Source organism: Nycticebus coucang, chromosome 4 (genome assembly GCF_027406575.1).
Source record: "Nycticebus coucang isolate mNycCou1 chromosome 4, mNycCou1.pri, whole genome shotgun sequence".
In the NCBI taxonomy this organism is placed as follows: Eukaryota; Metazoa; Chordata; class Mammalia; order Primates; family Lorisidae; genus Nycticebus; species Nycticebus coucang.
In genome coordinates, this window is record NC_069783.1 from 100636232 (window position 1) to 100780410 (window position 144179).

At 43.0% G+C, this 144179-nt stretch overlaps 1 protein-coding gene across 2 annotated transcripts; it reads right to left on the reverse strand.

Moving 5' to 3' along the window:
• Positions 1 to 19585: 19585 nt before the first annotated feature.
• UXS1 (UDP-glucuronate decarboxylase 1) lies at positions 19586 to 111528 on the reverse strand. 2 transcript variants are annotated; one of them, XM_053588155.1, is made up of 15 exons: positions 111319 to 111528; positions 80894 to 80921; positions 79501 to 79549; positions 78368 to 78411; positions 74295 to 74355; positions 62759 to 62939; positions 52099 to 52203; positions 50604 to 50663; positions 48104 to 48225; positions 38302 to 38421; positions 30973 to 31016; positions 27314 to 27374; positions 24226 to 24283; positions 22389 to 22492; positions 19586 to 20377 (listed from the first exon to the last, which is right to left on the reverse strand). In XM_053588155.1, the coding sequence occupies exons 1-15, from the start codon at positions 111410 to 111412 to the stop codon at positions 20246 to 20248; spliced, it is 1263 nt and encodes a 420-aa protein (XP_053444130.1). In that variant the 5' UTR covers positions 111413 to 111528; the 3' UTR covers positions 19586 to 20245. The 2 variants fall into 2 exon arrangements, with proteins under 2 accessions (XP_053444130.1, XP_053444129.1); XM_053588154.1 differs by having other exon boundaries at positions 79501 to 79564; positions 111319 to 111516.
• Between the last annotated feature and the right edge of the window lie 32651 nt (positions 111529 to 144179).

A 144179-nucleotide genomic window follows, 5' to 3' on the forward strand; every position in this document is an offset into this window, starting at 1 on the left:
GGGCAATTGAAGCAGCTTCAAAAATACACTATTGGGACTTGATGAAACTAAAAAGCTTCTGCACAGCCAAGAACACAGTAAGTAAAGCAAGCAAACAGCCCACAGAATGGGAGAAGATATTTGCTGGTTATGTCTCCGACAAAGGTTTAATAACCAGAATCCACAGAGAACTCAAACGCATTAGCAAGAAAAGAACAAGGGATACCATCGCAGGCTGGGCAAGAGACTTGAAAAGAAACTTCTCTGAAGAAGACAGGCATGCAGCCTTCAGACATATGAAAAAGTGCTCATCATCTTTAATCATCAAAGAAATGCAAATCAAAACTACTTTGAGATATCATCTAACTCCAGTGAGACTAGCCTATATCACAAAATCTCAAGACCAGAGATGTTGGTGTGGATGTGGAGAAAAGGGAATACTTTTGCACTGCTGGTGGAAATGCAAATTAATACATTCCTATTGGAAAGATATATGGAGAACACTTAGAGATCTAAAAATAGATCTGCCATTCAATCCTGTAATTCCTCTGCTGGGCATATATGCAGAAGACCAAAAATCACATCATAACAAAGATATTTGTACCAGAATGTTTATTGCAGCCCTATTCATAATTGCTAAGTCATGGAAAAAACCCAAGTGCCCATTGATCCATGTATGGATTAATAAATTGTGGTATATGTACACCATGGAATACTATGCAGCCTTGAAGAAAGATGGAGACTTTACCTCTTTCATGTTTACATGGATGGAGCTGGAACATATTCTTCTCAGTAAAGTATCTAGAGAATGGAAGAAGTAGTACCCAATGTACTCACCCCTACTATGAAACTAATTTAGGACCTTCACATGAAAGCTATTACCCAGTTACAACCTAAGAATAGGGGGAAGGGGGAAAGGGTGGGGAGGGAGGGGGGAGGTGGGTAGAGGGAGGGGGATTGAAAGGATCACACCTGTGGTGCATGTTACAAGGGTATATTTGAGGCTTGGTAAATGTGGAATGTAAATGTCTTAGCAAAGTAACTAAGAAAATGCCAGGAGGGCTATGTCAACTAATGTGATGAAAATGTGTCAAATTGTCTATGAACCAAGTGTATGGTGCCCCATGATCATATTGATGTACACAGCTATGATTTAATAAAAAAAAAAAAAAGAACAAAGGAATCATACAGAAGACTAATGAAGCAAAAAGTTGGTTCTTTGAAAAGATAAACAAAATTGGTAAGCCTTTGGCCAGATTAACCAGAAACAAAAAAGTAAAATCTCTAATAAAAGCCCAATCAAAAATGAAAAAGAAGAAATAACAAATGATATCAGGGAAATAAAAAATATTATCAGTGAATGCTATAAAAATCTCTATGCTCATATATTTGAAAACGTAGAAGAAAAGGACATATTCTTGAAATCACACTGCCTGTCTAGACTCAATCAGAAGGAAATAAAACACCTCAACAGAACAATCTCAAGCACCAAAATTAAAGCAATAAAAAATTTTCCAACAAAAAAGTCCTGGACCACACGGTTTCAAACCAGAATTCTATCAATCATACAAAGAAGAACTGATACCTATATTGCAGAAACCATTCCACAACATCAAGAAAGATGGAATCCTCCCCAACTAGGTCTACAAAGCAAATGACACCATGATAACAAAAAAAGAAATCTACAGACCAATATCTCTTATAAATATAGTTGCAAAAATTCTTAATAAAATCTTAAAACAGAATTCATGTGTACATCAAAAAAATTATTCATTCCAACCAAGTCAACTTCACCCCAGAGATGAAGAGTTGATTCAACATATGCAAATCTATAAATGTAATTCACCACATAAATATAAACAACAATAAAAACCATATGATCCTCCTCTCAACAGATGCAGAAAAAGCACTTGACAAGATACAGCACCCTTTTTTAATAAAAACACTTACACTGGACATATATGGAACACACCTCAAACTCATAAAAGCCATCTATGACAAACCCGCAGCCCATCAAATTAAACAGGAAAAACTGAAAGTGTTCCTGCTTACAACTGGAAGCAGACAAGGTTGCCTACTATGGCCACTTCCATTCAACATAGTGCTGGAAATCTTAGAACAATCAGATAAAAGAAGGTTATCAAGGGTTTCAAAGCACCAAGCTGCCAACCCCTTTGGAGGTTGCCTCCTGTCAACCCAGACCTGAACCCAGAAAGCAGGCACCATATTGATTCTCCACACACTGTTTGCCTTTGTCCTTCTCAGGGACCTTTAGTTCCAAACATTTTGTCACCTGTGGCCCAGACTGTGAGAGCCTTGGGGGCTCACACATTTCCTCTTAAAAACTTGCAGCGGACTAAGAGGTGAGAAGATTGTGAGTAGCTCTCCCTGGTGCTACTTGCACAGCTTCTCCATCAGAGCAACACACACTCTGAAACAAAGAAATATCAAACCACTTGAGCACCACATAGGCAACTCAGGATTAGCACGCAGCAACTCAGGACCAGCCCACTTCTCTCTAGCACTGTCAGGGGTTGATCTTCAGAAATGTGGAGATAGGCCTGCAGACCAGATCCCTTACCCCCAGCATTTGAGCATACTGTTTGGGGACATGGAGGGAAGATTTGTGAACTAACCTTGGAAGGTGAGAAAGTCCTCATGAGCAGAACTGAAAAGAGAATGTTGCATGGGTCCCAAGCCACAGTGCAGTTGTGGAGTAACCCTCTTCCCACAGGAAGGCCATACTCTCAGCCCAAGCCAGGATCCTGGAAAGGAAAGCTGCCAGTCAGGCTGCAGCACCATTGCTCTGGAGCTTCACTGTTTTTGGCTCCAGCCTGTTGGAAGATGCAAGAGGTGGAGCAGGGGTAAAGGAGAAGGGTAAAATCTGCTCCTGACAGATTATGAATATGAGATAGCTCTGACCCATAAGCAGACTTTCTGGCTAGAGGGGACTACCTCAGCTCCCATCTAGCAGCTTTATCCAGAAGCTGGGAGCAGACATTCAATCACTGCTGAAACAGTTATCTTGCCACTTTTGGTGGAGCCTGAGAGGGCAAGCTTACCCAACCCAGCCTTGCATAATTTCATTCCCCAACCTGCCTTTGCTGTGGCAGAGAATGAGGACTCACCTGAAGTTCCAGGGACCCAACTGGGTCATTCAGGTGGTTCTCCAAAGGAGCTACATCAGGTCACAGGTCATGACAACAATACCGCAGCTCATTCTTTCTTTATTTAAAAAATAAAAACACATTGGAAAACATTAAGAATAGGCTAGACCTGGCAGAAGAAAGAATTTCATACCTTGAAGGTAACTCTTTAGAATTAACTCAAAATTGAAAAACAAAGAATCAAGAGGAATGTAAAATAGCCAAATATAAGAATTATACATATCCCAGAGGGTGAAGAAGATAATGCACAAGGGCTGAAAAGCCTGTTTGAGGAAATAAGTGAGGAAAACTTTCCTGGTCTTGCTAGAGATTTAGGTATCCAAGGACAAGAAGCTCAGTCAACACCTAGAAGAGTCATTGCAAAGAGGAAATCACTAAGACATACAGTTATCAGACTGGCCAAACTAAACACAAAAGAGGAACTCCTGTGAGCCATGAGGTGAAAAGTAACTAAGGACAATCCATTAGGCTAACTGAAGACTTCACAGTGGAGAACTTATGAGCCAGAAAGGACTGGAGCCCCATCTTCAGTCTTCTTAAATGGAATGACTGCCAGTCTAAAATCTTATACCTTGCAATACTGTGTTTCATACATGAAAGAGAAATAAAGACTTTTTCAGGAGCAAACACTGAGGGAATTTATCAAGACCAGACCTGTCCTGCAAAATATACTCAAAATTACATTATATATGGATTAGCACAATAGTCCCCCACCAGTGTAAGGCCATTCAAATGCTAAACCTCAGAGTTCATATAAAACAATGGCACGGGCGGCGCCTGTGGCTCAGTCGGTAAGGTGCCGGCCCCATATACCAAGGGTGACGGGTTCAAACCCGGCCCCGGCCAAACTGCAACCAAAAAATATCCGGGCATTGTGGCGGGCGCCTGTAGTCCCAGCTACTTGGGAGGCTGAGGCAAGAGAATCACTTAAGCCCAGGAGTTGGAGGTTGCTGTGAGCTGTGTGAGGCCACGGCACTCTACCGAGGGCCATAAAGTGAGACTCTGTCTCTACAAAAAAAAAAAAAAACAATGGCACAAGAGGGTAAACAAAGCAGTAAGGCGCTACCCAACATGATGAACAGAATAGCATCCCACATACCAATCTTCTCAATCACTGTAAACAGTCTGAATGACCCACTCAAGAAATAGGCTGGCTAAATGGACGAAAAAATACAATTCAAGTACCTGTTGTCTCCAGGAAACAAACCTAATCCACAAAGACTCACATAGCCTCAAGGTGAAGGATGGAAAAAAATATTCCACATACACAGAAACCAAAAAAAAAGCAGGTGTAGCCATTCTCATGTCAGATAAAATTGACTTAAATCAACAATGGTAAAGACAAGGATGGTCATTATGTAACAATAAATGGAACAATTCAAGGAGAAAACATAACAATCCTAAACATTTATTCACCTAACATAGGAGGGCCCAGCTTCATAAACCAAATTCTATTACACTTAAACAATGAGTTAAATTACAGTATCATAATTGTAGGGGATTTTAATACCCCACTGACAAAGCTGGCTAGATCATCAAAACAGAAAATAAATAAACACTGGACTAGAGTACACTCTAGAACAAATGGGCCTAATAAACATTTACATTTACAGTACACTTACCCAGAAACTACTGGTTATACATTCTTCTCATCAGCACATGGAACATTCTCTAAGATGATCATATCTTAAGCCACAAAATATGTCTCACAAAATTAAAAAAAAAATAGAAATTATGTCATCTAGCTTCTTGTATCACAGTGGAATAAAACTAGAAATCTATTCCAAGAGAAACACTCATTCTACACAGTCATGGAAATTAAACAATCTGCTGCTGAATTGGATTAAGAATGAAATGAAGATGAAAATAAAATTATTCCTTAAAGTGAAAAGCCAAGGGGACACAATACATCAAAATTTATGGGATTCAGCAAAAGCAGTCCTAAGGGGAAAATTCATAACCTTAAATATTTACATCAAAAAGACAGAAAGATCACAAATTAATGATCTGATGACATATCTAAAGGAACTATAAAAGAGCAAACCAAAGCCAAAGCCTGAAGAAGAAAACAAATAACTAAGGTCAGAGCAGAACTAAAGGAAATGGAAAACAGAAAACAATACAAAGGATCAATGAAAGAAAAGTTGGTTCTTTAAAAAGATAAGGGAGGGCGGCGCCTGTGGCTCAGTTGGTAAGGCGCCGGCCCCATATACCGAGGGTGGTGGGTTCAAACCCGGCCCCGGCTGAACTGCAACCAAAAAATAGCCAGGCGTTGTGGCAGGCGCCTGTAGTCCCAGCTACTTGGGAGGCTGAGGCAAGAGAATCGCTTAAGCCCAGGAGTTGAAGGTTGCTGTGAGCTGTGTGAGGCCACGGCACTCTACTGAGGGCCATAAAGTGAGACTCTGTCTCTACAAAAAAAAAAAAAAAAGATAAGGGAAAATGGATAGACTTCCTCCTAGACTACTTAGGAAAAGAAGAAAAAGGACACAAATAAGCTCAATCAAAAATGAAAAAAGAGATATTAGGACTGATACTACAGAAACACAAAATATCATCTGTAAATACTATGAAAATCTCTATGTAAATGAACTAGAGAATGTGGAGAAAATGGAAAAACTTCCCAAGACTGGATAAGGAAGAAAGACAACTCCTGAACAGACCAATAATAAACAGCAATATAAAAGCAGTAATATAAACCCTTTTCTGTTTCCTTTCTGATACCCATATTGTGGAAATTATTCTATTGACAACAAGAAGGGAATCCTCCCCAATTCATTCTATGAAGCCAGTATTACTTTAATATCAAAGCAAGAAAAGGACACAAATAAAAAAAAGAAAAACTACAGACTAATATCCCTTATGTAAACAGAAGCAACAATCTTCAATAAATACTAACACCCCCCCCAAAAAAAATACTAGCAAACAGCACATCAAAAAAATTATTTAACATGACCAAGTAGGCTTTATCCTAGAGATGCAAGGATGGTTCAACATATACAAATTAATGTAATTTAGCATAACATAATGTGATTTAACATAAACATAAGCAAAAACAAAGACCATATGACCATCTCAATAGATGCAGAATAAGCATTGAATAAGACCCAGCACCCTTTCATGACAAAACCCCTTAACAATCTAGGTATAGAAAAAATATATCTCAAAATTATAAAAGCCACATATGACAAACTCACAGCCAACATCATACTGGATGAGGAAAAGTTGAAAGCATTCCCCCTAAGAACTGGAACAAGACAAGGGTGCTCACTGTCACTACTTCCATTCAATATAGTACTGGAAGGCTTAGCCAGAGCAATTAGGCAACAGAATGAAATAAAGGGCATCCAAATCAGGAAAGAGGAGGTAAAACTACCACTTTTCACTAATGAAACAATCTTACATCTAAAAAAACAAAGAGTCCACCAAGACTCCTGGAATTGATAAATAACTTCAGCAAAGTCTCAAGATACAAAATCAATGTATAGAAATCAGTAACATTTTTTATATACCAATAGCAGTCATGCTGAAAGACACATAATAAACTTTATACCATTCACAATAACTACAAAGAAAATAAAATACCTAGGAATGTACTTAATGAAGTAGATGAAAGATCTCTACAAAGAGAACTATCAAACCAAGGAAATTGCTGATGACAGAAACAAATGAAAAAACATGTTCACTGATCAGTATGATCAACTTAAAAAATTTCCATACTACTCCAAGCAATTTACAGATTCAATGTAATCCCCACCAAATAACCAACATCATATTTGCTGGATCTAGAAGAAATAATTTTACATTTTGTTTGGCACCAAAAAAAAATAGCCTGAATAGCCAAAGCAATCTTCAACAAAAAGAACTAATTTGGAGGCATCACATTATCAGACTTGAAATTATACTACAAGAATATAGTATCCAAAATAGCATGGTAGTGGCACAAAAAACAGAGGCATGGACCAACGGAACAGAGCAAGAACCCAGATATAAAAGCATCTGCATACAGCCAACTGATCTGTTGGCTGACAAAGCAGATAACAACATGGATTGGGGAAAAGAAGCCCTATAAATGATGCTGGAAAAACTGAATTGCCACCTGCAGAAGAATGAAAAAGGATCCCCATCTCTCACCACTCACAAAAATTACTCAAGAAGAATAAAATATTTAAATGTAAGGCATGAAATGATAAGAATTATAGAAGAAAATATGGAAAAACTCTTCTAGATATTGGTCTAGGCAAAGAATTTACGATTAAGAAATGATAATTATAGTAACAACAAAAATAAATAAATGGGATTCGATTAAATTAAAAATCTTCTGCACAGCTAAGGAAATAATTAACAGAGCAGAAAACATTTGTAAGCTATATACCCAACGAAAGGCTAATAATGAAAATCAACAAAGAACTCAAGCAAATCAACAAGAAAACCAAATAATCCCATTAAAACATGAATAGAATCTTCTCAAAAGATGACAAATGGCCAATAAACATATAAAAAGAAGTTCAACATCACTAATCATAAGGGAAATGCAAATTAAAACCATAATGTATACTACCTTACCCCTGTTACAATGGCTTTCACTACTAAGTCCCAAAACAACAGATGTTGACATGGATGCAGAGAGAAAGGAATGCTTATACACTGTTGATGGGACTGCAAATTAGTACAACCTCTATGGAAAACAGTATGGAGATTCCGCAAAGAGTTAAAAGTAAACCTATCATTCAATCTAGCAATCCCACTAATGGGTATCTACCCAAAGGGAAAAAAGTCATTTAATAAAAAAAGACACCTGCACTTGAATGTTTATTGTAGCACAATTCACAATTGCAAAACGTGGAGTCAACCCAAGTGCCCATCAATCCATTAATGGATTCACAAATTGTGATATGTATACTATGAAGTACTATTCAGTTACAAAAAGGATAAATTAATGCCTTTGGCAAATAATTTTGATGGAAATGAAGGCTATTATCCTAAGCATCTAAAGCAGCGGTTCTCAACCTGTGGGTCATGACCCACAGGAACTGTATTAAAGGGCCGCAGCATTAGGAAGGTTGAGAACCACTGATCTAATGGAAAAACAAACACCACATGTACTCACCATTGAATTGGAAGTAACTGATGGGCATGTATGAGCACAGGGAGAAGTAAAACTCAGAGGAAACCATCCAGGGGGAATGAGGGAAAAGAGGATGGGAAAAAACTCCCTACCTGGTAAAATGAACACTGTTTGGGTCATGGGCACACCTATAGTTGTAACTAAAGCATTCTAAAAGCTATCCATGTAACCAAAACATTTATATCCTCTTAATATCTGGGGGAAATAAAGAAAAATAAGACTGAGCGAAGGATACTTGGTAGAGGTGGTGGCCAAGCCATACAGGGGAAACCCATGCTGAGGACTGTTGGACTGTGAGTTCTTTGTCAGTGACTGGTAGACACGAGAGAATGTGGGAAAATGAAGAATCAAGAGACAAAGAGAAAGTTTTTTTTAAAAGAGCTGGGTCTGGGTGACTGTCCACCTCTAAAGGAGGTGAGGACCAGTGGAAGCCTCTTGCTCTGGGCTCTGTTTTTATTACATACATTAAAAGGAGGGAGTCTAAACCCTTACGTCATGGTTCTTGGTGGGCTTACATTTTCTAACCAAACTATTTCTTTAATTAACTACCTTAATTGCACTGATTTACTTCTTACTTTTATCACTCTATTTTTGTTCCTAACACAAAACCTGGGACAAAATACACAGTCCACATGTAGGATGTCAAGGACGACCCCAATTAGACCACACACAAACCCCAAGATGAGCAATTAAGCCCCTGGGAAGCCTTGTGAGCAGTATGGTGCCATGCCATACTGAGAAAAGGGAGGGGAGGGGCATTTTCCTTCACCTCCCAGAGAGACTTTTTCTCTTCTACCAAGATTAAAGCCCTTGTGCTGGAAAGCTTGTGCTGTTTGCAGCAGCCTTTTGCCTTCTCTCCTAAATCTTTCCAACCCCCTGCACTCACTCCCTCTGAGAGAGCAGTCCCACCCACATGAGATTGGCCTGTCGGTGCTCAGAGACTTGGAGCCGAGTTGTGCTGGGGGATCTCCAGCAAAACAGTCTCCTCATTTTAAGGGGCCAGGCTTCAAGCTGTCCCTCTTGCAACAGACTTTGGATTTCACAGTATTGATTCTGTAGTCTGAATGGAGTACGTACTTTTCTGATTCACTTCTCTCCTGTCTCTGTTCCCTTTGCCCAGTACCTGCATTTTCTTAATGCAATTCCTAACTTACTTAAACAATATATTAAATCATTATTTCTAGCAATGCAAGCACATCAAGATACGACTTTTCCCTTAAGTACCCACATGTCCACCTGCAGAATGTCAAAGGAGCAGAGTCCAAGGGAGTGGCTAGACAGCTCATTTTTAAAAATCTGAAGAGCTGTCAAGCAAAGAATTGTTTTGTACTTAGAAAGAGAGCCCTAAGGATACAACCAGACTCCATGAATGTGGTCAGTGAGGTTGTTTTTAGCTCCAAATTTCAATAATGGAACTGGCTGCTTCACAAAGTTAAGTGCTTCCAGCAGAGTGAGTGTACAGTTGTATAGAAATACCTGCAGTTGAAGAGGATTCAAGTTTCTTAAAGGCTGAAGCCACACGGTACCCCGTAAGTGCTTTTCATGTTAACAGGCAGGGCTTTATGAAGAGATCTAGCACCCAATTCTTTTGGAACTTTCACTAAAATAAAGCTAATACTGTATATATATAAGAAGGGCCCGGTTAGACTAGATACAGATCATTGAGCCACAAGGGATTCCCGACCCCCCTCAGGCTATAGATAAATGAAAGCTCCAGGAAATCAGCTGACTTGCTTATAGCCAGGCCAGTATTTTTCTAATAGTTTTGTGATTTACCTTGCTTCTCATGTCAGGTCTTCTTGAGCAAACAGGGAGAAAAAGGTATTTAATCTGGGGAACTGGGATTTATGAAGAGCTATGTTTTTCCACTGAAGTACATTTTTCTTGTTAATGCTTAATACACCTGATGTGAAATGGCCTAAAGAGAAGGTAGAGAAAAGCTCCACGTGATGACGCTGCCGCCTCCATCAGTGTTGAAATGGAACTGAGGAGCAGTCTGTGTAAGCAGACATAGCAGCTATGAAGAAAACTGAGTGAGACGCTGCTGCAGACGACATGGGCATGCATGTGATATGATTCAAGGCTTTGCTGCTGCTGCTGTTTTTAAATTGAACTCTCTCATTCAATTCTTTTATGATTTCCAGTTCCTTTCCTCTTCTTGCTGAGGAAAGTTTGTGAAAATAAACTGGTAAATGGAAGCATCTATTATTGAGGAGGCCCAAATGCAAGCAGAACATTGAGTGGATCCTTTCTGCACTGACCAGATTTTGCCTGCTTCCATTTGATTATGAAAGCTAGGAACTAAAGAACTTGATTAGCTGTCCAAAAATGGCCATTCTGTTTGGCCTGTGGACTCAGATACACTTCGGCTCTGGAAGACGTAAAGAAACACTATTATCTTCATATTTGCTTTACATCTGCATGTTACATCACTGCAATCTTTCAAACGGGAAATCGGGGGCTATTACCTTTATTTGTATTGTTTTGCATTTTTTTTTTTTTGTAGAGACAGAGTCTCACTTTATGGCCCTCGGTAGAGTGCCGTGGCCTCACACAGCTCACAGCAACCTCCAGCTCCTGGGCTTAAGCGATTCTCTTGCCTCGGCCTCCCGAGCAGCTGGGACTACAGGCGCCCGCCACAACGCCCGGCTATTTTTTGGTTGCAGTTTGGCCGGGGCTGGGTCCGAACCCGCCACCCTCGGCATATGGGGCCGGCGCCCTACTCACTGAACCACAGGCGCTGCCCTTGTTTTGCATTCTTAATGGCAAGTTTTTCACTAATATCAAATTTCATCTCTAGTGATTATTACTGTTTCTTAGTCCATTTCAATACCTATGAAGTTTGCCTCCCTTTATTTGAAAATAATCTTTCAAATTCAAATTTTGTTAGAAAGACAACATAGGTGCAAAGCATAGACCATAATATAGCTAAAATATTTAACATAATTTGAGTTTTCAGCATTGTTTGATATGATCATGAGATTTTTTTTTTCTTTAGTCTATTAAAATGGTGAACTACATTGATAAAAATTTTCAAATACTGAAACAGTCTTTTATCCTGGGAATAAACCCCACTTGGTTATGGTATGTAATATTTTACATATTGCTAACATTTCACTAAAACCTTTTATATCTCTATTAATTAGGGATACTGGTCTGCAGTTCTTTCTCTTTTACAGTCTTTGGTGTTACTATCAGGTTGAGTTGGGAAGCATTCCTTCTTCTAGTTTCTAGAAGAGATTGTGAGGTATTAGTGCGAATTCCTCTTTAAATGGTCTAATTTTCTAGTGAATTTTTTAGAGCTTGGAGATTTTTTTATCAGGTTTAAAATGACAGTTCAATTTCTTATAAGGCTCTTTAAATTATGAATTTCATATTGGGTAAGTTGTAGTAGTTTATACTTTTCTAGGAAATGACTCATTTCATCTCGGTTGTCAAATTCTTATACATAGAATTGTGGCTACTATTCCCTTATTATCCTTCTGATGTTAAAGTGTTATCTTTCGTTCTATTCTTGTTAGTTTTTTCTGTTTTGTCAGTCTTGTTAGACGTTTCTTAATTTCATTGATATTTTCAAAAAGGTAGCTATTCGTTTCATTGATTTTCTCTATTGTTTATTATAGTTTTCAGTATTGATTTCTGCTCTTATAGTACTTCTTTCTGCTTACTTTGCTCTTTTCTTAGTTTCTTGAGGTGGGAGTTCAAATTATTGATTTGAGATTTTTTTCCTCTACTGAGAAAAGCATTTTAGTGCTATAAATTTTGTTCTCACACAACTTTAGCTGCATCTCACAAATTCTGATGCATTTTCAGTCTCTTTCTCTACATATATACATATACATATATATACACACATATTTTTCAGTTCAACATATTTATTAAAATTATTATTCTTGAGATTCAATTTTGGCACATGGATTGTTTGCAAGTGTGATGTTTAGTTTCCAAGTGTTGGATTTTCTTGTTATCTTCTATTATTGATTTCTAGTTTGATCTCACTGTGGTCACTTGTTATTATTTCAGTTCTTCTAAATGTGTTAAGGTTTGTTTTATGGCCCAGGATATGATCTGTGGGCACTTGAAAATAACGCGTACTCTGCTGCTGTTGGGTCAAGTGTGCTATATATGCCAATTAAATACTGTTGATAGACAGGGTTGAGTTTTTCTATACCCTTGCTGATTTCCTGTCTGGTTGTAAGCCTCCAACTATAATTGATTTATCGATTTCTCCTCCAGGTCTACTAGTTTTTGCTTCACATATTTTGTAGCTATTTGGTGCACACATATTTAAGATTGCTGAATCTTCTTGGTAGACTTTATTATGATGCAACTCCCCTAGTTTACGTTATGTAAACATAGTCACTCCTGCTTTCTTTTGATTTTTGCACACTTTTTCCTACCCTTTTACTTCCATCATGCATATATTGTTCTATTTGAAGTGAGTTTCCTTTGGTATTGATCTTGCTATTTATCAAAAAAGAAGAGTAAATTTCTTATAAACAGCACACAGTTGAGCCATTTTTTAGAAAAATCTGGGCTACCCATCTATCTATTAACTGGTGTTGTTAGAACATTTACAATTAATGTAATTATTGCTATGTTTAATCCTAAATCTCCCAATTTACTTTTTTTTTTTTTTTTTATTGTTGGGGATTCATTGAGGGTACAATAAGCCAGTTACACTGATTGCAATTGTTAGGTAAAGTCCCTCTTGCAATCATGTCTTGCCCCATAAAGTGTGACACACACTAAGGCCCCACCCTCCTCCCTCCATCCCTCTTTCTGCTTCCCCCCCCATAAACTTGTCATTAATTGTCCTCATATCGAGATTGAGTACATAGGATTCATGCTTCTCCATTTTTGTGATGCTTTACTAAGAATAATGTCTTCCACTTCCATCCAGGTTAATACAAAGGATGTAAAGTCTCCATTTTTTTTAATGGCTGAATAGTATTCCATGGTATACATATACCACAGCTTGTTAATCCATTCCTGGGCATTTAGGCTGTTTCCACATTTTGGCAATGGTAAATTGAGCTGCCATAAACAGTCTAGTACAAGTGTCCTTATGATAAAAGGATTTTTTTCCTTCTGGGTAGATGCCCAGTAATGGGATTGCAGGATCGAATGGGAGGTCTAGCTTGAGTGCTTTGAGGTTTCTCCATACTTCCTTCCAGAAAGGCTGTACTAGTTTGCAGTCCCACCAGCAGTGTAAAAGTGTTCCCTTCTCTCCACATCCACGCCAGCATCTGCAGTTTTGAGATTTTGTGATGTGGGCCATTCTCACTGGGGTTAGATGATATCTCAGGGATGTTTTGATTTGCATTTCTCTAATATATAGAGATGATGAACATTTTTTCATATGTTTGTTAGCCATTCATCTGTCATCTTTAGAGAAGGTTCTATTCATGTCTCTTGCCCATTGATATAAGGGATTGTTGGCTTTTTTCATGTGGATTAATTTGAGTTCTCTATAGATCCTGGTTATCAAGCTTTTGTCTGATTGAAAATATGCAAATATCCTTTCCCATTGTGTAGGTTGTCTCTTTGCTTTGGTTATTGTGTCCTTAGCTGTACAGAAGCTTTTCAGTTTAATGAAGTCCCATTTGTTTATTTTTGATGTTGTTGCAATTGCCATGGCAGTCTTCTTCATGAAGTCTTCCCCCAGGCCAATATCTTCCAGTGTTTTTCCTATGCTTTCTTTGAGGATTTTTATTGTTTCATGCCTTAAATTTAAGTCCTTTATCCATCTTGAATCAATTTTTGTGAGTGGGGAAAGGTGTGGGTCCAGTTTCAGTCTTTTACATGTAGACATCCAGTTCTCCCAACACCATTTATTGAATAGGGAGTCTTTCCCCCAAGGTAAGTTCTTGTTTGGTTTATCAAAGATTAGGTGGTTGTAAGATGTTAGTTTCATTTCTTGGTTTTCCATTCGATTCCAAGTGTCTATGTCTCTGTTTTTGTGCCAGTACCATGCTGTCTTGACCACTATGGCTTTGTAGTACAGACTAAAATCTGGTATGCTGACGCCCCCAGCTTTATTTTTGTTACTAAGAACTGCCTTAGCTATACGGGGTTTTTTCCGGTTCCATACAAAACCAATTTACTTTTTTGTTTTCTATTTTTCATTTATTTTCTTTTTATCGCCTTCCTATAGGTTAAACTTTTTTTTTTAAGATTTTATTTGTACATTTTAGCTCATCTCTTTGTATAGCTTTTTTTGGTGGATACTCTAGTGATGCATAACATTAATATCAAAATCTACTGATGTCCACTTTTATCAGTTTGGGTAAAGTGTTGAATCTTGATTTCCTTTTACCCTCTGACATTTATAATAGCTGTCTAGTTATTTCCTTTATCTAGAGAACCACATTAGAGTAAGTTTTGCTTCAAACATTCAACATAATTTAGAACACTGAAAAGAAGGAAAGTCTATTGCATTTATTGGTATTTTGGTTCTTTCCATATTCTTCCTGATGCCACAGATTCTTTTGTTTCCTGTTCAGAGAATTTCATCATTCTTTTTGAGCAGGTCTGCTGGTGACAACTTCTCATAATTTTCCTTCATATGAGAATGTCTTGATTTCCCCTTCATTCCTGAAGGACATTTTTGCTGAACATAGAATTCTGGACTAACAATTCTTCTCTTTCAGAACTTAAAATATGTCCTGTCATTTATTTCTGGCCTCTGCGGTTTCTCATGAGAATTCTGCTGCCATTGTAATTGCCCATAGAGGTAATGAATGAGTCACTCCCCTCTGGCTACTGTAGAGACCTTTTTCTTTAGTTTTTGTCTTCAGTTTGACTATGATGTGCCTGGACATAAGATTTCTTTGGGTATATCTTGGCTGGGTTTCAATCAGGATTTTGACTCTGCTGGTTTATGCTTTTGCAAAATTTGGAAAATTGTCAGCCCCTTTTCTTTGAATTTTCTTCAGATATACTCTCTGGGACTCCAATGACATGTTCCAAATATCTCCAAGGTTCTGCTCATTTTCTTTTTCAGTTTCTATTTTCTGGTATTCAGACTGGGTTATTTCTCCTGTTCTATCTTCACATTTATGGACTGTTTCCTTTGTTCTCTCTTGTCAAAATCATCCAGAGTTTTTTTTATATTACCTACTTTTCAATTCTAAAATTTCCATTTAGTTCTTTTTTTTTTTTGAAAATTCTTTTAATGGCCCCTCATATTCTATTTTTTTATTAAATCATAACTGTGTACATTTTATACACAATTTGTAATGTTTATATCTTCTCCTTACTGAAATTTTATGTTTTCATGTTTCAAGCATGGTTGTAATAATTTTTTTTTTGAGACAGGATCTCTCTCTGTTGCCCAGGCTGAAGTACAGTGGTGTGATTATAGCTCACTGCAACCTCAGTGTTGGGCTCAAGCAATGTTCCTGCCTCAGCCTCCTAAGTAGCTGGAACTATAGGTACCCGCCACCATGCCCAGCTTAATTGAAGTTTTATTTTTATGATGAATGCTTTAAAATATTTGTCAGATAGTTCTAATGTTGGTATTATCGTGGTATAGACACTGATTATCTTTTCTCCTTTAGTTTGAGATCTTGGTACCTGGTACAGAGTGACTTGTTATTGAAACTTGTTAACTTGGAAGTGTTTTAAGACTCAGAGTTTGAATGAAATCTTCTGTTTGAGCAGGCTTACTCTGACACTGCTCCAATGAGTGAAGAGGGGAGGTTGCTTCTTTACTACCAGGTGGAAGGGGAAGCCCAGGCTCCTTCCACTGATACCATTCAGGCTCAGGGTTGGGACAGGGGATCTTGTTAGTGCTTCCCATGTGGCCTCCATGTTGCTTTATTACTGGTGAAAGCCCTGAATCCCTGGGGAGCTTGGAGGGGCACCTTAATGCCACTGATCCAGAATCCCCTCATAGTCTCTGCGGACAACACAGAGTTGGGGGTCATTATACCCAGTGGAGAAGCAAGCCCAACTCAGGCTCCTAATCTCTAGGCCCCATAGGCCTTTTCTCATCTCACCAGAGGGAACAGCAGGGAAGGAAGGTGAGCCATTTTGTTACAGAAGGCAAGGGTGGAACTCCAGGCCCCACTTGATCTTTGCTGGTGGGGATAGAGTCAGACTGCAGTAGAGCAGTTACTGTGTATAAGTTTTACCTATCAGGTTGCCCTTTCCTGGTACACTGGTTACAGAGAACACCCTTTTGTTATGGCTTTTATTTTTGACTGCGCCTTTTGGCATTCCTGGGTTAATGGCTTCTCCAGCTCCAAGTCTCCAAGTGTGGGATATATGTACAAGGCAAAAAGAAAACCAAGGGAGCTCACTACTTGTATTAGTTTGCCAGTGTTGACATAACCAAGTACCAGAGACTGGTGATACACAACAGAAACTCGTTTTCTCAACATTATAGAGGTTAGAAGTCCAAGATAAGTTGGTGTTGGCAGGTTTAGTTGCTCCTGAAAATGAGGAGCCTCTTCTCAGCTTGGAGATGGTCAGCTTCTAGATTGTCCTCACATGGTCTCTCCTCTGTGCATACACATCTCTGGATATCAGTCAAATGTGCTTAGAGTCCACCCTAAAGACCTTGTTTTACCTTAATCACTTTTATAAATCTCATCTCTAAATATATTCTGAGTTCCGGAAGGGTTAAGACTTCAACGTATAAATTTGTGGCAACATGATTCAGATGAAAACACCACTATACTTTTCCTCAGGTCCTGTGGTCGTCAGCTGGCCCACCTTTTTCTATCCACTTACAAAATCTTATGTTTTTCTTACCTACAATGTCCCAAATTTTTTATTGTACTTAGTAGGGGGACTAGGGAAAATATGTTTACCCCATGTTCTTGAAAATGGAGTCTTTTTTGTTTATCATAGTTTCCTTAAAAATTGACGTCTCCTTGTTAGAAAATAGTAGAGCTAGCTATTTTGACTCTTGAATCTTGGGTCTTATGTCACATCACATAAGTTTTACTTCAAATAAAATGTATATAAATATGGAAACTCAAAATTCAGAAAGTACCAAAATATTAGGTCTTAAAAAAAAAAAAAAAATCAAGGTTCTTGACACTTTTTTCCTTCTGACAGCACAACTGTAGATGAAATGTTCCTTCTGCTCCCCGAAGTGGCTAAAGTACAAATAGGACACAAGTAGGGATTTTTAGTACAGAGAAAACATGTGGTTTAATCTTGGAACAAAAGAAAAAGAGAAAACATGTTTATCTTAGAATAAATCCTTATTTCTGTTTTTGAAGCAAAGTGCATTACATCCCTGGATAGATATTATGGCATTGGTTCTCAGAGTAATGAAATTTTTCAACTTTCTATCAAAGCTAACAACCAACCACTGAGAAAGCCTAGGTGAAATACACAAACCACTTCAATAGGCAAACTGAAACATTAAAACTCAGAACTCCTCTGTCCTGGGAAATTGATGAGGATTTTCCAGATTTCCCATAGCCCGAAGAGATCAAACTCTAACTCCCAGTCATGGCTCTAGGTTGAGAACAAAGTCAAGCTCATACACATATAAAAACCATAAACGAGGATGGCAGCCTATCCACAGCGTGCAGGATGGAGCCCATCCAGAGCGTGGGTGATCAGATACACCACCAGGGCTTGAGCAGCAGCCTCGGTGTTCGAGAGGGTGTAGCTGTTCAGACTCTATACCCACCTTGCCCCTTGCTGGAGCCCACTGTGACTATCACTGAAGTAAGAAGAAAAATCCCAGTCTTACCACTGCAAGTAACAGTGATGCATTGGTTAGAAGCTGATCCTGAAATGCAGAGGCACCACTATCTTAACCCATTTGGGCAGCTGTAAGAAAATGCCCAAGGGTGGGTGATTTATATAAATATAAATTTATTGCTCACAGTTTCAGGTCAAGAAGTCCAAGATCAACCTGCTGGCAGGTTTAGTGTTTGGTGAGGGCTCATTCCTCATACATAGTAGATGGTGCCTTCTTGCTGTGTTCTCCCATGGCAAAAGGGGCCAAAAAGCTCCCTTGGGCCTCTATTTTTAAGTTACTAATCCTGTTCACCTAATCATCACCTAAATGCTGCTCCACATCTCTGCTATTGCACTGGGGATTTGGTTTCAATATATGAATCTTGGGGAGACACAAACCTTCACCCCATAGTCACCATGCTTTGTTGACCCATTTTTTCCCTTTCCAGGCACCTGACTCTTCTTCCTCTTTTCTCAGGACATCAATGTGCCTATATCAAAGCTCATATTTCTTTAATGCATCACCCCTTTCCTTAGGGTAAATGAAATGTAACTTATCTTTACCTTTTCCCCTCCTTCCCTGAAAATATTTTATGGAAATCATAAGGAAGAAAATAAAAAAAAAAATGACTCCCAGGGAAGAATTCTAAGTGTTAGCGAATAACAAGGTGAGAGAATTCTGGACCCTGGGCCTGTAGGGCCTCCCAGATTACACTGCACAGCTTAGCGCCACCAAATTTCCAGCCATGCCTGTCTGTATACTCCTTGTTCTCCACCTGAGGTCACCATTAGTACTTCCCAAATAGGCTTTCTAGCTCTATCACATCTCAGTAAATAGTTCAGGCCAAAATAATGAAAATTAAAAATAGAAAACAACCTCAATTCCTTTCTTTTTCTTACCCACTATATTCAGTCTAGCTCTGGCTTAAAGTCCCAACATCTTCCGGGAATGAGCATGACAAAGAAACAAAACCACAACATCCTTGGCCCTGACTCAGAGATTCTGATTTGAATGAGTCCAATTTAATAAAAATCCCAAGGTGACTTTTAAGGACAGGAAAACTTAGCTTTTGCTGGTTAGGTTCTCACAGGACCTCCAGCTACCAAATGCTTCTAATACACAGCAATCTTCATCTTCTTGGTGCCCCTTCAGCTTTGATGTGTGGCTATAACAGATGTGTTATTCTCCCATTTATTATAAGAGGAAAAATAAAATGCTAATACTAAGCCTTGACAAAGTTCTTAATGAAAACAAAAGCTCTCAAAATTTTCACTCGAGACTAATTCACAAATCTTTCTACACAAGACAAATGACATCCCTTTTCTCCATCTGGTCTGTGTTGCCAAGGAAGGGCACAAAAAGGATTCTATCCCTGGCTAAGAGCTGAAAACTTCACACAGCAGGTAATACTACAGGCACAGATTTGGCCCAAGTAGCATATAAATGTTACCAGTATCCACACATCAGAGTATACATTCCATGAACCTGCATGTTTTCAGAATTTTCTTTTAAACTAAATTCTCCAATATTTTTCTTAGCAATTCAACAATAACCTGCACAAAGCTGAAAGCCAACCTTTAAAACTGAACGTCTATGGCTGACAAATTTCAATGTTTTATTAAAATAGCATATTTAACCATGGTTGACCAAGAATATGTTAACTTTGTCCCCAGCCCACCCCCAAATACTCACCACAACACAGTAGTGATTTCAAATATCCTTGATCATGATAACCAACATTAGTATTTCAAAGTCAAATTTGCAACCAAAACATAAAGCTCTCAAACAGAATTCTTTTATCTGCCTGAAAATAAATGCCGGTGTACCACCCACCTGACAATACTGCTAGGTTTTTTTTCCTTTATGCATAGTATAACGTCTCATTTATAAGCATCCACTTTTATAAATAAAATTGGTATTTTTCGTTCCACTTAATGTTCCTTTTCAGCTTCACAAAGAAACCAGTAAATAAAACTGTCAACGACAGTCACGACATATGCTATCACAGCAAGATAAAAAATTTGAAAATATGCAGAGATGCATCTACACTATTTTACAGAAAAAGACAGATTCAAAAAGTGCAAGGCAAAATCTGCAGTTTTTTGAAGGGAGATTTTAGGCACATCCATTTCATTAAAGCAATCTTCAAAATGAAATTCCAGTTTGTTCTTCATGACACCTGTTTAGCCTTTCTTTAAAAAAAAAAAAAAAATACATCCCATCAAGTGTAAAAAAAGGAATCTTGAGTCCAAAGAAGTAAGGGATTCAGTTGTGGCGAGTCCGTCCTTTCTTTATTCTGGCAGGCTTTGGTTTGGGGATGTACTGATTATTTGCCTGGTATTCGAGTTCCTTACGGAAGTAGTGAATTGCTTTGTTCAAACCTTCCTCCAGCGGGACCTGTTTAAAGAGAAAGGGAGAGGAGGTCACACCCACAGAAGGGCTTTGCAGGAAGGACTTGCCAAACTGGGGCTCTTCCAGAGGTAGAAGAGGTGCTCATTGCAGCCCACCAGAGGTCATCCTTCAGAGTTGCTTTCCAACTGTATTAATGCAACTTAACAAGCGACACTCTTCCTGATGTAAAGTGAACCCCCCATCCCCAGGACTCCAATCTTGCTGTCATACCTACTCCAGTCTCAAATACGACTCTTAACATAATGCACATGTCCCATTCTTTCAGAGGAAATCTACCATGGAGTGGAGGGAAAGATGCTTTGAGAAGGTGATCTGAGTCGGATCCACACGTCTGATTCTCCCACGTGACATTAACCCTTTGCACTTCTCAGCCGATGGCTCACTTGCCAAGGAGCACTGGACACTCCTGGGGTGTCCCTCTTGATTGTTCCTAGTCTGTCTCTCTTGATTGTGGCGATAGTTTCTCAAGTGTCAAAACACATCGAAACTTAACCAAACTGTACATTTTAAATAAAGGCAATTTGCTATATAACAAGCTGTTAAAAATACATACTTGGGAAAATTAAGATTAGGATGTCGAAGTTTCTTTGGATCAGATCCCTTGAAAATTTCTTACAAATTAGAAATTCTAGTAGGAAGGGAAACATGATAGATGTATAAACATCTAAAATCCAGAAAAATAAAACAGTAACATACATACCTCACACAAGTAAAAGCAACAGTTAATATGTAGTAAATGTTCGTTTAATCCTTTAAAAAGTATTTCGTTAGAATTTAGGTTCTTCTTATAAATGGATCAATGGCAAAGATGTAGTAGAGCTTCAAAAAACAAAGAACTGGTCCTGTGCTTGTATAACTTGTTTTGCACAGGTGGGATTATTAGATTTTGTTAAGACTAAACATAATCTAATCATGTTTTCTTCCATCCAACAAATTTCTGCAGAACATTTAGACTTGTACATCACAAGATAAAACAAGAACCAGGCAGGGACTCTTCGCAGCACTTCAAGGCCCAACACGCTAAGATTCTACTTACTCAGCTCTTGGTACTGTGTGCATATTTATATAAGGTACGCTGAGCTTTCACATGTGTCCACTCCTCTCTGACTGTACCACAACCTGCTGGCCGTGCCTAGGATCCTCCCACATTTGTCGGGCACTTGAATGTATGACAGACTGTGACAGCTGTGAGGCTTACTGCTGTATACCTGGCCTCATGCCCTGGCCCAAGAGGAGCCCACATTCTAGTAGGGGACTCAGGGGTGGGCAAAGAGGGAACAGCCAGATACAGCAGACAGTAAACTGAGGTAGGCTTGCTCCTGGAGATGCAACCAGCTCAGGATTGCCTCTCTAAGGAAATGGTTCCTTCAGGACAAGGGACTGTGTATGGATGACAGCACAGTCTGCACATAGCCGTGGGGTACAGGCACTCGCAGGTGAGGGAGGAGCACATGGTCCTCTGCAGTGGGAAGGGCAGGCAGCAGGAATGCAGGAGGCTCAGGGTTTAGCTGCGAGGGTGAGGTGGCAGCTGTCCCTTCTAGTGTCTGGCAAGGCCACAGCAAGGGTCTGACTTAGTGTAATATGACAGACAGGCACCTGGGCTGCCCTGCTTCCACTGCCCTTGGTCTTACATACTTCCAACCTGGCTCGACCTGATGGGAGTGAATAGAACTAGCTGGACCCTTGCCCAGCTGCCCTGGTCAAGAGGAGAGGCAGGTAGGCTACACGAAACTCCTGAGCACACGGCCATAGCCCTTGATGCTGCCTTCACAGAGGCAGCACACAGAGCCCATAGCAGGGCCCAGCCAATGCCTGATGACAAAGAAACACATGATCTGGGAGAAGCTATTTGTGACCTGGAGAAAGTGTGACGGCAGCCCAGACACCAGCCCACCCTGCTTCACTGGGGGCTACTGACAAAGGCGTGCATTACAGGCCCTGGGACCCCAAGAGGTGGCAGGCCCTTCGTAAGATAGTGCTGACTGCCTGCACTTACCACAGGCTCCCAACCGAGCATCAGCTTTGCTTTTTTGATGTCTGGTTTTCTTTTCTGTGGGTCATCCTGAGCTTCAGAGAGAAACTGAATTTCGCTTCCGCTACCTGAGATGGTTTTTACCAAAAAAAAAAAAAAGAAAAAAAAGATAATAGAGAATCACAAAGCATGAAGGATGTGTCTTATTACCACCTATATCACAGTGAAATCCCATCTGTGAAGCAGATGATGGAGTAGACTGTATAAACACAGCTTGCACAAAGCCATTGAGCCCCTTAAGGGACTGTTCTGCACAGAAACCGGGAGCACGCCTGCCACAGACATAGCTGACCTCACCGCATGCAGGTGCCCCATGAGAGCTTGATGGGGTTCTAGTTACTCTGACTCAACAGGCCTGAGCCTCCTAGTACAAGATCTACTCTAAGGCAGGCCACCCCTACCAGGTAACAGACACAGATGTGCACACCATGCATGCCTAATGTAAATGAGAATCACAAATGTGAACCCCTGAGTCATCTCTGAGGGTGATGCCCCAATGGACCACACCTGGGTGTTCAGAGCCCAGAGAACCCCCAGCCAAGGCATAAGGCATCCAGCCACCCTGCTGGAGGGAGCACATGGATAACAGAACAACTGGCCTGGCCAGCATCCTAGAGGAGACCCAGGTTGCTGGCTAGCAGAATGAAGCTACACCAGTGTCCGTCAGCCAGATCTGCTGAGGGAACCCCCACTGGGGACCAGCCCTGACTGCAGAATCCAGAAGGCAGAAATACTGTGTCCCTCTCAGGTTTCAGATCAGATTTTCTCAAATGTCAACATGTGCACAGGTCACACAAAAGATTTGTCAATGTGCAAATTCCGCCAACCCAGGAGGCCTGGGGTGAGGCCCAAGAGTAGACTGCTCATAAGTTGTGACCTGAGCAATGTTCCTTCCTCACAAGGGATAGATGGATTCAAAATGGGAAAGCCAGGGATATGGATCTGAACAGGAGGTTCTGGGGCTGCAGAAGGTGCAGACTGTGTATAATATGGGACAGGGTTCTAGATGTCAGAGTTGGTTAAAAGATGCTGGTAAATGATGGCCTGATGCCAGGAAGGGCAACCTGGAGGACTTAAGTCGGCCAGGTTGGGTCTGGATGGTCACTTCAGAATACCATGACACATGTACTCATCCCTGGTCTGTACAACCAGTCTAGTCTGCTTGTGTCTTTAACTCAAATTTTTGGATCAATTCCAGAAAAGAGACACCTTCCAAGAGCCACACTTCCCAGAGCTCCAGCTAGCCTGAGGATGACACCAAGGACTCATCCACTCTATGTCTGCGACCCAGGGTTGGTTCAGAATACCTGCACTTACTACGGCATAAGTGTGCACCCTGATGGGGTGCTCCTGATGTCACAAGGCCCCAAAGTCACAGCTAGGCTGCCAGAACTAAAAACGTTATTTTAAACTCACCCAAAACCCGTAACTGATGTCACTTTCGCTTATACTTTGAAATTCTGCACTCAACATGACCAGTGTTTGGAAATCCAATAATCATCACCCACGCAGGATGATCTAACACGATCGTGACTCAAACATGGGGGAACGAATCTCTTCCTCCCTCCCCTTCCACACAGACCTGCAATTAAAACTGCGAACAAAACCAATCCTGCTGTCCTTTATATCTTTTTATTACTTAATTAAAGAATTAGAAAACAATTCAATGTTCCTGATAAAAAGTTCTGCTTTGACCCAATTCAATTAGCTTGTATTAATTACCCATTTTCTAGTCAAGGTGTTATCAAAAGATAAGGTAAGCAAAGCTGATTTCACTCAGGAAGTGGTTTATCCTACTTACCAACAAGGTTTTTAATTAACTGGGCAAATTCTAGGATTGTGTGTTCTTCTGGGTTCCCCTAAAAAAAAAATGGTTTCTGGTTACAAGTGTAACCGTAGCAGCAGCAGCCCACCACCCAAACCACGGCACACCCGCAGAGATGTCTGCTGGCTGCCTTGGACCTCCCTAGGTTGCTTCACCTGAGCTGTGTTTCCCTGGGGCATTCAACTTACCGTCAGGATTATTCAACCTGACAAAGGGTTAAATTGCACCCATCTTCCCTTCATCCTCTATAAACTGTCCATGCATAAGGCTAGCCTTTGGATAGATCAAGAGTACAACACATATTCTGGCTATGTTTCCGGGACAATTTCCGTATTGAATGAAACTTCAGTGTCACTTTGCATAAAAGTGTAGGTTACAAAATTAGCTCCCCTACCAAAATCTATTTCCCTCTGGGTATGCTATGTTAAAAACTTCAATGATAAAGGACTTTCAGATGATCAATGATATAGATTTCAGATGTGAAATCTGTAACAGAAATGAGTGTATGCACAGGCAAGCATTCCGGTAAGCCAGAGGGACAGACCGGATGTGCCTTATATACTTTCAGCTTTAAGAAAACCCACTTTGGGTGGCGCCTGTGGCTCAGTCGGTAAGGTGCCGGCCCCATATACCCATATACCGAGGGTGACGGGTTCAAACCCGGCCCCGGCCAAACTGCAACCAAAAATTAGCCGGGCGTTGTGGCGGGCGCCTGTAGTCCCAGCTACTCGGGAGGCTGAGGCAAGAGAATCGCTTAAGCCCAGGAGATGGAGGTTGCTGTGAGCTGTGTGAGGCCACAGCACACTCTACCGAGGGCCATAAAGTGAGACTCTGTCTCTACGAAAAAAAAAAAAAAAAAGAAAACCCACTTTGTCCTTTTCTTCCATTGCCCATTTACCTCCCAATCCTGTCTTTCTTATTCCAACTCCTCCACCCACAACTGTAAACAGGAAGTGTCCAACCTTTTGTTCCCTCTTCCACAAACTGGAATAAAAATTGTTTTGAGCCACATTGAATACACAAAACACTAATGAAAGGTGATTAGCAACAGAAAAGGTCTGTGCATACTTTTCACGGTATCCACTGCCACAGACAGACAAAGTCCTCATGAAATCAGTCTGTGGCAGAGCTGCAGGTTGCATACCCCTGCATAAGAACTACCATGATGGCTCAGCGCCCTTAGCACAGTGGTTATGGCACCAGGCGCATACACTGAGGGTGGAGAGTTCAAACCCGGCCCAGGCCAGCTAAACAACCATGAAAACTGCAACAAAAAATAGCCAGGTGTTGTGGCGGGCACCTGTAGTCCCAGCTACTTGGGAGGCTGAGGCAAGAGAATTGCTTAAGCCTAAGAGTTTGAGGTTGCTGTGAGCTATGATGCCACAGCACTCTATCGAGGGCGACATAGTGAGACTTCATCTTAAAAAAAAAGAACTACCATGAAGTTTGGCGACTACATATCCCTCAGGACTCTTCACTCCCATTTCCTTGGCCACATGGCAAAAATGGCAGGAGGAACCCTAGGCACATCCTATAAGCACCAAGAGGACTGACTAGTGAATGGGGAGAACTGAGAATTTGGGAGAAAGTGGCTCTGTCTTTGTTAGACTCCTGGTGGACACATGATTCTGATGTTAGGGAGGACAAATGGACAAGTTTCTAAATGAGAGGAGAGTTCTCAAACCTGTGCAAAGGCCCTCCAAAGAGCAGGAAGGAGGAATGTGGTAGCTACAGGGAATAGTGTGGCTGCTCATGGAAGTCGCTGACACCACACCTTCCAGAGGGCCTGTAGCAAACACACAGGGCAGAGAAGGCTGGGGCCTCTCCAAAGTACCAGCAGGCAAATGCCCCAAGGGAACTGAGGCTTGTGATACAAGGCACATTTGGGTCTATTTTTAAGTGAATGTTTTTTAAAAGTGCCACCCTGTACCCCAGAATTGGCAACAGTCCCAGGAAGGAGTGACCATTCCAGGGCCCATTTTTTCTTACATGATAAGAACTCCCTCTACTCAACTCAGGGAAAAATGAACAGAATCCAATGTGCTTGAGATGGCTGGTTACAAGGACAGGTAGGAAAGGATTGTGAGTGAAATGGTTTGCAAGAAATATAGGTTGCACACCACTGCTGTGAACCCTGATGTGTTATAGGAAGCAAGAGACGTGGTTTTGGAGAAAAGAAATGGCCCCAGGGCTTTGTTAACGCAAGGCCAGAAGGGGATTCCCTAGTGAGCACAGGGCTCTTGTGTCCTTTTCCATCAACAGAAGTGAACACTTTAAATGCTGGACATCCCACACAGGACACCTTGCGTTTTGCACAAAGCCCTGGCTGATGCTGTTGGTGAGAAGAATTAGGGCATAGGACTGTGCCCATCCTGCAAATCCTCAGAGAGCTACCACACTGCAGAGGCATCCGGCTAACTCTGAATGGCCCCAGGTGAAAAAGTGAAGTCAGTGGGTGGATGTGCAGAGAGGGAGATTTTGGTCCAATATAAGGAAGAACTTTCTCTTGGCCAGAACGAGCCGAAGACAGAGTGAACTTCCCTGAGCAGAAGGAAGTTCACCAGCACAGAGCGCTCAAGGTTAGGAGAGAGGCTGGGTAGAGCTACCTTCAACCTCTCCAACGAGGAGATTCCAGGCTGCAGCATGAAGGGAGGCAAGAAGCCAAGGAGCTCATCTGTCGGGCTGAATTATGGATGTAATAAATACCTGGACAACATCCATCTTCCAAAAATTCAAAGATGATGCAGCCATTAAACAGGGAAAGGGTACACACACAAGTGTCCATCTGCACCAAGGAAGGGCTTCCCAGGCCTGCAGACCCGAGCTCGTTAGAAGGTAGTGGGAGTTCTTCTAGATGACATCGCTCATCTGAGTCTCGCAGACATTTTGCTTCTTTGTGTACTTACTTTGTTCTGTTTATTTTTCTCCGGTATTTAGCAAGCTACAAACATGTGTTCTATGTTGCAGACAATGAACCAAGCAAAGCTGGGTGCTGTTTGTGGTTTCACACACAAAAAAAACCTCTGAGCTGTCCTGGGAGGGAGAAGGGAGAGAAAGGACTCACCAGGTTGACCGGGCTACTGACATTGCTGTTCATGAGAGCCACGAGGCCGTTAACCAGATCGCTGGAAGAGAAGGGGTGGGATGCGTCAGGCTCGGCCCTGAAACACCCTGGCTCTGAGCACCACGTACGAGCCCTCCCAGGAGAAAATTCACCACCTCCCAGAAGAAAACAAAAACCCCAATGGAAAAACTGAATGTCAAAATAAAATCCTGCAAACTGCCATGGCATTTATGTGGCTTCAGTACTGATGGATGAAATGACAAATATGATGTCTGGGATCTGCTTTTGGTGGGTACGGTGTAGAAGGTGAAACAGAATGGAAGCTGAGCGATGGGGCTGAGTTTGCCACTTTGGTGCATTTTTGAAGTCCTTTAACAATTAAAAAACTAAATGTGTTAAAAGAGGCACACACCCGCAAAAGATGGAGTTTACAAAAGTTTCTGATGAAAGTCCATGTTTAATGTGAACCCAGATAGTTGGCCTGTATGAAAGCACATGACTGTATTTTAAAGTAAGACCCACGGAGATGAACGGAGTCCAGTATGTGATCCCCATACTGGCAAATCACAAATAAAACCAAGCGATACTGAGGCTGAAATAAACCAGAATGTCACTCCCTACACTTGCCACCCCCCCACCAAGACACTGCGTATGAAACGGTCAGGGATATCTGGATGTTTCAAATGGATCGTGATTGACTGGGCCATGAAGGTGAAGATAAGTAAGCAAACTTTTCGCTTACCAAGTTTTGGTTCTTATTTTCAGAAGCTTTAAAGTGTGGCTCTGTTAAGAAAAAGTTACTTCGTAAAAATGACACCTCACTGCTGAACACAAGTACTTTCTCTAAGCCCATTTTCCACCAGCTATATTTCTTAGAAGACTTTTAAAGTTCTGTTCTTCCTCCTCCGTGGTTACCACCGAGGAGCAGGCCAGTGTGAGTGAGGATAAACTTCTGAAAGAACACCCCAAATAGCATTTGCTTTCCTTTCCATAGAGAGAAAGAAATTTGGGATGGGGTATTTAGTAAACAAGTTACTTTTGCTTTTTCATTTACAACAAATGTGTACTTTATATAAACCTGCTTAAAGCGTGCTAGTCTTACAGATCAAGCGCAAATGTAAATCACTGCTGACCTTGGATGATTTCTTTTTCGTAGAAACTGGCAAAAAGTCACTTCATCACTATGGCAGTAATTGTTATATCACAACGTGTTCTCTCATGACATACATCTGTGCATATTCATAACAAGACATTAAAAGCTGCCATTCTGTAGCATCCACAATAGGTTTTAATATTGAAACTATGAGGCGGGGTCCGCGTGGAGCTGGAAGGTGGCTGATGCTGAGGCAGTCACCCTGGTTGGGACAGGGAAAGGGGAGGGCCACGCATTTTTTACATAATAAACTGGCAACTTTTAAGGTCACAATGGCATAGATTACACTCATTTAACCTGAAACTCTTTAAAAGTGTCATTTTGACAAAGTGACTTTTTAAAAAGTATACAGCATGCCTTTGTTATGTGAATGAGGACACAACCCGACCATGAAAGTATCAAACACAGTCATGCCAAAATGTCAATGCAGATGGCCACCTAGCCCTCAGAGTCCCTGCAGTGCTGTCTCATGGCAAACATGGATTCTAACATCTGTTGATTTAGTACGGTAACTAAAGATTCGGACATTGCACATCAGTAAAATTCTTGGTAAAAAAAAAAAATAGCTTGTTAGAAGTAGCAAAACTTTGGTCACTGAAGGTGCTCAACTGGGTCTTAAATAAACTAGAAAGTTTAAGTGGGAAAATCCCTGCCCCGAGTGTGGGGAAGCCCCATCAACTCCCCTGCGTGGGGAGTAGACGTGGCTGCAGCAGCACAAAGAGAGGGCTTTAAGAGGGCGAACAGCGACTTGTCTAGGGAAACTACTGAAGCCTTCCTTCCAGGGTGGCCATTGGCACGGTGAGTGAGGGCACCTGGGTGTGTGCACTGTGACTGCAAGAGAAGGCCTGGTACTGTGGGCACGTTTTGATTTTCTGTCCCGAGGTGGTATGATATATGGCACAGGCGTCACCAAATGCTCAAAACATTTTAATTTCTAGCCAAAATAAAACTGAGGCTATTTTAAGTGAATTTTATATGTGGCACCCTGAGTGCAGGAGGACAGTGAGAAGAATGGGCTCTGACTGGTTCCTCTCTTGCTGTACAAAGTCTCAGCAGTACTTTACGCGGTGTGCTGGCTGGAGAAGCCTGGAGGACCCTGGGGAGGTGGTGTAAGGCAATCCCCTGCCACAGAAGAGGGTAGACTCCCTGGGGAAAGTGCACGCCTGGGGCAGGTGAGGGAGGATGGGATGAAAAGGTATCCATATGAAAAGACGGTTCTCAATACCAGAAGTCTGACTAATTTGGTCCCCACCCAGAAATGTGCCATGATGGCTTTTTCCAAGCACATGTTGCCTGTGTCAAGTGCTTTGAAATGAATGCGGTCCTGAAGGAGGGGCAGCTGCCATTTCCTGTTAAACTGCTTCTCAGAGTAAGTCTGCCCACTGGGGCAGCAGGGCCGGCTATGCCCAGCTCTGGGCGTTTTGCCCTAAGTGGCAGGACACTAATGGGTGGGGAGGGAGAACACCGAATGGCATGTTTGTTTATCCGCCGCATTCATTTGGACCAAATGTCAAAATCTGCAAGGACTTTCAGCAAACATCTATAGTCATTGTGTTTAATTCTTTTCTTTCTTTTTTTTTTTTATTTTGCTAGCAGTTCTATTTTGCAAAAAGACTCCTGCCAAAACCTCACCCAATCAGACAAAGACCTCTGTAAGGTGCTCTGGTTGAGGTGGAGCTGAGGGGGCTGCCCAGACCTGCACCCTATAGCCAACACCTCACTACACCCATACAGCGCCCCTGGGATGGCACCCAAAGCACCAGGGATAGCGTTTCCCTATAAGTAGGCCTGGGGCATTTGAACTGATGAGTGAAAATGTGTGGGTCTGAAAAGCTACAGAACTGGGTTTTACAATGAATCAGGATAGCAGAAACTTTTGCAGAATTTACACCAGTCACCTAACTGTGGAAGGCACTTTAGTACCTGTAACTTCTAATATCCTAACTCTTCTCTCAGAATCCATACTGCATTATAAACTTAGTCACCAACTGAACTGACCAGTGAAACACTAGATTATAAGAATTACCGAGAAAATACTAAGTCACCATGTGAAACAATTCCTAATTCTAAAGAATATATTTTTATTGGCATTTGACTCTAGCTCAAAATTTGACATTAGAACACTATCTTATTTCATGCCCTTCATAAGAACTTTTCAACCACCCCAAGTGGTTTCTACTCTAAGCCAAGTTTAAAATGATAGATTTTGCCCTTTGCATGTTTGTGGGATGCATAAAGCCATTCATCTCTTAAGCTGGCCTGCACAGAAATCACTTCACTCACAAAATGCTAGGTGGCAGTCAAAGACCAGCTCAGGAGTCATGAGAGTCACTAACTCAGAGCACAGCCAGTTTTCCCATCAAATTGACTTTTAAGCAACACACACTGTGAGGGTTGTGACAATGACTAACAGATACAGTAGACACTCTCTGCTGCACCAGCACTCCCCCTGCCCCAGAGCACGGCTAAGGCTGAGTTCCCCATGGCCTGGGTAGGATGTTCTTACCTGACGTACTGGAATGCCCTGGTCTGGGACCCAGATCCATATACCTGCAAAGAAACCAATAGTTAGCTCTCTTGAGAAAACCACCCCAACACTGGGAAGCTTTCCGTTAAATTCCAGGGGACAAAAATGACCTCAACACTGATCCCTGGAGGGGCAGGGACACCAACTCAAAGTGTCTCAAGCCACATTTCCTACCCTCTGACCTCAAAATTGTGCCCCAACCATGAGCAGATGGCAGAAATACTTAAATGTGTGCATGTAAACACTGTATCAAGTGTTTCCTCAAAAGACAGTCTCTGAAGGAATCAGCCTGAGTTAAGAGTCTTACAACGCATCAGGCATTACGTTAGGATCTGGGTTCTTGGTCTGTGCTCAGCCTGGGTGCACGGTCCACAGCACCCCTAGACTCTAGGATGGAGTAGGTGTCTCCCAGTACTTTTACAGTAAGCTCCCCAGATGACTGTCATGTGTGGCCAAGGCCAAGAGAGACAGCCCCTGAGAGACTCTGCAGGTGACACAGAGGTGGTGGGAGGGAAGGACAGTCACAAGCCCCCTTTGTGTCTGATGAGCAGTTATTCCCACATCCCATGCCTTGGCTGGCATTCTTTTCTCTGCCAGCTACAATGCTCTAGTCTATTTTCCTCCTGGCAATGTCACCCATTGTCTAGGGACCAGTTCTGACGCCACCTCCTTGGGAACTTTCCTCTGATCCCTGCATGGAGAGGATGAGTTGCCCTTCCCTGTGTCCATTCTTCATGCCAACTGCCCCTGAGAGGTCCCAGGACAGGACTCATGTCCCACTTGCCTCAGCTCTCAGGGAGCCCAGCACACTAACTGGAACGATGCCCACACTGGATGGTAATCTGGTGAATGCCACAGATTACAGCCCTCTGAGGATGACGAGATGGAGGCAAAAAAAAAGGCAAGCCTGTCGCAGGGGACAACGGAGCCACCAGAAGTGGGGTCTGCCTGCTTGTAGGCAGCCAGGAGGAGGGACTGCCTTCCAGACAAGCTGGATTACAATCACCCCGGGCCACCTCCCACCAGCAGGAGTCTGTGGTCTGTATCTCTGCAGACAACACCAGCACCCCAGCCTGAATGGCCCCTCAGCATGACTTCCCTGGAGCCATCTCACCAGATCTGGGAAGGAAAGGGGAAGGCACAGGTGGGGAAGAAAGTCACACCTAACACTTTTTGGGTGTTTTTAAAAAACAGGCTATTGGTCAGGATCGGTGGCTCACACCTGTAATCCCAGCACTCTGGGAGGCTGAGGTCCGCAGATTGCCTGAGCTCACGAGTTCGAGACCAGCCTGAGCTAGAGTGAGACCCTATCTCTAAAAATAGCTGGAAGGCTGAAGGAAGAGAATCGCTTGAGCCCAAGAGTTAGAGGTTGCTGCCAGGGTACTCTACTGGGGGTGACAAAGTAAGACTCTGTCTCATAAATAAATAAATACAAAAAAATTAAAAAGCAGGCTATTTTTGTCATTTCAATAAGCAATCCCACACGCAACTTCACAGGTGTCTCCTGCTAGCTGGTTCTGTACTCCTTCCACTGACAAAGGCTGAGGAATACTGGCTGTGGGGATTTGTGTCAAATCCTACTAAAGGGAAACTGAGGACAGATGAGAGTGGGGCTCTTAGCAGGAGACCACATGCCTCAATAGCTCTGGGAACCAGCCTTGGGGCCTCGCTGACACACCTGGGCAGGCAGGAAGGAGCCCATGTCCTGACTTGGTAGGAGGACAGGTCCCTCAGTCCCTGCCTTGGAGCTCCCTCATGCAGGAGACCACCCCTCCCTAGTGCTGGAGGCATAGCTCTTGTTTGTGTTTATGACCTTATTTTAGAGACGAGGTCATGGAAGCTCAGAGCGCTGGGGTGACCTGCACTCAGTGGAGTGAAACCCATACTGGCTGCAAGTGCAGGATGCTTTTTCCCACCACATCGCATCCTCCGACTTCAGAACTGCCTGTAGTTTCTTCTCCAAGTACTGGGTTGTCACAAGACAAGTCGCAGGGCTCCACCAGGGCGGGACCCCGGGGGCACTTTCTCTGCCCCACTGAGAAGAAGGCCTTCCACTGAGAAAGCGGTCTGCCTTCTGGCTATGTGCTCTGCACCACCCACCAGTCAGAGGCACCCTGACAAAAGGCAGGGGTCTGCAGGTGCGTCTGGCCTCATTCGTGGAAAGCCCGCCACCTATGCAGAGCAGCACTGGTCTTCAACTAGTGGGCTGTGACAAAGAAGTGTTGCTTGGCCAAGGCCCCTGAGACTTGTGATGTCCTCCCATGCACCCCCTCACAGAGTGGGGCCCACCAGGGAACAGGATTTGGGCAGCCTCTGCTGGTAAGCCCTTCAGTTGGGGACAGGTCAGCTCTGGCTGACGGTAAGGAGCCAGGGTAAGGAGTCTGAGAACTGTGCCAAATTCCCACTCTTAATAAAAGGAACGGAATGAGGGATTTGTGATGAGGACCATGTTCAGCAGATGAGTGTCAGTTAATCTCAAAGGGAGGTTTACGGCTGCTGGCCAGGAGATCCAAAAATGCCTGAGATAACCTGAACACATAGCCACTTTGTTATAGCACTGGGGAGGGAGTGCTCCAGCCTGAGCCAGGCTGTCACAGCACATGTCATGGGCACCCATCTCTGCCTGACTCCACAGGGGAGACCCTCACCCAGTAGCAGCAGCAGAGGCCAACCCTCCCCAGTGTACTCCCACTGAGGCCCCCTGGTGGTTCATGTGGCAATGGAGTCACAGGCAACAGTCCCCAGTCCAGGAGGAGGCTGCTTTGCTTAGGCTGCAGAGGAGCACGTAGACTCACCACGCACCCCAGGCCTCGCTGGCGACACAGCGGTAAAGGTTGGCTCCAGTGTGTACAACTGGCTGAGAGGATGTGTGAGTGGTGGCCTGGAACCGGCCTTACCTGCACCCCTAGAGAGCCCTGCGTGACTTCTTTCTACAGCATATCATGTTCATCATCTATAATTCGGCTGAAATCAGCCTCCCCATGTCACTAGCACAGTATTTTACAACATGAGGATTACTCTGTGTGTGCTAAGTGTGAAAATGTAAAGGAGAAAAAAGGTGTGTGTGTGTGTGTGCAAGACAGATGATGCCATGCAATTATCTCCCCTCCAAATAAATCTGTGCTCCCTGGGCTCTGGAATGTACCTTTAGTGCCCACAAACACCCCATGGCATGTCTAGGCCTCCACCTAGGTCTGGCCCATAAGGGTGGAGGCCTAACTCATTTATGGATGGGGCACATAGTGGGTCCCCAGCAGAAGCCAGGCTGAGAGCCACGCAGGGATGTGGTGCTGACAGGGAGCATCTGCAGAGCCCCGTTAGGAAAGCCTCCTCCTCCTCATTCTTACAAGAGACAGCATGGGATTCAGTCCTTCTGGCTTTGTTCCACATAACGGGAGGGATTGATGCAAGGAGTCTGCCAGGGCCTGGGGGCTCAGGGCTTGTGAGCAGTCAAAGCAACCTGGCCCTCACCAAGTTATCAGCGAGGGGGGAAATCTCAGGTTTCAGGGACCGAGCGCCTAGCACTATCCCAACCTGTGCCTTGTGTGTCTAAGGTATGACAAACATGTGTTGCTTGGCCAAGGTTCCTGAACCTCCCCTGGGCTCATCCACATACTTATAAATCTCGTTTAGCAAGAACCCTGTTCAGTCTGTTAAGCAATAAACCCCCACCTTCGACGTCTGATGTGGTTCCTCAATCCCCAGGAGATGTCTGATCAACGGGCCTGTGGTCAGCAAGAACCCCCCAGGCGGGTTTAGCCAGAGTCACCCTGATCTGATGTCTCCTCTTAGCCCCCTTCTGTTAACTGTCCCCACTCTGCTCCAGGCTGCACTCAGAGTTGAGTCCAGCCTGTCCCACACTGTAAAGCCCACTGCAGCTGTCCCTGTTCTTAGCGTGCTGGTCCTGAATGGTCTTCCTCACACCGCACATCAACAAGCACCATTACATAACTGTTTCTTTAACAGATCTCTCTACAAATGAAGGCCCAATGTCAGGATCACTTCAGATACCACAGTATTGGTATAAAGGATATCAACTGTACCAGCTTAGAAGTCTTAGAAGAAGTCTTAGTCTTAGAAGTATGCAGGTCATTATGAAAGTTTTGAGATATACAAAAAATCAAGAAATGTAAAATACACAGAAATGAAATAATTGACCAAAATACAGTCTGCTTCAAAACTTTCATCATGATCCCCATGTAGCATCTCCAAAATTTCCTTTTGGAAAAATAGCAAGACTTTTAAAATAACATAGACCTGGATGTAACTCCCAATTATGCCCCATCGGAACTGCCACCTCAATGAAGCTGTTTTCTCATCTATAAAGAGGAATAAGTCACAGTGAGAAGGCAAGGCAGAAAGAAACCCTCCTGTGAATGTCTATGCGTTAACTGAACTGGGAGCCAAAGCCTCTTCAGATATAAACTTGCTAAGCTAGCTCCAGCATACTCACCTATTTTCCAAACGTTCTAAACTGGGACTCAATACTTTCTGAACTTCTACATGACTCAATTTAGAATACAGCTCTGCTGTGTGATGGACTTATTTAATCTGGCACAATACATTCCCTGAGTTCTTGTAACAAGCACCTGGGATGGCAGCGAGTAAGATGCTAGGACAGGCCCAAAGAATGATCTTTGCGGAGGGATAAGAAAACAAAGGGCTGCTCCAAAAAGCAGCTAGGAGGGAAGTGATGACATGAGCCCAGCTTGAAAAAGGTGAGACAGAGTGGTTCCCATCCAGCTGCCTCAGAAGCTCTTCCGTCTCAGATGTGACTTGTTGGAAATGAAGCAGAAAAGGAAAACAAAGGACGTGCCTCGCTCTTTCCCCTCCTTAAAGAACCAAGTGTTCTCAGAGACGGGTTGGGCTGAGGCGGTCATGGCAGCCTCTCCCCCACACCTCTCCGCAGAACCATCTGACAAGACCAAGATGCGAGCTCTCAACTGCACAGACAAGATGAAAAGTTACTGCCTCCATCACATTCCTGCTGGGAAACAGAATTCTGTGTGACAAAAAGAAACAAAACACATTCTGAAAAGCTTCCCTTGGGGCCCCTGTCTCCCCCCACCAGAAGGCATCTGGAAAAGACTAAAGTGTGGATTGACTGCAGTCATGGACGGCACCAGAGATCTTTACCCTTCTGTCTGTCTCTGGCACAGAAGTTTGCCCAGTGTGGCGACAGCACATGAGCTATTACTGTCTGCCAACGCGGCACGCACTCTTGGGGCCAGCTGGGGGGCCTGCTCTCCTGCCTGACACTGGTTGCCTCACTACTGCCAAGGAGGCAATAAATCCGTAAGCTGCTTCTTGGAAGGCTTTTAATAGTTACTCTGCACACAAAGCAGCTCTGATGTCCTGGTGTGAGGAACAGTCTCCCAGTGCAGTGGTTAAAAAGGCACCAGGACTGCTCCTAAGATGCAGAATTCTCAGCAAGCAGGTAAACCCAGGGGTCCTAGGGAACAAGCCCCTCGAAACCCCAAATAGCAGCAAGAGGGAACACCAAACAATAGTAATTTTTGCAACTTTCACTCAACATAAAGGAAAGCAGCCTCTATAAACCCAAACGTTAGTTCAACCAACATTAATCTCATGCTGCGTGGGTGCCTGGCACTCTTCTGGGAGCTGGGGACACTATTGTGGATGAAACAAAATTCCTGGTTTCAAAGAGCTTACAAGCTGTCCTAGCAGGGATCGGGGAGTGGGAAAATTAGTAACCTAGCTGGTGACAAGTACAATGAAAACAATAACACGTTATTGCTAACTGTTACAGTGCCATGATACAGAGAAGCGTCCAGAAGGCTTCCCTAACAAAATGCTGAATGACTGGGGAGGGCACCTGGAGGAAAAGCCAAGTGCTCCAGGACCCCAAGGAGCTGGAAGGGCCAGCAGCGAGAGCACCTCAAAGCATGTGCTCCTTGAGACGGGCTTCTGAGTTCTCTGTTGGGGCTCCCTCTGGCTGCTGGGCTGAGAGTACACAGGACAGGGAGAATGAGAGTGGTTCAGAAGCTACGGCAGCACGCTGGGCCCAAGCAGTGTAGACCGGACTGGAGTTTGGATCTGCCCAGGGTGAAGTCATTAGGATGTGCTGGGGGGGTCTCTGACATGTGGTGAGGAAGGGGACAAGCCAGTGTGACCACAGAGCCTCTGTCAAGGAGAACCGAGACACCAGTTGTCAAGCAGAAGAGGCAGGGAGAGCTGGCTTGGGCTGTGGAGAGAGAGCTCAGAACTCAGGTTTGGACCCATTATAGATATAGTACAACCGCCTGGGGAATCCACCTCATCTTAGAATAGGCCACGTTTCTGTTTGAACTGGGAGCAGAACGGCTAACACAGAAAAGGCCTCAGAATTTTATCTGCCCTCTGTGTCTCAGTCTCCTCACCTGAATAATGAGGGCGGGATAATGTTACCTGCACCCCACAGATTTGCTGTGGCCACTTAGAGGTAAAGATGTAAAGATCACAGGACAGAGAACAGAACACTGACACAGTCAATGGACAGATACCTATGCACCATATACACAGAGCTTACCCGCCTCCGGCCCAGAAATACACTCAGCTGATTACAATTTCTACAGAATAGTTTGCTTATCAGTTGAATGATTTGCTTAAGTGACAAGACAATTATCAGCTCTGAATTCCCACAAAACACCACACTGTAAAAAGCTGTGAAAGAGAGTCAAGGAACTGAGGTAGGCAACCAGGAAGAGAAATGGAAAAGGCCAAAGGAAAGATGGGTAGGAGGAGACAGGACCAGCCGGTGAAGACAAGTAAAACCAAAGACACCCAACAAGACCCTCTCGCACTGGCCCAGGCTGCTCCTCCCCAGGGAGGTAGGAGGGGCCGTGGGGACAGGCGAGGAAGGAGCAGCCCAGCCTGACTACAGAGGCATCTGTGGGTACCCAGCAGCTGGTGTCAGCATGGACGTCCAGGGGACAAGGCTCACCTTGCTCAACTCGCCTTGTCGGTGTTTCTCAGCCATTGGAAGGATACTACCAAGGTGGCTACAGCCAGCAGGCTAAAAAAAAATGTCAGGGAAGGTCTTCACCAGCCAGTGGTGCAGGCAGCCAGACCTGGAAGCAGTGGGGACAAGGCCCGCAGTCATGGAACTCAATGCCAGTGGGGTCAAAACCACCATCCTCACCTGGGCTTTGTCCACGCGCATTCCCTCCCCTTCATGGAGGGCAGCGGGGATAGACCTAATACTACATGTCAACTCTAGCAACGTCACTGCCTGAATCCAGGTGCACTCATCCCTCGCCGGTGGGTGTCAATGCCAGCCCTGTGCCTGCCCCTCCCCATGCCACCTACCGTGAGCGGCTCCCCCTGCAGCGCCTGCAGGATGAAGTTGCTGACCACCCGCCCATCGTTCATGTGCATGCGCGGCCCAAAGGTGTTGAAGATTCTGGCCACCCGCACTTCCACGCCTTCCTGGAACAGAGAGAAGAGGATGTCAGACAGGCTTCCAAGTCCTGCACAGAAAGCCCGTCAGAAAACATTCTGCTTTTCATTCCAAACTGAAAATGGCTTTTTTTGTTCTGATTCTATTGTGTGCTCGTTATAAGACAATTTGGAGACTACCCAGAGTTACAATGAAGTAGTCAAGGCTGTCCCAGATCTAGCCAACAAACACTGGCAGATAACTTCCTAGTAGGTAAGACAGCACAAGGAGGAAAATGTCTGTAAACGCATTTCCCCCAATAAACAGATATTCTGCCAAATAGGATCATGCTATGAATAGTCTCTTGTGATCTTTTTCACGTAATATATTGTACAAATTTATCACAATAGAGATTTAAATATCAATGAATTATTTGATACCCGAGAAGAAAAAAAGAAAGTCCTTTCTCTTGAGGAAAAGGGACATACAAATGTTCTTAAAAAGCTACCAGGCACCTACACTCCCAATCTGTTCTACAGAAAGGTTAATCTGTTATAGTGAACAACTAAATGCAACTTAGTAAAGATACATATTGACGTTGTTAAAAATGGTTACTTCTATATTCATTTTCACGTCCATGTTCATTTTCTTCCATACATTCTTTTTACCATTTCTATTTTTACTACATAAACATATTTTGTGATCTGCAAAAGTGTATTTTCAAATATGCAATCAACAAAGTTTATTTTTTTAACTGCAAAGGTCTTCTTTAAAAGATCTTGTTTAATGTTAATTTCACAGACTGCTTTGTCATGAATGAAAAGGTTAAATTTTTTAAATCACAAATTCTGACAGCAGCTTTCACAGCATGTATGTTCCTAACATTTGCTCCGTGGCACTGCCAATGTGCATCTTCTGTGCACCTGAGAGGGGCAGTCTGGGCGTGAGCACCTCAGCTCTTGCTTGCCGCTGCCTCCTGGTGCCTACAGCACCATTGTGGCCTCCTCAGGACTGCTGCTGACTCCTGGCATAGCTCAGTGGGAGAGGGGCAGCACCCACCCGAGCTGGGTGTTACCAGACCCCAACATAGGCCCAGCACCATCGTTCTGAAACAGTTCTTTTCTAACTCTATCACCTCAGTTTTGGCTCAGGCTGGGAATCTAATGGACACTGAGCCAGTGAGGCTTAACACAGACTCTCCATCTGTGTAACAAGTGAAAGGGGACGAGCCAGGCGGTTTGTATGTGTGCAGTGATGTGAGGCAGGTGGGAAAGCGTGGCTCTCGCACAGAGTAAACTTTTAGAAGCTAGGGTACTTTACTTGTCCTGACTCCCCCAGACCCCAGTAATACACTATTATGTGTTCATAGGAGCTATTTAGATACTGAGGATAAAAATATGGCTATGATTCTAAGTCCAGGAATAAATCAACCCTTTTCTCTACTGAACTAACTGGAGTGCATTAAAAAGAGTTAGAAAGTGGGGAGGCAGCGGTATTGTCCTCAATAGAAAATAACCATTTGCATTTAACTGATAAGATGAAGGAAGAAACAGAAGTAAATGAATAAGGCTTTATTCTAGGAAGAGCCTGGAAAAACTCGGCAAATTTACAATAATTAAACCAATGTGCCTGGCAGGGGGAAGAGCTCAATGGGTTATGCAAAGTTTGCAACAAATCAAATGATTTTATTCTTTCAATCTTGCTTTTCCTCAAAACAATGTTCCAGAACCCAGCCTCACTAAGAGCTGGGCTCAGCAGACATCAACTAGCTGACATGTGAACAGGCTGGTGGATTTTGATTTTTCTACTCTGTAGTAGACCAGGACCAACAAGATGAGCTAAGCCTAAACCCCTTAAATGAATAAACATAAACCCAAGGTCTATTGCAGCTCAGACCTGCTTTTCTCTCGGACGGCATCTTTTGGCATTTGTGTGTCAATCTATCCCTTTCTAGGTAGCATCAGAAAACCCTTTGCCTTCACACAAATGTGACCCCGGTTCAACATGTACAGTTAGCCCCTGATATTCATCTCCTCTGACCTCAAGGTGGGACAGTCAGCAGTGTTGGTGTTGGCATAGCCACTTATGGTAGGTAGCAGCTTGGTTGAGCCCATGTGCACAGCCTGGAGGAAGACCTAATTATTCCTCAGCTCAGATCAGAGGAGAGGTCTAGTATCTGACCCACAGCGGCCTTCCCAGGAAGGGAAGAGTCAGGTGAAAAACCCAGAAGTTTGTGCCAGGCCCCCAAGTCTCACTTGAGGGAGAACCTACCTCTGAAGGCCTGACAAGCAAACACACCATGAACTCCTGACTCCCAGGCAACACCCCATCTGCCAGTGGCAGAGCCCTACTGACCACTGCACTGGTGCGTCTGGGTTTCCATCATGGCGAGACACAGGGTCTCGGTACATACAAAGCCACCATTCAGAAAACTAACTGCCCACTCACACTGGGTTTCACTCTGCGCTCTGTGGTTTTTGTCCTTGTGGTGAAACATGAATCACACAGGACTAAAAGCATCAGGAGGGACAAGGACAAGTCCTGCAAGTCTGAGTTACACCAACATAAACTTCAAAGAGACGCTCAGAGCCCCACATGGGAGGGCCCCAAGGATACTCAGGCTGGTTTGCACCACCAAGATGAGCACATGCCCACAGCACGCCAGCCAGTGCTGGGCATGGGGGCTGGGCTGGAATACCTGGATGGCCTTGTCTTCTCCTGGCACTCACTGGCCATATACTCCTGGGGAAGCCACTCAGTTTCTAAGACTTTTGATCCTAATCTTAGAGGACGGACACAATAATATCCATTCTACTTAGGTCACAGGGATTAAAAGAAAACATGGGTTAACTTCTTTGAAAACTGTCATCATCTCCAAGTGATGTTCCTGAACCCGTTACTGCCTTTGACCTTTGTCCTGCTTCCTTGATCACACTAATTCATTGGGAAGTGCCAGTGACCATGTGTGGAACAGACACTGCCACAGGCTGCTATGACTGCAAGAGACACACTGGGGCTCCAGGAGGCCTTGGGGAACTACGGCCTCACAGGGTGGGCTGGCATCAGACACCTCACCTCGTTTGTAGTAGCTGAGAGGTAAAGGGCTGAGTCTGCAGATCCTGAGACATGGAGCTGATTAAAGGTGGGCTTGGGCTGACCGGCAAGAGACAACCCAGGAGGCAGAGAGAAGAGACAGGGATTCCTCTCTACCTGGGAGGAATTCCAAATACCTGGAAGGCCAGAAATGCTACCAACAGGGATTAAATGTGTTAGCTCTCAAAATCTGCTTTAAAATGCAATCATTCCTCAAAGAGTATGGCTGTTCCTCAAATAATGTCTTTTTGTTATAATGTCGATGAGCGAATAAAAATCAATCTGGCAGGACCACTGTCAGAGTCTGCAGGTTCTCTCCACGTCTGCATGGTTTTCTCCAGATGCTCCAGCTTTCCCCACAGCCCAAGGAAGTGCATGTGAAGCGAACTGGTGTGTCTACACCGTCCCAGTCCGAGTGAGCAAGTGAGTGTGGGTGAGCATGTGAGCAGCCTGTGATGGGACGGCTCCAGTCCAAGGCTAGTCCCCACTGTGCATGCCGAGCTGCTGGGACAGGCTTCAGCCACCTGTGACCCTCAACTGTAATAAGCAGGTAAATCATCATCTTGTCTTTATCAATTTTCCTTAAATGTCTGTATAGCTCACATTTATATCAACATTCAACATTAAAAGTGTTTTGAGGCCAGGTGGAGTGGCTCATGCCTATAATCCTAGCACTCAGGGAAACTGAGGATCTCTTGACCTTCAGGAGTTCAAGACCAGCCTGAGCAAGAACACCACCACCTTATCTCGACTAAAAATAGAAAAAAATGAACTGGGAGTTAGGGTGGACACCTGTAGTCCCAATTACTCAGATGGCTGAGGCCGGAGGATCTCTTGAGCCCAGGACTTTGAGGTTGCCGTGAGCTAGGCTGACACCATGACACTCCAGCCAGGGCAACAGAGTGAGACTCCGTCTCAAACAAACAAACAAACAAAAAAAACCGTCTTGGTTTTTTTTTTTTTAGAAGTTTGGTGATGTTTTTGTGAATCTAACTCTTGTTATCCATTAGGTGATAGTAAAATTGGTTTTGTTATATGTCCTTTGTGTGTTAAATGAGTATGTACTGTTATTGTCGCCACCAAACACTGCAGTGTAATCATTCACTGACAGGAGGCGCTAGAGAGCGGGACAGAGTACTGCAGAGTGGGAGCAGGTGAGGTGTGGGTGCTGAGCAGAAGGAAACTTCACCACACTGCTGCACCAGCACCTGTACAGGAGGAAGTGCCCGGGACGTATCTACCTGCAGGGATTGGGACAGAGAAATAACAGGAAGTACTCCCAGGTACAGGCGCCTCCTCTGATGCTTCTTGAGTCTTCCTCATGGCCCAGGAGATGTACACACAGGATCCCAAAGGGTCAGGGTGGAGGGCTAAACAACTAGCTCCCTCGGGCCTCTCATGCTGCACCGGGATGAGGTCTGATCCCTCTCTACCTGGGGATACAGCCAGGGCCACTGCAGAATGCAGAGCCTACTCTCTGGCAGCAGGAGGGAGCCACTCCCGGTCAGGGCATGGGTATGTCTTCCTTAATAGCCCTGCTCAGCATTAAGAACATGGCCACCTTCCTGATGGCTGTCCTGCAGCAGGCCTTGCAGACCCTCTCTGAGAGAACAGGAGTTATTCTGCGGAGGTCTAGCTGGGGCAAGGGGATGTGGCCAGAGACACCTAATGAGCGAACCATAGGGTCTGGAAGCATAGTTAGGACCCCTGTGGTGCGCATCTTACTCCTCAACAATGGGCTTGTTTTGGCTGCTGGATTCTTCTTTTCAACTCAAAAATAATGCACATACCAACTCTTTTAAGTTCTCATAAAAATTACTGATGACAAGTAACAAAATAGAACCATACCCTCAAGGCCACTGCCCTAGATGATCTCCCCGTCTGAGTTCCCTTTCTTTCCACTCTGCTGTTCAGTCCAGTGATTTATGAATCGTGGCCTGTTTTGCAGATCTGGCCCAGTGGGTGGGCCACAGCCTCACAGGGGACAACAAACTCAAACACACACTAAGCACTAACCACAGCTGCCCAGGCAAGGCCCCCACATTTATAAAACCACTGTGCCCAGATGCACTGAAGTGGCAATTTAATTCCTCTCTGACAAGTTCAAACTACTCCTAAAAAGAGGCTCTGCCTTTTGATCCCAACTTCCATCTCATTCAACCCCGTGGAAAAAAATCTCAAGGGAGCTTCTCTCTGAAAGGGATGTGCTGTAGTACAGTAAGTGCTTTTCTGCAAAATCAAATTCTATTTTGAAAACATAAGGATATTTCATTGATAAAAAAAATTCAAGAGAGAATCTTTGGGAAAAGAGTAATTTTTTTTTATAAAATGGTTATTCATGCCTTTATTTATCTTGCTCATATTTGCAATTCTTATATATTATTTATTCAGAGTAAGACGCACCCACATACCCTATAGGGTCTTGACATAAAATCACAATTTATACTTAAGAAAAGATGCGTCATTATGCATAAAAAATAAAAAATGTAAGTCACCACAATAATAAATTAAAAATATGCCAAAGGCACCCTATTCTACCTGGTTCAACCTTCTTTCTAGTCTTTTTTTGTTGTTGTTGTCCCCATTTGTCTCCAAACAGCAAAAATCCTAACAACCAAAGTTTTTAATTTTCTCCTAAAATTTACTATATCAAAAGGCTGCATGCTGGGCTTGGTGCCTGTGGCTCAAGCAGCTAAGGCGCCAGCCACATACACCTGAGCCTGATGGGTTCAAATCCAGCTCAGGCTGGCCAAACAACAATGACAGCTGCAACCAAAAAATAGCCGGGTGTTGTGGCAGGCACCTGTTGTCCCAGCTACTTGGAAGGAGGAAGCAGAAGAATCGCTTGAGCCCAGGCATTGGAGGTTGCTGTGAGCTGTGATGCCACAGCTCTCTACCCAGGGCAATAGCTTGAGGCTCTGTCTCAAAGAAAAAAACAAAAACAAAAACAAAAAACTACAAACTGCTGATGATGTCACAGTGAGGTGCAAGGGGCTGCAGGGATGGGGTGAGGTTAAAAAGACCACCCTGACAGGGGCCGAGGGCTGGTTACTGTGGTTACTGCTCCTTTGGAACACCTGCTTCAGGTGTGCGGGGCAGTCCATAAATAACCTGTCACCTCCAGATGGACAGTGCTCGGTACACAGGCAGGATTATAGAGGCAACAAGCAACCAAGTCAGAGCCCCAGAAAGCAAGAGTCACATTAAAGCCTACGCCCCAGAAGAGGTCAGTACTTTGCCCAGACACAAGCCCAGAGTGGCAGGAGGCACTGGACCCACCGTGCTGGCAGCTAGTGTGGAATCCCAAGTAGAAGAGTCTCAAGGTCTTCAATGTATAACAGCCATCGCCTCTTCACATGGTATCACCTCCCTCTCACGCTGTCTATACATGGGAATGTGGGTGACAATTTTTCTCCCTTCTTGCTTATCATGTTTTCTTATTTTTCTATGCCTGGCGAAATATCCTGCCACAACAGGAATGCAGACATGTCTTGACTCTGTGCTGTCTACTCTCCTGGGCGAAGGGGAAAGGCGCCACTTCCCTCTTTTCTCAGCACTGATTCAGATGGAAAGGGGGACAGTGCTTAGGCACCAGTCTTAGAGGCCAGGGGAGGTGACTAGGATGAGGGGTCGGGGCTTTGCAGGCCTCTCTGAACTCCAGCCAGGACTCAGGGAACTCCTTGCAGGCCCACTGCTCTGGACCAATTGTTCCTTCCTCATCAGGAAGACACAACCTCCACTGCCCTAAAGCCACTAGAACAACACTGGACTTTAGCCCCTTAGAGTCAAAGATGCAGTCACTTCCTGACCTAATGACCACACAGTGGGAACAAAAAGCCGCTGTATCACACGCATTCCCATATTCCACATCCCACCAGAGGCTTCCTTGGTGTTATTTCCAGAATGGGACCATGGGACACACTCCCCCCGGCAGGTGTGACCCCTCAGCAGGTGTGCTGAAGCCTCTGGGCTCCGATGACACCAAGACTACTCAGTACTGTCCATCAGCCAAGACCCCAAGTTCTGTGGCCTCCTTCCCAGACAGAGCTGAGCCTGTCTTCCGTGTGGTAGTTCTCAAGCCTGTTCTATGATGGGAAGTAACCAGATTTTGTTCCCACAAGTGGAACTCACAGGGCCCTAGTGAGATTACACAATGAACTTGGCCACACATGGGAGTCTTGTGTCCATTCCACAATTGTCTGTGTGGCCTCCTATGTGAGGCGCGTGCCTAATGACTCCACAGAAGGGCTATCACAGGCACCTCCTCACGGGGTCCACTGCGCTGTGCAGGGACACCCTCCTGAGACTGGAGTTCTTGTCACAGATGCTCAGCCTTAGGCACAGGGGGCTAGCTGGCCACATGATGGGCTTCTAGCAGATACATTATTTTGTGGGTTTTAGGACAATGCCATTCCTACTGTTAAGCTCTTCAGACCCTTGTGAACAGAAATTTAAATGCTAACATTTCACAGTTATATAGGTGCTATTTTCCCAAGTCCCTTTGGGCACAGATGACATGTAGAGATCCCATGTGGCGTGTGTGTGAAATGCAGACCCCAGCTAGATTCCAGGTGCCTAGAACAGCACCTGACACACAGTCGGCGCTCAAGTGCTGGCTCTATTACTACTAAATATTGTAATTATCGTGAGTATGTACGTAAGATAACATGTACACCCTTAAAAAATTATCAACTAAAACCATGATTATTAAATATGAACTGAAAGTTCAATAAAAATGTCCCATTTGCCTACCAGCTTTACCTATGTAAAAATTCACTATGGTAAGAAATACAACCACAAGATGAAACCAATGGAAAAACAGATGAGAATCATATTACTTCTGAAACTTATTACACAACAAAATGCCATCATTGGCCCCCAAACACTATTTGGGGTGTTCAACCTTTCGGGTTCTCTGTCTCACATTGGGCCACACATGAAATATCTAAACACTAACAAAAGCTGCTAAGAAAAAAAAAAAAAAACTCCATGCATAATTTTCATGATATTGGTCACAGTTCTCACTTAAATCTGCATGCAGTCCCTGGGCTGCGGGTTGGACACTCCTTTGGTAATTCACATAAGTACCACTGTACCCAGATGTTGTACTGTTTGGGAGATCCTCTTAAACTTTTGAGTCATGCTGTCCTCGGCCCCCAAATAATAAAAGTATATTCTTACTAAAATTAACATTTCTTAGAACAAGTAAATAAGATTTATTATTTATTATTATTTTTTAACAAGTAAAAAGCCGATGACCCAAAATAGTTTAGAAATCAATTAGTTCTGCTTCTGGCTGAGAAACAAAGCAGAAAGGTTTAAATATCTACAACAGCACCAAGTTAGTTTACGGATCTTTGATGTTGGTATTTCATTAAATATATAATGAAAAAGCCAGCCCCTGACAACTCATCCCACTCTCCCACACGCCTGCCTTGCTGCTGTCTGCAGCATCACGATGGAGACAGCAGGTGCTCAAAGTCCAACCAGCACAGGTCAGAAGCGGGGGACATAAGCCCAGCTGCTGGCTCTCCTGTGACTCCCTGGGCCCTGGCACCCGAACACTGCTGTCCCTCCCACAAAGCACACAGCAACTAATGCCCTGATCTCACCTGCTGCTGGATCCCAGGACAGACACCACATTTGTCCACAGCCTGCCCCAGAAACAGCATTATTCCATGTCCACATGTATTTCCCTGCATGTCCCACTTTGCTGAGGGCGTTTTCCTGAGTATCTGAGAGGGAGACCCAAGTCCAAGGACAAACTCACTGAAAAGACAGATGCAGTATCCCGAGCCCTTACTTGAGCTCTCAGAGGCCCTCTCTTCACAGCCCTGAGGCGGCAGGGCAGGTGTGAGGAACCCTGTGACTAAAAGCCAGGTCATGTCTCCAAATCACATGGCAGCAGAGCAGGTATGGGAACCTTGGCCTCTTGGGCTGTGGGCCATTCCTGCTAAAACATGTGGGCAACCAAATCTGTAATAAGAAATATTCTTGGGGCCAGGTATCACAGCTCAGGCCTATAATCCCAGCACTTTGGGAGGCTGAGGCAGGAGGATCGCTTGAGGCCAGGAGCCGGAGACTAGCTTGGCCAAAATAGCAAGACTCTGTCTCTAAAACAAACCAACAAAAAATCAAAATTAGCTGGACATGATGGTGTTTTAGAGCCCAGGAATTCAAGGTTATGGTGAGGTATAACACTCACTGTACTCCAAAAAATATTCCTGGCAAAAGCACCCCAGCCCAACCATGAATGAAAAAAATATGAAATAACAGTAAATAAATGTAAGTAATAATTCCTAAGGAGGACAAATTAAAACAATAATGAATCCATCTTATACTTTAATAGATGGAAAAGGAAAGAAAAAAAAATTCACCAACTTAGAGTTTTCAGGAGCAAAGAGGAACTAATTAAGTGCTGGTGGGTGATTTGACAATAAAGAAGCATTCTGTTCATAGTCACACAGCATTATTTCAAACCTCTTGATTCATTTCTAGTCATTTCTAAAATAAGGAGACACGTGGGAAAGCTGGGAAACCAGGCTTGCCCAGGAAAAATTAACCATGGCATTAACTCCTTCACAGCACTTTGTCTGCTCTGCCTGCCCAATCCACAAGCCCCAGAGCCTGGCGAAATACCTGCTTCATGTAGGAATAGCACATGGTCTCTGCAACGCGTTTGCCTTCATCGTAGCAGGCCCGGGGGCCTATGGGATTCACATGGCCCCAGTAATCTTCACTTTGAGGGTGGACTTCAGGATCTAAGGATGTGGGGAAAATGAGACTGTTTTCATCTTTCTTCTTTCCAGCTCATATGCATTATGAATATGATGATGCAAAAGGGACCTTAGGGAAGACCAGGTAACATGTACAGATGGAAACACATGGAAGAGGCTAACAGCAGGCTCTTATTCCATTCTCTAAGTTCTAGTGAGCTATATAACTTAGTTTATTATCAAATCTATAATCAATGTAAAATATGTATTTATCAAAAATTTATAAACATAACATCTCAGTAGAACACGATGACTTTGACAGGTGCCATCACCAGAACAAACTGGACACCCAAGATGAGACAACCTGGAGGCTCCTAGCAGGGAGGGAGACACATGTCCCTTGGCAAATGGCTGCCTGTCCCTTGGGCACACATCTTATACCTCCCACTTCTCGTTTCCCTCATGTACAAATCAATCAAACTTTCAGACACAGCAGGGGAACAGACTGTTTAAAGAAACCAAGCAGCAGGTTCTTTTTTTAACAGAAGTATATTTCTGGAATGTGAATTAATATCTAATTTATCTGGTATGCAAGAATTTTTATACATCCTCTGACTACAATCATGATATAAAATGTAGAAATCTTTGCCAAGAAATCTGGACAAAAGTTACAAAGTCTCCATGCTATATAAACTTGCAACCTGCTTATCTCACACCTGAAGTCTGAGTTGAGCCTGCGCAGCACGGGGGCAGGAACACACGCACCAGCAGCCTGCATGCCTGCTTAGCGGCGCCCCCAGGAGAGCAGCACAGCTTCTGCAGCACTGCGGGGTCATGGTGCAGAGCAAGGTCTCTGCATCTGCTACTGAGTCTTAAAATTCCCTTAAGGAGGGTAGATTTTTCACTGTCCAATGGGAGAAAAGGTCTAAGGAAAATCCTCTGTGAGAGAAGAAAACCAATGACTTCGATTCAGAGAGGTACCACCTGATTAACTTCAGCTTTTCTGTGAATTTTTGACAAGAGTTGGGCAAACTAGACTTGGATAGAGCTGCTCATAAATTTGGTAATGGATGAAGAGAAGACGGCTTGGCATGGCCATCTGCCTCTGAAATTTTTGTCAAAATCACTTTGCAAGAAAAAATATGGGGAAAAAATCACTTTTTTATAACATAGGTAAAGGTCCAGAGTCAAAAATGATTTCCGGACATCTGCCTCTCTTTTTGTCAAAATCACTTTGCAAGAAAAAATATGGGGAAAAATCACTTTTTTATAACATAGGTAAAGGTCCGGAGTCAAAAATGATTTCCTATCATCTCTTCAGCATTTTGTGTGGCTAAGAGATTAAGCAAACAGTGCACAGAACTTAAGTTTACTTCTGTTATTAAACATAAGTAGAGCAACTGGTGAAGTCCACCAACCGCACCCTAAAATTGTTTAAGAACCCAAAGAGCAAAGCTCTTGTCAAATATGCAGATAATACAGGCAGTGGGTGGGGAAGACTGTGGCGTGAGGAAGTCCGATGAGCTTCTGGACAGTTCCATGGGTGGAGATGTGCACTGTGCTCGTTCAACTGTCCAGGGCGTCTAGGAAGCGGACAATGTGCTACTTTCTCATGGAGATTACAAAGAGTTTCCCTACAATTTAACAGCATTTCTAAGTTGCAAATTATTTTTTCCATTTGATTCCTTTAACTAAAAAAAGTTTTTTAAAACATCTTTTCCAATTTTACTCTTTTATTTCCCCATTTCTCTTGTCCACAACAATGTAAAATAAAAAACATGACATCATGCCAGGGCCTATTTTCTACTGCCTTGACAAAACAGTTCTCTTAAACTCTGCACACGGGGTCGGCTTTCGGCTGAAATCAACACAAAATGAAACACATTTCTCACACTTACGCCCAGGTGATGGGGGGCCTGGGAGGGAGGAGGAAGAGGAGGAAGACTATAGGTTGGTAAAACAGGCTGATGAGCTTGGCACCAACAGTCCTTCCAGAAACTGTTATACACCTTATGAGGCAATCAGCACATAAGCTTTAAAGGCCAACCCACGAGTTCTCACTGGGTCACACGTGCAGCATTCATCACCCACATGAAATAACAACATGCACAGAGAGGCTGGCACAAAGACCCCGGAGAGTGGGAATTCCAGGGGGGCTCTCAGAGCAGAGTGGCAAAAACAGTTCTGTGGAATCATACACTTGGGGTCTTTATTGGCCAGGTGACAGGGTACAGTCCCTCAAGGGTGCAGGTTAAACAATAGAGGTTGTCCCCCATGGAGGACAGTGGCGACCCCAGTGGCCGAGATGTGAAGCCTGTTGACTGTCAAGCACAGGAAGGGCAGGAGTGGGTGGGGCTTTCTCAGAAACGAGCCCTGAACTCACCTAAGACAGGACACAAACAGTCCACAGGCCCCACACTCACCTCCATAAACCTCGGACGTGGAGGCCAGCAGCAGACGGGCGCCAACTCGTTTTGCCAGCCCTACAGAAAGCAAAGAAAGAGAAACTGTACAGGTGCAGTTTTTGTGGCCAACACAGACAATGCTCTGGTATTAAACTAAAGGAATCTAATCATCCATCTAATCATCTGCTCTTATTGCATCTGCTTGGGCACCAATATAGAAACAAAAGCTGTAAGAAAAACCTTACGAGAAGTATTTAGTAGGATACTTGTAGGGCAAAAACGCAGAATCTGTTGGTTTGATAAAGTGTGACTTAATGAACGTCCTAAAGACCTCTCTGCCCCAAACATCACTCTGTATCTTACAACTTTCTTTACCTTGGGGTTGGCAGAATGTAAGGCTCTTTAGTGCTTAATTCCAGAATGGTCCACCTGCTGCTCCCTGAGCATGCCCTGGACTCTTCCAACTGTGCCTCCCCTACCTGGGTGACTCTCCACCCATCTTCCTGCTGCCTTTAAAGTTCTGTTTCTATAGCACCTTCTCCAAAGCAAGTCACCCCATTCCTCTGTCCTATTCTGAACCCCTTTTGCGTTTACTACTCGAATGGAGAACTGACTAGAACATCATCATCTACAGACATCAAGTAACTTAGAAAATCTTCCCTACTCTTTAAGAGTCAATGTGACTCTCAAATGTGTTTCTTTCAAAGTCCAAACACAGTGGTTCATAAGGAGCTCCAAGAAGCCCAGTGACCTTCAATGAGCCCCGTGCTTAAATAAGGGATACTCCCATGCCCAAGTGCCACCACAGTAGAGGGGGCTGAGCCAGACACTTCTCATCATCTGATCTTGCACACAGGGCAGGGGGCCTGCATGCTGCCTCTGATTTTAAACATTACTACGTGCATATTACCCAGAGCTAGAAACCTAAGGCATGTGGTTTGACAGTACATACATACGGCCACACTCAGCGTCATTCACTCTTTCATCTGATGGCAATCCTGGAGTTGAGCCTAGAGCAGGCGCTCAGTTTTAACAAGCCCACATGTGGGCACAGCTTCTCTGCCCAGTTCTTCAGGGCAGATCAGTACTAAGTCTCCCCTGCGTTGCAAGGCCATCCGAACCAATCTCGGAATCAGAGCCACCAGAGGCATCATCTGACCTGGGTGTTGGTCAAGTGGTTTCAGAGGAGAAAGAGGAGGAATGCCGGTGGTCACATGAAGTGGCCATGGTCACTCCCCGGGGATTTTCACAGAGACGCTGTAGACGAGGTACTACAATGCATGAAAGTTAGGCTGTCTTCCCCAAGACAGATTCCAATGGCAAACAAAGTTTCACTGAACTAACACTGCAGAAGCTGCCAAATACCACAGCAGGGTGGTGAGGGAGAGGGGTAAACACCCTGATTAAACTCTAAAAGAAAGTCTTTAGAACAAGACTCTAAAGAATACTCTATGCTTAAAATTGTCTAAAATATTCCCAGCAAGAGCCAAAAAACCAGAAAACAACTACTTACCCAACATGTTTAGCGTCCCAATTGTATTGGTCTTCAACGTCTTGATAGGATTATACATGTAGTTTGGAGGAGAAGCTGGAGAGGCCAGATGGTATATCTGGTCAACTAAAGGAGCCAAAACAGAAGTCTATTATTTCCAAGAAAAACACTAAAAAAGCACTGAACTCTGAGGATTATACTGTACAGTAAAAGTGTCAGTGTACCTTTTACTGAAATTCTAGTTATCATATTATTCTTTATAGAAACTAATTTACATTTCTAATTAGAAGAACTTTTAACAAAAATAGAAAGTCTAATTATCTGGAAACAAAAAACATGTGCTTAGCCAGTTATTTGGTCTGTTCTTCTGTAACTAGAGTTAACCTGATTACCAAGCTGATTGTTTTCTACAACATTTGTTCCAGATAAAGCATTCAAATCTAAAGGAAGACATTTTTCAGACACAGAATTAAGCACAAGTATCTAAAGTAAATTTTTTTAGTTTGTGAAAGGAATCCGACACAAAAGCAAAAACATCAAACAAAATATCCTATCCTTTTGCTTTTATGCAGTCTGCATATATAAAACCAGACCCTCAGATGACAGTTGGGGAAGGTGGTTTATAAAGCCACAAGAAGGTGTTGATTCCAAACAACCATGCCTGACTGTGCGCAGGCATTCACCTCAACATCACCATCCACAGCCCTCTGCCAGGAACCACCTGCTCACAGCACAGCCCCTTGGGAAACCCACCTCTCGCCCTGTGAAATACCAGTGATGGATAAATGTGTATGAGCAAAGCATCCTTCCAGACAAAGTCTGTGCCATGCCACTCCACTTCAGCTACCATCGTAAGAACACACTTGCCATTCACAGGGAGAGCTGAGGAACAGACATTTGGGAGCCTCATTGCCAAAATAAGTCCTGCCTTGTGGGCAGGTGTGCAAGAGCCCCTAAGCGGCCCTCTGCCTCGGCCTTCCAGCTCCTCCCTACACTCCCGCTGTCTTCCCACCCAGGGGCCAGCTGCTCTCATTAGGCTCCACAAGGGATCAGCCCCTGCTCCGCATCAGTCACCCACTACGGTGGTAGGTGGCTCCCAACACCCCGACATAGGCTTTCTAGGCTAGGAGACTCTAGACCTTTATATATTTATTTTTAAAAGCCAAGTTTGAAAACCACTAAGTTAATTTAAAAATGGAACCAATGTTTCCTTAAAAAAGAATCTTTTCTCAAGAGAACTAAGAAAACACAAACCCTTTAAAAATTGTTGACAATCTGTCAATATGCAAACTCACTGAATGGATCTTTGCTAAGAACAGGAAAATCTGGTGACCACTGTCTCCACTCCCACAAGTTATTCTGAGTTGATAAACAGCTAAAAATAAAAAACAAACTTGTTCATAAATAAATAAAAATTAAAAAAAAGGGCGGCATCTGTGGCTCAAAGGGGTAGGGCGCCGGTCCCATATGCCAGAGGTGGTGGGTTCAAACCCAGCCCCGGCCAAAAACCAAAAAAATAAATAAATAAAAATTAAAAAACAAACTTGTTGGTACAGTGACTTCTGTCTGTAATCCTAGCACTCTAGGAGGCTGAGGTAGGAGGATCCCTTGAGCTGAGGAGTTCAAGACCAGCTTGAGCAAGAGTGAGACCTCACCTCTACTAAAAAGAAAAAGCTTAGCCAGGCCTGGTGGTGCACCCTTGTAGTTAAGAGATACGTGGGAGGCTGAGGCAAGAGATTGCTTGAGCCCAAGAGTTTGAGGTTGCTGTGAGCTATGATGATGCCATGACACTCTACCCAAAGCGATTGAGTGAAACCTTGCCTTGGGGGCGGGGGGGAAGCAAACAAGATTCTACTATATAAGTTAACAAAACAACTTTCTAAAATTAATTCTCACAAAATCCCCTCACTCTGGGGCCGCGCACACTTTCTCGGCTTTGGGTAGGACCAGTGTGGATGTGGGTCAGGCCTGCAGGTGTAAGTGGTAGGACACGGAGACAGGCAATCCGTTGCGTCTTTTGAATACGCCCCCTTGCACCTGGCACTAGATTCAAATCAGAATGAGACCGATGATCTCTGGAAGCTGAGCCCCCTCGGCTGTGACAGGGCTGAAGCCTGCTTCCCTGGCATGTCTGTTGGTCCAGACCAGGCTCTATGCCATGGAGCATGGGTTGTAATCCCACAGAACAAAGGACTCAGCACTAATTTTACAAAAAGGTGACAACATATGTAAGGAAAGACAGGAAACTACATATCTCCCTGATATGTGTGTCTAATAGAGAGCCACTACCTCCAGCCCACAGCCTCCCCACCTCCCCGCTCCATCCAGGCCAGGCTTTCTTCTTTAAGACTCAAGAGGTCAGCATGTGGAAAACCTCCCCATAGCCCCTAGCCAGAGATAATGCCCTCTCTGCTGGCTCCTAATGGGCCCATGCTGCTGGCTTGCCCATGGTTCACACGCATCTTCACTAGACAAAAGCTCTAAGCATAAAACTCAAGCTCTTCTCTCTACTCTCCACACAGCTCTACCTCTGCAGGAACAGCAGGCCCCTCCATCAAGGTGGAGCACATACAAATGCAGATTCCTGGGCCAGCAGCAGGTCTGGATGTCCAAGTGGGCCTGGAAATCTTCCTTCCACTTAAAACAAACACTCTCCCGCCACTGCCCACCCCTATCCTCGCCCCCGACTGTAGTACTATGGCGCTGCCCAGTTTGGGAGCAGGGCTCAATAAAAGCCATGGGAAGAGATGAGAGTCATTCATCGGGGCTTTTCCAACCAAAAAGGCTATCATTCCACCTAGTGTGTTGTTTTTTCACCATTTGACAGGTTCCCCCTACTGCCGGTCGTGGGAAGCAACTCAGGATAACCACAAACGTGCCACATGTCTTCAGGTAGCAATGCTGACGCATCGCCCCACGTAAGAGGAACTTGAAAATCCTACAAAGACCCAAATTCTCCACAGCCTCTCTTCCAATAACAATGTCAAAAACACAAACTCCCGTTCCTATTCTGTGGAAGAGTCTGTCCATTCATTAACCTGGTGAGCAACTTTGGAGGAGGGAGAAGAGGGGAAACTTTACAGCAGAGACAGCCAGCCAGCAGCAAGAAGGGCCACATAGATACTAAACAATATTAGTGACAACCAGCAGTTCTGCGATGTAAGTAAAGCAGCCAAGTGAACCCTTGCTGCTTAGGAAAAAAGCCCTTAGAACATGTCAACTGCATAGTTCAAAGCGCATGGAAAATGAGTATGACACTCAAAAATCCAAGTTGTGGGCGGAGAGGGGAATACAAAGGGGAAGGAAAGGCATGCCTGTTCATTTGCTGTACACACAGCCCTCGAGATGCTGACCGCCAAGTGACCCTGCCATGACCCTTTCACATTTACAAGGCCACGTGCTATGAGCTCAGCTAGAAAAATAGAGGCCTCAAGAAATGAGCCTAAAAGCTCCAATGAGTGATCAACAGCATTCCTATCAGAAAGCTAGCAAGTCAGTTGGGAAGAGGCCGGGCAAGGGAACAGCTGAGGCTTGCTGGGGTCTTCTATGGATTCTGACAAGGGAAAACCCAACTAGCCTAACTAACCACAAATGAGCTCCCTCTGGGTTCTCAGGATGAATTTCACTGTGCCTGAAATCCATGTACATAATACATTAACAGGAAAGAAAAAAAAAAAAACACGGTAAGAACTCAGGGCAACCCCGAAGTGTTGTTCAGAAGCCATCAGAGAAATCAAGTGTTTTCTTCTACCAAAGGGAGTATCCACATAAAAGCCAACTGCATATTTCCAGGTCATTGCTGATTTTGTTTTTAGCTTAGTTTCCTGATAGAGCTGCATCAAGATCCTCCTGTGCCACTCCCAGGCCCCACGGAACTGTTAAGTGCCATTTAAGGTTTTGCACCATGAAGCTGAAGACTATGGACACACAAAAAAGCAAAACAACGGGCTCATCTTTCTGTGAACGCATGACTATTTAGCACAGAGTAAAATCTCATCATACTCATGCTTGCTATGCAATTCTTCTTTTCCACATCCCAAGTCAAAGGCCTAGAGAAATATTACCCAAAGAGATGTCACTCTCTGCAACCTGGAGTGCCACAGCACGGCCCTAATCCTTGTCCCTAGCGGTGCTATTTATGATGGGAAACAGGATTCAAGATTAGACAGAACTTCTCAAAGTAGACAAATCAAATTTCTCCCTGCACAGGAAGCAAGAGAGTTTTGCCTTGATTTCATACCAAATCGCACTCACTTAAGGCAAAGGCTGCATGTGCCCGACAAAGGTCTGGCTCAGCTCCAGGACCTGGGGTTCCCCTTCCTTGTGATGGCCCTGTTGGCTGTTCTGCAGAAGTCCCACGGCTCCAAGGTAAAACAGGAAGATTTCTAAGAGCTGCTGTCTCTGCGGTCTACATTTATATTTACAGTATCAACTACAAGTTGTGAAAAGAAATTTCTAAATTATGCTTCAACAAAAATATTCTAATCTGAGCCACATGCCTCAAATGTCTACATGAATATGACCCCACTATCTGTGGCAAACACGGTTTCTGCCCCAGCTCTTTCCGGTGGGTGCCCAGAGTTGGTAACCGGGCCTCTGGCACATTCCCTCCCTCACACCCTCTCTCTAGACGGGTGCATTCAGCTAGGAGTTGTGTAACAGGAAGGGCGCCACAGCTCGGTGTCCGCACCTATAACATGAGGAGCCTAACTGCCTTTCTCTCACAGCACTGAAGGAATTAAATGAGCTTATCTGAACACTGGGGAGAACAGTGCCTGGAGCACAGTAAGTGCCCTGGAGCAGTTAGCTGTGCTCATGGTCTTCTTGGCTGTTCCTGGAGTTCTACACAGGTACTTCAGTTCCACTAGTGGTCTCCCCATGACACAATGGGCATTTCTGCCTTTCCTGTTCCCTACAGAAATGACAGTCTCAAGATTTCTTCATTTGCTTTCTAAGGCATGAAACAATAAAAATCCTCAAAGAAAACATAGGAAAAACACTAACAAACATATGAAAAAATGTTCATCATCCCTATATATTAGAGAAATGCAAATCAAAACCACCCTGAGATACCATCTAACCCCAGTGAGAATGGCCCACATCACAAAATCTCAAAACTGCAGATGCTGGCGTGGATGTGGAAAGGGAACACTTTTACACTGCTGGTGGGACTGCAAACTAGTACAACCTTTCTGGAAGAAAGCATGGAGAAACCTCAAAGCACTCAAGCTAGACCTCCCATTTGATCCTGCAATCCCATTACTGGGCATCTACCCAGAAGGAAAAAAATCCTTTTATCATATGGACACTTGTACTAGACTGTTTATTGCAGCTCAATTTACAATCGCCAAAATGTGGAAACAGCCTAAATGCCCACCAACCCAGGAATGGATTAACAAGCTGTGGTATATGTATACCATAGAATACTATTCAGCCATTAAAAAAATGGAGACTTTACATCCTTCGTATTAACCTGGATGGACGTGGAAGACATTATTCTTAGTAAAGCATCACAAGAATGGAGAAGCATGAATCCTATGTGCTCAATTTTGATATGAGGACAATTAACAACCATTAAGGTCATGAGGGGGGAAGGAAAAGCAGAGAGAGGGAAGGAGGGAGGGGGTGGGGCCTTGGTGTGTGCCACACCTTCTAGGGGCAAGACATGATTGCAAGAGGGACTTTACCTAACAAATGCAATCAGTGTAACCTGGCTTATTGTACCCTCAATGAATCCCCAACAATAAAAAAAAAAAAAGATTTCTGCATGTGCACATAGTGAAAAAGGAAACCGGGGCAGCTTTTTATGGAAGCATAGGATCTGTATGTCAGGACTCTGGGAAAACAAGCATTTTATGATAATGGTGACAGAGACTTAGAAGCAAGGTTTATGATGGCCCCAAATTGTAAACACAAGAATACTACAACTATGTCACCGGACTTGCTAGTAAGCAGTGCAGATGGAAGAAAATGTATCTTTGCAAATGTATCTGATATAGCCATACAACAGAGTACTAAGTAGCTGCCAAAAAAACACAAAATAGCACCAGGATGCAGTAAGTGGAAGAAAATAAGGTGCAGAGCAATCCTCACAGCCTATTCACTATACACAGGCAGAATTACCAATACCTATTTGTATCAGCTGGGCTGCACACAGACTACAGATGAATACAAAGAAATTATTAACAACAGTTTCCTGAGGAGAGCTGGGAACTGGAAATGTCAAAGATGGAGACTTTTTTTTTTTGCAGTTTTTGGCCGGGGCTGGGTTTAAACCCACCACCTCTGGCATATGGGGCAGGTACCCTACTCCTTCGAGCCACAGGCTTTTTATAGTACTATCTTTTCTGGTTGGCTTTAAATTGAACCATATAACCATATTGCCTATTAAGCATGTTTTTAATTTAAAAAATTACATTTAGAAGAAGGATCGGATGTTAACATCAACAGATTACTTTTTTATAGAAGGATTAAAGGTGACTTTCTACTTGCTTTTTATACGTTTCCAAATTTTCTTTAACATGTATTCTTTTCATCATCAGGAAAGGATATTCTTTGGAAAAGAGAAAAAATTTAAGATTCTCTTCCTTCTCATTCTCCATCAAATATATAATATACTCAAGAAATCTAACCCTTTCGTTTCGTTCAAAGTATTGTTAATTTCTCTCGAGACTACTTCTTGGATGCACATGTTAGGTAGAAGTCTGTTGTTTAATCCCTAAGTATTTTTTTTTTCTAGCTATCTTTCTGTTAATAATTTCTAGTTTAATTCCACTATGGCTGAGAGAACACTGTGTAGATTTCTGTCTTTCAAGTTCATTAAGGTGTGTTTTAAGGCCCAGAGTGGGATCAATTGTGGAGAATGCTCCAGGTGAGCTTGAGAAGAACGCGTATTATGCTGCTGTGGAATGAAGTGGGTGTTTATGGGGGTAGAAAGAGGAAAGATGTGGGGTGAGAAGGAGGATGGAAGAACCACCGCTGGAGAAAGAGAAAGTTTTGAACTATGGAGATAGGAAAATGTCTTATGTTTGCTCAATATAAATGCCAACTGAGGGAATTTAATAGTCTGAGCAAAAGTCAAAAGGTAGTAATCATTTATTATAGGTCTCCATTCAATCCATGGGCATGTGCCTGTGTGTCCTACACGTGATCTACAGACAGAAGTGGTAGAGTGGCTCAGAGCAGCTCTGGTATCAAAGCTCACAGTTAAAGAAGATAGTTTAGCAATGAAAATACCATTCTTACTAAGTTATGGTTTCTCTGTAGTGCTGAAGTTATATAAGCAATAGTTTCATACAATAAATGTTTATTGCTATGTGCAAGAAAACAAGGGTAATAATGACAATAGCAGCCATCAGTGGGGAGCTCTTAGTTATGGGCAGGTACTGTACCAAGTCCTCTCTCAAGGTAGTTTTCTGTTGCTTCCCTAACAAATGTAGAAGCTTAAACAAATCCGTTTGAAATCTGACAGGTCTGCAGGCCCCGGCATGGTGTGGCTCAGCTGGTTCTCAGCTCTGCTGCTCCCAGGAGGAAATCAAAGATGCCAATGGGGTTGAGTTACTATCTTGAGAGGATGACTGAGGATGTTGGCAGAATTCCCTTCTGTAAGGATGCAGGACTGAGGTCTCACCTCCTTGCTGGCTCTCAGCAGAGTCGTTCTCAATTCTAGAGGCTCTTGCATCCTCTGGCTCACTGCCCCTACAGAGCCAGCCATGGTGGGTCAGGGCCCTTGCTGGCTGCGAGTCTCTCTACCTTCCTTTTGGCCCTGCTGTCCCTGGGAATTTCCTCTTCTGGCTCTCTCTATCTGACCCTTCCACTGTCTTTTGCTTCTTTTAATGCTCCATGTGGTTATGAGGGGCCCACCTGATAATCCAGAATAATCTCCATTTTAAACCCATCTGGTTCATAACCACAATTCCATCAGCAAAGTCCTTGCACAGCAGTACCTAGATGCATCTTTGGCTGAATGCCGGGAGGGGTCCCTTGGCAGAGCACCCACAGAACCCTGCCTGCCAGAGCCTTGTCATTTGGATTGCTTCCGTTACTCCCACAGCAACCCCAAGGAAACCCAAATGGTAAGTCCAACTGATCTACCATCTCCAACATCTATTTCACTTGACAAAAACTACAGCCTCTGCCTGAAATGAATCCCAAAAAGATTAAGTCATTAAACGTTAAAAAATAAAACAAAAAACCAACTACCAAATAAGAAAACACTGTGGCTATTTATTTTTTGAGACAGGGTCACTTTGTCACCCTCGGTAGAGTACCATGGTGTCATAGTTCACAGCAACCTCAAACTCTTGGACGTAAGCGATTCTCTTGCCTCAGTCTCCTGAGCTGGGACTGCAGGTACCCGCCACAATGCCCAGCTATTTTTAGAGACGAGGTTTCACTCTGGCTCAGGCTGGTCTCAAACCCATGAGCTCAGGCAATCCACCCACCTCAGCCTCCCAAGTGCTGGAATTATAGGCATGAGCCACCACATCCAGATCATTGTGGCTTTTTAAAACTATTAGATTAGATAAAGTATTTATCTAATGTTGGAAGGGTTACAGCATAAAAGAAACAGAAGAAGTAACAAACAAGTGAATAGATGAGACCATATTAAAACCATAAAATTCCAGTGAAATGAATAGGCAAAACCTAGACTGGGGAAAAAATACTAAACACATTCCCAAAGGCTAACATCTCTATTATAAAGAGCTCATACAAAAGCAAATCTAAAAAATGGATAAATACATCTATTTGGATTTCTTTTGTGAATTAACATGTCAGAAAGTCTAACTTTTTTTATGAACCAAAGAAATGCACATTGAACCACTAGTTTCCAAGCAAACTTCCAAGATATTTTTATTATTATTTTTAAAGATAATGCTCTTTGCTGCTAAGGAGGAAGTGAAATAGATACCCCCATACAACAAAGACATATTAATATATTATAAAATTTATCTTTAGACTATTTTTACTGAGAAAACAAAACCCAAAGATATTTATAACAAAACACTGGAGAAACTGAAATAAGTTTAAATAAATTATGGTATAACCAAACAGTAAGTAGTACTCAGTGATTATACTGGCTCTTCAAGACACTTTTTACCGCTACAGGAAAACTTCACAATTTGGTAAGAATGGAAAAATGCAATATCTTGCACTATCCATGGAGGAGAGAGGTGATGGTAGAAAGCTTGGAGTTGGACAACCTGGGGCTGATAACGGCCTTACAACAATGGGCAGCTTCCAACCTGACTGCGGTTTTCCCTATTCACACGCAGCATTGGGGATGACACCTCTTGGCTTTCGTGGCTTTGGTCAGATTGAAGCGAAAATGAATGTCTAGTCTGTGTGTTCCTAGGGGCTTCTAAAACAAGCACCTGCTGGCAGCTCTCACCTGCACACCTGGGATGAGGATCTGGGAGCAAGGAGACCTTTCTTCTAGAAAGGGGAGCAAGGGAGACTCAGCGCATTGAGTCTACCTAAGGCCCCGGCATTTATTTCTGGTGGCTGCAGTTTCTAAAGTACCATAAACTATGTGATTTAAAACACCAGAAATTAATTTTTACACAGTTCTAGAAACCAAACACCTGAAAACAAGGTGTCAGCAGGGCCACACTTCCTCCAGGCACTGGGGAGAATCCCTCCTTGCTTCCTCCAGATGCTCCTGAGCTCAGGGCTGCTTAACTCCTCTCTCTGCCTCGGTCCTCACGGGGCCTTCTCCTCCTCACCCCACTTGTCTGTGTCTATACCAATTCTGTCTCTTATAAGGACACTTATCCCTGGAGTCATGGCCCACCCTGGTGATCCAGGCTGAACGCTTCTGAAGCTCCTTAATCACACGCAAAGGGGTCTGAAGAAGGAGGTCCGACCTCTTCTTCCATAGAGGTCATATTCAGGTTCCAGGGTTAAGACACATCTTCTGCAAGCTACCACTCAACCCACTATAGACTTAAGCCATAATTCCTCTAAAGTGGTAAAGTTACTAGAGGACTTCAAACACCTGTAAGATGTCATTCACTTAGAATTCCATATCAGCTAACATCCCATAGGCAGTTAAAAGCAATGGCCAGGTGTCAAAGACTCCTTAGGCAATAGGGATAACATCATAATCCAGGGGTTTATAAACAACAGAAATGTATTTCTCACAATTCTGGAGACTGGGAAGTCCAAGATCAAGGTTCTGGCAGATTCACTGCCTGGTTAGGGCCTGCTCCCTGGTTCAGGGAGGGTTCCTTCTCACTGCGTCCTCGCCAGGTGAAAGGCTCCAGGGAGCTCTCCGGGACCTCTTTTATAAAAACACTACTCTCATCCATGAGGGCTCTGTCTCCATGACTGATCACTTTCCAAAGGCCCCACCTCCTTATCACAGAATCCCCATCACCTCGGGGATTTCAATATAAAAATCTGGGGAGGACGCAGACCACAGCAGAAATGGATTACACAAATGCTACTTCAACAGCTCCGTGAAGTTCAAAACCAGAGGGCACCAAGTAATAGTGAAGACAGATATTCTACACTATTCTACAGAAACTAGCACAGTGGCTTTTACACAGTAAGACCATTTCAAAAACAGAAGACAACATATAATTCCATGTGGCTGACTCAGCTTACCCTCAGGATCCAGTCACTCTGGCTATACCACCTCTCCAGTTCTAAATGGTAATAGTGTACAGTTTTCACCCACCTTCAATGTACAGAGGCTCCACCACGTCGTGGTTAATCAGCTCAAAGTTCTCATGTCCAATCCAGTGCTCCACGTTTCTCTTCCTGCCCGTGAAAAAGTTGTCCACCACGGTTACTTCATGGCCATCCATCATCAGTTTGTCCGTAAGATGGGAGCCCACAAACCCCGCACCGCCGGTGATCTGCATCAGGACAGTGTGTGCAAAACATCTCAGAAACACATGAGGACACGGTGATGATGGACTCCATGGAGAGACGTTTTTGACTTAAAATTTGGGAGGAGGAGAGGGAAGGAAGATGGCAAAGGTTTTGAAGCAACATCTTTTACTCTTACTCTTACTGCAGAGCAAAGTCTGTAAACTCCCAGAAGCCTGAAATTTCAAAGCATCCTCCAGTGAATAATATAAAAAAACATAGTTACAAAAAAAAAAAAATCATAGTTACTTGTTTAAAAATGTCTTCCCAGACAGAGAATTTCACATCATCGGAAGGTTCTTGTTTTATAAAAAGAGGGATGCTGCAGACTGCTTATGTGGTTGTATTGCCGCCAACTTTTATCATTACTGCAGGGAAAACTTGATTAGCAAAATGCAGATTTAGTGAATTATCAAAAAAATGCAGGCCCAGAGTGGTGGCTTACGCCTGTAATTCTAGCACTCTGCGAGGCTGAGGCAGGTGAGTTGCCTGAGCCCAGGAGTTCGAGACCAGCTTGAGCAAGAGGGAGACCCCATCTCTAGAAAATAGCCCAGTGTTGTGGTGGGTGCCTATAGTCCCGGTTACTCGGGAGGCGGAGGCAAGAGAATCTCTTGAGCCCAAGAGTTTGAGGTTGCTGTCAGCTATGATGCCACCACACTCTACCAAGGGTGACAAAGTAAGACTATGTCTCAAAAAAAAAAAAAGGCAATACTTAAATTGGACTCAAAAACTTTATGAAAACTAATATAGTTTTCAAAACTATCTTTTATTAGAGAGATGAGATCCTGCTCTTTTGCCCAGGCTATAGGGCAGTGGTGTGACCGTTTATAAGAACAAAGTGATAAGCAAGAGATACTGTTTATGGACTAGAGCCCTAAGTAATTATGCTCTACTGTTCGGTTCCTTTCTGAGTGTCAATGTGAACACAACGCAGTGTCAACTACCCAGGCAGACAGTAAAAGGATGCAGCTATGAGGGGTCACGACAGGAATTCAGCCACAATAGAACTTGAACCACCACAGATGCAAAAAGTCAATTGTGTTTGAACAAAATTTTTATGTGAACAAAAAAATGCTATTGGAATTAAATAGTGTAACAGGAGAGGGCACGATACAAAAAGTGCTTCATCTTGGGGCTGGCTATAGGTTGTGGCAGTGGAAAGAATAAGCTCGGTAAACACACTTGGGACTGTATTTTCTACTGAGTTCTATTCTCCAACCCACTGTCTCTTCACAAAAATTCTTATTCACTTTACCTTCTTGTTTCAAACTAAAAAGTTAATAGTAGGAAAACACCGATTCTTTTTACCCATAATAAAAAGCAAAGAAACCCCTAGGTCTATGGTTTTAAATAATTCTCCATGAACCTCCTGTTCAAAGGCAATCTCAGACACCATGCACAGTGTTTACCAAGGCTGAAAGAGAACAAAGCCACCTGGGTAAAGACTATCAGGTAGGTGAGGGGTAACGTTAGCTGACGCCCAAGAACAACCCACCATCAACCACCAAGTAGATAGATAGTCATGTATGCTCTGATGCAAACACCAACAGAATAGCTTAAAGCCAAGTGGCTCAGAGTCGACCTCCTGGTGCTCAACAGCTTTCAATTAACTGAGAGCATCATTTTCTAAATCCCTCTGCTTAAGATAAGAGATTGATACCCAGAGAAGCTGGGCTTTTATCTAAAACCCTCAGATCATTAGTCACGATAAGACTAACGCTACACTTTTTTTTTTGGAGACAGAGTCTTACTTTATTGCCCTCGGCAGAGTGCTGTGGCGTCACAGCTCACAGCAACCTCCAGCTCTTGGGCTTAGGCGATTCTCTTGCCTCAGCCTCCCAAGTAGCTGGGACTACAGGTACCCGCCACAACACCATTTTGTGGTGGTGGTTCTTGCAGTTTGGCCCGGGCTGGGTTTGAACCCGCCACCCTCGGTATATGGGACTGGCACCCTACCCACTGAGCCACAGGCGCTGCCCTAAGGCCTTGAAATCGTCCCTATAAAATCAACTGAAATGAAGAAGTTAAAGCTTTGCTAGCAGCTTAAGTTTTGCAAGGTATAGCCATAACTGAGAATTAACCAGCTCCTGCTTTTTAATTCGCTTCCCTGTAAGTGCTTACTGCTTACAAGTCTGGTCACAAGATTTACATCTTCCCTAATGCTTCTATGTTTAACACTTCTATTGTGGAACCTAAGACTATCTTCTAAGGGGTATAGAATTCCTATGGACCCAATGATACCAACTGGATCAGTGACTCACACTATAGAACTGTCTCAACACAAGAATGCAGTTTCTACATCCCCAGATCTCACCCCAGACCCAACCAGCAGCACTGTCAATTCCTTAGTCCCCTTGTCCATCAACTTCCATTCAAAATTCCCTGCCTAGAACTGCCCAGGAAGTGGATTTGGGAACATCTTCCTGTCTTCCCGTTCAGCAGCCAGTTATGAAACTCTTTTCTCGGCTGTACCTGTGCGATCTCGGTGCACTGGCTCTTTTCTGCACAATGGGCTTAAAAAGAACCCAGTTGAGCAATAACACTCTTCCTGATCACACGCTCACGCCATGACCTGTCAATGTGTCTGGCTTTGGTTTTATCTTCTACATTCTACTGGTACACCTGAAAAATGATGATGAAAAAGGATTTTCTGGAAAAAATAACTGAATTCCAAATTTGACTTACCACGAGTGCTTAACTCATGGGATGGGACTTCATTTTATCTTCATTTTATTGCATCATTCTCAGTTTTCTATGGTTTTCAAATGCCAAAAAATTACAGCTTTTTAAAATAAATGAACCCCTTTTACTATACCTCTATATATCTAAATGCAAATGTTTCTGAGAATAAGATGTTGCATGGCATTCTATCATCATCCCTGCACCTAAAACACCTGGTGGACAGTACAGAGACAGCAGAAATCCAGCACACAGAGCCTGCAATCTTTACTAGTATTAGTAGTGCTGTACAATCATGGGAAGCACCTTAGCATCGAATAAAATGTGTTTGGAATTGTTTTTCTAGAAACAGGCCCTTCTGTCTGAAATACTGGAAAGAGTTGTATAACATAGCTGGGTAGTTACACTATCTTTTGTCCTAATCAGTTTCAGGCCATTAGGCAAGTATTTAGAATGGAAGGAAACAAAACAAGAGGAAGCTTACCACTTACAAAGCTTCATCAGGAACACTAATCACAAGCACAGCCTCTGAATAACAAGGAGCTAACACCCCAAGACAGTAGTAGAAAAGAGGTAACACCCTTACACTGAAATGGACCACAACTTACACAAGGTCTGTGGCTTTACAACATTTACACCCATCCCCATGTACTGTTTTTCTGGCCTTTGCAGGAACTAATAGGCAGCTGAGCAGTCCAGTTCAAAGCAGCATTCAAACTCATTAAGCTTAGCAAATTAGCAAAAAGAATGTATTTCAGAACAAACCTCTTCTTTTTGTGGAAGCTGCCCTAAGGCTTGAACGATTACCAAAAAGGCTTTAAGTTTTAGCAACAAAATGCCAGACGTGATACTAAATGACTGTGAAATGGGTTTGAACTCTGAGAAGACAGATCAGTGAAAAATACGAAGTCCATTTGTTGTGGTGATGTACAAAGTGAAATAGATTCTACAAGGCTCAGAATCAATAGGAAGATCACTCCACGTGGAAATAAGAACACCCCAGCAAGACTGTTCAAGGTTCTTGTATCGGTGTTGCCATGGTTTAAAGGTATCCTCCAAAAAGCATTTGTTGGTAACTTAATCCTCGGTGTAACAGTGTTGGGAAGTGGAGCTTAATGAGAGGTGACCAGGAGCAGGTTCATTATCCAGGAGTGGTTTCCATAAGAAAAATGAGTTCTGCCCTTTTTGTCTTTCTCGCCTACTCTTTGTCCCTCCACCACAGGATAAGAAAGTGCTCCCCAAATACCAACTCCTTGATCTTGGATACCCCAGCCTCCAGAACCATGACCCAATATAAATTTCTGATCTTTATAAATTACCCAATCTTAGGTATTTTGTTATAGCAGCATAAAATGAACTGAAGCAGAAAACTGACACAGGAGAAATGAGCTGTTGTTATAATAAATAACTGAAAAGGAAGAAGCAGCTTTGGATCTGGATGAGAGGCAGAGGCCGAGAGAATCAGGAGAAGGCTGGAAAGGCTTGGAGTGCCGTGAATGTAGCACTGAAGGCTATTCAACCAGGGGTACAGGAGAAGAGAGCTAGCTGTACAGAGTCCAAGATGACTTCAGAGGGTGTGATCAGAATGCTGGTAGAAATACAGGCAGAGAAGGCCATTCTCACGAGGCGTCAAAGAGGAACAAGGTATTAGAAATTGGAGTAAAGGTCATCCTTATCACAAAGGATGTGTGTCCGTGTCCTAGAGCTTTATAGAAGGCAGAACTTAAGAGTGGTGAGCTAAGAGAGCTTGTGAAAGAAATTTCTAAGCAAAATATTGAAAGAGTTGCATAGCTTCTTTTTACTGCAAATAGTAAAATGTGGAGAAAAATGATTCAACGAAGGAATTTATAATTAAAAGGGAAACAAAGCAAAGCTGAACAAAAAAAATCAGAAAATCCTAAGCCTAGCCACATAAAGAATGAAAGAGTTTTCAGGGCTGCACCAATAGACCTTTGATAACGGGATTAGCACAGCCAGAAGGAAGCCGAGTTCTAGTCATCAAGACAACGGAGGAATGACCCTAAGGCATTTCAGAGATCGAGGAGGCAAGCTAGAAACTGGAGGATAAGGTCTCCAGAGAGGTGCTCCAGGTCAGCACTCACTGCCCTGTCCTGCCTCTAGGCTCTGCTCCCTGCATTTCGGCTCAGTGCTCCTCAGACACCACAGCCATGGCTCAAGCCAAGCCCAGGTGCGGCTCAGGCCACCACTCTGGAAGGTATGGCTGGTTGACAGAATGCAAGAGCTATGGGGACACTGCTTCCACCATCTACATTTCAAAGGATGTATTGGACAGCAAGGCCCCGACAGAGAGTTCTCATAGAGGTGAAGTTGCCACTAAAACCCAGAAACTGTAGAGCTACCAGCGTGGCCACTAAAACCCAGAAACTGTAGAGCTACCAGAGTGTAACACCAGCCTAGGGAAGGTACAGATACATGATTCAGACTTGCAACAACAGCTGGGTAGACTGAGCCCAGGAAAGCCACAGCGGCAGGGCAGTCTGAGGCCTTGAGGGTCTCCATCCCAGTGTACCCACGATACGGGACAGGGAGTCCCAGAAGACAATCTGGAGCACTAAAATCTGATGCCCAACTTGTCTTGTTGGGTTTTGGACTTACTTGGGAACAGGTACCCCTTTCTCCTTGTCTAGTTCGCCTTTTTAGAATGGGAACCTCAACCCTATGCCTGTCTCCCCCTCGCATCTTGGAGGAAGATAGCTTGTTTTGCTTTCACAAGCTCACAGCTGGGGGAATTTGCCTAGGATGAATCATGCCTTGACTCTCAACCATATGATGCTGAGATGAGACTTTGGATGTTTGAATTGGTGTGGGAAAGAGTTAAGACTTTGGGGCTATTGGGATAGACTGAATGCATCTGCATGTGAAAAGGGTATCAATTTTAGGGGATGGGGTGGAATGCTATGGTTTCAATGTATCCCCTAAAAGGCATGTGTTAGAAACTTAATGCCCAGTGCAGCAGTTTTGGGCAGTGGGACCAAACTGAGAGATGATTAGTCCATCAGAGTTCTGCCCTGATGACTGGATTAATGCCCTGTGAAAAAGTAAGTTCTGCATAAAAGAACGAGTGTGGCTCCTTTTTTCTCTTTCTTTTCTCTTTTCTTCTGCAATAGGATAATGCCAGCTGTTTGATACTGGACCTCCCAACCTCCAGAGCCACAAGCCAATGAATTTCAATTTATTATTAGCCACCGGGCCTATCTGTTACAGATAGCAGCACAAAACAAACTAAGACAAGTGCATACCACTAGATTTTGTGATCAATCTGGCAACCTGGCGACAAAAACATTAAAAAAAAAACTTTTCTCTGTACTTGAGATAAGAATATGTTTCTAAACTCATGTTCAAATGCACATACCTTTTTGATACAGAAGAAATAACCCCTAAAGTGGGACAAAAGTATTAACAGACTTTAGAGTTTGCTTAAGCTGCGACTTACACAAGCCACCTCGAAAACGCAAGAGACTTCGATAATTTACAAAAGAAAGGAAAGATTGTATGAGGTAATAATCTAATACCAATGCAGGAATAACAGTATTCTGGGGGGACATATAGTCCTACAACCCAAATGATGGGTAAAAGAACATGAAAACTCAACCTGTGTACTTATCATTTATATACTAAGGTCATAGATGAAAAATGTCTTATAGAATGACAATGTACAGGCCACAGATCTGTTCTCCCCCAAACAATCATTAAGTGATAAAGTTATTTTAAAATGTAACCACTAGAAGTCTCTGGAGAACAGAAACTGTGCGGTCACTCACACCTGTAATTCCAGCACTCTGAGAGGCTGAGAGAGGTGGATACTTTGAGCTCAAGGGTTCAAGACCAGACTGAACAAGAGTGAGCCCCTCTCCCCCAGTCCCCACTAAAACTAGAAAAACCAATCAGGGGTTGTGGCAGGCACCTGTAGTCCCAGCTACTTGGCAGGCTGAGGTAGGAGGATTACTTGAGCCCAGAAGTTTGAGGCTGCTATGAGATAGGCTAACACCATAGCATTCTAGCCCAGGCAATAGAGACACTCTATCTCCAAAAGTAAGTAAATAAAAATCTCTGAGAACAATGATGAAAAAGAAAATAAAATGTCTCTAGAAACTGCCTCAAACGTAACTTAAGTAATGTTTATTTAAGAAGCTCTAAAATTGAGTGAGAACAGCAAGTCTGTGACACAGGATCCCGTGCCCCCCAGTGCAGACTGTGTGTGCTGGATGCAGCCAAGAAAACAGTTAGAAAATGGGGATCCCAGTCAAGTGACAGGGTATCTCACCAGGAAGGACATGCTCTTCCCAGGCAGGGAAGGCTGAGGATAATGGACTGCAGTCACCTGGGGACTCTCACAGGGGACAGATGACACCCCAAGAGAAGTGTGACAAAGAGACCAAGAACCCCAGTCTTGTCAGATAATGCAGAAGTTCACCCTGTAGCTCCACAGCAGAGGCCCAGAGGGTCCCCCTGGGAACAGGTAATAAAAATAGAGCACTCTAAAGCTCTCTCCAGGGGAAATTACATTGTTTGAAGGAGAAAGTAGGGATCATCAGTCTAAGAGGGTGGTTCTGGTACAAATATCTTTGTTAATGCAACCATAGGGTACAATGTGCTGGTTTTATATACAATTTGAAATGTTTTCAACAAACTGGTCAACATAGCCTTCACGGCATTTTCTTAGTTACTGTGTGGAAACATTTATATTCTATACCTAGTAAATTTCACATGTACCCTTGTAGGATGCTTCCCCCTGCTTCTTCTTGGGCTACAATTGGGTAGCCTTTCTTATGAAAGCTATAAATTGGTATCATAGTAAGACTAAGTACATTGGATACTTTTTCTTCCATTCTTGAGATACTTTGCTAAGAAGAATATGTTCTAGCTCCATCCATGTAAACATGTAAGAGGTAAAGTCTCCATCTTTCTTCAAGGCTGCATAACATTCTATGGTGTACATATACCACACTTTATTAATCCATTCATGGGTCGATGGGCACTTGGGCTTCTTCCATGACTTAGCAATTATGAATTGGGCTGCAATAAATATTCTGGTACAAATATCTTTGTTATAATGTGATTTTTGGTCTTCCGGATATATACCTAGTAGAGGAATTATAGGATCAAATGGCAGGTCTATTTTTAGATCTCTAAGTGTTCTCCAAACATCTTTCCAAAAGAAACGTATTAGTTTGCATTCCCACCAGCAGTGTAGAAGTGTTCCCTTTTCTCCACATCCATGCCAACATCTCTAGTTTTGGGATTTTGTGATGTGGGCTAATCTTATTGGAGTTAGATGATATATCAAAGTAGTTTTGATTTGCATTTCTCTGATGATTAAGGATGATGAGCATTTTTTCATATGTCTATAGGCCGTGAGCCTGTATTCTTCAGAGAAGTTTCTCTTCAAGTCCCTTGCCCAGCCTGCGATGGGATCGCTTGTTCTTTTCTTGCTTATACATTTGAGTTCTCTGTGGATTCTGGTTATTAAACCTTTGTTGGAGACATAACTTGCAAATATCTTCTCACATTCTGAGGGCTGTCTGCTTGCTTTACTTATGTGTTCTTGGCTGTGCAGAAGCTTTTTAGTTTGATCAGGTCCCAGGAGTTTCTTCAATTGCCTAGGGGATCCTCCTCATATAATATTCGCCCAGGCTGATTTCTTCAAGAGTTTTCCCTGCATTTTCTTCTAGTATTTTTATAGTTTCATGTCTTAAGTTTAAATCTTTAATCCAGTGACAGTGTATCTTAGTTAATGGTGAGAAATATGGGTCCAGTTTCAGTCTTCTACAGGTTGCCAGCCAGTTCACCCAGCAACATTTGTTAAATAGGGAATCTTTTCCCCACTGAATGTTTTTAATTGGCTTGTCAAAGATCAAATAACGGTAAGTAGCTGCGTTCATCTCTTGGTTCTATATTCTGTTCCATACATCTACCTCTCTGTTTTTGTGCCAGTACCATACTGTTTTGATGACTATCAATTTATAGTATAGTCTGAGGTCTGGTAGCATGATTCCTCCCTGCTTTGTTTTTATTTCTGAGTAATGTCTTGGCTATTCGAGGTTTTTTATGATTCCATATAAAACAAAGCATTATTTTTGGAGATCTTTAAAGTATGACAGTGGAGCTTTAATAGGAATCATTAAAATTGTATATTGCTTTAGGCAGTACGGACATTTTAATAATGTTGATTATTCCTAGCCATGAGCATGGTATGTTTTTCCATTTGTTAACATCTTCAGCTACTTCTTTTCTTAGAGTTTCACAGTTCTCTTTATAGAGATCTTTCACATCCTTTGTTAGGTAAACTCCCAAATATTTCATCTTCTTTGACACTACTGTGAACAGAATAGAGTCCTTGACTGTTTTTTCAGCTTGACTATTGTTGGTATATATAAAGGCTACAGATTTATGGGTGTTGATTTTGTAACCTGAGACACTGCTGTATTCCTTGATCACTTCTAAGAGTTTTGTAGTATAATCCCTGATCTTTTCCAGATATATAATCACGTCATCTGTGAAGAGTGAAAGTTTGATCTCTTCTGACCCTATATGGATACCCTTGATCGCCTTTTCTTCCCTAATTGTGATGGCTAAGACTTCCATTACAATGTTAAAAAGCAGTGGCAACAATGGGCAACCTTGCCTGGTTCCTGATCTGAGTGGAAATGATTTCAATTTAACTCCAGCAATGGGAATATTAAAAAGGAAAAGGAAAGGAACACAAAAAACATTCAAAGAAATAATACTTGAAAAGTCCCTAGAATGGATGAACACATTAATCTACATATTCATAAAGTTCAATGAAATGGAAGTAGGATAAGAACCAAAAAGCAAATAAATAAATAAGTGCACACAGATACATCATACTGAAAATACTAAAACAAAAACAAAGACAAAACCTTGAAACCAATTGTAGTAGGTTGAATATTGTGCTCCAAAATTCATGTCCTTTCCACAGCTCAGAATGAGACCTTATTTGAAAATAAAGCCCTTGGTGATGCATTTTATTAAGATGAGGTCATACTGGCTTAGGGTGGGTCCTTCATCCAGTAGGAGACACACTCCAGGACTCACCGGATGATGGAAGAAGAGACTGGCGTGATGGCTCCACAAGCCAAGGATCGCTAAGGACTGCCAGCAACACTGGAAGCCAGGAGCGACTCTGCTGCAGAGGGAGTGTGGCCCTGTAACACCTTCATTTCAGACTTACAGTTCCAGAACTGTGAGAGATTAAATTTCTGGTTTTTTAAAACCACTGAGTTGGTGGTAACTTCATCAGCAGCAGTAAATGATGGGGATACTTCCTGAAGAATGCGTCATTAGGAGATTTCATAACCATTCAAACGCATCACACAAACCTACATGGCACAGCCTACTACACACCTAGGCTGTCTGGGATAGCCTGTTGCTCCTAGGCTACAAACCTGTACAGCATCTTACCATACTGAATACTGTAGGCAATTATAACACAATGATACTTGTGTATTTAAACATATCTGAACATAGAAAAGGTAAATAAAAGAAAAAGTTATATACCTTCCTGCAAATGCAGCTTTCAGGACTAGCAGCTGCTCTGGGTGTCTTATAATCACCTAATTTCCTATTTGGTAGTTTTCCTGTGGATTCCAGTTACTGTCTGGCATGACTTGCTTTCCGTCTGATGAACATCCTTTAGCATAGCTTGTACAGTAGGTTTGCTAGCAATGAATTCTCTCATTTGTTTGTTATCTATGAATGTCTTCATTTCTGAAAGTTATTTCTAGTTGGATGTATGATTCTGGGCCACCAGTTTCTTTTTACATTTTGACTATGTCATCCACTGTTGTCCTCACTGTTTATTATCATATTGAGGTTCCTTGTGTGGGACAAGCCATTTTTCTTTTTCTGCTGTATAATTTCCTAGGGATGTTGTAGGAGTTATCACCAACTCACTGGATCATATAGAACTCTTAGGAAAAAAACACAGTAAGTCTTTGTAACCTCAGATGAGGCGACGACTTCTTAAATATGACACGAAAGTACAGTACACACACAAGAAAAAAAAGACTTCATCCACCTTAAAAACTTTTGTGCTTCCATAAACACCATCAAGAAAGTGAAAAGACAACCCACAGAATGGGAAAAAATACTTGCAAATCATTTATCTGATAAGAAACTTGAATCAAAAATATACAAAGAATTTCTAACTCAATATTGAAAAGATAATAACCCAATTAAAAAATGGGCTAATAATCTGGATAGACATTTCTCCAAAGAAGATACAGAAATGGACAGTAAGCACATGAAGAGGTACTCAGCATCGTTAGACAAATGTGAATCAAAACCACAGAGAGGTACGTAACTTCACACTATTCAGGAAGGCGACCATCAAAAAGACAAGCGGTGTTGACCATGTGTAGAAATTAGAACCTTCAGAGACACAAAGTAGTTTTAGTGGTTGCCTGGAGCTGGGGAAAAGGGAAATGGAAGTGACTGCTAAGGGGTGCAGGGTTTCTTTTGGGGGTGGTGAAAATAGAACAGAATAGGAATGTGGCGCTGTTACACAATTCTGTGCACATATTACAAACCACTGGACTGTACTCCAAAAGTCTGAATATTTTTGAGATTGTGAATTATCTCTCAATTAATATTACAAATATTAATCAGATGTGCAAACTTACCAGAATTCTTTTACGATCCTTTTCTGATAAAAACTTCACTGGTGGGTATTTCTGGGTAAAGCTGTATAACAAGAAGGGATTAAAAAAGAAAAAGTCATATCTCATTCGAGTATTTTCTCCTCCCACCATCAAAGCAAATGCCAGCTGTCTGAACTGTTGTTGCCGTTTGCTCCTTCTCCTTAGTCTGAATGCCCGCTGGAAGAACCAAGGTGTCACTGGCTAACTCAAGTTCAAGAACCGGCTCCCTGTTTAGAATCAAGCAAAGGATATGACTTGAGATCCTAATGCTCCAAAGCAAAAATTTAAAAAGCTACAGGCAACCAGCCACGCTAAAGTAGAGCAGGCATAACCTCTACTGGTCCAGTTAAAAACATACAAGGGGGGGAGGTGGCATTCTCCTCTGCCGTTATCAGGGCCAGATGTAAAGAACAGCTTTTGTGGACTTATGGGCCCAATGCTGAAAGGCTGCCTTGCAGGAGAAAGGATGTCAGTGAAAAGTGTCTCCTGTTCTGGGCAGTTTCACAACTGCGGCATCCCCTCCCATGGGTTAAAGGTCTGAACATCAGCACTGTATGTCTCAAACTCTCTTCTCTGATTGCATCTTAAGTCTCACCTCATCTTTTGATGCTCTCTTGCCCCCCTCCACCAAGGTGCCACGGGTCCCCAACCCACACACATGTTCAAGGAGCAGGGTAGCATAATCAACATATAAAACATCCAACAGCAGGTGACAAATGTAGCTTTGAAATATACATTCTTTATGTGATTCCATTAGGAGGAAGAGTGCTTTAAACAAAATCCAACAGCTCCACTTTGTCATCATTACTTTAAAAACAAAGGTGCTGGCCCAGGGCACTGTCCCCAGCACAGGAAGGGCTCTGGGACACAGAATGTGTTTCCTTAAAGGCCACTGAAGGGAGAGGACCTTCAGTGGCAGGTCATTAGACAGAGGCCCTTGAGCAGGGGTTTCTCACCTCTGAAAAGCCTGGAAGCTAGCGTACACTGGAGCGAGAGGGCTTTCTTTTACAATGCAGATGGATTTCCCAACTAAACATTTCCAAATTCTCAAAAAGTCAAGTTCGCCTTACAGTCTACAAAATCAGATGGAGAGTCTGAGGGCATGGGCAGGAACCCTACCCTTCCCCCTGTGTAGTTTGGTGGACCCCACGAGAGCCCCTCAAGACCACCCTGTACCTCAAAGCCTCCCACTCTACCTAGCACCTAGTGGGAGAAACAGCCCCCTTCATTCAGGGCTACCCCAGTGCTTCTAGCTGTCTATAGCAGTGCTGCAGGAGTGGAAAGACTGGAGGGAGGGCACAGATGCTGTGTTTGCCTCACAAAACTTCTTGTCGGTCCATCTCCTTCCTCAACTGCTTAGCTGTAAATCTTAGCACTATCTGCAGGTACCCCTCACCCGCCCTTCAACTTCCTTAGCTCTGCTGAGCTCACATATGCTGTCTCTAGCCTCAGTTCTCAAGTTCCACACCCACCCTGTGGCACCACTGAAATTCTCCTTCCTTCCCACCGCGCTGGCAACATCTCCGACTCGTTACTTCCCTTCACTTGCTGTGGGAGTTCCTCTTCTACCTTCTGTCATTTCAGAGACAGTGACACACAGGGGAAGGGCACAGAGCTAGCTTACACCCCAGCAAGCAAGGAGTTGGGAGAGAAAGTGATTCTGCAAGGAGCCGGGGAGTGCGGCTGCGCCACGGGCATCCCAGAAGCGAGCACTATTTGGCTACAAAAAAAATGAGACATAGTCTCACTCTGTGGCCCTGGGTGGAGTGCTATGGCATCATCATAGATCACAGCAACCTCAAACTCTTGGGCTCAAGCGATCCTCTTGCCTCAGACTCCCAAAGTGCTAGGATTACAGGAGTGAGCCCCTATACCCAGCCTACAAAAACAAATTTTAATCCAAGTTGTGAGGTTAGAACAGTGCCCATCTGAAAGCTTAAAATGAAACTTGGTGTGCTATTTATACCAGGAAGAAAACAGAAAACTGTTTTATCATAGGAAATGTACTTCCAAGAAATAAAACTGAAGCAAAGGCACAGTTGCCCAACACAGGCAGGGGTGGAACTAAAAATTACTTTAAACCCAGAACGCTAAAACTTTCAATATAAAAAATGACAAATAGGCTGGGTTGCTTGCCTTGCTTCACTTCAATATGTAGCAACCAAGTTTTAGATTCCACATGGATGATCGAGTTATTAAACTTCCTTTGAGACATCTCTCACACACAAAGCCTTGAGTCCCAGGATGGGGAAAGCATCCTTCAGACCTTCTTTGGTACCATTTTTTGGTAGCCCTGCAGTCAAAGGTGGCAGAGCACGGTGACCCAGAGAGCGCTCTTGGCTGGGCCACATCCTTGGCCCATGGCCTGGTGCTGGAGAGCTCCTGCTGACCTGACCCAGAGCTGGGCGGTGGGCACAGACTGCTTAAAGGCCTGCAGAGGTGAAAATCCCACCCAATGGACTGACTTGTCCACTGAGTGTGCAAATGAGTACCTGTTGTACCCAAGGCATGAAGTGTGAACATTCCTAAGTGTGAGAGACAAGCAAGTGAGGCAGAATGAAGTAGGAACCACATAATGGATCTTTTCTTACCTGCCCATTAATCCTTTACTAAGTATTTTATGCCATTCCAGACTCTAACTTTACCATTTAGTAGGCTAGCCAGCAAGAAGTACTCTTATTTAGAATCTAAATTATTGTTATCATTTGCTTCCTATTCAAAGAATTTTCTTTTTTTTTTAAGACAGGGTCTATCTCTGCCAACCAGACTAGAGTTCAGAGACATGACACAGCTCACTGCAGCCTCAAATTCCTCCTCTCAAGTGATCCTCCTACCTCAGCCTCCCAAGCAGCTGGGACTGTGGAAGTGGCAGCTATGCATGCCTAGCTTTCTTTCTTTTTTTAAATTTCAAATTAAAATGAAGGTACAAATGTTTAGGCTACATTATTTTTGTTTTTCTCTTTTTTTAGAGATCAGTGTCTTACTGTATTCCCCCAGCTGGTCTTGAACACTTGGCCTTAAGCAATTCTCCTGCCTTGGCCTCTGAAAGTGCTGGGATTACAGGCATACAGCCACTGTACCTGGCCCATTCAAAGAACATTTAAAGATACCAAAATGAAATTTCACAAATGACATATAATTCAAGTATTAAGAAATAGGGTGTGGGGTGGCGCCTATGGCTCAGAGCAGTAGGACGCCGGCCCCATATACTGGAGGTGGTGGGTTCAAACCCGGCCCCAGGCAAAAACTGCAAACAAACAAACAAAACAAACAAAAAAAGAAATAGGGTGTGATGACAGGGAAGCAATCCACATATAATCCACTTAGGATTCCACAGAGATTCTGTCGGTTTTTTTCCCTACATAAATATAACCTATAACTTTCAAATGTATGTTTGTTTCTTGGGGACCACATAGCTCAATGTGACAAACACATCAAGAAAACATACTTCCAGTTACATTCTTATTTTGCCAGCATCAAGATGGTTGTTTGATCATTCTTATCAAAGTAGAATGAGAAAAACAAAACTAGACAGAGTTCTACCAATTTCCACCACCAACCTTGCCAGTGGTGTCTACTCTGTACCTCTAACTAAGACAATGACGTAGGCTTGCTGGTCACCTGTCTTGCTCACCATTCTGAAGAACAGAAGCATTCTAGAATGAATAACCAATTAGCAGACCCAAGAGGCAAATGCCCACCCTCTATCCCTATTGTACAGGTGACTCTTAGGATTTGACACGAATGAGTTAGTGTGAGTTCTTAAGATTAAATTCTAACTTGTGCTTTTCAGAACATCGCAAAAGTATCAAAGGGAATCACATAATTCTCATATTTCAAGAGATCTTGTTTGTAAGCTATTGCCTGTGGGAAGTTAACTGATTGACTCATTCTTCTTTTCATAAATAAATGAATATTTTTGGCCAAAGAAAATTATCACTAGTGAACAGACTTTCTTTTGAACAATATAAAACCTGCCTTTCATCTTTCATTTTATAGAATTACTCAGTTGAGATGAACCGTTATTAACTATTGACCTTAAAAAGTATACCTACCTTTTTTCTAAATCTCTGATTTTCTCTCTTAGTGGTTCAACAAGCTAGAACGACAACCAAAATCAATTTTAAAATAAAAACACAGTCCTCAACCACTTTCTTCCCATTCTGCCCTTTCAGAAAGGGCAACATGCAAAATGGGGATTTTTTCCCACAAGTTCACTTCCAGGTTGAAATTAAGATACACCATTTGCATCACAATGTTAGAAATGAGCTAGTAAATTGCATGTTAGAACTCTTACTCCCTAATGCTTAAGTCTGAAAAAATTAATCTTTATACTCACTCACCTTACTTGGAAAAATGTAAAAAATATTTCAGGTTCATTAGAACAGGAAGAGCAACACTGTGCCCTCTTTTGGGGAAGAATCCCCTAAGCACAGGTTATAAAAGCCTAATATCTTCTTCCTGCAATTACTATATATTCATGTTATCAGCTGCAGCACAGAAACTACAAGCTGTCAGTCAGCCCACATCCACCTGTGGACGCAGTGAGCTTGAGCAGAAGAGCAAACCAAGGGCTTCCCTGTGCCGCTGAAGTTGGTTCAAAGCCCAGCTGAGTGACCTCCCAATCCCTCCCCCACCGTGCTGCAATAGTCTAGCTGTACCTACATTTCTTTATCTACAAAATATAAACAGTTATTTTAAAACAGGGGCTGTATTTAAAACAGAGGTGCTTGCATTTAGTTAAGCAGAGGTGTGACTTCCCCACTCTGCGCCTATAAAGATGTTTCTATGTTCTAGCAAGTGATTTGGGGCCATTTTCCTTCCAGCATCTGCTTGAGTGAATGGATATTGGTACTGGCTTCCACTTTATAAAGGTAATCACTTTCCCTTCTCTAAGAAAAGCTCACCTGAAAAGTCATGTTAAAGCCTAAAACCATTTTGATCGTAAGGTAGAATTTGTTTTAATAAGTCGCACCTTTATAAAAAACGGACCAACAGTGACAGAATCTGCAACTTACAGGGTAACACACAGAAAACCTCCTCTTAGGGGAGTCATTTTTTTAAAGATGACTTCAAAATCACACAGAACAACATCCAGCTACCACAATAAAGAACACAGCACAAGCAAAGGAAGTGGAATTGACAAATACGTCAATAAAACAGAAGCAAAGAAGGAAAAGAGACTAACCTCTTCGATCTTGCTCTCAATTTTCAGGTCGCTGTTTTCTTGGATAGACCTGTTGAGTAGAAAGCTATAAAACTGAGATCAATGGAAAGGCTTTGTGACTTCCAGATGTTTCTGAACAAATGACCACAACACAGCCCCGGTGCTGCAGACCACCTCCCCCTCCTGCCCACCTAAGCATCAGTTGATGTACCAATCCCTCCCAGAAGGGGAGGTTCCACGGGAACAGGAGACCACTGCAGAGACCAAGTTACCTTAAATCCATCTATGAACATAATCTGCATTACCTAGTGAACTGTTTTCTATTGAACTAAAATTATCTCACTTCCATGCTACACCCAACAGGGGATTTTAAATTAGAAGCAGGAAGTGTCCACAGGAGTACATTCTTGTCCGCTGGGCTTTCCTGCAGATTTAATGTAAAATGGAGCTTTCTAAGTAAAACCATGGAGTTCCTTTAAATGAGCTCTGAGCACCCCACCTCCCCACACACAGCTGCCTTTGTCCAGGGACTTATACAAGCCCTGGTGGTAGAAAATGGATCAACACAGCCCCACCCACCTGGAAAAAACAACTACACCAGAAAAGCCTCCTGGGGGCACAGGAAACACCTTTACCCTGAGTAGACTTGAGTAGTGATTTTAAAACCTCAGTACCAGCTTAACCATCACAATTGTGACTGTTATTCTTACATTTTTTAATACCACATAACAAAGTGGTATTAAAGAGTGTAATCTCTCTTTAAGTGGTAAACTGTTATAAACAGCACCAAATTTGTTTTTGCAATGAATACTTATCACTTTTTTAAAATTGGTTTTTTAAAAAAGGTTTTTTTTTTTTTTTTTTTTTTATTTGGTAAAGAGATAATTAACACAAGGATTTTATTTTTGCAAAAGTCTCTTGCCCTATTAAGAAGCTTTAACTACACACAGGCCTAACCCCGGGACAGACAGGTGGTCTCAGCAACCACATCCACCAGAGCTCCCTGGGCCAACCAGCTGTTACCCTAAAACAGCTCCCTTCTGAAAAGGCTTTGCAAAAGCGCCTCAGTGTTGTTGCTCCAGCCATCCAGAAGTGCAATGTTCATCTCAGAAGTGTTAAAGCTGGGCAGGGTTACCCCTGTATTTCCTACAGGAGGAAGGGAAGGGCCAAGGTGGCCCACCATTGCTTTACATCTGTGCTTTACTCAGGAAAAAGTTAGTATCTGCTAATCAGCTGCATTCCTGGAGAACACCCCCAGGGGAAAAGCGATGGCCCAGATGTGTGAATAACAAACCCCCCATTTCACTTTTTAAAATTATTCCATAATCAACTCACAACATCAAGGGTATGTATGTGCCAAATGAAGTATGTTCAGAAAACCCAAACACAATACCAAGTAATTAAAAACAATTACCTCATGTTAACGAAGTTGCCCCAAACAGCTGCAAGAAAAAGGTAAAAAAAAAAGTCAATATCTAAGTTCACAACAGTCAGAGATTCCAAGTGATAAAATTTTAAATTTTAATCAACATTTTAAAGTTCATTAAGAAAATTAAGTTACAGTTAATAAAGGCAATAAAATGTACACTTTGCTTTTAAAGAATTAAGTCCTATTAAAAAGTTAATAGTGGGAAATGCAGCCAGTATGTCCTCCCTGAAAAACAAACAAACAAAAAACTGAAATAAACAATATAAGTAAAGAATTTATTTGGGTCAAGTTTGAGGAATGCAAGCCAAGAGCATAGATTCAAGTTGCCCTGAAATACACTTTGATTAGCAAGTTACTAGTAGGCTTTTAAAGGAAAACAAGAGGCAATTCCCAAATTATTTACCAAGAATTTACATTGAAATAACACCAGGTACCAATTAGCTATGCTTTGTTCTCTGTATGTGAGTCATTACAAAGTTTTGACCTACAAGGAAATCAAGAAATGTAAAATCTGCATGGACAGAAACAAGGGAAGCCCTCCCAGAAACACTAATAGGCCAAGCAAGGTGAAACTTTCACAGGTGAATCAGAAAGGACGCTGTAGACTGTGTTTCTGGGACATGAAATAATGGACCACAACACAGTCTGTTTCAAAACTTTCGTAGTGACCCGATGTATCCCAAATTCCAACAAGTGAGGCAGCTAGTTTGTAGTAAAACATCTTCAAGCAACTGCACTCAGGTATTAGGGGTGGGGGGTGACTTAAGTCCCATACTTAGTTCTCCCTGGGCCAGATAAATCTTGCACACCTAAGACTGCTCTGGGCTACCTTTTGGGGTTTAGAGTTCAAGGGTGCACATAAACAGGATGTCCTCCACCTCTGAGGAAGAGCCAGTCACAAAAATCAAAAAACCACATAACTTAAAGAGACCCTAGGGTTCAGCACAATCTCTCCCTTTAACTGTTGATGAAAGCAAAACCAGACTGGTTAAATAATGGCTTAAATTTGTGCCTTAAGTCCCACAGGGGTCCACCTTTTCTCAGCACTTCCCACCCCCTCCCTTCCATTCCAGCTACTTGTCCACTGGTCCCCCTCTGTGCTTTCAGGTACCTGCCAATGTCATCAGATGTCTGTGTTCAGCTGGCTGTCAGCACAGGTGCATAATTAGCCCAACAGTGAAATCTCTACCGTGGGTGACTTTAAAACATAATACTTGACCATGGGTGCTCCCTTTAAGTTACTGAGCAGAGGATTATTCCATAAAGAAACCACTCCTATAAAGAAGTGGTCCTAATGTTTTGTACACATTCCTACTTGGCACTCATGTGGCCACTCACCAGATACTGAGGGCCTCCTAAGGGCCAGGTGCTGTAGGTGCTTCTGGTACTGGGGACAAAGAGCACACACAAACACCCTCCCTGTCTCCCAGCTGGCAATTTTATGAACTTGGTAAGGCCTCAAGGTTAGAGTCTAATAATCCTAGCCATCTTCACACTGCCATTTTCTAGCACACAGTAGAGGTGTAATGATTACTTATTAATTCCATGTCTAAAATCATACCCCCATAAGAAATCCCCATTGTTAAGAAGGGGAACATGAATTCCATAAAAGCACATCTCTTGTCTGTGCTTTAAAAAGATAGCAAAAGATAACTAAATAAATGAAAGCATCAAAAAGTGGGGAATGGAAGAAATTAAAACAAAGTTCCACTAGATTAGCTCTTCATTAAAAAAAATAAAAATTGTGGGCGGCACCCATGGCTCAAAGGAGTAGGGCTCCAGCCCCATATGCCTGAGGTGGTGGGTTCAAACCCAGCCCGGGCCCAAAACCACAAATAAATAAATAAAAATTTATATCTTTGGACTGTTTGGTTTTGAGTATTATTCTCTGGAAATAAGTATATATACAGGAAAGCTGCCTTCACAAATATCATGGTCTTCTTTATAATCACAAATGAAAAGGAATAAACTAAAATACTCCATAATTAGAGGACTGCTGTATACATTATGATATAGCCAATTGATGAAATCAGAAAGCTGTTAAATATGACTATGAAACCACAATGTAACATGATAACACAGTTGTGACAGTACCATACCAGATGAAAAATACATATATAGTATGATTTTCACTACTAAAAAATACTTTGGAAAAAAACACCATGTGGAACTGCCAAAATGCTGAGTTTAAATGTGACATGAGTAATTGTTTATTTTTCCTTGTACTTAAATGCTAAAAAAGGAGGGGAGAGATTTTTAAACCCTTGCTCAACTCCCTGCCCCTGGTCTCCTGTTCTCACCTTTCCAGACACCTGGGTAATGTTTGGGCCAGTCCTCAGCTCAGACACCACGCAGGCTGCCACCACCGCCAAGCCCACGAAGATGATACGGGGGCCACCAGGTGTCAAACCCACCTGCACTTTCATGGTGCTGCACCTCCAGTAAACATACTGTTTCATTTTGATCTTAGGATTTATTTAACTGCTTAGGAAGTAAAAGAAGAAGAAGTCTTCCCCCCCGCCCTTTCTGTGCTGTGGAACTGTCTACTTCTTTCTTTTTTTTTTTTTTTTATTAAATCATAGCTGTGTACATTAATGCAACCATGGGGCACCAGAACTGTCTATTTCTTTATGGGCCTTCTGGTAGGTGGCACATTTCAGAGGTTTTTCAAATTATTCCATGGTTATTAGTTTATTCATTTTTTTCTTTGCAACCTTTGAGTCATTTTAAAATGTCTATTTCAGTGATGTCCTTCAATCCTTCTCCTTAGGCCACTTCAGAGCACTGATGCTGCCACCTGTCCTGGGCACCTTCTTCTTCCCTGACCACAATCTCTGGAGCCCTCTCCCCTTGGCCATTGGTCCTCCTTGAGCAGCTCTCCCTGGGAAAGCAGGTGAGGATGTGCTTCCCAGGATCGGCCCTGGGGAATGATGTCTGGGACAGAGCTTCACCTCCCTTTACAATTGGTAAGAGTAGATATAAGTAGACATGGTCCAGATCCACTTTGCGGCTCAGACCGCCTCTTGCACCTGTGGATATGCCTGGGGACGTGCACCTGAAGAGGACAGTGTCATAAATCCCTCTCCCCCTCCCCATTCAGACTTACACAGCCCCCTGCAAGGGGTTCTCTCTGTAAGTGGTCTTCTGCACATTCACACCTCCAAGGAGCACCTGAGCATTTCAATCTCAGGAAAGCATCCTCAACCTCCCTTCCCGCTCCAGGGGATACTGGTGCACCGCCCCCTTCCACCACACGCTTCAGTACACATTTTGTGCTAACTGGTGGCTTACAGGTGGTCTCCCTGCGCAAGGAGTTGTTTTCCTGCTCACATTTGTAACACCAGGCACGTGTGGTCCAAGCACTAAAATTACCTCAGTGTATGCCAAGGAATTTTTTCCTTTTTCTTACAACATTTATCCCTTATTACTTTTTATCTTCAGAAGTTTTATAACCAATTAATCTTTACAATGTTTTTATATCAAGTGTTCTGACCTCGTTTTAACTTCTCAAAAGCTCCATCTGCTTTCCTCTGGAGACCTGAAGAGAATTCGGCACTCAGTACAGAGCAAAGCAATACAGGACACGCACACACACACACACACAAGCAACAGGCGAGACATAACCCCTGCATCACTGCGAACTTACTCCAACGAGGAAAACCACAAGCAACTTCCAAAAAGCATAAAGCCCTGCTCCTATAGTTTTAGGGACAGTAACCAGGAAGGTTGCAGGGCATAAATTTTAAAAGTTAAAACACCACTGAAAATTAATATTTCTTTAACAATTTTGCAACCTGCTTGAGTAACCCTGACCCACTTTACGTTGCCTCTCAGGACATCTAAGTAGGTGCTAACTAATAGATGCACTCTAGAGTTGAACTGAATTACACCCACTATACATAGTATCAGGAGTCATTATCAAGAAAAGAATTAACATAAAAAAAATTCACTATTATTGACAAAGGGCTTATAAAATGAAAATCAGTGGGTCACCTGCCTCCAACTCCTTATGCAACAGGGAAGGTCAGCTGGGATGCTGTGTCCTGGAATATCCCCTATGCCTCTTTGCTATTAGTAACATCATGCATCAGCCACGTCCCAGGGGAAAGGTAAAAGGCCTGGAGTACCTAGGAAAGACCCACCCTCACAGGTCATTTGTAAGGAAATTCTTGGCTGGCCTCCCATAAACAAGGATATGCAAATTGTAATTTTGGGTAGCAGGCTAAGCCTGGCTCCTAAATCAAGTCTATTGGACTCCAGCTCAAATAATATTGATTCTAAGCTTATCTTCCCAGGTGCAGTACAGCGACAAGAGAAAAACCATTCCTCTCCCCACTGAGATATCTGCATAATCTGTTCTTCCTTTCCTTAAAAGGTTCACCTTATCTTATGTAAAACGCAGATTCGTAGGTCTCACAAGAATGTAACTATCTTGCTTCACTACCCACCCTCCTTTCTTTGCTTCTTCCTGCGGGCCTTCTCCCCTTAAATACTGAGTTCCCAAATCCTGCTTAGAAAAAAAGTCATAGATTTGTCTGTGGCTTGTGTTTTTCCCAGGCACACCCTCAAATTTTGGCTTAATACACCTTCATTTATGGGATCTTTGCCTCAGTCACTTATTTTGAGTTGCCAGGCTTAATACCGAATTCCCTTACACAGTTTTTAAGATATATTAATTTATTCTAATTTTTAATATAAAAATACATCATATGCAAACTGAGGCAAACCAGTTTCACAAGTCTCATGTCTGTATGCAGAGCAATCCAGTTCAAGAAAATCTATCACATACACATTTTCATTTGGGTAAAAAACTGAGTTACTTCTAAGGATATGTTGAGAAATGGGGTGTCTTTTTCCAACAAAGAAAAAAATTAAAATACTAACCCCATCCTTTCATAACTTCTATGAGTACAACTTGGTTTCTTAAATATCAATCAGCTATTACTTGAGATAAATTCTTTTAGAGCACAGTTTCTCAATCTGAAGTCTGTGGATCTCCATGGATTCCTGAATGAATTTCAGGAAGTCTAGATGGGGAAAATATCTTACAATGTAAAACCATGTGTCCACAGCTTTTAAGAGACCACAAGAAGTTCAAGACCCCAAGCAAATTAAAAGCCACCAATTCAGAATCCATAAAAGCTTGGAATTTTAAGAGGCACATTTGTTTCAGAAGAGGGACACATCCTGAGTCCCTGAACACAGAGAAAGCAAAGTCTTCACTAGAAATGCAAAACTGGGCAGCAATTTCAAGGGCCCTATTTTAAGTACTCTTAAACTGCTGGATCACACAAAATTACCATTTCCATTTTACACCTGTCTGTTTTAAATGGCTGCAATATGCTGTAGCATGTGTTTATTGGGCATTCTGATCACTATTTTAAACTGGCAGCATATGTACTTATTATACTTAGTCAGAGGAAGAAGTGCAAGCTAAGGAAACTGACCCCACCTCCCCACAGGCCCCTGTACAACACCGCGTGCAGGCCATAAACAATACGACGTCCCTCATAGACAATATGACGTCCTAGATAGCAGTGAGCCAATGTTCAGTGACATGGGCCAACCCCCGACCATGTGGGGACTCCATGCAGGCTTTGCCTTCCTTTTCCAGTGTTTCCTAAAATTCTTCCTTGCTCATCCACCTGCCATTCATGCAGCAAACTCAATGCTATCCTGCACACACCACTTCAATGTCTGGCAGGCAATGTGAGGCTTGTGACAAAATGCAGCACCACATACAGGGTGGCCCCCAGAGAGGAGGGCCTAGAGAAGGCTCCCCAAAGTCTCAGTTGGCTGACAAGACCTGGAGGCATCCACCTTAAACCATTCTTGCAAAGAAGGTGGAGCACTGCCTTAGGCTGGATGCTGGGGAACCTACGCCCTCCATCAGAAACCCAGGCCTGCATGACTGCCCCAGTGGCAGGCAACATAGGGCACAAACACAGGGCAAATGCAGGTGTCTTTACTGAGCCCCTGCCAGAAGGAAGGCAATGTGTCAGGTCTCACATCAAATCCACCCTTTACACCGAGAAGGCTCTCCAGGATGACAAGGACAGACTGAGACCAGGCAGGGTAGGGGGTGGGACAGCAGAGACAGATTCTCCAGTCTCAACCAATAAAATCCAGGGTTTTCAAGGCCTGCAGGGCCATACTCAATCAGAATCTCTGCAGAGGGGCTGCATCCAGATTTTACAAGTGTCCCAGGTGACTCTGACCCAGAGAGGGTAGATAACTTGCACCTTATGAGATCTGGGGACCTGCCACCACCACTTCTGCTCACATAGTCCAGACTCAAGCCACTCTGCCCATGTCTTCCCTCCAACTGGCCATGACGCACTGACCAACGTGCCACAGAGTCTTTGCACTCACTCTTCTGCCAGCTGCCTCTTCATCACTGTCCCTCTCTCAGTTTATCCAGAGCTCAGGTCAAAGAGGTCTCCTCCCCAATCTATCTGTAAGAATACCCCCACATCATCCAAAGTATCCTCTTCACAGCATGTATCTCTAGCTAGTACACCCACCTGTTCATCTAAAAGTCTGTGCTCACTGTCTGTTTCCCCCAGTAAAACAGAACCCCCCAAACAGTCAACATTTTCTATGTTTTGTTCAGTGCTGTTACCCCAGAGCACTGATATAGATGAATATAGTAAATGCTCACTAAATATCCGCTGAAATGATCAATGAAAGGTTCCCCTAAATGGGAATTGCTGTTCTGAGGCAAGAATCAGCAAATTCTTTCTGTAAAAAGAGCCAGAAAGAAAATACTTCAGACTTTGCAGGCCATATGATCTCTGTTGCAACCAAACAACTTCAGCACTGCAGGGTGGACACAGTGAAAAACAATTCATAAAAGCCTGGCTAGCCCCCATATAGCCTTGTTCAAAGACATGGAAATTTGGATTTCATACAATTTTCAGGTATTGAGAAAATACAGTAGGCCAATATTCTCAACCTTCCTAATGCCGCAGTCTTTTTGTGTGTGTGTGTGTGTTTTTTTTTTTTTTTTTTTTTGGCCAGGGCTGGGTTTGAACCTGCCACCTCCGGCATATGGGACCGGCGCCCTACTCCTTGAGCCACAGGCGCCGCCCCAATGCCGCAGTCTTTTAACAGTTTCTGTGGGTTGCGACTCACAGGTTGAGAACCACTGCAGTAGACCCCCCATAGATGACCGCCTGGCAACACTGACCACCTCAAGTTGACTTAAGTTTCACAGACCAGATATGCACCACACGCACACATCAGCACAGTAGGCCTAGTTCCTTATGTTAACCACCTCCATATATCGACCAGTTTGTTATAGTCCTTTGGGTGGTCAACTTACAGAGGTTCTACTGTAGAATTCTTTTTTGACTTTTTCTGAACTCATTTAAAAATTATTAAAACTTGGGGCAGCGCCTGTGGCTCAGTGAGCAGGGCGCCGGCCCCATATGCCGAGGGTGGCGGGTTCAAACCCAGCCCTGGCCAAACTGCAACAAAAAAATAGCCGGGCGTTGTGGCAGGCCACCTGTAGTCCCAGCTACTCGGGAGACTGAGGCAAGAGAATCGCGTAAGCCCAAGAGTTAGAGGTTGCTGTGAGCTGTGTGACGCCACGGCACTCTACCCGAGGGCGGTACAGTGAGACTCTGTCTCTACAAAAAAAAAAAAAAAAATTATTAAAACTTTCTTTGGTCCAGTGGGCTGGATTTGGCCTGTGGGCCATACTTTGATGACCCTTGCTATATGGAATACCAGAATGGCCGGGAAGATTCTGACCCAGGGAGTTCTTGTCCTTGACAGGAAAGAGCCAGCAGCCACCTACTTATCTCTGACACATACCAGAGGGGGAAAGCCTGCAGCCCACTGAGTCCTAGAGAGTAAAGAGAAGGATGCAGGTCACCAAGCTGTGCATGTGGGCCACATGCACTCAGGAGGGCTGGACTGGAAGAAGGTATCCTTGGAGCCTGGGAAGGGGAAATGCTAGCAGAGGCCCTCTTGGGCAGGAAGAGGAGGCTGCAAGGTCCAGATGGGCCAGGCTGGTTTTCTTAGCAAGCCCCAGGAAAGTCTATTAATGAACCAAATATGGGTACCACTGTGGATCCTTTTATATTACTCCAAGAAAGCTAGGCTTTGATCAGCAGTGGGCAATGAGCCACAATTCAGAGTGTGATGATGAGCAACAAGATGCCCCAGCCTGCATGTGAGCACATCTGGAAGCAGGTGCATTTGGGGCAGGCTGGCAAGGGAGAAGGTGGGCAGAAAGTAAAGCAGGGGGTTCTGGGGTGAGGACTGTGATGTCACAAGACAAGAACACCAGAAGCAGAGGACGGCTGGGGCAGAGGTGCCAATCTGGGATCAGTGCCTCTGCATTCAAGGCATCTTATGGAGGGTCACGCGGATGTGTCTAACAGGCAGATAAAAACTGACACCTAGAACTTGGAAGGCCAGCACCAACCAGCGGTGAGACAGAGACATGCATGGCGCTCAGGTGGCAAAGGATTCTTAGAAGGAGACACTAACCACTATATGCTAGCAGGTGGTGGCCGCTTGCCTGACTGATCTCATGACAGCACCAAGGAACATGCCCAGTAAGAGCAGCAATGCCAACATCACTGCCTTTACTGAGCACCTACCCTGTGACGGCCTTGTATGCTCACTGTTTCTAACCACGCACCATGGCAACACTGCCAGCTCATAAAAAAAGATGGCCACCAGGAGGTATCCCGTGACTTGCTGGAGGCCATGCACACTCATGCCACCCAGTCCAAAGCCTGCACCATCTGTCCAGGGCTAAGCACTTCCCATATGCAGACCTTCACATCTTGATCACTTCCAAATGTGTCCTTTAAGTCTGTGGTTAGGGTAGCCTTTTAGGAATGGGGCCCTACAACAAGAAGCTTCATCTGCATTTACAACTGCTTTCCAGATTGCATCTCTGCCTGAGCTCTACCTCCCCTCCACCTTCTGTCAGATCAGGTGGCATTAGAGTCTCCCAGATACCAGAACCCCACTGTAAACTGCACCTTCAAGGATCTAACGCCTGATGATCTGCAGTGGTGCTGAGGCAGTGACGCTAGTGCTGAGGAGTGGCTATAAATACAGATTCTCATTAGTGATGAGGTCTTACGCACTGAGACTGTACATACGTAACTTGTCAGTTGCTTGCAGACTCATATCAAACGGTCCCCCCAACCCCAGTCTGTGGAGAATCTGTCTTCCATGAAACTGGTGCCTGGTGCTGAAGACTGGAGACTGTACGCCAACCTGCCCCCCTCGAGTGACAGCACCCTTACTGAGTGCCTGGTGAGGGTGAGGGAGGGAGGCAACAAACCCTGCTGGAATGTGGAAGTTGTCCCCTGCGTCAGGGCAGCAAGGAACAATTCCACTCTCCCACCACTCAGGGCAGGAATATTTTAATTTATAAGAAGTATTCAAAACCTTGTACAAACAGAAGGCACCTTGAGCACATAGTAAATATCATTAGCAGAGAACGTTCCAGATTGATGCTCTTGCACACATTCTGCCGCTGGACTGTTTACTGTTCCTCTTAAGCTCTTCTGAGCATGTGAACGGCATCAAAAAGCCTCACATGAGCACTAACTCAGTCTGCCAAGTGCTTGCTGAAAAGCCACACAGGATCATTGTGTGTGTTACATAAAGGGAGCCTCCAAGATGGCACTTTTAAAACCTGTTGAACAATTCTCTGACGCACCTCCCTTTGAGAGCCGGAGGTGTGTGTCTCTGTGTCCTCTCGTACTGCTTGGACCTCAGAGAAGAGCAGATAGGACACTATGTGACTTCTGAAGATGGTCACAGGTGGCTAGTGCTTCTGCCTCATTCACTGGAACACTTGATCTCAGAGCTCTGGGGCCCCACCGGAGAAGTCCAACCACCCCAAGGCAGGGCAGGTCACCTTCAGGTGCTCAGCAGCCAGTCCTGAGCCATTCTCAAGGGCCAGACTTGCCTGCGAGGATGCCTTCTGCAAGCAGATACTCCAGCCCCCACCGCCTGACTCATCCTACGTGAGGTCTCAGTAGTCACAGAACAGAGATGAGCCACCCACTGCAAAGTCCCAACCCGTAGAGCCCGTAAGAGTAATAAAATGGTGGCTATTTTCACCATTAAGTTTTGGTTAAGCAGTAGAACATAACCGGAACAGTCACTAACCTGTAATCTGTCAGTGCTCCAGTCTGAGCCCTCAAGTCAAGCCAGGTCTAAGGCTAAAGCCCTTCGGAGCATCCTGCAGCACGCCTGAGGTCCTGCCCATCCCCAAGCACATCTGCACAGCTCCTCAGGGCAGAGGTGCAGTGTGCTCAGAGACTGGCGCCGAGTGATGACCGAGAGCCAGGTCTCAAGTCCTGGGGAAATCGTGAGCTGCCAGCCCCCGTCTAAACAAAACATCACGTGTGCCTAGGAAAGAGCACCACCACTCTGGAAAACAGCAAGTATTTCACTTGCCTTGGATAAACTAAGGTGGCCTAACGAAAGTGTTTTCGCAAAGTAGATGAGAGTATACATTATCCTGCTAATAAGAAAAGCATTGGTTTTACAGTTTGGGAGGTTGGTGAGTGGAAAAAGCAAAAACAAAAAGAAAACCAAAAACAAAGTGTAGAAAGTTTTGTGCAAACTAACTGGAAGGTTCAAATTAGAAGGTATCATTGGTTTTAGTTCTTCACATAAGAAAGCGGATGGTTCCCACTAAAAGGCCAGGAAACATGACAAGCACATCCACTCCCTGACATGAAAAAGCCTTAGTCCCAAACCCTGCACCTTGCCTAGAAGCCTTAGCCCTCTGTCCACAGCCTGCAGGCCCATGCCAGTGCGAGGGGGTTACACAGGATGATGATAAATGCCCCATATAAAAGGGCAAATTGGGCACCTGAGCAGGCCCTATGCACTGGGATGCTCCATAGCCTCAAGCAAAGGGCACCAGCTTAACAGAACTCCCTGTTCTCAGCCCTCCAGGAAGCCAGACCTCCAGGGAGGAGAGAGCCCTCCTTAGACCCCCTGCTGAAAGACTCAGAAATGCAGCTGTGAGACCCTTGTCAACCACACATCTTCCCACAGGCTTACCTGGTAAAAGCCTAATAACATTCCCAGGGAAAATATTTTGCCCTAAGATGTTACTTAGGGTGGCTAAAAGTATAGGACACGGTGGGTTTTGCAGATGACATGTGGATCTTTAAAAAGTCTTTACACATAAAATGACAACATTAAGTAAAAAGGGCAACTTAGAGAGTAATTCATACAGCAAAGTCAATGTTTTGCTTTTAAAGACAATATACATTTTTAAAACTATACATACTTGTTTTTTCTAGAAGAAAGTCTAGGGGATAGGAGGTAAGATAACTTTCTACACGTTCATATTATTTTAATTTCTGCAACTCGCAATAAGAAAGTTTAAATACATCTTGCAAGTCTGTAAAACAGTGATTTTCAACCTGTGTGTCATAAGAGGATCTTAGGTGTGCTGCAAAAACGTTCAAAGATCCTTAATTAAATTACTTTCAAAAGAAATCCAAAGCATGCTAAGTATATTCTTTTTCTTACTCTTTTTTGATCAACATAAAGTGTGCCATGGAAGTTTACCTATAGGTTCAAGTGTGCCATGAGACAAAAAAAGGTTGAAAAAACACTTGTAGAAGATGCTGACTTAGTCTAATTCAGGTAGGATGATATCATCCTTCCAAACTAAAATGTAAAATCCCCCAAATTGTACTTAATAGTAAATTAAGTTATAAATTAAAATTCTCTAGGAAATGCAAAACCATTTACTTAACTACGTCAAGAAAATTTACTACTCTATTTTAAAAGCCTGGGTATGACATAAAAAACAACTTCTTTCTACATGGAACTTGGTCGGTGGACAGGACAAACAGCTGTTCAGATGAGAGCTGCACAAAGCATGCCCCTGAACCTGGCAGTGGCACTGCCTGGGAGCTCGCAGGAAGTGCAGATTCTTAGGTCCCACCCAAGGGTTCTGTTGTCATTTGAGTATTTGTCTCCCCAAAATTCGTATCTTGAATCCTTACCCCCAATGAGATGGTATCAGGAGGTGAGGCCTGTGGCAGGTGATTAGGTCATAAGGGTGGGGCCTCATGAACGGGATCAGTGCCCTTAAAAAGAAACCCTGGGGAGTCTCCCCATCCATTCCTCCCTGAAAGAAGGGTCCAAGGAGAAGGTGAGGACTCTTGATACACAATTGCCAGCTCTGACCTTGAACTTCAGCCTCCAGAACTGTAAACGTGTGTTTCCAAGCTCATTATACAGTATTGTTACTACAGCGTGGGCTAATAAGAAACCTGGGGTGGGGCCCACCTACCTAGGTGTCAGTGAGGCTCCAGGTGATGTTGATGCAGCCACATTTGAGAACCTGCACTGTAGGAAGGCCACCTTTGTCCTTTCACCTGCTCAGACACTCTCAGGACAGTCTGTGTTTTGGTCAGAGTCAAGACAAGTACCAGAAAGAGCCCTCTGAGTACACTCCTCCACTGCAGCACTATAGTTCTAGGGGCCTCTCCTCCCTCCTTGCACCGTCCAGGCAGCCCCTGCCAGGTCCTACAGTGCAGCCTTCCTGTGTCCCCCCCTCTGCACCTGCGCCACATTGGGCCTGGCCATGGCAGCACCAGACCAGCTCCTTGGAGGTCCTTGTTTCTGCCATCTCCAGGTGGCACTGCTCCCTCTTACCAGATGGTTTGTCCTAAAAGCTGATGTCTTTGTCACTTTCCAGCTCAAAAGTCTCCAAGCCATTTTGACTGCCCACTTCCAATTATCTAAAAGACTTGAGCCTGCACCCCTCCATGTTTATGTACTGTTATATATTATGTTCATTACAACAAAGATAAATAAAGAAAAAAATGAAAAAGGATGAGGCAAAAAGTGTGTGCATGTGTATATACAGCAGTGTCACAATCTCCTTCCCAGCACCTGTGTTGGGGCGCCATGAGGGGTACACTCCCCCACCCTAACCCACGCCTGGCTCTGGCCCTCCCTGCCAGTCTCCTATCCCGCCCAGCCCCCTCCTCTAGTATGGCGACAGGCAGGGCAATGTAGTTCTGAGTATACCCGGCCCCTACCCCTCCCAACCCACAGAAGGCCTTCCAGCTTCTTAAAGCCTTTGGCACTTCCTGACCATGTAATAATTATCACCTGATTATCATGGCTCTCATCTCTGATGGACAGCAGGGCAGTGCTGACAGACCTTGAGTGGCACCAGGTGTCTGTGGGCTGGCCTGGGCACATCTTGAGAGCAGAGCCTCGGGTTCCCTTCGCACTGTGCAGCACAGGCCCACACAGTCACCAGCACCTGGCTTGCTCCTCCACCTTGAGCATGCACCCCCGCATATATTTATGTACTCTGTTATAAACATATAACAGGGTGCCCAGTGCCACTCCCCGGCTTCCCCTGGCACTGTACCAGCAGAGCACCCTTTCCAACCACAGGTTGATCCTGGGCACTCTCACCCATGCACATGAGCAGGACACCCAAGGGACCCTGGTAATGAGGCCTTGCTGCCACCCTTCTACCCCATCTCCCACTACTCACTCCCCAGCCCGACTCCCCGTTGCAATGCTGAACTCCTGCAATTACTGACATCAAACCCCCACCCTGCCCTGGGCCTCTCCTCAGGGCTCTACTCTGCACCTCTCCTGGCCTGCATGGCCTCAGCCCCTCTCAGACGTTCTCCCAGATCCTACCCTGTTACCACTGTGGAGCTTTCTGTCTGCTCCTGTCCCTGCCTTCACAACCAGGACAGAACCCCTATCCCATTCATCCAGTACAGTACTCTCAAAGTTACTCTGCAAGTTCAGAGTTACCGAGCAATGAATACTACAATAAGAACTTCAACAGGACTAACCATCAAACCCCAAGACAGGCTTCAGGGTAAAGCTTTAAAGTCCTAAATACAGTGCTCTATCCTTAAGGGGTTTTACTCAGGAAGGCTGTAAGAACAACAGTGTAGAGACACCAAACTTCCCACTTAGAAGCCCCCACTCTTGTGAAACCTTTTCATTTAAATAAAAATACACTAATGATACAAATCTACCAGAGCACCTGGGCGCAGCAGCTCATGCCTGTAGTCCTAGCACTCTGGGAGGCTGAGGTGGGTGGATTGCCTAGCTCAGGAGTTAGAGAACAGCCTGAGCAAAAGTAAGATCATTTTTTCCTACAAAAAATAGGAAAACTAGCTGAGCATGTGCCAGGTGCCTGTAGTCCCAGCTACTCATGAGGCTGAGGCAAGAGGATCACTGAAGCCAGGCATCCTCAAACTTTTTAAACAGGGGGCCAATTCACTGTCCCTCAGACCGTTGGAGGGCCGGACTATAGTTTAAAAAAAACAAAACTATGAACAAATTCTTATGCACACTGCACATATCTTATTTTGAAGTAAAAAACAAACAAAATGGGAACAAATACAATTCATACCGCTTCATGTGGCCCATAGGCCGCAGTTTGAGGACACCTGACTTAAGCCTAAGAGTTTGAGGCTGCTGTGAACTATGATGCCACAGCACTCTACCCAGGGCTACAAAATGAGACGGTCTCAAAAAAAAAAAAAACAAAACATATATATATGTGTGTGTGTGTGTGTATGCATGTATGTATATATATGAAAAATAATATGTATATATGAAAAATAAATCTACCAGAGCTCCGTGCTACTATGTTGATGAGGTGGATATCTGCATTGAAAGGTTTCCTTCACATATAAAGTAAAAACGGAAACCACAGAAAAATCAATGGTGTGAAACCATTTACATTTTGAAAGCACCTAAAGATTTTCTACACACACACAACACGACAAAAGGGTGATTCACCCATGTAGTACTAAACTGTCAATGGGTGATCAATGGGAAGGCAAACAGGGTCAGATGGAAGGGAGCCAGGCTTTCCACAAGCTACCATATTGGTTGTAAAAACTAAGAATTAAAATTAAGCCCCCAAGATATACACAATTTCAATAACCCTCAGCACCTGACTGTCCAAATTATAAACTACCCTTGACTGTCAAGTGCCTTGGGCCCCAGATATCAGGTTCTCCAACTTAACACTTGGCAGCAATAGTCCTACAGAGAGAAAGCTGCCTGGATAATGTACATTATTAATAAGAATAAGTGTAAGACCAATTTTTAGAGCTGAAATTGAGGCACACTGCCTGCAAATCTTCACCAGAGAAAATCATGTGCTGTCATTAGAACCAGGATGCCAACAAATTTGTAAACACAGTCCACTCATACATATCACTCCAGGTTCTAGTTCACCCTGTTACCACTTAACAAGTGAACTTCAAAATATCTCTTAACCTAGGCGGTGCCTGTGGCTCAAAGGAGTAGGGCGCCGGCTGGATATGCTGGAGGTGGTGGGTTCAAACCCAGTCCTGGCCAGAAATTGCAAAAAAAAAAAAAAAAAAAAATCTCTTAACCTGAAATAGAGAGTACAGCCTCAAATTAGAGAGCAGGAAGAAAGAAAAATGCCAGACCACTTCTGCTCTCCAGACTGCAAAAACTGACTTTGAACTTACAGATCACACTACCAAGATCAAGTGACAAGAAGTACACTCTCCTTCCCTGTCCTTCCTGTGGTGCCTGGCCTGGTATGATAGAAGATGCTGCCACATTATTTCCTTTGCTTTTTATCTGCTGAAAACTGAGGTAGGTTCAACCTAAAGAAATGTGGCAACATTTTCTCTCAAACTATAGCAAACAGAATAGACTTGCCCTGAGCCTACCAAATGAATGCATCTCCTGAGTGTTTCGGTGCAAAGATGAGGTTCATTGAAGAAAAAGAGAGCAAGAAAAGGGGAAAATCTGTCTCAGCCCAGCACTGGACAAGGAGAACTGTGGGAAGAGCAAAGCATTTCCTGTGGGCCCCTCACTGGTGAGGTTCAAGTCACACCAGGGACCTCATTTTTTATGGGTCCACACCCTGTGCTCTTCCTCTTGGCCCACTCAGTTCCTCGGTCGGAGCAAGGCACGCACAGTACTAACAGGTGATGGCACCTGTGCTGAAAACCCAGACAGGCACCAGCTCTGTTGCACACCACTATTAAGTTTGAGCATAACCGCTGCTGAATCTACTTTTATAACGTAAAAGGCAAAAGGAAAGCTGGGCAAAAAAAAATAAATAAAGCAGTACTAGTTAGGAAGAAAAAATAAATTCAGACTTCTCACCACAGCTTCTAAAGGAAGGAACCATCATCCAACCAAAAGCAGAATGCTAAGATACAATATAACATGCAAAGTTGTATTAATTTCTTTTAGAAAGTATATCATTATCATGAAGAACATGGTGAAAAAATGTACACATCTTATGCATTAGTGCAAAAGACAAAGGGAAAATTTTTTTAAAAGCTGGATTATGGCTTTAAGGCTAATTTTACTGCTTGCTGCTGAAAAGTTTTGTTACTAATGTATTTGATACTAGACCTTTATGTAGAACGCTACAGAGAAAATCCATGGAAACAAACCTCACAAGAGCTTACAAATGGCCAAACTTTCCTGAAGGCAAAAAGGAACATCTGCCTACATAGATACTTGTGGACAAGAATGCATTTTAATATGCGTAAGTTATGAAGATTGTGATTTTTACCTTCGTTGTAATTCACTCTCCACAATGAGCACCTTATATTTTACCATTATTTTGTTATTTTTAAATGGGAGTTTAAAAAAATCTTACCGACAGTTGACAGTTTTAAGCCAGTCTTTTCATCTTGGGTTCGAAGGCAGACAGAAAGCAGGCAGGGAAACCCTCCTCCAAGCCACAATGCCCACAGTGTGACCCCATTTGCGGCACCCCAACTAAAAGAGCACTGGTGCTCTAGGTTCATCCTCTCCAGTGACGTGGCCATCACGTAGACGGGCCCTGAGTCACAGCTGTTCCTGGAGGTCAGCCTGACAAAGCCAGCCTTCAGATTCTGCTCATGGCAGAATCCATGAGCGTGTGTGGCACAGGTAAACTGCAGGCGAGGGAGGCTTGTGGGTGTGGAGGATGGAAGGTGAAAGTGAACGGCACAGCAAGGCCAGGCATGTGCTGGGGGTGGGGGTGAGGGCACGGGTGCCTCGGTGGCCTCTGGGAGGGCCGGGCAGGGGCAACTCCTGGCAGGGAAGGGTCAGGCTGGTGCCCTACGCATGCGGCAGGCAAATCTGTGTCTCCAGGCTCCACCTGGAACCACTAGAGACCTTGCAGACACAGCGCACAGCAGCTTGGCAAGAACACTACTGTCCTGATAGAGACATGGGCCTTCTAACCACCTAAGCTGGGGAAACTGAGGCTATGGGGGCTTCAATTGAGGCAAGCTGATAACGGGCCACCTGGGACCACTGCACTGCCCCCTCCCCCGTTAGCCACCTTAAAGGATATAAGAAGGGGAGAGAGGAAGGGCCGAAGAGGAAGACAGGAGGCAGATGGGCCACCCACAAGACAAGGACAATACTAGGAAATATCCCCAAATCTAATCCTCCAAATACCTCCTGGTCCTCTCCACCTGCAGGCACCCAACAAGGCTGCCTCAAGGGAACATTTCCTTCTGGACACATTTCAGGAAAAGCCTACAGTCCCACCTCCCACCCGTTAGGATGGCTACCACAATAACCAAATTTTAAAACACAGTTTGTGTTGGCAACAAGGTGGGGAAACTGACACACTGTGTACTACTGGTGGGAATGCAAAATCACGCAGCCACTGTGGATGGAAACAGTGTGCTTGTTCCTCACAGCGTTAAGTACACTGTGGTCCAGCAACTCCACTTCTCGGTATATTCTCAAAATAACAGAAAGTAGGGACTTGAAGAGATGCCTGTACTTGGACACTCAGGTTCATAGCAGCACTACCACAATCACCAAAAGGTGGAAAACCCCAAGTGTCCATAGACAGCTGCATGGATAAACAAAATGTGGTCTGTCCGCACAATGGAATATTATTCAGCCTTTGAGGAAGGAAATTCTGACACATGCTGCAACACGGATCAACCCTGGGGACACGATGCTGAGTGAAATAGACCCATCACAGAAGAACAAATACTGTATGATTTCTCTATATGAGGTACCCTGAGCAGTGACATTCGCAGAGACAGAAGCAGAATGGTGGTTCCCAGGAACTTGGGACAGTGGGATGCTATTTAGCAAGTGCAGAGTATCAGCTGGGGAAAAGCAAAGAGTTCTGGAAGCTGATTATAAAATAACATAAAACAACTGTACCCTTAAAAATGATTAAGATGATAAACTTTACGTTATGTCATAACATTAAGAAATAGGGTAGGAGGAGCTTGAGGTCTCTTCTGGTCCCTCTATGCCACCCAAGAATCACTGTGGACAGACTGAAACTTGGGGGCAGGGTGTTTGCCTGCTCTGTGCCTCAGTTTCCCTATCTTTAAAGAGCAGAGAGCACCTCCCCCCTCACTCTTCACTCCAGAACAGTAGAGTGGTTATTACAGGTTTCTCCTCCTGCCCAAAGTGAGGGCTGCATTTCAGCACCTGCATTGCTGGGGGAGGGGGAGTTACTGTATTAAGAATCTGGGATAGAAATTTTGTCTTTTAAGTAATTGCACTGGTGTGTAGGTAAGGAACAGGGAATTAGAAATAAATTCTACAGAGCAGCAAAAGGAATTAAGGGGAAGAAAAGAAGATCCTGTTTGGCTGCATAAGTTTTGCCAAGAACCACCCAAGTTTATGAGGCCCCATTATTCAGTGCTAACGACCATTTCTACAAGAGCTGTCACTGGCCCCTTGAAGGGCAGCACATTAATTTAGTTCTTTCCCTGATCACAACTGAGCCACCTACACCTTCAACTTTCTGTTGTTGATATAACCCAACTGCCTGCTCAAATGTGGAAAAAAAAAAAAAAAGAAAGAAAGAAAGAAAGGAAACCAGGTCACCTACAGTATATACACCAACTAAATTCTAACTTTGAACCAGCATGTTTTCTTTTTGAATTCTAAAAATACTATAAAAACATTCAAAGATATTAACAAAAACATTCCAAGATCTCACCCTCCTAACAAAATTGTTTTCATTTTCCAGCACGTTTAGACTCCTTCTGAAAAACCGACGACTCTGACGAAGTTCAAATGTTTTCTACTGCTACTTTATTATTTATTAAAGAGCAACCCTTGGCATTAGGCATAAAAGCCTAACTGAAAAGTAGAAAGAAACTGATGGATTACCTTCAGATTCACTCTTTGCCCTTCTAAATGAAAGAGCAGTGAGGACTCCCTCACCCCCTTCAGAGAAGCTCCTACGTGCCTGTGGCCACTGCCTTCCCTGTCTGGGGAACCCACCATGTCACAGGCTACTTTAGAGCAACCACACCTGGAAATTTCTCCTTTCCCCCTGTGGTGCACCAACGGAAGCTCTCATCTCTTTAAAGAAATCATCTGTAAGGTGTAGGAGAACATAGTATTTCCATCTTACAAGTGGAGGAAAAAATTAATCAGAAGGTTAGATGTCTTTGTACCAAGTTACAGGATGGGTTGGATCAGAGTAAATGAGACCACTCCTTTCCCAAAAGGGCCAACCCTGAAGTAGGCATTAATGTGGGCTCAGTACACATAGAGAATCTATTCCTGATAGGATGAGGCTAGTCGCCTCTCCAACTAAATACCACACATGCGCTTGAATTCTTGGCTATCTTAGTTATCAGATGCTGTAGTGAAATACCACAGAATGGGTGGCTAATGAACAGAAATTTACTTCTCACAGTTCTGGAGGCCGGGAAGTCCAAGATCAACCAAGTCGCTGGGAAATTCAGCATCTGGTGAGGACTCAGTTCTTTATTCATAGGTGGCACCTTCTCCCCGCAGGCTCGAATACAAAACAGGCCACAGAGTTCCCTTGGGAAATACTGGTTAGAGAATCCCGTTAATAAGGACTTTTCCTACCCACCCACACCCAGCCTAATCACCTCCCAAAGGCCCCACCTCGTGATGCCATCGCCTTGGGGATTTGGTTTCAACATGTCAACCTTAGGGAACATAAACACGCAGACACAGCACCACTAGTCACCAAGACTAAAATCCACCAATAGCTGTGGTGGCAGGTACACAGGAGAGATGCACACGGCAGAGCACGCTGTTCTGGCTACGGCGGATGCTGTACACTCAAAAATGCAAAATTTATCCTACTGTGCCCTGCCCTAATGTTCATACACCTTAAACCTGTTCATCAAAGTCTCTCCTTTCCCACGCTACATGAATTCTCACTGAATCAAGTCTATGTCAGGTCAGACGTCCATGTTCTGCCTTTATGGGTCCCAAAGACTCCTAGTCCAAGTAGCCTGCCACCTCCTGCCTCTGCTCACGCCATCACCTTCACCTTCAACCCACTACCCAAATCCTGCCCAGCCACTAAATGCCAACACAACACTGTAGGCCTTGAAGGCATCCTGTTCCTTCAAAGTCCCAGATCTCATCTCTGTGATGGTACCACACTACCTTGTCCAGTTTTTAACAGCTATTTGGGGAAACAGGAAAACTGTTGAAATAAACACTCCCAGGTCCTAAGCCCCATGTTTACCGGGCTTTCCCAAACCAACAACCAATTCTCCAACTCCACACACCAACTGGACACCCAACAATTTGAATCAATTACAGCAGTAATGACCTGGGGCTGCTGCTCCTGACTGACAGCTATAAATCTGGGGATCCCATGACCTCCTCCTCAGGCTGAACAGTTTACTAGGCTAGATCACAGAACTCAAGAGATTAGTTTACTAACAATTACCAGTTTATTATAAAGGACATAGCTTAGAAATAGCCAAATGGAACAGATGCATAGGACAAGGTCTAGGAAGAGCTGGGGAGCTGCCGTGTCCCCCGCTCTAGGTACAACCCCTCCCAGCACACCACCCCTGTATGCTTACCAGCCCAGAGCTCTCCATACCCCACTGTTCAAGAGCTTTTACAGAGCTCAACCTCCAGCACCCCTTCCTGGAGGTCAGTAGGTGGGCTGAGTTCCAACCCTGTAACCCCTAGTTCTTTCTGGTGCTCAGTCCTATCCTGAGGCTAGGAAGGGATTCCAGACTAGGTCACCCCATTAGCATAAACTCAGGTACATTGGGGGGGGGGGGTGTGTCCCATGAATAACAAAAGACATTCCCGTCACTCAGAAAATTCTACCCATTTCAGGAACTCTATGCCAGGAACAAAGACCAAGTACATGTTGGTTTTATACCATTACCAGGCTTGAAAAAATAGTGCAGCTGACATTGCAAAGGACAGCTAACATCCCAATGCACCAGGAGATCTTTATAATGAGGGGATGGGCAAACATATAAACAGTTCACAGGGCCTTAGACATTCTAAAAGATGATTAACTTCACTCTTAAATAACAAGGAGGTATGGGTGAAAATGAAAACATCAATACACTACAGAAGAGGAAAGAGCGACTCTCATATATTGCTGCTCTGCAGAAGTCTATTCACTGCACTGTTTGTAACGGTAAAATATCTGAAATATCTTAAATATCGTTCCTTAGGAGAAGACTGATCAAGAAAACTGTAGCACAAGCTCACAGGAGTACTACGCAGCCATTCAAAAGGAAGGTGCCCCATAAATTGACACACATTTCTTCCCAAGAAAGCAGGGGGAAAAAACATGCAAAACAATCTATGCAGTATTCTATCTCTGCAGTAAAAATAAATAGTGTGTGCATATATATACACACAGATGCATGCAAAATGAAACACGATGGATATAACCAGCTTATAAAGGAGGGGAGCGAGTGGAGAGGCTACAGACTGCAGTGAGACATCTCAGCATAATTTTTGATACGTTTGGTACGTTTTGACTTTTTGAAAATGGTTTACATAATTTAAACCAGGGTGTCCAATCTTCTTTTCTCTCTCTCTCTCTCTCTCTCTCTTTTTGCAGTTTTTGGCTGGGGCTGGGTTTGAACCCACCACCTCCGGCATATGGGGCCAGCGCCCTACTCCTTTGAGCGCCGCCCTTTTTTTCTCTTTTTTTCCATTGGAAGAATAAGAGTTGTCTAGGGCCACACATTAAATAGACACACACTTATGAAACTGGTTAGCAAGAAAAGAGGTCCACACCTACTTTTCATGATACACATATCTGACAGCACAGATACGCAAAAGAAGTTCTCACAAAATCAGTATGCAGCCAGTGGGGCACAGGTTGGACACCTCTGCTTTAAATAATCAGAAAAGAGAAAAGAAAACTCTAAAATTGAACACAAACCAAAAACGAAAAATGAACTTGTGTAAGCCACAGAAAAAAAATTATTCAAGTAACCTTTGAACATAATACACTTAATCGCACCTCCTTAGTGGGATGTAGTTCAAGGGCAAATAAACTAGAAAGAAATCTTCTAAATAGTAAGGAATAAATGAGTATATACTACTGTTGGCAACAAGATTTTCATTATGGAGAAAAGGCAATGGGAGAAGGTAAGGAAGATACACGTTATGGTTTAATTTGAGGGTTCCACTATAAACTCATGATTGAAAAAAATGTCTAAGGTAATACATGAGGCAAGAAAAATATGTACATTTCCTGGCTCTGCCTACTGAAAGGTCTGGAAGGAATGACGATCCACGAGCTATGGGTACAGCCAGTGCTCAGACCTGGGTTTCCAAACAATGTTCTCCACTGAAAGGAACAAGGACTTCCTGAACCTGATTCCAGGTTTGGGGCGAAGAAAGAATAAGATGAGCCTAGAACATCTAGAGATCAAGGAAGTGCTCAGAGACTAAAAGAATCCATTAGTCCACACTGCTTAAAATAAGAGCATAGTAAGTTTAATGGTGACCCCCTGAAATGCCTACATGCCTACATCTCAATTCCTAGCACATGTGAATGTGACCTACTTGGAAAAAGGATCTTTGCAGATGGAATCAAAGATCTTAAAACAAAAAGATTATCCTGGATTATTCAGTTGGGCCCTAACTCCAGTAACAAATGTTCTTATAAGAAATACTCGGGAGACACTGGCAGACAGAAGATGAGGAGGCCACGTGACCACAGAGGCAAAGGGTGGCACAAGCCAAAACAACCTGGAGCCAAGGAGGAGCCTTCAGAGGGAGCTCGGCCCTGCCAACACCTCCACTTCAGACCCTGGCCTCCAGGACTGTGAGCAGAAATTTCTCTTGTTTTAAAGTCATCTAGTTTGTGGTACTTCATTATGGCAGCCACAGAAAACTAATACACAGACAGAGAAGAAAGAGGGAAGGAAAGTTCTTTACAAAAGGATGCCAGTTAATAAACATAAAAAATCACTGTGTGCCCTCCGCAACACAGAAACCAGTCCTGACAAGGACCCTCAATGGACACCGATTATGCACTGCAAAAAGGACTTTTAAAATGAAGCTATGCAGAGGCCACCCCTTCCAGGCCATTGCACACAGCGTCACTCACAGTGGGACCACCAGACATTATCCCGTGCTGTGATGACAATTAACAAGCAGAATTATAAAAAATACTTAACTGAATTTAATCACAAGGAGACAATCAGATAAAATCCAGAATGTGAGACACGAGAGCAATTGGTCTTTAAAAAACAAACAAACAAAAAATGGTAAATGCTATAAGAAACAAATGAACAAACAAACAAAAAAAACACACGGCTTAAACATTTGAGACATAATCACCAAATGCAAATTGTACATCTTGACGAGAGATCCTAGATTTTAAACAAAAACAGGAAAAAAAACAGAAAGGCTATAAAAGCCTATAAAAGGTACAATTGGGGAAAATTTAAATATGGACTTATTCAGATGATATTTATGTTAATTTTTAGGGTATGATAATAGTAATAAAATTATATGGAAAAATGCCTTTATCCTTGTAGATGTATATGATGTCTGCAGCTTTCAATTATTTCAACAACAACAAAATATATAATATGTACATAACGAGGCTCAGCACTCGTAGCTCAGTGGTTAGGGCACCAGCCACATACAACGAGGGTGGTGGACGGGGCCTGCTAAACTACAATGACAACTGCAACAAAAAATAGCCCGGCATTGTGGTGGGCACCTATAGTCCCAGCTACTTGGGAGGCTGAGGCAAGAGAATCATGTAAGCCCAAGAGTTTGGAGGTTGCTGTGAGCTGTGACACCACGGCACTCTACCAAGGGCCACACAGTGAGACTCTGTCTCCAAAATAGAAAGTACATAACAAGAGTGAGAGAAAGAGCAAATGTGGAAAAAATGCAAGCAACTGGTAAACCCAGGTGGTGGGTATTTGGGTATTCACTAAATTATTCTTTCAATAGAAAGGACAGAAAGTAGGTATGGAAATTCTCCAAATAAAATGTTGAAGGTTCGCTATAATTTCCAGACTGTACCTCCAACCCCTGAGGAAGGGGTAGGGGGGAAGATCCCCAGGTCCTCTTCAACAGGTTGGAGAAGAACCCTGGGAGCCTGCACTGAACAAGCCCAAGCTGCTTCTCATACTCAGGTAAGTCTGAGAACACCACTGGTCCAGGCATGTTTGTTTGTAAGTATCCTTTCCCCTTACAGTCTGCTGGCATCATAATAATGTCTAATTTGCTGCTTATCTTCCATGGCAGCAGGCCAGGTATTGTTTCCTGAGTGAATTTATGAGGGCAATCGCCAGTCACATGGAGGTGATTCTATTAAGAGCAAAACTCTTCTCTAACAAAAGTCCCAACCCCAAAGAAGTGTAAACTCTATTACCATAAATATAAAAACTAATGTCCCTAAAACATTCTTCCATATGGTGTTCAGGTTTTATGTCTTTGTTTTCAGTGGAGTAACAGTGACAGGAAAAGAAAGATACAACTAAAATGTCACTGCAAGAAAATCCATGATTACATAAATTACATAGACTAATTTCACCTGTTGCAACTCTAGTTTTTGAAAGCTGAAGGTGAAAAGAGAATGGCTCCTAAATCCCATTGAAATGTGAGAAACGTCTTTTGTTTTCCCCCTTTCTGATTTCTTTTTTGTTCTTGTTGTCTAAGGAATAAATCTAGATGGACATGGAAAAGGGTAAGGGTCAGACAGTAACACAATGCTGCTGGGAGGTGGAGGTCAGACGGACAAGGCTAAAGGAAGGGGAAGAACATTGGACCACGGCAGGCAGTGCAAACAGCCGATATGCACCTAGAAGGATTGAGAACTGGCCTGGCCAGGCCAAGTGCATCTGGGATCAGATGAAGAAGTACCTAAGACAGGAAGTCTGGCTTTCAAAGAAAGCAGGACAACTTTCAGTTCTAGTGCCCACCCTGACAGTAGACTAATGGTTCCATGTCTAGAAAGGGTGGAACAGGATTCTCCAGACAAGGGAACCCAGATCCCCAGGGTTATTGGCTTGCTCCTCAACCCTAAACCCTGTCCCCACCCAACTCCAAGATGCAGATGCCATGCCTCCCCATCCCGCAGGGGCCTGGGAGAGTCTTGTCACAACAGCCTAGGAAGACAAACCTATGGTACTAAACTCAGGAGGCCCTGCCAAGAAATGGAGCAGCTCACAGCAAAGGGGCGCTGTCCCTCAGCTCCCCGACTCACACATATTGTCAGACAATCTGAGCAGAACCTCGAACAGGACACAGGAAAGCAACCTGGACAGAGGAGACGCTTCAGCAAGGCAAAAACACAGCAAAGAAACTAAATTATCGATAAGAGAACACAACCAAGAAATTAAGAGCATGTTTTAGTTTTTAAGAAACTGAGAAAACGGTGAAGAACTCTTACACATGAAAAAGGACAACAAAGATAATATTAAAACACACACACACACACACACAAAGAGACTAAATACAAAGATGGAGAAGCTTCCAGAAAGTAGAGCAAAACTTTAAAGTGGCAGAAAATAGGAAATCAAAGGACTGGTCCAGACAATTCCATTTCAGAATAATAGTAGAAAACAGAAAATGGCAGGGTAGGGGCAGGATTACCAAAGAATAATTCAAGAAAATTCCCCAAACTAAAGAGTGAGTGTTCTTGGGTTACTAGAGCACAAAAATACCCAACCTGCTGGATAAAACACAGCAAGGCCTAGCACTGCGGACAGCTGAATACCAGGGATATACTGAATACCATGGATGAACTGGTCAGGGCAGGTTTTGTTAAGCAACAAGCAACCCCAAACCCTCAGAGACTTAAAACAACACAGGGTTATTCTTTTACATTTATTTCAAATGAATTGGATGGACAGGTGGGGTCTCTGCACCAAGAATACCATCACTTTGAACACTGCTAGTTACCAAAGGAGAGGGGAAAGAAAATCCCAGCAGCAACTGACACTTGCAGCTCAATGCAAGGCCCAGATGTGCAATGCAGGGCCCAGATGTGAACCGTGGCACTTCTGCTCAGCTGCCAGGCAGGCTGTGAGCACAGCCACTACTGAGGCCACCCAGCATGAGAGGCGAGGAAGGACAGTCCTGCAGAGCCAGGGGCAGAGAGCCGGGACTGTATAAACACTGACTACCAAAAGAAGACCCTACCATCTTCCAGAAGAAGGACTGGCTTGAAACTCCTCAATAATACTGGAAGGTGGAAAGGCATGGATCAATGCCTTAAGTACTCTGAAGGAATATTTTTTTCTAGAATTCTACATTACTAATACAACAGGTATAAGGCAGAAAAAGATACTTCAAAATTCACCTACTGCCACACGACCAAACCAGGGTGTAAAACAAGAAAAGAGGAAGTGAGGAAATGGGAGCCCTGCAGAGAGCAGCTCTAGGCCAACAGGGAGGGGACTGAAGCACATGGGCCAGGCTCGGTAGAAGGCTCCAGAGGCTCTTCTTCAAGATGCCTTGCTGACAGGGCGGCATCCTGCTAATGGACATGGTGGAGGAAGGCAGATACAGCTGGCAAAGTGTCTGGAGTTGGGTCCATCACTGCACAAAGTAAAGCAAATTTAACAAGCCAGCCTATCATTACCTCCAGAGAAAACAAAAAGAAACATATGACATGACTCACTTTGAACATAATTTACATAGTCATACTTGTAAACACTCAACGTTGATCTCTCCAAGATAATACCACCTCTACATAGGAGTTGACAAGCATGTGTGGGGTGAAAAGAAAAGACAATAAACAACCCACCAAAGAACAAAGTCACTAGGTAATACCTACAACACAAAAATCAGGAGGCGGGTGACTCAGCGGCACAAAGATAAATAGGAAAACAATCAGATAAAAGTGAAGTACTTGCTTCTGGGTAGAGGAAATGATGGCACAGGACACATATTTAACCTACCAAACCCTGCAGCAACTATTTGACTTTTTAAACTGTATGTGTGTTAAAAAACAAAAACACTAAGGGTAACACAAGCTGAGTCTCTGCCTGGGAACCACCTAGGGGGCTGGCATGATTTTCGATGCACTACAGCAGGTAGTTACTGAGCTCTCCCAGTGAGCACTGCTTTAAGCACAAGGGCTAAAACATCTAAAACATAATCCCTGCCCTCAGGAGTCAGAATTTCATTGAGGGGAAAAAAACATACACACAGAAAAGAACTCAAGTACAATGCAAGTTGGCATCTGGTCGGTCATCCTTTAAGACATGGTGCAGAAGAGTTATGTGGTGGCAAGAAGAAAGTCTAGGCCTGAGAAAGCAACATAGACTTTGGGAAAGATGTAAGGAGCAGAATGAGAAAGACTAACAAACCTGAGGAACAGGGCAGCATTACTACATCACATTGAGCTGGCTAACGGTGTGTGTGTGTAATTTGGGAGTATGGATGGTTTTTTCAGAGGTGAGAATTTACTGGTAACAGATACGGGGAGATTACTATTTAGGAAAAGCAGAGAAAGAAATCACAGGTGTCACTGTTGAGGGAGTCCACTTTCAGCATCCTCATATATCAATCAGAAACCCTGTGACATTTTTCCCTGCCAAGTGGCTCAGACGTGGCATACCCACTCATCATTAACACTGCCTCACCCTAGTATTAAACCATAGCTAAAATCACCCATTTTGTGGGCTGCCAGCTCTGGCGCTTGTCTGCCCAGGCAGCCTCATCACTGTACTATTTCACACTCCCAACATTACCCTTCTTTGCATCCCTAGAAGAGTCCCTTATCTTGGCTGCTATAGGACCTTTACACATGCGGTTACTTCTGACAGATGTCCCCTCCTATGTTTCCCCTGTTAATCCCCACAAATCCTTCCATTGCCAGCTCTTTGCCTTCTTGCTCCTACTCAGGATCAGGAGTCCTTGTCACAAGCTCTCACGTACACCTTTCCTTCCCACCAGTTTGTAATGTACCCTTCATTGGGATGATTTTCTAGTTCATGCCCACCTCACCTTCTTGGCCAGTTGCTCACAAAGTGGGGTCCCGGACCACACCAACAGCATCCCAGGAGAACCTACTAGAAATGCAGATTCTCAGGCCACATCTTAGACCAACTGAATCGGGACACTTCAGGTGGGAGGCAGTAATCTGTGTCTTACAAAAGGAAGCTTCAGGTTATTCTGATGCATGCTCAAGTCTGAAAGCCACTTTGCTAGATTATTATACCATCCACGCTGTGATGGTACAGACTAGGTGTCACCTGTACCATGTTGTGATGGCACACCCCATAATGTCACCTACAGCAAGTTCAGCAACAAACACTAAGGAATCGGTAAGATTCCTGGTCAAGTGAATGGTGAAAAACTTTCTATGACTCCATAAATCCCCTCCCTTATGAATGCTACACCTTCATGTCTAACTTTAGAAGGTCCCTGATCATCAACACTAAATGTGTTGTCTGTCTAGCCCCAGCTCCCAGGCCTCTCTGGGCTCAAACTTTTGCATTTGAGTGATTAATAATCCATAAATTTCCTAATCTTTCTGGGTTTTAATTTCCTCATCTCTAAAATGGGAATAACTACAGCACCTATTTCCTAGGGTTGTTGAGATAATGAAACAATAGCACTAAGAATTATGACCACACATACTTAAGCACTCAACAAATTTAGGTATAATAACACTACTGTCATAATAATAAAGACCACTTAAAACTTAAAGCAGTCTTTCCTCTAGGGCAGTGGTTCTCAACCTTCCTAATGCAGCGACCCTTTCATACAGTTCCTCATGTTGTGGTGACCCTCAACCATAAAATTATTTTCATTGCTACTTCATAACTGTAATTTTGCTACTGTTATGAATCGTAATGTAAATATCTGATATGCAAGATGGTCTTAGGCAACCCCTGTGAAAGGGTTGTTCCATCCCCAAAGGCGTCGTGACTCACAGGTTGAGAACCGCTGCTCTAGGGTATCAGCTTTCTTACCCAAGATTGATCACACACACACTTCAGACAGGCTCTTCTTCCCTGTGAAACTACTCACATCTCACATCCACCTGGGGCCTGAAATCTTCCCTAGCAAACTGGAGACCTACTGCAATTGTGCCACTCCACCTCCCAAACAGGCTGTAGCAATCAGGCTGTGCTGTACTCACACTGGTCTTCCTAGAACTCGAAAGCAGTCGCTGCAGTTAAATGAAGTCCCCACTTACCTGGGGGATCAGATCATGGTAACTCAACCGTTTAGCAGGTGGTTTTATTTCAGAATGCGTTCTGTCTGTGTGGTTAGGATTCAAACCGGGCTCACACAGGGAGCAATTTCTAGTCCAATTTTGGTACTTAGTACAGCATTAATAGTGTCAATTAAAATTTATTCCCATGGAGTATATCTTTAAACGGACGGCTTCTTGCCTTCCCTAAGCAGGGGGTCCATCACCTGCCTGCAAAGTGCCCCTCGTGCCCTGTGTCCAGGCAGAAGACTGTGAGTGATGACAGAACTGAGAACTGCACACTCCAAAGCTGCGGGCATGCCCCGCCGGGTCCACCGTGCGGTGCCTCCCTGCTGAAACCCGCCGCTCCGCCCCGGGGGGACATCTGGCATGGGATGCCCGTGTGCCTGGACAGCCGGGAGAGGCAGCGAGCCCGCTGGGGCCGGCAACACTTAGCTCCCCTAGAGTTAAATGCTGAGTAATTTTCCTGAGGAGCAAGCAGTGGGAGCCGGGGCTCTGCCAACGGCAACAGTATTTTTATCCTACTTAACCCACACGGCGGCGCAGCCGTGGGTGTCCCCAAGGGTGTCCCCGCGCGGCACTCTCAGGAATCGCCGGCCGGGACCCTCACTGGCTCCCAGGAATACGTGGACAGCAGCGCTACCGCCGAATCCCACGCGACCCGGCGGGGGACCGCGGGGTCAGCCGAGGACGGCTGTGCTTGGCCGCGCGGGCCCCGGCGGTCACGGCGCTCTGGGTTAGGGCCCCTCCGCCTGGCCGCCTGCTCTCAGAGCCGGGCCTAAACGGTCCACGGTCTGTGCCCAAGTTGGCCAACTGCTTTGGAAAAGGGTGCGAGCAAGAAGCACAGGTCCCGCCCTGGACTAGGAGGGACACCGGGCTGCAGGGCCGCCCCGGGGTTCCAACAGCCCGCCGCCCGGCCCGACGCGGCGCGGAGGAATGAATGGGTCTCCCCAGCCGGCCGCGGGCGTGCACTCACAGGCGACGTAGGCGAGCAGGGCGATGCCCAGCAGCAGCTTCATTCTCCTGCGGTTGACGGCAGACACGAGGCGCAGTAGCGCCTTGCTGACCATCCCCGGGAGCCGCGCCGGTCCAGAGCCCTGCCGCGCGGGGGCCCGCCTGCTGCACAATGCGCTGCGGCGGCAGCCGGGACAGACCCGCCCCTAGCCGCCCGCGCGACCCCGCCCCCGCGCGCCGGGCTTCCTGCTGGCGGGAGCATTGCGCACGCGCGACTCCGCCCACCTCCCCCCACCTCCGGCCCCGGCTCCGCCCAAACCCCGCCCCTCCGCAGGCGCAGTCTCAGCTGCTCGCACCTCGGTTTTCGAAGAATGTGGCCGTAAGGGCCCGCGGGATGGGCGCGGAACATGCGCGTCCTGGAGTGTTTTTCCAAGCGTGGTGGCGCTTTCCGCAAAGCTGAGTCGCTGCCGGGCTCCGAGGGCAGTTGCTGGATCTGCGCTCCCGACCCCGGCCTGGCGGGGGCTTGCAGTGGGCACTCGGGGGCAACAATGGCACAAAACCCTCACTTGCGTTGAATTTGGCAGTGTCTTTGAAGTTCTTTGAATACCACCCTCAGAAAGCTGACTGGCTTAGGGCTGCTTTTTGGCTTTAGTTAGAATAGCGGCAGCGAAAATGATACATCTGAACACACGAAAGCAAAAACCGGCTGCCTTTTTCTCTTTGCTGTAATCAACTACCCTGTTTCCCCGAAAATAAGACATCCGCCGAAAATAAGACCTACTTACAGGAAAGATAAGACGTCCCTTGAAAATAAGACCTAGCGCATCTTTGGGAGCACACCTTAAAATAAGACACTGTCTTATTTTCAGGGAAACCGGATAGGATGTCTTTCTTTTAAAAAATAAAGGATCTTTTATTATTATAAGAAAGTAATGCTAATGACACAAATTTAGGATTAACTAGGAAAAGGAAAGTAGAAGATTAAACCACACCATCTTCGCATCGTGCGTTTTGCTCCAATCTTTTTTATTGAGTGAATCTGTCAACATAGTTGCAGGAGTGAATTGTGGCGCTCTACTAACTGAAGAAATAACCCTGAGTTTATTTCTTCGATGAACATTTGCTGAATACCTACTAAAAGCAAGGAGGTGTTTCTAAAGACCCACAGATATCAGAAGCTCATCACTGGATCCACACAGAGCTAGTTCAGACAAGAGAAAAGACAGGTGCACACAGACCTGAGTGATGCCAAGTTAAGGGAGACACGGTAAAGTGTTTGAGAACTGCAGGATACAGGTGCTGATCTTCAGCCAGAAGGAAAAATTGGAGCTGGCAGCAGCGTTATTTTTTTATTTTTTGTAGAGACAGAGTTTCACTTTATGGCCCTCGGTAGAGTGCCATGGCATCACACAGCTCACAGCAACCTCCAACTGCCGGGTTACCCGCCTCCCTAGGTATATGGGGCCAGCGCCTTACCAACTGAGCCACAGGCGCCATCCAGCAGCAGCGTTATTAAACTCAATGGGATACTACCCTCCTTCGGATTTACTAGAAACCTCCAAGCATATTCATTACCACAACTAGTAATAAATCAAATATGTAATATTGTTTTTTACAGGACACATCACAAATGCTGTGATTTTCTGATACTACCTTTCTCCACCTCCCCCCCCCCATAAATATAGTGAGAATAGTTGAGTAGAAGGAAACAGGCTGAGCAGTGTCACTAAGGGCAAAGCCACCATCCTTTCCAAGCTGTCCACAACTGAAGTGGCCTTCCTTCCAGAAGCCCAGCTCCCTGTCTCTGAGTATCCAAGAAGGCTGCCAGGTGACAAAACACCTGGCGTGGGAGCTGGAGGCCAGAGTTCCCAGAGGACCAGATCCCCAAAATAGACGGGTTTAGAACAAATCGATTATTGTCTGGAAGTCTTAGTTTCCTTCTCATTGACATTTGGGGTTTGGGTTATATCCATGGTTTTTGAAAAGAGAAGTAACTAGAGCTAATGAGGCTCTGAGCTCTTTCATTTGTATGTCTCCATGGGTTTTAGATTAAAAGTGAGGAGCGGAGAGGGAAGAAAAGATTTTGTTAACATTTGACCTACCAGCAAAATCAGACTGAAGCTTCTAGACAGATTTTAGGTATATTAGGTTATAGGTGGGGTTGATAAGTATCAATTTAAGGAGATCAAACATTGTGAGGTATTTTCCATTTTTGTACAAAATTCCTTAAACTCAGCTTTCCTAGTTTAGTGTCTTTTGTGGCCACCAGACGCTATTGCCAGCTTCTCTTACCCTGTTAATTATATGGAAACACTATTAGCAGCTGCAGTTAAAGTAGCTGCTGCCACCTAGAAGACAAGTGGTGTCCCAAGACCCTGGTTTCCAAATCAGCCCAGCCAGCACTGGGAGTAAGCAGTAGTCAGCCATAGTGAGTGAGCACCAAGTAGAGGTAAGGCCTGAAGCCCTCCCAGCTCTACCAGGGACCTTGGTACAGGCCTCAAACTTCCCCATGCTCACTTGTCTCTTCCCACCCCATCCCCACTTCCCCAGCAGGTTCCCTGCTCATCCCCTCCACCCGCCTCCTCATTTTTCCAATGGATATGTTAACAACAACATTTTTGAGCAATTACAAGGCAGTTTTCTTGACACCTAAGAGTAATTACAAAATGAATCATAATATGGCTTCTCTCACAGAGTTCAAAGCCTAACTAGGAAGAAAATTAACATTTATTAGGCCTCGGCAATGTGCCTAGGACTATTATGCAAAGCACCTTCACTGATGTTTAATTCTCAATAACAGCCCTATGGGGCAAGGTTGTCACATTTGCTACTGTCTGTTCTATTAAATCTTTTTAAAATTAATTTTTACATTGACAAAAATGGCTTATATTTATGATGTACCCTGTTTTAAAATATTAATATGTACCCATTATGGAATGGCTGCAACCAGTGGTTAACATATCCATTGTCTTATATACTTATTTTTTGTGATGAGAACATTAAAAAATCTTCCTCCATAATTTTCAAATTGATAATAGAATGCATTGTTATTAATTATAGTTCTACAATGGATCTCATTAACTCATTTCTTCTGACGTTTTATATCTTTTGACCAACATCTTCCCGAACCCCCGACCTCCCAGCCTCTGGTAACCACCATTTAACTCTCTGCTTCTGCGAGTTGGTCTCTTTTACATTGCACAGGTAAGTGAGATCACATGGTGTTTCTGTGCCTAGCTTATTTCAAGCAACAGTGTCCTCCAGGTTCATTCATGTCACAGATGATAGAACTTCCATCTTTGTTAAGGCTGAATAACATTCAATGTATGTACTACATTTTCTTTATCCATTCATCCGTCGATAGACATTTGAATTACTTCCTCCTTTTGTCTATTGTGAATGATGCTGCTATGAACAGGAGTGTACAGATATTTCTTTGAGACCCTGCTTTCAATTCTTTGTGGTATATATCCCGAAGTGGAATTGCTAGATCGTATGGTAGTTCTATGTTTAATTTTTCGAGGAATTTTCATACCATTTTTCTTAATGGCTGTACTGATTTACATTGCTACTGTCTTTGATAGTTAAAGAAACCAAAGCTCTCAGCATTTGATACACGTGCTAAGTAACACGACTCACCAGTTACTTGGTTTGGTAATTGACAGTGTTACTAGTGACATACCCATGAGTGTAGGGCTGGGCTTTTAAGCCATGCCCTTCTCTATGTGAGGACCTTTTCTGTAGGGGAGCAAAGATTTGCATAGAAACAACTCTGTTCAAACCAGCACTATGGTCACTGGCCAGGAGGAAACCCCCAGTGGCCATGGCAGAACTGGCACAGTAGGAAGAAACAGCTTCATGGCAGACAGCTTTTTCACATTTCTTAGAGAAAGATGTCCCTTTCTGGAGGACATGACCCCTTTCCATCAGTCTCAAGAGAGGGAGAGATGGGAGGTGGTCTGAGCTACCCTATAGCTTTATTTCCCTCCTCACCATCACCCTCAGATAAAGTTTGGGGAGACAAATTAGTTTAATATCACAGCAATAGAAATAATTGGAAAGTTCATAGCTACACATGGCAGAATGTGATGAGTACTCACCACAGGACAGGGGTGAAGGAAAGGCTAAGAATTTCTTAAGAGAACGTGTGCTTCCAGACCACGGAGTGTGATTTGCCACGCAAGGACCAGCAAGACAGGCTCACAAGAGCTGACTATCAGCAGTTCTTCCCACGGGAGTATTTACACCATGGAAATGAGCAAATGCTACAAATCAGGGATTTCTCTCTTAAAACCAGCACTGTTCCAGGTAAGAACAGTAAGAAAGAGAGAGTGTGCAAGCGAGTGCAAGCTTCACAGTGCAAACGCTACATGAGCAGTATTTGAAACGATGTAGGACTTTGATTCATACACATTAGACAGGGCATCCTTCAGGAAATAGCAAAGACCAGGGTGCTGTGAGACCAGGGTACTCAAGCCTTTGATAGGGATTGGTGGAGATCTTTGTTTGGCTCACCAGTACTCTTAGCCTCCATCAGCACTTTTAAACTCTTTTTTGAACTCTGCTGGGCCCGGAGCATACACACTGCATCTTCCACGCTTCCTTTTCAGTTCTGCCAAGAGGAGGTGTTAGAGGAAAATCAATGGGTAGAAGAGAGATGGTTCTGCATTTGGCTTTTCCAGGGTGGCTATGGCTAATGGCTGCTGGTGGTTGCTGTCACTTGCCATAGCTATAGCAAGGATGGGGTGATTCTGGATTCCAGTAGTCCTGAGGATCAGCCGATCCACAGCTGACCACACATAGGCATTTACATCTTCTGGTCTCTGGGGATTGTCCCTTTATTTTTTCTTCTGCCAGACTCCCTCTTACCCATGGCACTTTTTTTTTTCTTTCTTTTTTTTTTTTTTTAGAGACAGAGTCTTGCTACATTGCCCAGGCTGTTCTCAGTCTCCTGGTGTCAAGCAATCCTCCTGCACCTCAGCCTTCCAAAGTGCTAGGATTACAGGTATGAGCTGCTGTGCCTGGCCCCTTTGGCACTTCTTAGTCCTGCGAACATTTTTGGAAACAAATCCCCATATTAAATTCCTTCGGTTTGAAATACAGTAGTTTTCCTGACTGTGTCTCAACTGATACATCTTCCTCTAAGAAATGTGAGAAAGAATCATTTGTCTCAAATCTCCTGTTGAGCTGCCTGCCATGAAGCCGCTTCTTACTGCTGTGCCAGTTCTGCTATGGCCATGGGGGTTTCCTCCTGGCCAGTGACCATGGTGCCTGCACAGGAGTCCCTTTCTAGAGGACATGACCTGCTTTCCCCAGTCTCAGGAGAGGGAGAGATAGGAGGTGGGCTGAGCTACCCTAGTGCTTTATATTTCCCACCTCACCATCACCCTAGGATAAGGTCTGGGGAGACAGATGGGTTTAATATCACAGCAGTATAAATAACTGGAAACTGCATATCTAACATTCCCATTCCTAAGAGTCTTTTTTTAAAAATAGATTTTTTTAAGAACAGTTTTAGGTTTATGGAAACATTGAGAAGATTGTGCAGAGCATTCCCATATACCCCACACCCATCCTCCCCTCTAGTTAACATCTTGCTTTCGTATGAGGATTTCATCATTGTGTGTGTCACACTTTATGGGGGACAAGACATGATTGCAAGAGGGACTTTACCTAACAATTGCAATCAGTGTAACCTGGCTTATTGTACCCTCAATGAATCCCCAACAATAAAAAAAAAAGAGAGAGAGAATTTCATCACTTAATATCAAGGATTCACATTATCAACATGGCTTTATAACTACTGATATTAGTCGGGTCAGGGTCAACTGAGGTAGTGTTTCTTGGGTTTCTCCACTGCAAAGTTACTATTCTCACATTTCCACACTGTATTCTTTGAAGGAAGTTATTCTGTGCAGCCCACATTTAGGGAGTGGGAAGCTGTGCTGTCCCTCCTTGAGGGTAGAGAATCTGCATAAATTGACATCTGGCTCTTCTCTCCCTTATTCATTCATTCATTTGCATTAGGACAGACTCATGGGCATTTATTTTATATTTACTTTATATGTTGATTACAAGAATTTATATTTTGAGCTTATGTTTTTAGAAGCCATTTCAGTTGGCTCCCATGTCCCTTTGACATACTCCCAGGTCTTTGTAGAGTTTCTGGGTATGGTTTTGTTTTGTTTTAGCATTTTCTTACTTTCTAACACTACAAAGTACTCCAAGTTCGTCACATGTATTTCCTGCCCCAGTCCTAGAATCAGCAGTTTCTGCAAGGAGCTCTGTTTCCTCTTATTAGGCAATGGTACTGAGAGCCAAGACCTGGGCAGTAGTATGCTGCTACTGTGGGGGTGTTGTTGCCTCTAGGCCTTCTCAGCTGACACGGCACAGAAATAAGTGTGTACTCGCCTGTGTGTATACGCATGGCAGTGAATACCTCTGTAGATAATCGTCTGTAGCTGTAAGCAGAAGTTCTTACTGATGTGTCCAACTCTAATCCACTTCCACGTGGATCACTTCTGCCTCACTTATCTGTAACTTCTCACTCCATCAGTGAGAACACTGCCTCCCACCATCTGCCATACATTTACTAACCTGGTCAGTTCCGGGACACATGGACAGAAGTTTCTCTGACCCCTTTACCACCAAGATGGCATCTGTGCAGGCTTCCATCCCTTTCCCTACACACACACACACACACCTCTTTCCTCTCTCCTGTTCCTTCTCCCAACCTCCCATCTCATCACAACCCTGGAATTCCTGTTTGTTTTCCTTTGTTTCAGTCTGAACCCTAATGACCTCGCCTTCCTCACCTAACCTCTAATAAAAGCATTTTTCCAAAAAATTCCCTCCCTAAGAAGTACTTGGTTGAGTCTTTAAAATATCTCCTCCCCCGCCACCACCAACCACTAGACCACCAGCAATAATACATTTTCTGGAGCCTGACCAGGACACTGTCTCTAGTCTGCAGACAGTGGGATGTGACTGTCTCTCATAAACAGCAGCTCCTGTCGTCCAGGCATGTATTCTGGCAGCACAGGGTGGAGTAAGACCCCTTTTAGGAGAGGCACCTGGCATAGAAGGTGCAGTGCGGGTAGACAGGGACAGGAATGAGCTAGTAGTCATGGAAAGGGCACAGAAATAGATGTGTGGGTTATTTTAGAAGTTGAACAAGATACGTTATGATTGACAGTAAAGATCAAAAGGGAGAAAGATTAATCAAACAGGACTCTCGTTTGGGGTGACAGGTCCTCCTGAGGTGTTACTCTATGAAGACAGAAGGTGTTTTTCCTCCCAGTGTTAGCATTTTAATGAGTTTCCTATACTAGAATTCAAAGCTAGCAAATAGATTCCAAATGCATGCCAACTCCAGTAGACACGTGCAGGTCACCTGAAGCTCCAAGTTAGGGAGGGCCCCTGCATCTAGACACAGTGGGAATGTGTTGTGATGTTGGTAATGCCTGCATGGTTGAGATAGGATGGAACAGGGACTGAGGGCCCTGTGACTCTTTTTGGTTTTCATGGTTCCATCTAAAATTCCCTCCAGTTCAGGAAATTTATGGTGAATTTTAAGGACTGAAAACTACCAATGGAAGAGATAAATTTTAGCAAAAGCCTCCACACCATATCGTACAGGCAATATTTTCTAGCCTATGTCCAATACCGTATTCTGGACTAAAATAACCAATGAGCTGGGCTAAAGCCCCCAGCAATAATTTTTTTTTTTTTGCAGTTTTTGGCCGGGGCTGGGTTTGAACCCACCACCTCTGGTATATGGGGCCGGCACCCTACTCCTTTGAGCCACAGGCACTGCCCGCCAGCAATAATTTTTTAAAACTTCCCTAGGGTTTTGCTCAGAACACTGTATGGTAAGGCAATACTGAATTAATCAGTTAATTGTGGATTAGGTATCAGCTACTATTAAGTCACACTTTCCAGACCTCACAATACCTTGAGGTATGCGAGCATGAGATCTTTAAACTCAGAGGTTTTATTAGGTCATTTTGACATTTTTGTAGGAAGCAGAAAAAAGCTGTCTTTCCTCCATAAACCTTACTTCTATCTGGATATTGCCATGGTAAATGTATTAAACTATGTTTCTACAATATTGTGCCTCTGATCACAACTGGCACAACTATACATGGTGTATGTGAATACGACGGGAGTGGAGTGAAGTGATGCAGTGAGAACGTACTGGAGATGATTAAAAAAAAAAAAAACAAGCTTTCCTGTTTGCATATGGGACTACTAGATTTGCTGTAATTGGGTTTTCTGAGGCACAACCAATTATCATTTACAAAGGCACCTGGAGTACATGAGCGGCTGGCGCAGGAGAAAACTGACCTGCAACAGACCACATTCTCATGTCCTCCACTGCCAATTAGTTTCCAGGGCCACAGTCAAGGACAAGGTGGGATGTGACTGAATTGAGTCACAAATGGGAGAAGGTAATCAGTCACAAAAACACCCCAAGCCTATAAAGTCATAAAACTCATAAAAGAGCTGTGAAGACAATTCGAGAGACATTTTGAGAAGGTGATCATTTCAAAGGACATTTCATTGAGACATATGTGCAAAAGTCAGCTCCTTTCCTGTTACACTTTATGTGCAGCTTTATAATTGCTTTTAAATTACCGATATAATGAAAAAGGAGAGATCTTGTGATAGCAAATCTTCATCATAAAGTAATGTGCAGATATCAAGGCTGAGATGGGAAGATTTTTAAATGTTAATGGGACAAACTAAAGCATTTTAGCGGAATAAAACATGGAGTGGGGAGAGAGAAAGCACAGAAGAGTCAGTGCAAATAAATGTCAGTTTGTTCATTTTAAAGTCAGATAAGCCTAGTTTAAACAGACAGATTCAAGGGGAAACAGGAGGCAAGAATGAAATAGCAGGTCAAGAAAGCCAGAGGTCTTTCTCCCTTCAGGTGTCAGAGGAAACCATTCCTCAGTGCTGAGTTTGCTAGAGGGAAATTTGCACTGGAAAAGAAGAACTTCAAAAGAAATATCCCCAGGTGAATTTCTAATTAATATGAAAGTAATGGAAGGGTCCATCAGTGGATGAATGGTTAAATAAAATGTGGTGTAAACATACAATGGAATATTATTCAGCCTTAAAATTCTGACATGTTCTACAACACATATGAACCTTGGGGACATTATACTAAGTGAAATAAACCAGTCACCAAACCACAAATATTTTACATTTATGAAGCACCTGGAGTAGTGGCATTCACAGCAATAGGAAGTAGAAGGGTGGCTGTCAGGGATTAAGAGAAGGGGCAGTGGAGAGCTGTTATTTAGTGGTTAAGAGAATTTCAATTTGGAAAGGTGAAAAAGTCTTGGAGATAGAGGGTAGTGATGGTCACACAATAATGCAAATATAGTAGAATCTTTGTAATTGACCGCCCACCCAACTATAACAAACTGGTCAACATATGGAGGTAGTCACCGTAAGGAACTAGGCCTTCTGTACTAATACGTTCATGTGGTGCACGTCCAGTCTATGAAAATTAGGTCAACTTAGGAGGTGGTCAACTATGGAGATTCTACTGAATATTTGACACCACTGAACTATACACTTAAAATGGTTCGAATGATAAATTTCATGTTATAAACTTATGTTTAACATAATTTTTTAAAAGAGGATCACTCCTGATTCTTTTCTTTCTTTCTTTCATTTTTTGTTTGTTTTGTTTTTTGAAACAGGGTCTCTGTCTGTTTCTCAGGCTAGAATGGTAACCCTACTGAGCTATGGTAACCCCCCTCCAATCTCAAACGCCTCTGCTCAAGTGATCCGCCTGCCTCAGCCTCCTGAGAAGCTGGGACTACCAGTTCATGTCACCATGCCTGGTGAATTTATTTTTATTTTTAGTAGAAATGAAGTCTTTCTCTTCCTCAAGCTGGTTATCTATCTATCTATCTATCTATCTATCTATCTATCTATCTATCTATCTATCTATCTATCTATCTATCTGTCTGTCTATCTATCTACACAGTCTCACTCTGTTACCCAGGCTAGAGTGACCTGGCATCAACCTAGCTCACAGCAACCTCAAACTCCTGGGCTCAAACTGTCCTCCTGCCTCAGCTTACCAAGTAGCTGAGACTACAGGCGCCTAGCATAACACTCAGCTAAGTTTTCTATTTTTAGTAGAGATAGGGTCTGAGGCACATGTAGTCCCAGCTACTCAGGAGGCTGAGGCAAGAGAATCGCTCAAGCCCAAGAGTTAGAGGTTGCTGTGAGCTATGACGCCAGGGCACTCTACCGAGGGTGACAAAGTGAGACTCTGTCTCAAAAAACAAACAAGCAAACAAACAAACAAAAAAATGCAGTAAGACTAAAATATCTACCAAAGTCTTTTCCAAAATGTCTGTCAAAATCTGACAGAGGAAATTCTTTTAAATTAGTTTATCTACTGGAAGTGGTCGTTTACTTTGTGATTTGCTGAAATGAAAGCAATGTCATTACTATAAAGAAATAAGAGCCATGTATAGTAGACTATAACACTATTGCATTTTATTCACAGTTTGTGTGAGCTGTTACTTAGAAAGAAGTTCAATTTAATTGGCTTAATAACCTTCATGAAACTTTGTAAAATGTAAAGGTAAGCACAACCAATTAAATTCATTATTTGTGACCACTTTTATGAGAAGTTTAACATCACACCCTTCCTTTATTAAACATCCTTCTTTGGAAAAAAGAGGCAGGACATACTATCGTGATGTACGCGTGTTGTCCAGCATAAAAGGAATCATACATGTGAGACCTGACTGCATTTGCAAGAGTTCAAAACCTTCAAGGATTTTCTGATTCTGGTACTCTTATGTATTCTGCTGAGAAGAGAGGTGTATGTATTCATGTTAGCATGAAGAAGTACATTTAAACCTTCTGTAGTAATTTAGACTAATGTTTCAAATAACAAAGACCTCTGCATTACCCCACCTAAGGAAGACTGGGAGCCACAATGCTGGGTGAGTAGAAGATGGCACAATACTTACTTAGTACCTGGCAGCAAATGAGTCCAGATTCCGGGTCTGGGCCCACAACTCATGTAGGTTTGGACATGAGCCCACGTCTCCTAAATGGATTGAATAATACAAAGCTTTCAGGGTTGCTGCGATGCTGCGAGGATTAGAGATAGTATATGCAAAACAGACCAGTGCTTGTCACATAAAGGACGATCAATGAACACCACTGATTATTACTGTAGTTAGTGTTGTCTTTACAGGAGTTTTGGCTCACATTAGCAGACTATTACAACAATAAATTTGCACTGACAAAAAGTGTGTTTTATCAAAGCTTTGAGATTGATGCTTGATTGAGAGTAATGATAACACAATTAGCATTATTGTTTGAGTTCAATAAAATCCTTCACATCTGGGTTTCCTAACTCTTCAAACTTTTCTAATAATTTTGTCCCTCTTTTTGTTGTTTTCGGAAACAGGAAGATCATGCAGAAAATGAGATATTAAGGTATTCTGACAACTGCTTTCTCTAGGGAAGAAGGAAATAAGCTATTTTAAAATGTGTCACATTTGCTTATGAGGACTGTCACAAACAGCAGACACTTAAAAAATACAGGCTGTCATTTAGTAGTAAGTGTGATAAGAAAGTCACCAAGAGGAATGTCACAATCTCCTCATCCTTTAATCAGTTTTTCATCAGATTAATATAATGGAGCTGTCAAGTATGGTATTGCTAAAGATAGTATTTCTCTTAGCATTTGAGAAGCAAACTTTTCACTTAATCTAAGATTGCTGGCAAGTAATAAACTTGGTTGTTCTGTGAGGACATTCACACTAGCAAATGATAACAATCAATCTGGGCTGGGGATGGTGGCTTGCACCTGTAATCCCAGCACTTTGACAGGGGCAGGCAGGAGGATCATCTAGGCTTAGAGTTCAAGACCAGTCTGGATAACATAGCAAGATGCTATCTTTATAAGCAATTTTTTTATTATTAAATCACAGCTGTGTACATTAATGTGATCATAGGGCACCATACACTGGTTTTATAGACCGTTTGACACATTTTCATCACACTGGTTCATCAACATAGCCTTCCTGGTATTTTCTTAGTTATTGTGTTAAGACATTTATATTCTACATTTACTAAGTTTCACATGTACCCTTGTAAGATGCACCGCAGGTGTAATCCCACCAATCACCCTCCCTCCGCCCATCCTCCCCCCTCCCTCCCCTCCCTCTCCCCTTTTCCATATTCTAGGTTATAACTGGGTTATAGCTTTCCTATGAAAGCCATAAATTAGTTTCATAGTAGGGCTGAGTACATTGGATACTTTTTCTTCCATTCTTGGGATACTTTACTAAGAAGAATATGTTCCAGCTCCATCCATGTAAACATGAAAGAGGTAAAGTCTCCATCTTTTTAAAGGCTGCATAATATTCCATGGTGTACATATACCACAATTTATTAATCCATTCGTGGATCGATGGGCACTTGGGCTTTTTCCATGACTTATCAATTATGAATTGGGCTGCAATAAACATTCTGGTACAAATATCTTTGTTATAATGTGATTTTTGGTCTTCTGGGTATATACCTAGTAGAGGAATTATAGGATCGAATGGCAGATCTATTTTTAGATGTCTAAGTATTCTAAAAAAAGAATATTAGCCTAGTCTGCCACCAAACACAAAGAATGGTATAATCTTCAAAAAATCAAAGGAAGAATAATACAAACTAGGGCTTCAGGAATTAGACCTGGGAGCTCAATAACTGTCAATTCAGTGTGCTCATACTCTCTCTCTTTCTCTCTCTCTCTCACACACACACTCTTCCTTCTGTCTGCATGTTGGCCTTATTCTTTTTTATGCTAGACATAATAGGTGGGAAACATGGTCCCAGCAAGTTCTAGGATTACTGTCCAGAGGTCAACAAGCAATAACACGTTTTTGTAAGCTTAAAAGCCAAGAATAGTTTTATATTTCAAATGCTCAAAAAGATTAAAAAGGTAATAGTATTTTGTGACATGTGAAAATTATATGAAATTCATACATTCATGTGCATCAAATCTTACTGGAATAGGACCATGATTATTTGATTGTTTTTGCTCTACAAAGGTGAAGCTGGGTTGATGTTACAGACTGGATGTGACTTTCATCACTTTGCATTGTTGCTCACTTCTGCAAATAGCAATGCACAGTCGGAACTCAACAGAATGCCAATTGCCACAGAACTCACTGCATCATGGCATTTTTTTTATTATTATTACTAATGCACACTCATTATGCCAAAAGGAAAGAGGACTTCAAGTCTCATGCTTTTAGGGCACAGTAGAGTATGGATTGTTTTATTGGGTTAGATGATAAGCCATTATGTTTATGTAGTGACATCACAACTATGTTAAATGAATACTATATAGTTGATATCATCAGTCTAAGCACTCATGGCAATATCCCCTGCTCATAGGAAAGTGATAGCCGAAAAAGTAAGAACAGTTAAAACATAGTTTCTTATCAAGAAGAATTTCTTCACAAAAATGAAAATAAGCCTGCAAAGTAAGATTTTAAAGTCCTCCTTTGTTAGTGAAACAAGGATAACCATTTATCACAGTAAGTTAATTCAATTCTATTTTATAACAGCAGCTAAAGAAGTGTGTCTAGTGATAATAAATTTATTTAAAACTATTAGCCATTGGTAAGAGATAGCTACTTATGGAGTTGGAGAAATTGAGAGTAACATCATAGTGAATTTTATTTTATTTTTTTTTAATTTTTTTTATTAAATCATAACTGTATACAATGATATGATTATGGGGCATCATACACTCACTTCATAAACCATTTGACACATTTTTATCACAGTGGTTAACATAGCCTTTCCGGCGTTATCTCAGTTACTGTGCCAAAACATTTACATTCTACATTTACCAAGTTTCGCAAATACCCCTGTAATATGCACCACAGGTGTGATCCCACCGATTCCCCTCCCTCTACCCACCCCCCCCCTTTCCCACTTCCCCCTATTGTTAAGTTGTAGCTGGGTTATAGCTTTCATGTGAGAGTCCCAAATTAGTTTCATAGTAGGGCTGTGTACATTGGGTATTTTTTCTTCCATTCTTGGGATACTTTACTAAGAAGAATATGTTCCAGCTCCATCCATGTAAACATGAAAGAGGTAAAGTCTCCATCTTTCTTTAAGGCTGCATAGTATTCCATGGTATACATATACCACAATTTATTAATCCATTCGTGGATCAATGGGCACTTGGGCTTTTTCCATGACTTAGCTATTATGAATTGGGCTGCAATAAACATTCTGGTACAAATATCTTTGTTATGTTGTGATTTTTGGTCTTCTGGGTATATGCCCAGCAGAGGAATTACAGGATTGAATGGCAGATCTATTTTTAGATCTCTGAGTGTTCTCCATATCTCTTTCCAAAAGGAATGTATTAATTTGCATTCCCACCAGCAGTGCAGAAGTGTTCCCTTTTCTCCGCATCCACGCCAACATCTCTGGTCTTGAGATTTTGTGATATAGGCTAGTCTCATTGGAGTTAGATGATATCTCAAAGTAGTTTTGATTTGCATTTCTCTGATGATTAAAGATGATGAGCATTTTTTCATATGTCTGAAGGCCGTGCGCCTGTCTTCTTCAGAGAAGTTTCTCTTCAAATCCCTTGCCCAGCCTGCGATGGGATCCCTTGTTTTTTTCTTGCTGATGCGTTTGAGTTCTCTGTGGATTCTGGTTATTAAACCTTTGTCAGAGTTATACCCTGCAAATATCTTCTCCCATTCTGAGGGCTGTCTGCTTGCTCTGCTTACTGTGTTCTTAGCTGTGCAGAAGCTTTTTAGTTTGATCAAGTCCCAGTAGTGTATTTTTGAAGCTGCTTCTATTGCCCGGGGGGTTCTCCTCATGAAATACTCACCCAGACCACACCTTTCACCATTAACTAAGATAGACTCTCATTGGATTAAAGATTTAAACTTAAGACATGAAACTATAAAAATACTAGAGGAGAATGCAGGGAAAACCCTTGAAGAAATTGGTCTGGGTGAGTATTTCATAGTGAATTTTAAAACAAGGCAAATACGTTTTTTCTTGGCTCTTGGTGAGTCTATAAATGTTATTGATACTGCTCGCATGCTTTTATAGAAAGAATTTGTGGTGAATTTGAAGTAACTAACAAATTATCCCTCTGTAAACAGTGTATGTGGAAGAACTATGAGTTACAATATTTTCAAAGAGATTGAGAAAACAATCCCCAACATGAAGTGGAATCTACTAAGATTTCATCTGTTGGTAAAAATATGTGTGGAGTAGGAGAAAGCTTGGTAAAATCCACGAAGCTTGTGAAAGTAAAAAGTATTTAAGGGTATGGTATTTCATTTTATTATTCATGAGCAGGAACTTGAAAATATTTGACTGTATTCTGTGATATTAAATTGTGTCAGCAGTATACTTTATACACTCGGTTGAGCTTAACCATTGTCAATTTCATGAATTTTTATGAGAAACAGAAGATGAATATCCTGACTTGCCCTACTATACAGCAGTGGTAAAGTTGTGTTATAATTTTTTCAGCTTAGGGCTGAGGTTGAATTTCTGAATAAAAGGAATTGCACTTAATCCCTATTGTCAAATATTAAACAGCTTTGGAAATTAACTTCTGCAAATTTGATAATGTTCTTAGTGAATTCATTTTAAAATTACTCTTAAATGCAAAACTTAAACTGTGGTAAAGCTATCCAATAATGGCTATTATTTAGATCATAGTAATATCAAACTGCTTTATACACTTCTCAAGCTTTCATGCTTAAAATAAGAAATGATGTCTCCATTTCCAAGAGATTTGTAGCAGATTTATTTTTGATCTTAAAGTTCTAGCAGTGTTTATCAGATCTTGATGTGAGTATAAAAGACATTTCCATATTTTAAAAACTTTTTAACTGTGCAATTGAGGAGCTTCCACTTAACCTTCACTTGAAAGCGATTAATCTGAAATGGAATGTCATACTAAGTAACAAATAGCAAGCAAAAAATCTAATAGTATCTTAAATGCCTCCCAAGCAATAAATAGTCTCAGTAAAATTATATGCTAATGCATTTCTATTAGTATTTGGCAGAACCTATCTGTGTGAAAATATATTTTCCAATGTTGAACTATCTAACATCTCTTTATGGATCAGCATCAAGTAATGAACATTTCCAATTGATTTTAATGATAACACTATGACCACCACATAAGCAAAATACTCCCACAAAGAAGAATTTTATTATTCTCATTAATAACCTTATGCTACAAAAAAGTGCTCAAAAAAAAGTGCTCAGTTATTGTTATATTTTGAATTTTGTCAATAAAATTTTTTGGAAATGTGTTTTCTCTCATAAGCACCTATATCATGTCTTCAAGGTTGCCCCTTCACTTACAAAGCCTAGAATATTTACTATATGCTTCTTTAAAGAAAAACAATTCATCAACCCCTTCCCAAGAAGAAAGGGAACATTCATCACTCATTCCACATAGAAAATGAAGAATTTTCTGTGATTGAGTTCACCCTTGAGCCAATTACTGTGGCCAACAGGAGCAGGAACCATGATGGGACTGGCCTGGGCCACATGCTGATCCCTGCACCCAGGGGGAAATGACAGTGAGGTGGGTCAGCCCTCACATCTATGAATGGAATGAGAAAGAGAAGTTCTCCAAAAGCACTGAGGAAATTTCTTGCTGGGAAGTCTGAGAAAGAGAATATTAGCTTAAAAGACACAGAATTGCTGATTTAATGACATTATAAATGGTATCAATGGCATGACAGTCCCCTTCCCAATATATACAGGGTGGACATAAAGTTCATGTGTCATTTAAAATAGTTTAACATAGTAAATTGCACATGAACTTGATGGACATGCTGTCTATTTTAGAAACAAAAAAATATATAGGTATTACCACTTTTTAAAATCTTCTTTGGACTATGAGTTGACAAGAGCTGGAGCTGAGGATATAAAAATGCAACATAAAGGTATGGAAAATTAAAAGTGGAAGGTAAAACACGTGAAAGAAAGAATGGGGAAATCCAACATATGACTAAAAGAGTTCCATAAGGAGGAACTAGAAAGAAATGGATAGTTGGAATAACTCATCCCTCATAATTTTTTCAGGATGAAAAAAAAAAATCATGAGTCTCATATAGAAACAAAATAAAAACCCATACCAAAATACTCCTACCAGAGAAACTATAAAATATCAAATTGAAAGAGAAACACCTATTAGCTGACGAAGGGAAAAGACATATCAACTTTAAAAAATAACAATTAGGTTGAAAGAAAACATATCCATCACAAAATACAGAAGTCAGAAGATAATGGGATGACTTCAGATTACTAAGAGCAAAACAGTGGTCAGCCTTGAATTCTGTACCTACTTAAATGTTGATCGCAAAATAAAGAACTAGGCCTACTGTACTTACATGTGCATGTGGGGAATGTCTGGTCTATGAAAATTAGGTCAACTTAAGGGGGTGGTTAATATAGGAAGGTGGTCAACCATGGAGATTCTACTGTATCTGAAATCCAAAACGCTTCTGGTCTCAAGCATTTGGATAAGGGATAGTCAACCTGCACAAACTCCTCCTTAGATGTGTTGAGCACTCTTCTACATTTGCCTTGAGACCGTAGGACTGGTAAAAGTGCTTTGCTAGTGGTCTGGGGAGCCACACTAGTGAAGCTGCTGATGAGATGTTAATAAAGCTTCTTAAACACCTCCAATTTTACCTAATGCCGTGAACATTTCTTGGAACCAAGGAAATCTTTTTAGAGTATGAGAAAATAAAATGAATTCAGCATTCCTATTAGTAGTGGAAATTTGGGTGACTGTATATTTCTCTTGCATAGAAAAATAAAAGAGGTAATTTTAGTCTGAGATAAAGAGGTAATAGTTAACAGTGGGAAAGAGTGATGCTAATGTCTTTTAGAGATAGAGCTATCTCATTTTTTGTGAATCTCCTAATCTGAATCTCTGGGATTTGCAGACTATGCAATATGATAAAACCCAGAAATTCTCTAGGTCTCTAATTATTTTTATTTGTTCATTTATTTCATGTCCCCAACTTGTTGGTACTGTCCTAACTTATGTTGGCCTTGTATTGCAGTAATTGTGAAAGTTTACATAGTAAAACTCCCAAATGGCCCTAAACCAGGAACAGAGTTTCCAGGAGAAAATCTCTAGATGTTAAGTGTGTACATGGCCATTGGTTCTATTACCTTGGTTCTTTTTATCCCTGTAGTTCCTCTCTTGGACAACACTTTGTCTCTATGGAGAAAAGTGTTGAACTTTGAGACAGAAGACTTGGTTGGGACCTGGCAATGCCATTTTGAGTGGTTGGGCTCAGGGCAATTAGTGCATGTTTCTGAGCTTCAATATCTGGCTCTCCAAAGATTGTTGAGAAGATTAAGGGGTGTACGTCTCTGAAGGTGGCTGGACCTGGGCATGGTCCATGGGAAGCACTTGGGACAGAGATAAGCAGCAGGATATCTTCTCTCCATGTCCTGACCCTCTCAGTTGGGAGAAAGCAGACACCCCAATTCCTGCAGTCCTCAGATTACCTGGCTCAGTGCCTGGCATGCAAGCCAAACACTCAAGAAATAATTGCCAAGGGAACTGTAAAACCTGCTGTGGGGTGCAGAATAACCCATGTAGCAGTGCAGCCAGTTTTGGAGGGCAAACCTCCACATCCATCATGGTCTCAAGCATCTCTCTCTGCTCCCAAACATATCAGCAGACACACCTTCCATTCTAGAGGAACTTGCAAAGCATTTTCATGGATTGTGTTATGGGCTAAACTGTATTTCTACCTAATTTGTGTACTAAAGATCTAAACCCCAGCACCTCAGAATGCAGTTGTACTTAGAAATGCGGCCTTTAATTAAAGAGGTAATTAAGTTAAAATGAGGCCCTTAGAGTAGAGACCTAATCCAATCAGATTGCTGTCCTTATAAAAAGAGGAAATTTGGGCTCACAAAGACAAAACTACAGATGCGCTTGCACAGAGAAAATACCTTAGGCGGATACAGGAAGAAGATGGCCATCTACTATCCAAGGGGAGAGGTTTAAGAAGAAATCAAGCCTGCTGACACCTTGACCTTGCACTTAGCCTCCAGAACTCTGAGAAAATAAATGTCTGTTGTTTAAGCCCCCCATCATAATGCTTTTTAGGGAAGTCCTAGATATTCTTTACTACAATCTATAAGTCAAGTATTGTGACCCCAGATTTAAAGATAGAGAGACTGAGGTGCAGAGAGGTTAAATGATTGCACAGTTGCACAGAACTTGGACTATTTGGCTCCAAATGCAGCACTCCTCCTTCTGCGTCTGAGCTGCCTCCTCTCTCCAGGCTTGCTTTTTCCCACTGACCCTGTCTTTTCTTCTCCCAGGAAAAGTTCAGCCTCCGGGCCCATCAGCAGAAGAAGAATCTATCTAAGTCTTACCTGATTTTAAACACTCCCAGATCTATAATAAGGCAGTACTATCACTATAGCATGCCACTATAGATATCTAATTTTTGCTGCCATTTTTCTTTGCTTTCATAAGACTTTAAGTTTTTGATTGTCAGAAAGCTGGCCAGTGTTGATTTCTTAGAACGCTAAAGGAAATATACAAAGTAAAACCCCAAGCCCAAAGGTCACTGGTAACCCCTGATTTTCACTCTCAGCACTATTGAACCACTTCACAGAATCATAGATTTTAGAGCTGGAAACTTCAAGATTTTCTGGACAAAGAGGAAACTGAGGCTGAGGGAGGTTGACTGCATTGATCAATGTCAGATTCAAAGGGCTCCACGTCTGAGCTCACAGACAATTCGTAATGGAACATTATAAGACAAGGGAGGAATGGCCATGGTAGGCACGTTGACAGCCATGAGAAGTGACAGAATGATGGCAAGAGGGGGAACAGCCACATCAAGCACCAGGCCCAGCATTAGCCCTCCCACTCATTCAGGGGCAGTGTTACACAGGGACCAACAACCGCAGGGTCCCTCTCACCCCCAAGATGCTCCTGTACTCTCAGCTCCATTAAATAGTGTTTACAATGACCTTTGGCCATCAACAGAAGTTAAATTATATTCTATTTACTCTGATTCCTAAGGCAGGGATTGACATAGCACATTCTATTTACAACAAGAATAACCAGCATTTGTTGAGTGCTGTTTGCTAGGATCTGTGCTACATGCTTTACAGGGATTATCTCATTTTAGAAATATTTCCATCCTCAATGGTTTTAACTAAAAATATTTTGGTACTTAAAGCTGCAGCTGGCTGAAATAATTCACTTATATGGAAAAACTCATTCACTAAGGAGGATTCAATTAAATGATGACTTTCATGTTCTTTTTTCTCTTTCTCTCCATATGTGTGTATGTGTATAAATATATATATAATGTCTTGAATATATATTCAAGATATATATTTCAGATACAAATATATACTCTCTATATGTTCTTTTATATACAGTTAACGCTTGAAAAATATGGGGGTTAGCAATGCCAGCCCCTTCCCACCGCACAGTTGAAATCTGGGTATAACTTTTGACTCTTGAAAAACGTAATTACTAATAGCTTAATGTTGACTAGAAGGCTTATGGATAACATAAACAGTTGAGTAACACATATTTTGGATGTTATATGTATTATATACTATGTTCTTACAGCAAAGTGAGCTATAGAAAAAATATTAAGAAAATCATAAGGGGAGGCAGAGCAAGATGGCAGCCGAGTAACAGCTTCCTTGCATCTGGGCACTGTGAGTCTGGGGATATAGGACTCCAGGCATCTCTGGCTGGTGGGATCTGCCTATCATCACCCTTGAGAGGATACAGGGAGTCAGCGAGAGACTTCTGGACCCCAAGAGGAGGACTAAAACAGTGGAAAACCAGCAAGTGGTCGCATGTGTTCAATCCGTCTAAACCCGCCCGCAACTGTAAGTTCAGTAGCAGCGAGACTGCAAACCACAAAGGCCTTACCTGTGAACTGTTCTGGTGTCTTTGGACTTGGCACTCAGCTGAACTGCCTTGGAGAGACCCTGAGCGGGAGTGTGGAGAACTTTGGCCTTTGTCTAGGGCCCCATTCTGAGCTGCTGAGCCAGACGGAGCTAATAGTGTTTGGCTCTGGGTCACAGGCAGCCATTGTGAGCGATCTGCCCCGGGAAAACTCCGCCCTCAGGGTCACAGAGCTGGAATTGGGTGGGAGCTGGTAATCCAGCGACCAAGTAGCCTAAGGGTGGGGTCTGAGCCGACTTGCAGCCCTAACCCTCGGGGGCAGAGGGAGAACAGTTTTGACACACAGGGTTAAGTGGATAGCCACTTCAGCAGTGATTCCAGCGACAAGCACTTCCCTGAGAAAGCTTCTGCTCAGTAAGTGAACAAGTTCAAAGTGCCTTTTAAGTGGGCTGAAGAGAGATTTAGGGTGTCTACCTGCTGGGGTTTGAGAAACTAGCAGCCTCCAGTCGTATCAGAACTGTGATTAACATCTCATACCCCAGAAGACCACGTGTTGCCCAGACAATATTCAATAACATATACATACTGCTTTGTTTTTGGTTGTGTTTTTTTTTTTTTTTTGGTTTGGTTGTTTTTTTTGTTTATTTTGATATTGTGGATTGTTGTTTTGTTTTTTAAGTTCAACCTTTTCCATACAGATCCTTTTTCTTTCTCAATTTTTCTAGTTTAATTATAATTTCCCATTGCTGCCTATTTCAATAATTAGAACTTCATTTTTGTTAGTGTTTCTACTGCTATTATTTGTTTTTTCCAGCCAATTTTATCCCGTAAAGTTTTCTGTTTGCTTGTTTTGGTTTGATTTATAGCATTTTTGTCTTTCCTCTCTACTTGGTGGAGGTGGGGTACTGTGTCTGATCAGGTTAGCAAAGAGCTGCTGACCTCAAGGGAACCACCCAACTGGGCACCCCCCTTTTTTTAAGGTTGTATCAAAGTACCCTACTGTACACCTATATTGCTCTGTCTCCCTCTTTCTGTGCCTCTCTTCTTTTTGTCAATATTCCTTTTACCCACCCCCTCTCCTTTCTCTATTTTTCTTTTTTTTCCCTTATCACTTGATCCTCCTTTCTTTCATCCCTTCTGTGCTCTTAAACCTTCTCACCCTTCTGGTTCTGTAACCCTTAGTCCACAGGCACGAGAACTTAAAGAGCAAAAGGAAGTGAAAGGAAAATTAGGGCAAGGAAACAGATAAAAGAAATCACCCATGAGGAAGAATCAGCAGAAAACTCCAGGCAACATGAAGAACCAGTCTAGAACAACCCCGCCAAGGGACCATGAGGTAGCTACGGCAGAGGATTCCACCTATACAGAAATGTTAGGAATGACAGAAAGGGAATTTAGAATACCCATGTTGAAAACAATGAAAGAAATGATGGAAACAATGAAGGAAACTGCTAATAAAGTGGAAAATAACCAAAAGGAAATCCAAAAACAGAATCAAATAAGAGATGAACGATATGAAGAATATAAAAAGGATATAGCAGAGCTGAAGGAAATGAAACAGTCAATCAGGGAACTTAAAGATGCAAGGGAAAGTATCAGCAACAGGTTAGACCATGCAGAAGAAAGAATTTCAGAGGTAGAAGACAAAGTTTTTGAGATAACTCAGATAGTAAAAGAGGCAGAAAAGAAGAGAGAGAAAGCAGAACATTCACTGTCAGAATTATGGGACTTTATGAAGCGTTCCAACATACGAGTTATAGGAATTCCAGAAGGGGAAGAAGAATGCCCCAGAGGAATGGAAGCCATACTAGAGAATATTATAGAAGAAAATTTCCCAAATATCACCAAAGATTCTGACACACTGCTTTCAGAGGGCTATCGGACCCCAGGTTGCCTCAACTCTAACCGAGCTTCTCCAAGACACATTGTGATGAACCTGTCCAAAGTCAAGACAAAAGAAAAGATTCTGCAAGCTGCCAGGAGTAAGCACCAGTTGACCTACAGGGCCAAATCCATCAGAGTGACCACAGACTTCTCTAATGAAACTTTCCAAGCAAGAAGACAATGGTCATCTACCTTTAATCTACTTAAACAGAACAATTTCCAGCCCAGAATTCTGTACCCTGCTAAGCTAAGCTTCAAAATTGATGGAGAAATCAAATCATTTACGGATATACAAACATTGAGGAAATTCACCTGAACAAGACAAGCTCTACAGAAAATACTTCAACCTGTTCTGCACACTGACCACCACAATGGATCAGCAGCAAAGTAAGAACTCAGAAATTAAAGGACAGAACCAAACCTCCACACTGATGCAAAAGATAAAACTAAGCAATGGACTCTCACAAAATAAGACGAATAGAATACTACCACACTTATCAATTATCTCCATAAATGTTAATGGCTTGAATTCCCCACTGAAGAGACATAGATTGGTTGACTGGATTAAAAAACACAAGCCATCCATTTGCTGTCTGCAAGAAACACACCTGGCTTCAAAAGACAAATTAAAGCTCCGAGTCAAGGGTTGGAAGACAATTTTTCAGGCAAATGGAATTCAGAAGAAAAGAGGAGTTGCAATCTTATTTTCAGATACATGTGGATTTAAAGCAACTAAAGTCAAAAAAGACAAAGATGGTCACTTTATATTGGTCAAGGGAAAAATACAACAAGAAGACATTTCAATTCTAAATATCTATGCACCCAATTTAAATGCTCCCAGATTCTTGAAACAGACCGTACTCAGTCTGAGCAATATGATATCTGATACTACCATAATAACAGGGGACCTTAACACTCCTCTTACAGAGCTGGACAGATCCTCTAAACAGAAATTAAACAAGGATATAAGAGACTTAAATGAGACCCTAGAACAACTGTGCTTGATAGACGCATATAGAACACTCCATCCCAAAGATAAGGAATATACATTCTTCTCATCACCCCATGGAACATTCTCCAAAATTGATCATATCCTGGGACACAAAACAATTATCAACAGAATCAAAAGAATTGAAATTTTACCTTGTATCTTCTCAGACCATAAGGCATTAAAGGTGGAACTCAATCTAACAAAAATGCTCAACCCCACCCAAAGGCATGGAAACTAAACAATCTTCTGTTGAATAACAGATGGGTGAAGGAAGAAATAAAACAGGAAATCATTAACTTCCTTGAGCATAACAACAATGAAGACACAAGCTACCAAAACCTGTGGGATACTGCAAAAGCAGTTTTGAGAGGAAAATTCATCGCTTTAGATGCCTACATTCGAAAAACAGAAAGAGACCACATCAACAATCTCACAAGAGATCTTATGGAATTGGAAAAAGAAGAACAATCTAAGCCTAAACTCAGTAGAAGAAAAGAAATATCCAAAATCAAATCGGAGATCAATGAAATTGAAAACAAAAGAATCATTCAGAAAATTAATGAAACAAGGAGTTGGTTTTTTGAAAAAAATAAATAGAATAGATAAACCATTGGCCAGACTAATGAGGAATAGAAAAGTAAAATCTCTAGTAACCTCAATCAGAAATGATAAAGGGGAAATAACAACTGATCCCACAGAGATACAAGAGATCATCTCTGAATACTACCAGAAACTCTATGCCCAGAAATTTGACAATGTGAAAGAAATGGATCAATATTTGGAATCACACCCTCTCCCTAGACTCAGCCAGGAAGAAATAGAGCTCCTGAACAGACCAATTTCAAGCACTGAGATCAAAGATTCAATAAAAAATCTTCCAACCAAAAAATGCCCTGGTCCAGATGGCTTCACTCCAGAATTCTATCAAACCTTCAAGGAAGAGCTTGCTCCTGGACTGCAGAAATTATTCCAAAAAACTGAGGAAGAAGGAATCCTCCCCAACACATTCTATGAAGCAAACATCACCCTGATACCAAAACCAGGAAAAGACCCAAACAAAAAGGAGAATTTGAGATCAATCTCACTCATGAATATAGACGGAAAAATTCTCAACAAAATCCTAGCCAATAGATTACAGCTTATCATCAAAAAAGTCATTCATCACGATTAAGTAGGCTTCATCCCAGGGTTGCAAGGCTGGTTTAACCTTATCCACCATATTAACGGAGGCAAAAATAAAGATCACATGATCCTCTCAATAGATGCAGAAAAAGCATTTGATAAAATCCAGCATCCTTTTCTAATTAGAACACTGAAGAGTATAGGCATGGGTGGCACATTTCTAAAACTGATTGAAGCTATCTATGACAAACCCACAACCCATTTTACTGAATGGAGTAAAACTGAAAGCTTTTCCTCTTAGAACTGGAACCAGACAAGGTTGTCCTCTGTCACCTTTACTATTCAACGTAGTGCTGGAAGTTCTAGCCAATACAATTAGGCAAGACAAGGAAATAAAGGGAATCCAAATGGGAGCAGAGGATGTCAAACTCTCCCTCTTTGCTGACGACATGATCTTATACTTAGAGAACCCCAAAGACTCAACCACAAGACTCCTAGAAGTCATCAAAAAATACAGTAATGTTTCAGGATATAACATCAATGTCCACAAGTCAGTAGCCTTTGTGTACACCAATAATAGTCAAGATGAGAAGCTAATTAAGGACACAACTCCCTTCACCATAGTTTCAAAGAAAATGAAATACCTAGGAATATACCTAACGAAGGAGGTGAAGGACCTCTATAAAGAAAACTATGAAATCCTCAGAAAGGAAATAGCAGAGGATATTAACAAATGGAAGAACATACCATGCTCATGGATGGGAAGAATCAACATTGTTAAAATGTCTATACTTCCCAAAGCAATCTACCTATTCAATGCCATTCCTATCAAAATATCAACATCGTACTTTCAAGATTTGGAAAAAATGATTCTGCGTTTTGTATGGAACCGGAAAAAACCCCGTATAGCTAAGGCAGTTCTCTGTAACAAAAATAAAGCTGGGGGCATCAGCATACCAGATTTTAGTCTGTACTACAAAGCCATAGTGGTCAAGATAGCATGGTACTGGCAGAAAAACAGAGACATAGACACTTGGAATTGAATTGAAAACCAAGAAATGAAACTAACATTTTACAACCACCTAATCTTTGATAAACCAAACAAGAACATACCTTGGGGGAAAGACTCCCTATTCAATAAATGGTGTTGGGAGAACTGGATGTCTACATGTAAAAGACTGAAACTGGACCCACACCTTTCCCCACTCACAAAAATTGATTCAAGATGGATAAAGGACTTAAACTTAAGGTATGAAACAATAAAAATCCTCCAAGAAAGCATAGGAAAAACACTGGAAGATATTGGCCTGGGGAAAGACTTCATGAAGAAGACTGCTATGGCAATTGCAACAACAACAAAAATAAACAAATGGGACTTCATTAAACTGAAAAGCTTCTGTACAGCTAAGGAGACAATAACCAAAGCAAAGAGACAACCTACACAATGGGAAAGGATATTTGCATATTTTCAATCAGACAAAAGCTTGATAACTAGGATCTATAGAGAACTCAAATTAATCCACATGAAAAAAGCCAACAATCCCTTATATCAATGGGCAAGAGACATGAATAGAACTTTCTCTAAAGACGACAGACAAATGGCTAAAAACGCATGAAAAAATGTTCATCATCTCTATATATTAGAGAAATGCAAATTAAAACAACCCTGAGATATCATCTAACCCCAGTGAGAATGGCCCACATCACAAAATCTCAAAACTGCAGATGCTGGCATGGATGTGGAGAGAAGGGAACACTTTTACACTGGTGGTGGGACTGCAAACTAGTACAACCTTTCTGGAAGGAAGTATGGAGAAACCTCAAAGCACTCAAGCTAGACCTCCCATTTGATCCTGCAATCCCATTACTGGGCATCTACCCAGAAGGAAAGAAATCCTTTTATCATAAGGACACTTGTACTAGACTGTTTATTGCAGCTCAATTTACAATCGCCAAAATGTGGAAACAGCCTAAATGCCCACCAACCCAGGAATGGATTAACAAGCTGTGGTATATGTATACCATGGAATACTATTCAGCCATTAAAAAAAATGGAGACTTTACATCCTTCGTATTAACCTGGATGGATGTGGAAGACATTATTCTTAGTAAAGCATCACAAGAATGGAGAAGCATGAATCCTATGTACTCAATTTTGATATGAGGACAATTAATGACAATTATGGTTATGGGGGGGGAACAGAAAGAGGGAAGGAGGGAGGTGGGTGGGGCCTTGGTGTGTGTCACACTTTATGGGGGCAAGACATGATTGCAAGAGGGACTTTACCTAACAATTGCAATCAGTGTAACCTGGCTTATTGTACCCTCAATGAATCCCCAACAATAAAAATAATAATAATAATAAAAAATTCAAAAAAAAAAAGAAAGAAAATCATAAGGAAGAACAAAGATATTTATTAAGTGGAAGTGGATTATCATGAAGGTTTTCATCCTTGTCATTGTTGCCTATGTACAAGTGGACCCACATAGTGTAAACCCATGTTGTTTAAGGGTCAATTGTGTATGTTTTGTATTATGTATGTAATATATATTATGTTAGTAGGTCTGACAATAATGTTGTTGAACTTGCCACCATGTGCTTACATTGACAGGACTGTAGAAACAATTCAGTAAGGTCCACAACCTTGGTATATGAGTGTCTCACAGCAGTGTCTGTGTTGACATCTGGTGGTGTCTTGCCCAGTAGCGTTCATTATTGTTGCTGCCTGTTTTTGTGTGCCATCATGAGAATGTTGGAGCTTGAATTAGAGCAATGAACAAACAGTGAATTTCCTGTTAAACTTGTCAAGAGTGGAGGTGAAATCAGAAACATGTTATTCTGAGTGTATGGAAATAATGCCATGAAGAAAACATCAGTGTTTGGATGGAGCAAACATTTTTCTGAGAGGAGAGAAAGCATGACTGATGAAGAGAGGTCAGGGCAGGCAGTAACAAGCAGAACTAGTGAAAACATTTATCAAATTGTGTGTCAAAATGTCAGCTAACTGTGGGAAGTGTAACAGAGCAAGTAAATATCAATAGAAAAACAGTTGGGAAAATCCTAACTGAAAATCTTGGCCCATAACTCATGGCTCTTGCATCACAACATTGCCTCAGCTGACAGGGCACTCTCTGTAAGGGAATTTTTATCCAGTAAACAAATAATTAAACACACTTCTGTGTGTTGTAAGCACTAGTAATTAGCACTTATAAAGTACAGCAATGCAAGCTTGTTCCAAGAAGTAGATGGAGCCTGGGACAAGTCACACTCTTTTTTTCCACCTCTAAATTCAAAATCTGCTTTTACTTTTTGTGATCTTGACCTTTCTGTAACCCTCACTGACGTCTACTAACTGCTTTCATTCATTCATTCACGCATTCATTCACATGGGCTACCCTCACTTGAAAGTCTTCTCATGTAAACAAGTGGTCTTTTTTGTTTTAAAAGTTCAGACTTTTTTTTCAATTTTATTGATACATAATAATGTAGTTCTTTTTCTTTTTTCTTATCTGGAGAGGTCAAAGCACTTCTTGTTTCCATCCTGCCCTGGCCCTGCCTCTATAAGCAGCAGGTGTTCCATACGTAGGTGCTGAATCTGCCAGGCTGTCAAGTGCAGTGTTTGAGAGCCTGGGGCCTTGAGATCATACTACAGAGGTTTGGAAACTAGCTCAATTTTATATGCAGTGTGTGATTTTGAGATTATGCATCTGTGAGATGAGAATAATAATAGTATGAACGTCCCATGTTGTTGTGACGATTACATGAGCTAACAGAGGATATAGTGTAGCACCTGACATATAAGCAATGCTCTGTGTCTGGTCTTATAAATTAGCCTGCATGCTTAGGACATCATTGACAACTGAGTCTCAAAGTGTTTGTCTCCAGGGGAGTTTGCCCAGAAGGGGAGAGTACTTTTTTCCTATTATCTCACAAAGGGTTTGGATGCTTATAGATTGATTTTGAGTTGTCATCTTTATGGTTTTATTTTTTCAGGATCTATGGCAGCTATTTCTTCCTGCTGATTTCCTCCTTAGGTCAGAGCCTATCTACTATTACAGACTTCTTAAACTTGAATGAGCATCAGCAACCCCTGGAGGACTTGTTCAAACGCAGGTGACTGGGCCCCACCCCAGAGTCTGTGACTCAGGAGGCCTGGGGTGGCACATCAGAAACTGAATTTCTAAAAGGCTCCCAGGTGATGCTGAAGCTGCTGGCCCAGGGACCCACTTTGAGAGCTGCTGCACTCTCAGAACTCAGCTCCCCAACCCAGGGGTCTTCTTTGTTGTCTTTAAGGGTAGCATACTCTGTAAAACGTGTTTTATAATTTCATGTACAGGGAAGATCAGCATAAAATAGATGCTCCTTTGATTGCCAGACTTGACTACATGATTATGCTAATAAATCTGCAGGGTATTAACTTGCAAGTGTCTAAACATCTTTAAATTATTCCAGTGGGTATGTCAGGAGGAAATAATTCAATGTCAACATTAGACAGGTGCTGACTTGGGAATGCTCTGATTAACTGTGCCTCATCAGCGTGATGCTGTCATGTCTTTTTTCCTGGCTGTGTTAGCATGACCACAGTGTCTGTCTTAGTGTGGATGTTGGCAGCTCCTCCTGGAGTATGGCCCTGGCTTGATTACTGATGTCAGCTTCTCTACCAGGAAGGAACTGCCTGTGGTCAGGTAAGCTGGAAGAGGAGATGGAGCATGAACCAGGAGAAATGGAAGACCATCTCTGCATTTTATTAAAAAAAAAAAAAATGCTCCCTCTACATGGACACCGCACCCCAGAACAATGGAAAGTGCCTGACTTCTGCAACACAGGACTTGAACCTGAGATTATTTCCATAGTATGTGTAGGGAGCATACTTCAGTTCATTTAATCATCACTGCAACGCTCTGCAAGAGTATTTGCTAGTATCTTCATTGCGTAGATAAGAAAACTGGGGCCCACTGAAGATGTTCATTAACATCCCGAAGATCTCAGTTAGCTGGTGTTGAAGTGAGGTGACAAGCCCTGACTGAACCCCCAACTAATAGATGACAGAGCTTTAGAAGTAGTAGCCTTATGGATGGACTGCTCAGGCTCTGTGTCAGACACTTGGGGCTTCATTCATTCATGCATCTATTAAGTATCAATTATATGGAAATCATCACACAAAGCATTCTGAGGAATACTAGCCAAAAGTGTTACCTTAAGAAATTAATCTAGTCTTATTTTTTTCAAACAAAACATCTCACATATTTATTACCGAATAGGTCTATTAACGTGAAAGCATAAAAATAAGGGAAAAATTAGTATTTTCCCAGCAAAACATATTAACTATTCAGATAGTAGCAATTGTTTCAGTCTGATGATATGAGAACCCAGAGACCTTGATGCAGTGTAGACTTGTACACCACCATGTGGGACTTCTGACAGGCCCAGCCTAGCTCTTTTTTAGCGTCTCATCTGGGAGCTGAACCTGATTTTATTACCAGTTTTCATTTTAATCCATTGATAATGGACTCAAGTTAGCAAGCAATTCTGCATGGCAGATAGAGATATTGGCTCTTGCTATTACATAATAGGGGGACAAAGAATAAAATATGAAGGTGAAGATGTTGGAGTGACAGCCAATCCAGGGCTTAGTGAAGCACGATGCTCCCCCCATCATTCAATTTCATTACAAAGGCAGCTGAGAGGTCACACCAAGACGACATTCTGCTAAGAACAGTTGTTACCAGGTAATGATTTTGGATGCAAATAACTCCAAGTCAATTGACTTAAGCAAGGGACACTGAGAGTCAAAAGTCCTGGAAGTCCAGAGAAAGGGATAGTTGAGCAGTATCTGTGTAATCCTATCAGGTTGGAGGCTCCGGTGTCCTCTCCCTCTGCACCCTTAGGATGGGCTTCATTCCCGATACGGCTTCCCAGCATAGCTTCAAGATAACAGATTCTGACAACAGACATCAACAGATAGGACAAGGTCTGCTTGGGAAAAGGAGCTGTTTCTCTTATAGCCTGTTCTGCGCATAAGGAAACCCTCACCAGAAGCTCTGCAGCGGACACCCCTCCTCGTAAGGAATTGCCAAGTTTGGCTTGGATCAATCACAATTTACTCAAGTCCCAGAGCAAAACTGTGGCTCTGCCAACACAGAAGGGGCAAGTGGCTGTTGTAGGCAATAAATGTGTCTGCCTCAATGCCATGAAACTGAGGCTGCTCCAAAGAGGTATATTGCAAAGTGTCAAATACAGTAAATGACTGTGAGAGCAACTCCCTTGTGCATTCCTTATTGTGAATGAAAATATCAAGTGCTGTATACTGCCATCACTATGATGGGCATTTACAGTCCTCTGCAGAAAGAAGAAAGTGGGCTTTTAGTGATTCATTTGAATAGACGCCCATCAATTTGCTGGAATCCTGTTCAAATGTAAATGAAAACAATTTTAATTAACAGGATCTGTAGTTTTATTTTTAGATTGTGCCCGAAGCAATTTCCCCAAGGTAGCTTTTCAATCTGGGGGATTGTATGAACTCCGGGAATTTTTACATGATAACGTGATTCAGTTGAAGGTGTGAGGTTCCCACATTCAAACTGTTACCCACCCATATCTATATAGAAGTGTGTAGGTACAATGTTCCCACATTCAAACTGTATTCCAGTATCTAGTCTGCGGTAGGGTTGTTTGTGGTCAACTTGGCATCATTGCTCCCATTCCATCTGAGGCTGGAGACCTGGACCGTTTCCATGCCTGGGTTGGAATTAGCCAATGAGAAAAACTCATGAGATTTGGAGGGGTAAATGCATCTGTGGCTGTCACCCTTAGGAAGTTGTTGGAGTCAAACACATAGGCTCTCAGATCTTTCCCCAGCTCCAGCTTCATAGACACGGCAGCTCTATAGCCCTTTCCAGGAATTCCTGTTTGGTGGAGGTGGTGGAAATGCCAGCACTCACCGTTGAGCTTTAGTGGTCACCCTCCTGCCATCCTCTCCCCTAGCACTTTCGATAGTCACAAAGTCCTCAATTTTGTCTTAAATATTTTATACTCAGAATGCAGAGAGGGGGTACTGTTTTCTTCATCAAACCCTGACAGGCCAGATCCTCCTGTGTTTCTTCTCTCTCCAAATCCACCTCTCAGCATGCACATACACACACGTTTCCTTAATTCAGATTCTTCCCCCAGAGTTACGCTCTATTCACAATTTAGTTTGTATCATTCCACTTATAAACATACAAATATCTTACATACGTAAAACTTTTTAAAAATACAAATGAGATTACATTATAAACATTATTTAGCAATACTCTTTTTTCATTTTATATATCCCAATATATTTTTATGATATAGTTATTATCTTCATTATTTTTAAGAGTTCCATAGTATTATGTTACATGGCTATAGTATAATTTGTTTAACCAGTCCTATATTAATGAGCAGATAAGTTCTTTCTAGTTTTTCACTACTGTTAATAGCACTGCAGTGAACCTCTTTGTGAGGTTACCTGTATGTTATTGGCAAATGTTTCTTTAAGATGAAACTTCGAGGTACACTTGCTGTTACAGAGAACGTGCACATGTAATGTTTTGATACATAATCGCACATTGCACTCTAAAAGCTACGGCACTTTTTATCCCATCAACATCATATCATGATTACTAATTCCTTATTTGCTGTGCATAAAGCAAACATAAAGTTTCCTTTATTGCTCCTCATAACCTTTTCTGGTTCAGTTAATTTATCTCTACAACTTTCAGAATAGATACAAAATACAAGTACCAAAAATGTTACTAAGGAGTAAGTTAAGAATAAAAATCTCATTTCCTAATTTCCCATCTTAAGTATTAAAATGATCCTTTTAATTCAGCATTCTTGGCCCTCAGCCTAGGACTCTTTCAAGAAGGGATTTGTAAATAATTTTTAGCAGCTTGGTAT

Coding starts and splice junctions, on each gene's coding strand:
- UXS1 (XM_053588154.1), bottom strand. CDS start 111,412: ATGGTCAGCAAGGCGCTACTGCGCCTCGTGTCTGCCGTCAACCGCAGG. Junction 80,922..111,318: donor CCTGCTCGCCTACGTCGCCT/GTGAGTGCACGC, acceptor TTTTTCTTGCAG/CTGTTTGGGGCAACTTCGTT. Junction 31,017..38,301: donor TGCAGGGGGAGCCGCTCACG/GTAGGTGGCATG, acceptor GTTTCTTTGCAG/GTATATGGATCTGGGTCCCA.